The 100943-nt window shown below is 46.3% G+C and overlaps 9 protein-coding genes across 16 annotated transcripts; 5 read left to right on the top strand and 4 right to left on the bottom strand.

Annotated features, from left to right (window-relative positions):
• The first annotated feature begins 8168 nt into the window (after positions 1 to 8168).
• On the top strand, positions 8169 to 22162 carry LAMP2 (lysosomal associated membrane protein 2). 2 transcript variants are annotated; one of them, XM_079319183.1, is made up of 9 exons: positions 8169 to 8356; positions 9347 to 9465; positions 9927 to 10140; positions 10763 to 10924; positions 11577 to 11794; positions 12315 to 12434; positions 12708 to 12786; positions 13576 to 13743; positions 19559 to 22162. In XM_079319183.1, the coding sequence occupies exons 1-9, from the start codon at positions 8188 to 8190 to the stop codon at positions 19699 to 19701; spliced, it is 1392 nt and encodes a 463-aa protein (XP_079175309.1). In that variant the 5' UTR covers positions 8169 to 8187; the 3' UTR covers positions 19702 to 22162. The 2 variants fall into 2 exon arrangements, with proteins under 2 accessions (XP_079175309.1, XP_079175310.1); XM_079319184.1 differs by lacking the exon at positions 19559 to 22162 and adding an exon at positions 14925 to 17749 and having other exon boundaries at positions 8171 to 8356.
• A 528-nt stretch (positions 22163 to 22690) lies between these two features.
• Positions 22691 to 34585, bottom strand: ATP1B4 (ATPase Na+/K+ transporting family member beta 4). Its single transcript, XM_079319185.1, has 9 exons — positions 34543 to 34585; positions 34342 to 34405; positions 30355 to 30517; positions 27608 to 27736; positions 26734 to 26838; positions 26277 to 26473; positions 25585 to 25641; positions 24843 to 24938; positions 22691 to 24060 (listed from the first exon to the last, which is right to left on the bottom strand). Exons 2-9 carry the CDS (start codon positions 34402 to 34404, stop codon positions 23899 to 23901), a joined length of 972 nt encoding a protein of 323 aa, XP_079175311.1. The 5' UTR covers position 34405; positions 34543 to 34585; the 3' UTR covers positions 22691 to 23898.
• A 1874-nt stretch (positions 34586 to 36459) lies between these two features.
• TMEM255A (transmembrane protein 255A) lies at positions 36460 to 62184 on the top strand. 4 transcript variants are annotated; one of them, XM_079318520.1, is made up of 9 exons: positions 36745 to 36919; positions 41084 to 41226; positions 45639 to 45701; positions 51053 to 51142; positions 52889 to 52951; positions 53934 to 54022; positions 56521 to 56680; positions 57932 to 58075; positions 59530 to 62184. In XM_079318520.1, exons 1-9 carry the CDS (start codon positions 36862 to 36864, stop codon positions 59686 to 59688), a joined length of 969 nt encoding a protein of 322 aa, XP_079174646.1. In that variant the 5' UTR covers positions 36745 to 36861; the 3' UTR covers positions 59689 to 62184. The 4 variants fall into 4 exon arrangements, with proteins under 4 accessions (XP_079174644.1, XP_079174643.1, XP_079174646.1 ...); XM_079318519.1 differs by having other exon boundaries at positions 56518 to 56680; XM_079318518.1 differs by lacking the exons at positions 36745 to 36919; positions 41084 to 41226 and adding an exon at positions 36460 to 36630.
• Positions 62185 to 63170: 986 nt separating this feature from the next.
• Positions 63171 to 73052, bottom strand: ZBTB33 (zinc finger and BTB domain containing 33). Of its 3 annotated transcripts, none has more exons than XM_079318508.1 (2): positions 72893 to 73052; positions 63171 to 68181 (listed from the first exon to the last, which is right to left on the bottom strand). In XM_079318508.1, the coding sequence occupies exons 1-2, from the start codon at positions 72918 to 72920 to the stop codon at positions 66140 to 66142; spliced, it is 2070 nt and encodes a 689-aa protein (XP_079174634.1). In that variant the 5' UTR covers positions 72921 to 73052; the 3' UTR covers positions 63171 to 66139. The 3 variants fall into 3 exon arrangements, with proteins under 3 accessions (XP_079174634.1, XP_079174632.1, XP_079174633.1); XM_079318506.1 differs by lacking the exon at positions 72893 to 73052 and adding an exon at positions 69228 to 69640; XM_079318507.1 differs by lacking the exon at positions 72893 to 73052 and adding an exon at positions 68871 to 68936.
• A 51-nt stretch (positions 73053 to 73103) lies between these two features.
• Positions 73104 to 79237, top strand: NKAP (NFKB activating protein; the record flags this gene model as incomplete). Its single annotated transcript, XM_079318516.1, has 9 exons — positions 73104 to 73339; positions 74000 to 74080; positions 74453 to 74526; positions 74748 to 74867; positions 75548 to 75593; positions 75981 to 76096; positions 76246 to 76321; positions 76788 to 76937; positions 78213 to 79237. The coding sequence occupies 9 exons, from the start codon at positions 73104 to 73106 to the stop codon at positions 78385 to 78387; spliced, it is 1074 nt and encodes a 357-aa protein (XP_079174642.1). The 3' UTR covers positions 78388 to 79237.
• A 207-nt stretch (positions 79238 to 79444) lies between these two features.
• AKAP14 (A-kinase anchoring protein 14) lies at positions 79445 to 82193 on the bottom strand. 2 transcript variants are annotated; one of them, XM_079318523.1, is made up of 6 exons: positions 82008 to 82191; positions 81762 to 81882; positions 81598 to 81689; positions 81262 to 81441; positions 80260 to 80312; positions 79445 to 79912 (listed from the first exon to the last, which is right to left on the bottom strand). In XM_079318523.1, the coding sequence occupies exons 2-6, from the start codon at positions 81871 to 81873 to the stop codon at positions 79825 to 79827; spliced, it is 525 nt and encodes a 174-aa protein (XP_079174649.1). In that variant the 5' UTR covers positions 81874 to 81882; positions 82008 to 82191; the 3' UTR covers positions 79445 to 79824. The 2 variants fall into 2 exon arrangements, with proteins under 2 accessions (XP_079174649.1, XP_079174650.1); XM_079318524.1 differs by having other exon boundaries at positions 79771 to 79912; positions 80260 to 80353; positions 82008 to 82193.
• A 1866-nt stretch (positions 82194 to 84059) lies between these two features.
• UPF3B (UPF3B regulator of nonsense mediated mRNA decay) lies at positions 84060 to 91606 on the top strand. The gene is given in 11 exon segments (XM_079318515.1): positions 84060 to 84711; positions 84926 to 85032; positions 85144 to 85250; positions 85995 to 86093; positions 86445 to 86555; positions 87228 to 87271; positions 87850 to 87890; positions 87892 to 88036; positions 88527 to 88678; positions 89382 to 89694; positions 90513 to 91606. Coding segments are annotated over 11 exon segments (1917 nt in total). The 5' UTR covers position 84060; the 3' UTR covers positions 90660 to 91606.
• RPL39 (ribosomal protein L39) lies at positions 90513 to 93626 on the top strand. The gene is made up of 3 exons (XM_079318525.1): positions 90513 to 91749; positions 91949 to 92052; positions 93322 to 93626. The coding sequence occupies exons 1-3, from the start codon at positions 91747 to 91749 to the stop codon at positions 93368 to 93370; spliced, it is 156 nt and encodes a 51-aa protein (XP_079174651.1). The 5' UTR covers positions 90513 to 91746; the 3' UTR covers positions 93371 to 93626.
• Positions 93627 to 96854: 3228 nt separating this feature from the next.
• On the bottom strand, positions 96855 to 99002 carry SOWAHD (sosondowah ankyrin repeat domain family member D). The gene has a single exon (XM_079319066.1). The coding sequence runs from the start codon at positions 98763 to 98765 to the stop codon at positions 97755 to 97757; it is 1011 nt and encodes a 336-aa protein (XP_079175192.1). The 5' UTR covers positions 98766 to 99002; the 3' UTR covers positions 96855 to 97754.
• Between the last annotated feature and the right edge of the window lie 1941 nt (positions 99003 to 100943).

The raw sequence follows: 100943 nt of genomic DNA, 5'->3' as shown, positions 1-100943 counted from the left end.
CGTTGCTCCTGAAGAAGGCACCTTTCCTGCTGTGTGAACATTCCTTGTCTCCCACTTAATAATTATTTTAACGACTCTGGAATGATTATTGAAGTATGAAGGACAGAGCTGTCTAGGGAATTTTCTTCTCTAACTAAGAATGGCCAACTGGCCATTTCTTGATTTTTCTTCTTGACCCTGAACAGTTGGGTTAAATCTGAGCAGGAGAATTGTGTCCAGCCTGGCCCTTCCCAGTTCAGGAGCACTCAGGACGTGGTGAAGGGGGGAGATGGAGTGTTTTGAATTTCCTTTTTGAATTTTGGGAACTGGCTTAGCTGTAACAGAGCAGGTGCTGAACCTGTGAGCTGGTCTGTGGAAGGCTGGCACAGGCTGCAGGGGGCTGACCCTGCACTGCTGGAATCACTCAACAGTCCCAGGGCAGGAGGACTGACACAGGTCTGGGGAGCATCTGCCCCCAATCCTGCTCAGGTGCCTCCTTCCTGTCTTAAAGCTTGGAGGCATCTAAATGCATGGCATGGTTTTTCCACCAACACTTTCTTATTAAAGAGAATATTTCCTACATTCTTCATTTTAAAAGCTAAAAAGGGAAAAAAAAAAGGTCTTACAGAAACATGACTGGAGACTGATAGATTATCTATCTACTCTGAGGAAAAAAAAAAAAAACAACAAAAAAACAGTAAATTCTTTCATTCCTTTTCCTGTGTGAAGTGCAATACATGCCACTGTACTTTCTTCTGATTGAGAAAAACTGATGGTAAGTTAAATTTAAGGTCGTAGCTTTGGATTTGCCTTTTTTGTTCCTCCTTAAAGAGGCCAGGGCATGTGGACATACTGTGGCATTTAAATAATGAACACTTCAAAACTTACTGGAGTGGTTGAGAGACACTGAACTTTGTGCAAAGGGTAAAAGGGTATCTTGTAATACATGGAGAAATCTGGGAAGAGAAACAATGGATGTTGGTTAACCTACAAAGGAGCAGGTTTTTCTCCTGGTTAAGTAATTGTTTCCCAGTACAAGCTCACCTTTCAAACGACTCATAGCTTGTCTTGCTGCTGCTTATAGAAAATTAGCACTAAGATATAAATTAAACAAACAAAACTTCAAAAGTGAATTTTCTAAAATCAGTAGGACATTGCAGCACTGCAAATAAACCTCTTAAGCTGAGGAAAAGTAGTTCACATCCAGCAAACACTAAATTTTTATCAATTGCTAGAGATTTACACAGACCAGCCCCTAGGACCTTGCTAAGAATGCCAAGTCCAGGTGAGTATTTCCAATTAGTCTTCTGCTAGTTCTTTGGTCATAGCTTGAACTGATGCCTCTGGAGAGAGACCCCTACCCCAATTCACACCTCTCAGTTATACCCCTGACACTCATCACCCAATCCAAGCCAAACATTACATTCTGGTTGGTGGACTCTTGATTTCTAGCTAGGTTCCATTGTTGCTGGGCTGGCCACCTTCTCATGTAGCAGTTTCTCTTGGAATTGTCTCCTTGATTATCACGTCCCTTCTGCTTGTATCTGCTGAATTCCAAGAGTTCTTTTGTTACCAGCGTTGTTTCATTTGTTAGATCTAAAGTTTGGTCAGCTCTTGCAGCCTTAGGAGACTATTCAGACAGGAGAATACAAGTGACCTAATTTTCTCTATAACTGTTGATAGTTCCTTATCTTACTCCTTAAAACAATCAGTTGTTTGTCTGCTTGCAACACCTGCATTTTAGAGCTGGAGGAAAACAGGGATGTCACGAGGTGCTTCTGTGTTAAAATGCCTGAGTAATCATAACTTAACATGAAATTTTGGCTTTTCAGAAAAGTAAGTCTTCAGATTCTGTTCCGTCTAATGATATTTGCAGTAAAAAGGAAGTTGCAGTAACTGCTTTCCTGTAGTTCTAGCATTTAGATGTGTTATGCAATTAAGGAATGCATTGGGTCAGTTCCCAGGCTCTGCAGGGCTCAGGGGCTCCTATGCTGCTTTGCAAAGCTTAGTCACTGTGACTTTGCAGAGGGGCCAGCATGCAAGTAAATTGCATCTGCAATGATATGGAATAGATTGTTTGTTACTATTTGGAGCAGTAAGTAATTTTAATTAAGTGTGAAATATCTGCACTGGATTATTAGCAACATGTTCACTTAATATATAGCTTTATTTTCCTCTTTTGGACTGAACTTCCTATGAAATTATCACAATTCCTGTTCTACCATTGTGTAGTCTCTGAAGCTTGATGTATAGCTGAAAAAAATTCATGATCATGACCAAAACCAAAAGTAGGCCCTTAATTACATCCACAAAGTCCTTCAGCTGGTGCTAGTTTGAGGCTCAAGGCAAATCTGCTCTGTTAATTTTCAGTGAAGGTTGGGCAGGGCACTGCACATGCCAAGTTCTGCCACGTGCATGCTGGAGAGAAGGTGCTGGGGTGAAGGTGCAGCTTCCAAACTGAGACAGGAGCAAAAATTACAAAACAGCGTCTGCAGAGGTGAGCTGAAACCTTGTAATTGCACAGGTAAAGCTTGTTTGTAGGATGTCACTGGGGAGTAGCTGAGAACTGGTTCTGCAACCACAAGGCTGTGATTCTGTCGCTTGCAGAACTGGCGCTGTGTGTGTGTATCCCCTTGAGTTTCTCCCTTTTTATTCCCTCAGCAGCAGTTGCAGCTTCAAATCCTAGCTCCAAAAGCACAAAGCAAACACAGAACTTCAAACTGGAGAGAGATCATTCCCTCAAAGAGCTCTGTTTCAGGACAATGCAGTGAACACACATTAGCCTGGTGTTTGCCAGACCTGGTTTCTGATCTCTGTCCGAGTTGGAAACTACAGACTACAAATATCATTATGCTCTCTGTAAAAGGGATGTAATGTTATTCTAGGTCACAAGGGATCCTGTAGCCCTGAAGTCCTCCAGTTAAAATATCCAATATCCTATGAAAATGACTGTATAATATCCAGTTTCCCTCCCAGCCCTGTATTTTACATCTTGTATTTTAGATGTAACTTCTTTTCCTGCTGAAATCTCTCACAAAATGTTACAGCCAACACATCTTTCATAAGAGCTGGAAGTGGGAGGCGCCTCCTGTGCAGAGCCATTTTCACACAATAATTTCTGCTCTGAAGCTGACAGATGTATCTCCAGCAAAGTTACCACTGTATGTCAATCAAACCACAAAAGCAGAGTATTGACACACCTCTACTTTGCTGTAACAAGCCCAAAGAACATGTTGCCAGCCAAACAAGTTTCTTTTTTTCACATTAAACAGAGCTACATCTACAAGCAGCTTGGTTTGATTCACAAAATGCATCAATCTCATCTGCTGCCACATGTTAACACAGCTGCTGAGTGCTGCAGCACACATCACACCCAGCAGCAGCTGGAAATGCTTCTGAGCACCACGGGGCACCATTCACCTGCACCCCACAGCACCGAGGGGCAAAAGGACACCAAAGGGGCAGCAGGGGGGTTGCAAAGGGGCAGCAGGGGGAATTGCAAAGGAGCAGCAGGGGGATTGCAAAGGAGCAGCAATGGGACAGCAAAGGGGCAGCAGGGGGATTGCAAAGGGGCAGCAATGGGACAGCAAAGGGGCAGCAATGGGACAGCAAAGGGGCAGCAGGGGGATTGCAAAGGGGCAGCAATGGGACAGCAAAGGGGCAGCAGGGGGATTGCAAAGGGGCAGCAATGGGACAGCAAAGGGGCAGCAGGGGGATTGCAAAGGAGCAGCAATGGGACAGCAAAGGGGCAGCAGGGGGATTGCAAAGGGGCAGCTGCTGCCCCAGCACCGTCTCAGGGACCAGCTCCTGCCGTGCTCTCACCAGCACACGGCCATCCCGAGCTGTGTGCGGGCTGTGCTTGTGTAACCGGCTGTGACGGAGCCTGTGCCTCTGCTCCCAGCTGCGTCGCGACACGAGCGCTTTTACAGGAGGCTTTACAGGAGATTTTACAGGAGGCTTTACAGGAGGTTTTACAGGAAGTTTCGCAGCTCTCTGCTGCAACCTGCTCGCCGATCTCTTCGCCTCCCCACCGAGCTTTCTTTTTTCGGCTTTTCACGTGATTTCCCCAGTCTTGACTCAGCAGTTTCTGGCAGAAGCGTTTATTGGTTTGGTTTCCTGCCACCACCTCCCCCGAAAGCCGAGAGCCCGCAGCCGGCGCAGCGATGGGATCAGGAGCGCTCGGGCCGGTTCGGGGCCGGTTCGGGGCCGGTTCCAGCCGGTTCGGGGTCGGTTCGGGGCCGGTTCGGGCCGGTCCGGGGCTGTTCCGGGGCTGGCTCGGGGCTGTCAGCGCTCCCTGCCCTGCCCCAGCTCAGCCCAGGCACTGCGGTGTCACCCTCGCACGACAGCCCACGGTCCTCATTGCGGACCCCAAATCCTCCGCCCACAAACTGGGGCTGTGTGAGAAGGAAAACTCGTGAATAGCTGGAACTCTCAGCCGCTGGCACAGCCCCAAGAAGGTCCCTGTGATTCATCCCCCTCTGGGACCAGCATTACTATATTCCTCTTTCCATCCCTTCCACATAAAACGGAACCGAATCCTTTCTCTGCCTCCTGGGAAGGAATAATCGGTTCTGCCATAATCTTTTCCCTGGAAAAAATACAGGAATTGCCCCTTTTTTAGAGATATATAAAAGAATAAATAAAAGTACATTAGAATAAAGTCATGATTACTGCATATCCTAGGGTTTCTCTCTTTCTTCTTTTTATCACAACCTCTACTTTTCTGCACCAGGAATCAGAAACATTAAGTTACTCAGTGCTTCATTAAACAGCGGGCATTTTGCTTCTGACCACACATATTCATCAATTTTGGCAAGTCCCAGGGCTAAGAAAAGTTTGATTACAGATAGTGTCTAAACTGCTGAAACTGCTAAAGGATTCACATAGGATTAAGCATATGATGCAAATAAAATTAGGCATGAAATTATATTCCTTAATGAACTAAAGCTTTAAAAAGAAATCATAAAGTTTTGCATATTTGCTCTCAGTACATGTCAATACCTTTTTTAAATAACTGATGTCAGGCAGTATAACATGCAGTAAAACTGTAATGCTGTACAGAAACATTACAGTCCTTCTCACATCCAGGAATAAACATAAGGAATGTGGAAGTCTTAGAAAACCAGGATCAGCTTACTCCCAAAAATCATGCCAACTGCAAAATCATTTCTCTCTACTAAGCAAGAGGGTAAGGCATTTTCTCTGCATTATGGTAACAATCATTCACTCTTCTCTCATTAAAGGAAAACAGCTGAGAATGTGAGTTTGTGCTTGTGCTACTAAGTCAAATTATCACGTAAATTTAACACTGCCACAATCAATAAAGAAATTACTAATGATAAATAATATGCAGTGGATATTTGTTAGAGGTTGAATCCTACAAGCACTGAATATAATAACTTATGGAATTAAAGAGGAATCAGACAACATCTGACCCTAACTACTAAACATTTTTAAGGACAGCCAAAGGATTTGTTAAACATGAGAGGAACAGAGCTTCATTTTGCATTCTCCAGAGCTACAAAGAGGAGATAGGCCTTGGAAACTGCCAAGAAGTTCTCTGTTTAGGGAGAACAGTGCCAAAATCAAGCTTCTGTCAGTTGGCTGGGCGAGAGGAGAATATCTCTGTGAAAAGGGAAGAAAGAGTACATTGCTTTTAACAACCTTTTATCACATCCAGATTGCTGGAGCATGTGAGCTTTGTTGGACAAATCTCTTCATGTACATGAACATGAGGTGTTTGTACCAACTTCTTGGAGGTGGAATTTGATCCTTTGGTCTCCCCAAGGGTTCTACACAAGAGGAGAAACCCCTTGGGCAGCCTCTGTGGTTGTCCCATTGCTTCCTGCATTGCAGGTGCATCAGTGCCTCTGTGACTGTGTGACAATGACAATAAACCACCAGCTCAGGCTGCCAAGATCATGTAAAATAAAATCACACCACCTGCCCAGGGCAGGCTGTTATATGGCAGGGATAGAGGGCAGGGATGGAGTACGGGGAGGGTGAAGTAACCTCATGCAAACAAAGAAATAACCTGTTTTTTTATATTAATGATGATATTTCTGGTGCAAAGCAAGATATTTTCCATTCTGCTAAATTAAATAAACTCTACTGTTCTTTTAATCCCACACCAGTTGCTATTTTTCTTGTGTCATTAAACAGAAAAGGATTTGCTTGTTATGATTGCTGCCATTAGATTTCATTTCAAGCTTCACTCAATTGGCAAAAATGAAACAAGTTAATCAGCCTTCCCGTTATGTCTGCAGAACATTCACTTGGTTCTGAGCCCATTTCCTATGTGCAAGCAAGAGATCCAAATATTCAGAATTCTTCACTAAGAACAGGGGAGTGTTGAAACATCAAAGTGTATACATAAGTCCTGAAGTACATATACCAGCAGACACAAAAGGTGCTATTCCAAAGCATGAACTACCTGAAGAGACCAATCATTTTCTCCTCTTCCAATTAATTGAATCTTAATTCAACGTCTGTCTCCTAATATCAAATAATCCTAATCTGATTGCTCCCAACTCCTCGTGAGATCATTTTTCAAAAACAGAACTTTGTACTAAAAGAATGAAGAATACAAAATCCCCAGAGCAGGTCTCTCCCAATCCTCTGAAATGCCCCATTCTTTGTGGTGGAGCTGAGAAAGACTTGCTGCTTTCAGAATTTGTGGTTTCTTCTGTGCTGCTGTTACTGACATTTCCCTACAGCCTACAGCAAGACAATTATTAAATATAAAGTTTATTTCTTCAAGTATTTTTTTGCACTTAAGCCCAAAGGATAAATATAAAATTACTCTAAGTGTTTTTAAATTATGTGAATTTGTCACATGCAACCATGCTTAGACAAGAGGATGTGCAGGTAAGTAACACACGTGGTGAGTGGGCTCTAGGTGTATTTATTAAGCACAAAAAGAAATGCAAAGTAGTGAACTTGTCTGACCACAAAAGACCTTCATTTGTTCAATGCCCTGGTTTCTGTGGTGGCCCTGACATGCCAACTTTGGTTTTGTGACATTGTGGAAAAGTACAGGATTGCAAGCACACAACTGAGAGACATTAATTGTCCTTTGATAATAAATTGCATTATTTCCACTTCTTCAAGACTGCATAACTACTTTCATATTGACACCATCTCCAACTGTCCCATTATCAGGTCAATGTGTTTTATTGTCCTCTTCATACTTCATTTCCCTTCCCCTTGGTAGGGGATGTCTCTTAGAGCCCAACCATCCAAAATCCTCAGCTCTTCCACAGCATCAGAAACAGGAATAAGCCATTGCAGAGGGCCCTTCCTTGCCGAGCACACAGCTCCTGTCTCCTCAGGCCATCGTCCTTGCTCTCTCCCAGCCTCAATGTCTTCTTCCATTTCCCCTTTCTCTGCCAAGCCAGCCTTTCTGACTTTTTTAATTTGGGTGTGGGGTTTGGGGGTTTTTTTCCCCCCTAATCAATAGTGTCAGGATGCAATCCAGCACCCATCACATTTTATCCACCTTTCGGACCCAGTTCCACCAAGTTTTTAGTCCAGCCGTCTTCTCCGCTATTCATAGCGCAGGATCTTCTCTCCCTCATTTGCACCAAGCCCGTTTTCTCCCATCGGTTTCTGCCCCATTTTCTGCCTTTCAGCACCAGCAAAAGACGCATGAAAGCTCCGGGAGCTGGTGCCAGGAGGGGGTTTGTGCCCGGCCACCGGAGCACCGAGCCCGGACAGCCCGGGATCGCCCCCGGGAGGGATGGACGGGATGGACCGCGGGGACAGCCCCTCGGGACACCGACAGCTTGACGGGAGAGGGGCGCTGAGGGCACACTAACCCTTTGCATTTATTGCAAACGTGGGCATTATCTTTATTCTGTATTGTTTTCTCAGTGAAAGCCTCTATATTAACCTTCTCTGGATGCGCATCTCTTGTAAGCTGCCCCTTCCCAGACTGGAGCACCGGGTGCAAACAGCAAACACCGCCGAGGGCCACAACGAGCCGCGCTACCGTGCCCCTGCAGAGGCCACCGCGGCACAGCCCCGGTCCGGCGGCCGCCGCTGTCGCCGCCGCTGTCGCCGCCGCCGGACGGGGACTGGGACGGGAGCAGAGCAGACCCGCCCGCCCGAGGCGGCGCGCGACGAGCGGCGCGTCCGCGATCCACGGAATCGAGCGGCGGCGCTGAGCGGCGACAGGCGGCGCGCGGGCGGCCCCGCCCCGCCCCTCACATGACCGCTGGCGAGGTTTTTGTCGCGCCCGCTCGCCCCGGCCGTTCGCCGTGCCCCGGTGTCCCCGCCACCGGCAGCAGCAGCAGCGCCGCCGCCGCCATGGGCCCGCGCCGCCCCGCCGCCTCCTGCCGCCGCCTCCTCCTGCCGCTGCTGCTGCTCGGCGTCTCTGGTGAGCGGGGCAGCGCCGGGCCCGGGGGAGGGGAGCGGGTGTCGGGTGTCCCCCTCAGGCTCGTGCCGCTCCCCGCGCTCGCCCGTCAGGCGCGTGACGCGGCGCGGGGGCTCCGGGGCTCGGGGGGTCCCGAGGCCGCTCGGCCCCGCGGCGCCTTCAGGGGGCGGAGGCGCCGCCGCTGCCGCCGCCCCCGGGAGGGAGGGAGGGACAGCGCGGGGCCGAGGCCGGTGCCGGGCAGGCCGGGAGCGCCGGGTGCTTCCGCCGACAGCCGGGCCCGGATCCGAACCGCGGGCCCGCCCAGGCCAGGCCGTTCTGTCAGCGCTTCTCGGCCTGGGGCCGCGGCTGCGCCGGCAGTCACCGGGTCAGGAATCCAGCAGCTGGGAAAAGTTCGCTTAAATCGCGAAGGGAATTTAACGCCCGTGTCTTGAAATCGTGGAAACACAATGCAGGCGTGCCGATCCCATCGCTTAGGGGACAGCTTGAGTCGCAGTCACTGATACAACACATTAAATAATAGATGCCGGTCTGCAAGCAGCACATTCTATAAGTGCTGTGTTCGTGCCCTTTGGTTTACCCAGTGGGTCACCAGAAAGCTCGTGTTTTTTCCAGAGAGTCAGAATTCTAGGCTGGAAGGGATCTCAAGGATCAGCCGGTCCAGCCTCTCTTGGCAAAACCACGGTCTGGACAAGATGGCCCAACACCCTGTCCTACCAAATCTTAAAAGAGCCCTGTGTTGGGTAGTCAGTTCTTTGAGATTATTAGTTTATGTCAGGTAAACAGACTATAAACATTATGTCAATTTTTGCCAGCTTTGACATGGTATGCTTCCTATTTTTGATACTTTTTAGAAATCTAGCTATTCTTTCCCTATCTGGTAAATTAAATATGGGCCTGACATAATTTACTGCTTAGTGATGAGCTGTCCTCTTAAGTGGTTCTTGAAAATTAAGTACAAGCAATGTCCTAATAGCTAATAATCATATATTACAGGTTTTTTCCAGTCCTATGCAGTTGAAGTAGATATAAAGGATGCTTCTAATGCTACCTGCCTGTATGCAAATTGGATGATGAGGTTCTTGATAACATATGAATCAAACAATGGTGATTATGTAAGTATTTGGGAGTAACTCTTGCTGAGAACTGGATTTTGACCTGGATAAAAGTTTAAGCTCTTTTACCTAGGGTGTTTGATTTCTTACTTCTTTTTTTTACTAAGTCAGTTGAGAAGAATATTTCTATATCATCCTTATAAAATAAAGAATAAGTTCTCAGTCATGCAAATGACTGAAAGTACCCTGTTTCTCTTACTTAAATAATGTACACAAAAGTCACCAAATCTAACCAGTGTCAGTGTAGTTATGTTCTTAGGCAGTAAATGTAATTGCAGCTCAACATGATGATTTACAGCCAAGTTAGAGCTGTCAGGAAGCCTTTATCATAATTTTCCAGAATAATCTAAAATAATCTCTCTTATCTTGTACAAAGTTTCAGCTAACTCCAGCAAGTTTATAATGTTGTCATAGGGAAGGGCTGCATGTGAATGCATTTTAAAATTGCCTTTTTCTTGTAGAAAAACACAACTCTGAATTTGTCATCGAATGTGACACACAATGGAAGCATCTGTGGCAATGACACACAAGCTGCCCTTGTGGCAGTGCAGTTTGGAGACGGTCATTCTTGGAGCATTAATGTCACAAAAAACAATGAAACTTACCAGGGGGAGTTCATTACACTGACCTACAACACCAATGACACAACTGTATTTCCTGATGCTAAAAAAAAAGGTAACGTTCAGTGCAGAATTTGGCTTGCAGAGCAGTCTCAGCCAGAAGTGTCAGACCTCGTGTACTTGACCTGCCTTGACTTTTTCAAAGGAAGGAGGAATACAGGAGTTAGTAATGAATGTAATGAGTTCTGTACCACGTGCTGCCAGCTGCTGTTGCTTGTACCTGCCTGCTGAGTAACAGTGCAGGCCAAATGGCTTCACTGAGTGTGCAGTTCCTGTAAGTGGAAGAGAAAGGGAAAGATAAACAGCTTTGATCAGTGAGGTGCTGGTAGACAGCAGGCACATGGAAGATTAATTTTGGTGTGCACTGCTTGACCTTCTGCCTTGCCAAGCAATACAGTGTTAGGCTGTGTGCTTAGCATACTAATAATAGAATTTTTTTCTCCTTAAAAACTTAACTAAAAGAGTTCATCTTTCTAAGTTTGTAAGTTCTGTAAGCTTGGTGACTCTTGCATTACCTAGCACTTCAGGTCAGGACACATAGTAAAAACATTCAAGAGAGCTTAAGATTGTTAAACTTAATTGTCTTAGTCTTTGCCTTATGAAATGATATTAAACATAACACTACCTCTAAGTTCTTGTAGTTCATAAGGCATTAAAACATTTGTGCTTGTTTGCAGGACCAGTTACTGTTCTTGTGAAGGATCCTTCGCCTCCAGTTCAACTGAATACTGTCTACGTGTGTCATAATTCCTACTCAATTGAAGCAGATAACACAACACAGATTTTCTGGAATGTTACTGTGCAGGCTTTTGTTCAGAATGGCACAGTCAGTAAAAAAGGTGAGCATTTCAGTTTGTGAAAGAGCTTTTTTGTATTGCACCTTAGTGCAGGGAGCAAAGTCCCATAATAACAAATCCACCAATTCTAAGTTGTGCTGAGTTTAATAATATTCATGTAAATATCCTCTAGTATTTCTTTCCTAGTTCCTGGAAAAATGGATTAGGAGAACAGATTTAGTAGTGTGTTGTAATGTTGATTGTTTGCGTGCCAAGGTGGGATTCTTCTTAAGTGTGTACTCCAGTAATTGGGGTATTAAGAATAAGCACTTCAGAACTACTGTTGCTGAGTAAATAATTTGAGTTTGAGGGGTTTTAGCTGACTGCTTTCCACTTCCAATGGTGGCCTCTGCTGTTGTATATGAGTAGTCAGTCCAGAGCCTGTTGTCTCATCTCATAGCTCAGAAAAGAGACAAGCACATCATCCTGCTGCATATAGCATAATAGGGTGACTTAATTGGTCTACAGCAAATACGTGTCACACTTTTACAATTTATCTGTCTTTGTGTGTTTTGCCTCCATGTGTTAGAGGCAAGTGGTACTGAGTGTGGATTTAAAACTCAGTGTTACAGGATTTCTGAGAATAAATGGCAGCTGTGCTTTGTCTGAGTAATAAGATTTCAGCAATGAAATGGTGATTAAAATGTCTTTTCAGAGTCTAGATGTTCTGCTGATACACCTACTTCTGCACCTAGTGTTCCACCTACTATTGCCAATGTAACTACTGCCTCTACCACTACTTTGTCTCCTACTCCAACAACTGCTCCCAAACCTGTGGAGAATCCAGACATAGGAAACTACTCTCTTAAAAGTGGAAATAAAACTTGTTTCCTGGCAACTGTGGGGCTGCAACTGAATGTTTCTCAAGACAAGGTGCTTCTTTTTTCTTTTGAACAGTGAAAGTTTCTCTAGTTATTTGGCGTGAAATATGAATGCAAGGTATTTGCTTTGTGTGTTGCTGGCTGTCCAGAACTGCTTCTAAGTATTGTATGTAGCACCTCTCTGACATCAGAATTGTTTTGTCGCATCATACCTGTCTTCAAAAACCTTACCTGCAGTCAACAAAATTTGTTATTGGAATCATGTTAGAATTATCCACCATGATTGAAAGTATGGAACTTTCCTAGCTGTTATGGCTGTTTCTGCAGATACTGTCTTTCCCCTCAGAGGGCAACCTGTTGTGTTAGGGAACAAAGTAACACTTCTCAAGCAATTTGCTTGTTTCAGTACTGCCAATGTGTAAATTTAACTCAGCCTTGGTTGCATAGCAATCAAGCTCAGCTCTTCCTGCTGTCACATTTATGACAAGCTCTTCTAATCCAAGACTTTCTGACTGAGACAGTGTACTCCAAAGGCAGCTGAATGTCTTTGATGTGCTTTGTCTGTGTTTCAGCCTCTTCTGATCAACATCAATCCAAAGACAACTATCGCAGATGGTGCCTGTGGTAACACAACAGCCACTCTGAAATTGAATGATGGAAATAGCACACTGATTGGTTTCACATTTGCTGTTGTAAGTAACTTCTTTTATTTTAACCTAATTTTTCATTTAACAGCATGCATGGTGATCACTTAGAGTAAGATCCTCCTGTTGCTTGCTGGTGGTAGGCTGTTCCCATATGGGAAGTGGAACTGGCCAGCTGAATGCCTCAAGACAAATGGAGAACTGGGTTAAAGTTGTAGAAAATGTAAGACTGGTAAATGTGTTGTCTTTTGTAAAATACGTGTTCTTAAAGTTACAAATGCAGAATTGCACACTGACACTTGGTTCTTGCTTCTTGGACAGAAAAATACAAGTGCAAGTGTACAAAAATTTTATCTGAGGGAGGTGAATGTTACACTGCTCAACCGTCTGAATGGTTCTGGTAAGAAACAATATCTACCTTAAACAGGTGTAATATTTATTCATTGTCTGCATCAAATACTTCTGGCTTTTTTTCAGTGTTGTACATGCTTACTGTTAGCTTCTACTTTATGTCTAGAAGTTGGTATGAACAAAAGTAATAAGCAGAAATGGCTGTAAGATTTACTTTAAACAGTAGTGTGGGACCACCCTATGACTCCTGAAACTTCTGCTAATGGAGTCACCGTAAATTAAGACAGCTTCTTTATGACTCTTTTCAGTAATGTAATTTCTTGTGGTATGAAATACAGTTGTACCAACTTTGAAGCTTTTTTCCTAAACTAGCTATTGTCTTTGGTTGAAGATGTTGCTGTATCTTCCAACACTTGTACTTAACTCTCACTAAAAATAGCCCAATCCTTCAAAAACTAAAGCATAGTTTTTTCCCAACAAACATACGTTTTCTCTTTTTTTTTTTCTTCTTTAATTGCTTATCATAGCTACAGCAATTAAAGAGCATTAAAGCTAAAACACTTGCAACTCTGCAGCACTGAGATGAGTGGAGGTACAAGGAAAGCCTGATGTCATGTACATATGAAAAGAGGTTACTGCAGAGTACTGTAGTAGCTTCAGTCTGATTTCTGGTTAAGCAGATCAAACCCACTTGGCGCTACTTTTTTCTGACTAGTTTTTCAGATTAGTCAATGTTGAAATGTTGGCCTTTCTAGATTCAGCTACTCATTCTAAGCAACTGTCTTACATTTTAAGTGAACATGCAAATTCCCTTTCTTCTTTTTCCTTCTTTGTTTAGTCATTTCAAGTGCAGATAACAGCAATTTCAGCAAGTGGGATGCTTTCCTTGGTAGCTCTTACATGTGCCGAAAAGAGCAAACCCTTCAGATCAATGAGGATGTTCAAGTACATACTTTTAATCTATGGATTCAGCCATTCCTTGTGGAGGCAAATAAGTTTGCTACAGGTAAGGGTTATATTTTTGTTTTTAGTGATGCTTGCAAAATTCTTACTTGCTAAAAAGCGCCAACATTAGGTACAAGCACTTTATCTTGAAAGCTCTTGTTCCATTTTTGAAAATATGTTTAGATATACATGGAATGTAGAGAAGTTCTGAGACTGACATTCAAGTTCATGCAAGGCCTTGTTCTCACTTAAAAAATGTCTGCTAAGTATGTGGTTCTCCTTCACAAAACTTGAGTGAACTAGAGACACTGAAGGGGAACTTCTGCATTGCCATGCAGAATAAGTTAAAAGTTACCTGACAACATGTTGACATACAGCTTTTTTCCAAGAAAATTGGACAGAACTTTTGCAGAAATGGACTTTGGGAATACTATTAGGTGATTTGTATTTACATGTCAGTCTGAGGAATAGAGTGTTGGGAAAGAATGAAGTGTCAGAGCTTCCTTCAGAGACAGTCTTCTTGAATATTCAGAGCTAAAGAGAGATCTGAAATGTTTGTTTGCTGCATTAACCTGGTCTTGTTTGGAGAAAACTGAAATGTCTTAAATTACCTCTTAATATTTAGTGCAAACTGGTCTTTGTGCTTAATTCTAATACTTGCAGCACAGACTTACTGGACTAGACTGATCTGTAGACACATAGATTGGAGAGTTCTGGTTTTAGACAGAAGTAAGATAGCTCTCCAGATGTATGTAGGGTAAACAGTCTTTCTAAAGAGTTAGAGACCCAGTTCACTCTGTAGTTAAAGTTGCAGCTAGCTTTCTTCTAATTATAGTTATTTTATCTGTGTAACATTCTTAATTCTGGATAGATTCTTGATACCAAATCTAGGTCACTTTTTATCCTTAATGAGTGAAAGCACCAATCAGACTTGCCTTAAGTATGAAATAGATAAGCCTGGTTCTTGAATGTAGAAGAATGGCTGCTCCTTTGCCTAGTACAGATCTTGTGCACAGGAAAACTCATACACCCTTAACTTGCTATAGGTTATCAATGCTTAAGTTAATTATAATGCTTAAATATGCTAAATGTATTGATGAGACTGCTGCAGTTTTCTCTCTTAGTTTAAATAATACTTGATTTTTTAACACCTTCATATTAAGGAAAGCAGATTTTTATACCAAACTTAGCAAGTATTCTGTCTTTATTTATTCCTTATTGCAACCTTTTTCTCACCTACAGCCCAGGAGTGTTCGCTGGATGATGACAGCATTCTAATCCCAATTGTAGTTGGTGCTGCACTTGCTGTCTTGATTGCCATTATAGTGGTTGCTTACATAATTGGCAGAAGAAAAAGCTATGCTGGATATCAAACTTTGTGAATCTAGGTGTGATTCCTGTTACGATTTCACTCTAAACAAAGCAAGTGCAAGTTCTGAAGTCCAAAAAAGACCCAAAACATAGGAGTAATTACTAGCCACAGCTAATTGGAGTTGAGAAACAAAGGGAGAATGTTTATCTCAGATGAAGCAGAACTACACCTTGTTTTCCTGCCCTAAGAAGATGATGTGGGTTTCATAGCTGTTTTGAAGATGTCAAATACTGGATGAATTGCTAGGCTAAGGATTTTATCTTGCAAAAATCCTAAAGCGTTTAGGATTTATTTTTGCTTTTTACAAATACTAGCCTGAAACAAGAACATGTTCTGAATTGATGTGCATTGGGCATCTCCCAGAATAGCATAGAATTTGTACTTGCTTCTCTCTCTTCGTTCCTTAGTTGTTGTCATAATTGTGGGTTAAGCTGGCAGCATTAGTCACTCTGTTGACTTGTATTTAACAAGGATTGTCTAATGCCCAATAGCAGCTTTATTTTACATAGGATTGAACTTCAGGCTGGTGATTAAGTGATCCCTTGAAGTGGCAGCAGTAACTTACTTGCCTTTGTTAGGATTTGAGTAATTTACTCCTGCCTTGGTGTCATTTCAGGAATCATTCCTATACCATGGCTGTACAAACAAAATGAGTAATTTGCCAAATGGTGAATATAAGGGAAGACTTCAGTGCCATTTCCAGGTGCTTTCAAAAAAAAACCTGTTAGGCACTGAATTCTTTATTATACCTTGGCAATCATCTAAAATACTCACCTAAGGCAGACTTCTGCTAAATTAATGCAAGCTTTTTTTTTGCTGGCATCAGTTTAAAGGGAATAACCTTTCTAAATATTCCAGAACTTTAAAGTGCACTTAACTTCATGCCATACTCTGCACAGAACTGGTCTGTCTTGTTGCTTTGAATGACCATTGTTTAAAGATGCTTTCATTTAATGAACCAGTATCTGTTGTTGCAGCTTGAGCTGTTTTTAAATCTTCATGTTGAATGGTTCTCTGCCAGTCACAGTTCACATTATAACTGCCCGCCATTGGCACTCTGAATGTTTGATGTACTTTGTGTTGGATTGTTTGCAGTGTAGGATTTACTAATGTTAAGAATGCAAAAGCCAAACAAGTCTGAGATGGACCCACAACAACTGTTTTTCCTTGCTGTATGGAAAGAATAACTAGGTTTAAAAAGTGCAGTGCAACTGGACTGTTCTTAAACTGCAGCTCTGTAGAGACTAACCCTTGATGCACAACTTTTCTCTGGGCTCCTTGTGCTGTAATACATGTTCTTACTGCATGGGAAAACAAAATAAGTCTTTTAGACTTTTAGATAATTGTGGCTTTTTTGCATATGTCATAACATGAGCTGCCTAAACTAGTTATTTAATGAACATAACATTGTGTCCCCCTTTAGAATGAGTTTAGCCTGCATCAAAGCTGCTCTAGTGTTTTATTAGTGTTCTCTAGGGTTGTAGAGATGTCTGTGGCATGTTTGTATACAAATCATAAAATACACTTCTTTCAGTAATGGTTTGGGTTTGGTTGTTTGGGTTTTTTTTATGTAAAGACAGTTTACTCTTGACACTAGCCAAGGAAGCATGTATGGGTGGATAATGCTTACTATAGCTTGTAGTCTACAGCTTGAATTTTGCATCAGTTACTGAAATGCATTTTAATGAAAGTGGAGAACTGCTATGAGTTTAATCATGAAACAAGCTTCAAGACTTACCATTTTCATTTTAAAAAAAGGATCTAATGACTTTCTTATTAATATATCCTCAAATGCAGAAGTTCATATCGATTTTTTTAGCCTTTTTTTTTTTTTTTTCCTGTGAGTGATGTTCAGTGGCACCAGTTAAACATGCATTTCTGTTAAGGAGTAATCATCACACTGTTCTTCTGACCTTGCAGTTTTTCAACTGTACACAGTTTCCAAGTGATAACAGAGAAAATTCATGCAAATTGCTTCCCAAAATCAACATGAAATACCATTGCAAAAACCTGTCAGTGTATTGGCTCAGAATTTTAAGTACTCCTAGACTGATGTGCAGGTAACTGGTTCAAAAAACATCAGTTTCACCTGACTTCCTGTTGTTATGAAACCACTAGTTTTCCTGTATGTATTGCTCCATAGGGAACTGTCAATCTGTTTAACCTGTGCTCTAAAAAATAAAGATTGTTCTATTTCTTAAGGAAACTTGCTCACATTTTTAAACTGATTTGAAAATAGACATCTTGTATTGTCTTTTTTTAAAGAAAATAAACTCAATGAGTAAGGTGAACTCTAATCAGTCTGTATCTGAGATTCTGTTACATAGCTGGTTTTGTTCTGGTCTGTGGAAACAGCATTTAAACTGTGGATGTATTTAACATCTGTGGATGTGGAATATTGATGTGTATAACCTGTTATAGAGTGTTGTTGGTTTAGTACCTTATACACAGTTTACTAAATAATGTATTCTAAAATGTCAAGATTTCTGATATTTTAGGTTAAAGATGTCATGCTAATAGTCCTCAAAAGAAGCTTTTCTAGTCAGTGAATGATGAGATTTGGGTTTTACAAGGGGCATTTTGTTTGTTCATTTGTTCCTTGTTTTGGTTTTCTGTTTGGCTGGTTTTTAATTTTTTTTATTTACCACAATGTTCTCTATTCCTTAGCATATGTTAATAAAACATAAACTTTGGGGCTATTGGTTGAATCTTGTGATTGGAATTAAAAGGGATGGCAGCTTTTATACTGGGGCTAAAAAAGTTTCGGGCCAAAAATGTCTGAGTCTGTTTGAATGGAGACACATTCAGCCACATCTGTTGAAAAAGCTGTTCCTGCTGGCCCTGCTGTGTGTTGGGCTGTAGTTACCAATTCTGCACTTGAAGACACCTCTCTGAAGCTTCTAACCACTGTACAGTAGCCATACCTGGATAGATGAATGCCAGCAAGGATGGAGTGTTCCTGGTATGAACCCTTAACCCCTTTTTCACCCTGGGAATTAATTCCCTGTCACAGTGCCACAGTGTGATGCATACTGCAGCCATCTCCTTCCTTTGAAGAAGAGAGGGAATTTCTGTCACTGCCTGCTGGGCACCTTCATCCTTAGCAAATCCATTAATATTTAGTGTTAGTGTTTAGTGACCCATTACCCAGTATCTAGCACAGTGTCTCTGTTGGTATTTAGTGAACAAAGATGACTAATTATCAAATGCATGTCTCTCTTAAAGATGTTTAAATATTCTCTCAGTCAGAATAAGGTGCCCAGTTGCTTTCCTCTTTTTTTTTCCCTTCCAAATATTGCTCTGCTTGGCAGTAGGTGTCTTCAGATAATCTGACTTCAGTCTTTTCACCTGTTGAGCCTCCACATGTTCTCCTTGCTCTTAGTCAAAGGCTTTGTAAAGTATTTCAGGAAGGGGCCACGGCAGGTGTGTGCTGGACTGTAAATGCTAAAGCAAGACAATACATTTCCCATAATTAATGCTGATTTGATGAAAAACAGCAGCCAGCTTTTGAGAAAGCATTGACTGTGTGTGATGCTCTGTCCTAATTAAAAACTCAAAGTAGTTTTACAAGGAGTGCTGCTTTATGAAACATGTAAGTCAGGCAGTGTTCCAGTGCTGGAGAACCCAGGCACGGTCTCCTGCCTTACCAAACCTCTCCTGGCACAGGCAGGTGGAGCTCTGCTCTCCTCACAAACAGATTGTGATGCCAAGCCCTGCCCCGAGTTTGAAACCATTCTCAGTGTGGTGTGCTAATCACTGAAGAGTGTTTTTACCAGCAAGGAGCTCCTCACATTCTACAACTTGTATATTAAAAGCTACTGTAGCGTTACAGATTTCTCTTCTGTTTTTCCCTCTGATGTGGGTTTCAGTGAGGTTTATGTAGTTCTCAGCTGAAACTAATAACCCTTTTGCATGGAAGATAAAGTTACCCACCCCACCAGAGTCTTTCAGTGTTTTCCATGCAGTGCATGGAGGCACATTTATCTTGGCTGTCTCTTGTAGGTCGTAGTATGTTTTGGCTTTGTTATTGGATTGTCCCTTATGTCCTCATGTGTAGAACCCAGAGGAGTGCTGCTGATGGAGGGTTGGGAAGACCCCTGGACCAGACAGTAATATACCAGTGGGGGGTTTTTGTTGCTTTATTGCTGCTAACTGAGGTGTGATCAGCTAATGTGTGCTCAGGCTGCTGGTTTGTCCTCACATTTCTAATCTGTCCTCTGCTTGCTCGAGGAAGCTGAAATTAAATGTACAACTTAAATGTACAAATCAGAAGTATATTTCCAATAAAAAGGATGTATGTAGTAAATGTGTTTAAAACAATCTTTCCATCAATTCTTTACTTAATATTGATTTTACTTTACATGTATTATTGTTTCTAATACAATGTAATTTCTCAAAAATGCCTGTTTGCTCCTTGCTTTCTTTGATTTCTAATGCTTGATTTCCCTTACTAATTTATTCTTCCTTGCTTTTTTTTTTTTTTTTTTTTTTGTTCTTTCTGCAGCTGAAGAATGCATTGCTGATTCTGACCTGAACTTTCTTATTCCCATCGCAGTGGGTGTGGCACTTGGATTCCTTATCATTCTTGTATTTATATCTTACATCATTGGAAGAAGAAAAAGTCGTACTGGCTATCAGTCTGTATAATCTCTTAATTCTATCTCTGTTGCCCACCTTCCCTGTTCTTTTCCCTTTCCCAGACCTCCTGACCTGCTCCTTAAAAGAAAAAAGAGAAACAAATTAATTCAAGTTTTTTTTATTTTAAAAAATTAAAATCACTTCATGACAGAATACAAATCACTTCATGACAGACTAACATACCATGAGTCTGAAGATGAGTTGCAGAAGCTACTGTATGACTTTGGAGAAAGTAAGTGTTCTGAGGACCAGAGAATTGAGCAGAGTTTGTGTGTCCCTGTGGGAAATGTGATTATTTTTAGTAAAGAAGACATCTACAAAACTTTCTGTTGTTTAATCTTTTTATACAAGAAAATGTATAGATGCCTACGGCTTGTCTTGGTTAATGCTACAGTTAAAACTATACAGTGTGAATGCTGTGTCAAAAAGGACTGCACTTGCAGTGGGAAAATAAATACCCAGCTGGCAACAGATTTCTGTTGGGAACTTGGCATATTGTTCTGAATCAGCCTGAGTTTCCTATTCTTTCTGAGTGTAAAAGTAGTACCTGATCTCACTAATACCCAGACATAATATAAGAAGAATATCTGATTCTTATATAAATTAATTTGTTTAACATCATATGGAGAAGCTGACTACTAATGTTAGTTGGATAGCTTTGCACTACCATGGTGTCTAATTTACCAAGATAAGGGTGAGGTCTGGAGAACTTTGGCTGCTCAGAAAAGGCAACAGTCTGCTGAAGGAAATGTCTCCTGTGCTATTTCGTTGAATTGAATTTTTCCTTTTGTTCTGAGTTCAATTGTGAAATGAGGGTGAGAGGCTGGAATTTCAGTAGCTGTGGTTTCTCTCAGCTTTGATTCTGAACATAAAAGAAACTACACAGCATTGGTCCATGTGAGGCTCAAAAGTATTTTGAGAGCACTCAGACTGAGTAAGAACACAGATGGCTCAGAGATTCCTGCAGTACCTTTGGGCAGCTTTCATAGGTTAACAGGATCAATGAGAAGCTGTGATCTCTGAATGCAAGTGGAGATATAAAACCTTTCAGGTTTGATAGAATTAATCTGCTTTTAACCTCCTCATTATTGCTGTCTCAGTGTAACCACAAAATCTCTAGCATGAGTAATGCTGATCATAAAGCAGAAGTGAATATATGTGTGGTGAAGAAAGGGACTTCCAAAGGAATAAGAGCATCTTACTTGTTTGAAGATGCTTTTTTTGTTATTAGTGCCATACCTTTGCAATTCTATGTTCCATATCTAAACTGCACCAAAATATAATTTAGTAGTTTGTGGTTGTGTTCCTGTTGATGGAATGAAAGAAGCCTCTTGCTCTTTAAAGCTTTTTGGTTCATTTTGTCAAAAGCCTATTGCAGCCAATAAACCCTGAGGGCACACAAAGTTCTGTCCTCTGCAGCAGGTGTTTATCAAAGCTGCTTCAATATTTAATCTCTTTGTGCATTGACCTTGTATCCGTGTTGTGGAGAAAGCACCTTCAGTAATTCACATACACAAAGGTGACAGTCAACACTGATGTTTAAGCAGCTCACAATGGCTGTATGTTCAGGAAAGGGGGTTTTCCAAAGAGTTAGTTTTGATGTCTGAGAAATACCTGTACATTCAATTATTCTTGTCCTCACAGTGACCAAAGATACACTCTACCTGATTCTGACAAAATTGATTCCATAGTACAAATGGGTTCTTGGATCAAGCTGTTTGGTTTTTTTTAGGAATGTGATTAAATTCTGCTGAGTTGGGCTGTGTGCTTTAGGTTTGGTTGTCTTGGTCTCTTATATTGTACCTCTGCTCTCACAATACTTGATTTCCCTGCCAGTGCTAAATGGAATTATTTCAGGTGGCATTTTATGAATACACCCACTTGTCAGTGTGGTGCTTCTCTGCTGCCAGCAGATGGATCACAGCTATGTTCTCATGCTGAGATTGCAGACTGAAGTATTTAATATCACTTTTGCTAGACTATCTCAGTGAAGTGTGGTCATTTCCTAGATGCAGACACATACACATATATATATATTTCGTATATATATAGAAGGTATTATTTTGAGCTTCAAGAGAAGTCAAAAATTGATCCAGCACTTTAAGGTTGTTGCAGCATGAAGAGTGGTGTGTACAATTTTTCAGATCTTAAAATGACTGTACAAATATGCTGACAGCAGAATATGTGCATGGAAAATAAAGTTAATTATTGAGTTTATAAAGCTTTGTTTCAGTGTAAGTAGACATAAATGCCATTTCTGAGAGCTTTTTCAGAGGGATTGTCAATGTGCTCAGATCTGGATGTTTGTGGGGAAACAGAAGCTTTTTGCTTTTAAGATACATCCAAATAAGTTGATTTTTGTGTTGATTTGGTCAAAGCATTGGTCCAGCATCTGCTAAAGTTCCTCCTCTTCCAACAGACAGGTAGGGAATAGATATTAAATAAAGTTTTATCTTGTTGCTAGTATGAAGTCTGTTAATTTGATAGCATGAAACGCAATGAGTTTGGTTTCCTTTCAAGACCCCACAAATACAAATGCTTTAAAAGAGCTATAACAATTGGCAGATAGAGAAATGCTTGTGTGTTTAATTTATGTCAAAAGAAGAGCCACTCCCTCAGCAGTATTCTCATTTGGCAGAAGCCAGTTTCCATTGCTCAGAAGATGCCCTTGCATAATTTGTGCAGGCAGAATGAATATGTTGCCCTGGTTCTATCAGTGCCATCTGGATAATGACAGCTGAGCAGAATTAGTTCCTAAAGTACCTCTGGTTCAGGAATTTAACAGTTCTTAATAAATAGTTTTTGCCAGATGGTTGGTTGTGATACTTGGTGAAGAGTTACTGTACTGGGCTCCTGAACTCTTTGGCCTGGGAAAGTTTATCAAGTGCTCAGAATCCCAGGATGTTACATGCTGCTTGGAAATTCAGTCCCTAAATGGCAGCACAAACTGCATCTCTTAACACCAGTGTTTCAAGAATGTCACCATACAGTTAATTTTACTGTAGTCACTTTATTTTAAATACAAAAAATCACTTCTTAGAGAATTATATAGATCAGGAAATGATGGCAGATAAAAGTTCCTTGGCTATGGATGTAGGACAAACATACCATAATGCTCCTGTTCAGTCAGTAATTTTAGTAAGTGTACTTTCCAAGTAGTACATTGTCCCAAGGTGTCCTGTCCTCTGTGCTCTCACAGCTCCCAACAAGCAGAGGGCAGCTGGTCTCTGCCATGTCCAAGGGGCCTCAGGCTGCTGGGGCAGCACACTCTGTTTGTCATCAGCCCTTGGGGGTGATAAACTGATGCCTTCACTCACCCCAACACTGACCCCTTAAATGTGAAAGGACTGAGAATTTCCCTGCATGTTGCTGCAGCATTATAGTTGTGACCTCTCTGGAGTGGGGAAGAACAGGTCTGAAAGCTTTGGGCACTTCTGTGGCTGATCAGGAGGCACCGTGACAGGAGAGAAGAGCTCCTCTCACTCATCCCTGTTCAAGAGACTGGGTAAAGATTCCTGGGGCAGAGAGAAGTACTGGAGTGAGGAGGAGGGAGGGAGAAATGCATTAATCTTTCCACTTCAAAGGAACAGCTCGAAGAATTCAAGGGCAAATGATTTTCTGTGACCCTTGCTCAACACCTTGGATGTGCTGAATAAGCTCCGTAAAATGTTGGAGTCAAGATGTCTCTGGGGCTGGAGATCCTAGAGAACATTTTGAGAGCTGCCATTTTCACTCTTCAACTCTGTTATTGCAGGCATAATCCAGAATTTTTGCTGTTTACTGTTTTAACAAGAACAGTGCTAACAAACTACCTCCTTTTTTGCTTTGCCTGAGAAATGCACATAAAACTATGCTAAAAATTAAAATTTAAAACCAGGAAAGATGCATTCCACAGGGATCACTCATAAAAGACCTTATGAAAATAGTATTTGGATACCAGAGCTTTTTTTCAATCAAAAGTGAATCTTTTGCTGGTTCCCCAGGGGGAACCTTTTAAATTTTACTAATAATTATTTACATCAGAAGATGAAAAATGTGGATCTACATTCCATTGTATGTCATTGGTTTCCTAACTATGAACAAAAATAAATTAACAATAATTTCCATGTGCCTGTTTTTCCTAGCAGAAAAAAAATGCTGGCTTGATGCTTTAAAAAGGAAAAAGCCTTTGATTGACTTAACCTAAGTGCCTGGTGTTGGCAGGGGCTACTTCCCAATGCTGAGTGTGAAGATGATTCGGCCCAGGAAGCGGTCACTGTTCAGGTCGTTGATAATTCCTTTCCCATTCAGACTGCACTGGATGGGGACCAAGTTATTCTTCTGCACATCTGTGAAGTGCATAGCCACCAGTGGGGAGGTGTAGTTGACCTGGAGAGAAGGGAAATTTAAGTGTCATTTTTGAGGGAGTGGAAAAGCAGGCAGGGCTTTTATGTTCACTAAAATAATTTGTAAATGGTTCATGATTCCAGGCATCTGAGAGTGTCTGCCTGAAGCCCATCAGGGTCCCTCAGCATGCTGAGCCTTTCTGTGTCTGTGCCTTAGCAAGATGGGATCACTACACATTGCCAGGACAACACCAGACCATGGGAGTCTCAGATGCTTTCTGCTGTCCTAAACACCACACACACTTACACCCACTCACACCCACTCTTACACACTCACACATACAGTTGCACACTCTCACACACAGTTACACACACACAGAGTTACACACAGTTACAGTTACACACAGTTACAGTTACACACACACACAGAGTTGCACTCACACACAGTTACACTCACACACAGTTACACACACAGTTACACACAGTTACACTCACACACAGTTACACACAGTTACACTCACACAGTTACACATTCACACACAGTTACACACAGTTACATTCACACACAGTTACACATTCACACACAGTTACACACTCATACACACAGAGATACACACTCACACACAGTTACACACACACAGTTACACTCACACACACTCACAGTTTGTCAGAGACAGAAATAGAACACTGTAATCCCAGTGCCCGTGGCCTCTGTCCTGCCTGCATCTGCCCAAAATAGCCTGAAAGCACATCTGGACCCTGTGCAGCTGCTCCTGCCCTCCCATTCCCAAGGAAGCATAGCAGAGATGCCAGACCCTTACTCACATGGGTGAACTTGCCATAGTAGGGGTAATACATGAGGTCAAACGTCCCGTTCCCAGGGTAGAAATCCACAGACCTGAGGTGACTCTCATTGCCTTTCTGTGATCAGAAAAAAGCCAGAGGCACATGCACACACACAGCACATGGGGCAGAAAACACAGCTCCCTTCAGAGCTTGTCTCAGAGCAGATGGCCCTTGCCAGCCCCTGTCTGAGCTCAGCTGTGCTGTGTTTGCTGTGAGCCCAGTCACTGCCCTGCTTCCAGCCAGGGAAGGGTGGGGCTCTGGAGGCACAGCCAGGGTTACAGTTTGCTGCCTGCTGAGTCCCTACGGTGCCTTTGCTCTCCAAGTGAGATCCAGCAGCTGCCTGGGCAGTGGGGGGCCCTTCCTTCATCCCACTGCTGTTGGCTTGCAGGGTGCCCTTGGGACTGAGGATGCTGCAGAGCAGCTGGAGATGGATATGAGCAGCTCCTACATCTTCCCACTGACTCCAGGCTCCAGCTGGGACCTGGCAGCCAGCCCCAGGCTGCCCCAGGGCTGGGCATGGTGGTGCCCCTGAGGCTGCAGGAGCAACTGGGGAAGCAGGAGACTGGAGACCTCTGCCACTCCCAGCAGACTGCCCAGACATGTGGGCAACACTGGGTCCTGTGAATGCTTGGGGCTAAAATGAGGAAAACTTGTGCTGAGGTCCATCAGGAGGAGACATTTGGCCTTGTCCCCACCACATGCTGAGCACTGAGAGCAGTACCTGCACTTTGCAGTCCACACTCACGGGGACCCCGGCGCCAGGGCGGTAGCCTATGATCTGCAAAAGCAAAAAACATCCATGTTTCTATGAAATGCAGTGCCAAGAACATGCTGACTCCCTTCTCCAGGGCTTAAACCTTTCTGGGTTTCAGCCACATTGCTGAAGACAGGAGCTGTGTGTCCCTGCAGCAGGTCTGCCACCCCACACAGTGCAGCCTGCCCACGGATGAGTGCCAGACTGCTGCCTGAGAGCAGGGGCAGAGCAGAGAACACAGAGTGAGTTCAGAGCCCCTGGGGTAACACAGCCTCTTCCTCACACAGCTCACAATCCCCCCCATGCTTATTCTCCCAGCATGATCACTGAACCACCATGCTATTAGACTTCAATTAAATTAAATTAAATTCTAAGAACACTGCCATTGTAAAGCATCTGAGGTCTGGGGTATTCCCCTAAAGCTCAGTTCCTCAGGAGGAAGGGCCTGGTAGAAGACCCTCCAAGCATTAAGGCCTCAGCAAATCAAATGGAGCAAGTTTTTTTAAAAAGTTTTCTAGCAGATATGGCCAGAAGGTTTGGGGATTCTAGTTCCATTTTTCACCAGCCCTGAGAACTGGAGGAATTTCAGTCCCTGTCTGGTCTTCCTCACACTGGGATGCCCCAAAGAAAGGAATTAAAACAAGCAGCTGTCTCTGTACCCGGTTCATCTTCAGCAGGATGCAGGGCTGGCCCCTGGAGTAGCCAAATGTTGGGTCCTCGATGCCAGAGCAGTTCTGCAGCAGCGAGCGCTTGAACTGGCAGGCCTTCTTCTCCTCACTGTCACTTCCCCCTTGGATGAAGTACTGTCCTGGGACACACTCGATGTTCTTCTCCTCCTGAACTTTGTCATCATAAGCTGGAGGGGACCAAGAGACTTGTTAAAACTCCTGAGACCTGCAGAGACCCAAACTCTCTGAGGACATCCACGTGTCAAGGGCGGTAGGAAGCCATGCCTGGAAAGGCAAAGCTCCCTCCCGCAGAAGCTCCCATGACCCTGTGAGCCTCCCTTTGCAGATGTGGCTCATGAGGTGCCCAGGAGGAGACCCCTGCACTGCATGCATGTATCCATGGATAAAAACCACCTCACCATGACTCCCAGGGTGACAAAGGGCTCACCTGCTAGGAAGTGGTGCATGCTGTCCACATAGGGCTGCCAGGTGTTGGGCTGGGAGACATTGAAGGCAATGGTGAACCCATTCAAGTATGGTCTGATCATCACTCCTGAAGAAGGAGACAGAGCCTGATAAAGCAAATGTAGGTGGGCCAGCCATGGGCTTGGGCTGTGTTGCAGGGGCTGGTGCATGAGAGAGGCAGCACCAGCTCACAAATCAACTCTCAACCTACTCATCCCTCACCTTCATTCACCCCTGGAGAACACCATACACGTCAAAATATCCCAGGAGACATGGGAGCTATGGAGAGCCTCAGTAGTGTTGTGGGTTAGTGATGGGCTTGGGGTTGCACAGAGAGGCTGGGGGTCCCCTGTGTTGCCAGCTGTGTGGGCAGTTCCAGACAAGGAGCAGGGCAAGGGGTCCTTCTGTTCCCCAAAACAACACAACACAGGGAAAATGCTGTGTCTGACACAGGGAAAGGATTTTCTGAACATTCTCTTGCCAGAACTCCCCCAAATAATAATGCATAAAAGCTATTCTTGATTTGCATTTTATTTTGAAGGCAGGAGCTATAAAGGGCCATCAGCTGAAATGCATCAGTATCACCTATGAAATATGTAAACTTGGCTTTTGCCTTGAGAATAATGATAACAATACACAGTGCAATTAAAATAACAACTAGAATCACGAGGGTGAATGCTTCTCACGGGGAAAGAGAAGATGTCTGATCCTCTGCAGAGCCCTCAGTGAGAACACCCTGTGTTAGGGAGGGCTGGGTGGCTGTGGGAGTGCACAGCTTTGCCTGAGGTGCCAGCCATGCCATTTGGAAGGACCCTGATGGGCAGAGTGCCCAAGGCCAGGCTGGCTGGGGTACCCACCTGGCGGAGACACGCGGTCCCGGAACCGCGGCGTGTAGGGGCTCAGCGTGAGCAGCATCACATACAGGCAGAAGGCAAACATTCCCGCCAGGCACGTGTAGAAAATGATGTAAAACAGTAAGATCAAGCCTGCAAAAGAGACAGGCATGTCGCTGTTAAGGCAACCAGAGCACATCCCGTGGGATGTGTCCCACAGGGATTTACAGACGTGCTCAGCACGGCGTCCTCTGCAGCTCTGAGGCCGTGGTGGAGGTGGGAGCTTGCACACCCAGCCCTGCACACAGACTCTGGTGTTTCTGGCTGCAGGACTGTCAGCTGCTCCAGGGCTGGGGTAGCTGCTCTTTGGTTCTGTACCCCTTTTGCTGCATGGCCCCTCCTGGAGCTGTGTCCTCACCGGGTCTGTGTGTCCACCTGCCTCAGCTCTCTCTGACAGACAGACCCAACATTCCCTCTTGCCCTTCACACCCCCTCCTGGCATGGTAACATGCAAAGGTACCCAATGGCTTCAGCCAGGCTCCTGATGGGGCTGTGGGGTGATGCTCCTGCCCTGATTCCTGTCTCCTGCATGGGCAGGACCCTGGTGCTGGGGCTGAGCAAGCAGCATCGCTCAGGGCTGCAGCACCAGTTTCATAGCCCAGACACTCAGGGAATGGGTTTGTTTTTCCTCTGGACCGAGCTGATGGCTGAGGATATCTCCAGAGGCCACAGCCTATGAATAAAACCCAGCAGCTCAGAAAGCAAAGTGAAGCCCTAACCCAAATATTTCCCAGGAGAAACATCCCAGCAGCTCGGAGGGGCCCTGGGAACACAGATGTGCTCTCCTGCCGTGCTTCTGCCAGGGCTGGGAACCACGGTGGGGCTGTGTCCTGCTGAGGGCTAAGCCAGGAGAGATGGGACCACTGCTGCTGGTGGCTCAGAAGGGACAATTCACAGCCCTGCCACAGTGATGCTGGATGGTGCCTCTGCCCCAGCCTGGCAGAGCTGGAGCTGCTGCTGGAGCACCAAATTGATGATTGTTGTGGCATCTTCCCACTGCTGCTCCCATTTTTATTTTTCCTGTGAAGCAGCAGAGAGTGTTGTCACCAACAGAGAAGGGGGTGCAGCCTTACCCAGGGACTGGGGCTTCAGGTGATGACCTTGTGGCCCTGCATTTGGTGAGTCTTAGTCCTGTAAGGCCCCCATTCCAGGGCACACCTTTAGAGCCAGCACAGGGGAGCAGACCCAGGCTGGGAAATTTCCCTCCTCCCCACCTGTGAGATAAGAGTAGGAAAGTTCAGCTCCATTCACCTCCAAATGCTTTCACTTTAAATTTTGATTTTCATAGTAGCTTCTCCTGCCCCCATGTAGAGATGTGAGCACATATGTGTGCACCAAGGGCATGTATGTTCATGGGCAGGGGGTCATTGATCCCAGGGACAGGAGGGTGCTGCACCTGCCCCAGTGCTGCTAGCACTGCCAGCTGTAGCCTGCCAGGGTCACATTCACACCAGACTGAGCAAACCCTCTCACAAGTATCTTCTCAGGACCTGCAAGTGCCTCCAGAAAACCAAACCTACATCACTAAGGACTGTCATCCTGCTGCTCCCACTCTTTGGTCTATGACTTCCCTTCCAGCAAAGAAGCAGAAAAGCTGGTCTGCCTCTGTGGCCAGCAAAGGGCACAGGAACACAAATGTGAATGTCAAGGTCTGTCCCAGACTCATAATTGCAGGTTTTCAGACTCCTCTGGTGCTGGTGGGCAGCTTTCTTTTTTTTCTCCCAGCTGTCAGCATATGCTTTGCAGGAGACCCAGACTCTTGGCAGGGGCATGGGAGGGCTGTGGGGCTTGTGGTGCATTGCCAGTGCCAGCCAAGGGCTGCAAACACCCAGCAGCACCCCTGGTAGTTCTCAGCCTTACACTGATGGATGTGCAGGTGGCTCTGGATCAGGCTGGGATTTTCACTCTGCCAAGGGGGCTGTGTGCTGGCACAACAGTGCTGCAAAGGTGGGTGGCACCACATGTGCTTGTGACACCTTGATTTCGGACCAAGCCTGCATCAGTGCACCCCACAGGCTGCTCCTAACCACTCGGGGCACCTCCAGACCCAGCAACAATTTTTGAAGGCCACATGGATGTGGATAAAGTAGACAGGGCACTCAGAAGCAGCAGAGTGGCACATCCCAGTGCACTGCTGTGACAGCACTGTGGGTCCTGCTGTGGGCACCCTTCACTGCCTGGGAAGCTGTGGGGTGACAGTGCTGACCAGCCCTTCCCTTCCCTTCTAGAGCCAGGGCTCATTCAGGCAGGGAGGGCTGCTCTGCCCCTTGGTGTCACCCTCCACAAAAACCTGCCCCACAGCCCGAGTGCTCCTCCCCCACAACCTGATGGCACCAAAGCCACTGTCCCAGGGGTCCCTGACAGGACAGGGGTAAGAGTGCTGGTGGCAGCAGAGTGCACAGCTGCAGCAGACTGACCTGAGCTCCCATGCTTGCTCAGGCTCTACACTTCTTTCTGGGACATGGTCTGGGCAGCCTGACATTTGCTTTCACATTCTCCATCAGCATTAACCAGACCAAGGGCAACTTTTACATGGTTTTCTGCTTGCTCTCCTCTCTAGTTATTTACTGCACTAGTTAGAAACATTAACACTAAAGAAATGAGCAGAGGTGGTCAGTCCAAGCTACCAAGGACATTCACGGGCAAGTGAACCTGTTGTAGAAGCAGAAAAAGCAACAATCCCATAAAGTGGGGCTTGAGCAAGGACCTACCCCAGCTCTTGGCTGTTCTTCCCATGCATGTTCTCTCCTCTGGGTTCCACAAGAATATCTTCATCTCCCCAGCCAGGTCTGCCCAGGTTTTGCTCCCCATGTCTGCCTTAGGCTGGTCCTTCTCTCTGTCAGAATTCTGGACTGTCTCCTCATGCTTATTTTCCTGGAAGAGTTGCAAAACACAACCCCCACAAGCAAGCTGAACTTCTCATTGGCCAAAAATAAATGCAAAAGCACTTAATATCTGGAAATGTTTCAAATTTCCATTTTCCCATCATCACTCTTGAGTTAAAGAGAGGCAGTTTTGGCTGTTCCAACTTAAGATCACTTAGAACCCAGCACCCATTTTTCCATTACATGTACGTCACTGCTGTCACGCTGGGTACTGTCTCCTTGGCCTGGCATTTACAGAAATTCATCTCTTTCCACCTGCATGAATATGACCAAAGAAAACCGGTGGTCTGGGAAGGCTGGGATTGTTCCCACACTTCTGCAACATCTCTGAGTTCAAGTACACATTCTCTGTGCTGCCACAGATGATAACAGGCAGCAGTATTTAAGAGATCAACCAGCTTATTTTTATTGGCATGTGAGCAAGTGTTCAGTCTTTGAAGAAATCCCTGTGCTGTTACTTTTTAAATTACGCTGAGTTTCAGGGGAAAGCATCTCCCCAGGTTGCAAGAGTTTGTATTTTGCCTAAGGGGTGAAAACTTGTTTGTCCAGAACTCAGGAACACAAATCTCTCTGTACCTGTGCCTGGGCAAGAGTCACTTGAGACTCTGTACTGTGAAGCTGTACTAAATTCCCCTTGAATCCGGGCAGGTCTCCAAAAGCAGGCAAGTGGGAGAAGGTGGTGACCTTGCCTTCAGCTCTGGGCAGGCACCGCAGGAGAGAAAGTGATGCTGTGACCTGGATGGGTTCATCACCTCCCGCATTCCACCGCAAACTGCCGCAGGGTTCAGCCGCTCCGGGCTGGGGCAGAGCCGCGCTCGACAGAACCTGCCACGGCTCCCCGAGGCTTCTGTGCCCTGCTGTGCCCTCTGTGCCTGCTGTGCCTTCTGTGCCCTGCTGTGCTTGCTGTGCCCCGCTCTGCCCTGCTCTGTCCTGCTATGCTTTGCTGTGCCCTCCTGTGCCTGCTGTGCCTGCTCCAGGCACGGATCCGCAGCAGCTGCTCTGCAGGATCTCCCCTGTGTGTCTGTGCTCAGGGTCATGCAAACCTGCCAGCCGCAGGCACCCCGTTGCAGCCAGGACCCATAGACAAGAAATCTGCAAGCCGTGGGTCGCCCCAGGTGAGCTGGGATGTGGCCAGCAGCTTGGTGAAAGCTTCACTTGGAAAGTCCTTTGAATTGGGTACAAGAAATTAAACTGCTCAGACACAAAAATCCTGCAAACCAGTGAGAATGGGGGGAGAGCACTGACTCCAAAGCCTGAACATGTCCCTTGGGGAGCCTGGGCAGAGCAAACTGTAAACCATCCCCATCCCACTGACTGCCCTGATGGGCTCTGGATAGGGCCCCGGTGGGGCTCCTCTGGGAGCACTCCTGCATCAGAGCACTGTGCCACAAACCGCCTCCAGCTGCCTGTACGGCCACGGCAGCGCTTCCAGCAGGTCCCACAGCCAGGCTGGAGCCCTGCCCGAGCCAGCTCCTGCATGGCCTGAGGTGCAGGGGACACAGGGCACACGGGGCACACGGGGCACACGGGGCACACAGAGCACACGGGGCACATGGGGCACATGGGGCACACGGGGCACACGGGGCACACAGAGCACACGGGACACACGGGACACACAGAGCACACGGGGCACACGGGGCACACGGAGCACACGGGACACACGGGACACACAGAGCACACGGGGCACACGGGGCACACGGGAGACACAGAGCACACGGGACACACGGGGCACACAGAGCACACGGGGCACACAGAGCACACGGGACACACGGGGCACACAGAGCACACGGGACACACGGGGCACACGGGGCACACAGAGCACACGGGACACACGGGACACACAGAGCACACGGGGCACACCGGGCACACGGGACACACGGGACACACGGGGCACACGGGAGACACAGAGCACACGGGACACACGGGGCACACAGAGCACACGGGGCACACAGAGCACACGGGGCACACGGGGCACACGGGAGACACGGAGCACACGGGGCACACGGGGCACACAGAGCACACGGGGCACACGGGACACACAGAGCACACGGGACACACGGGACACACAGAGCACACGGGGCACACGGGGCACACGGGAGACACAGAGCACACGGGACACACGGGGCACACAGAGCACACGGGGCACACAGAGCACACGGGGCACACGGGACACACAGAGCACACGGGACACACAGAGCACACGGGGCACACGGGACACACAGAGCACACGGGACACACGGGGCACACGGGGCACACAGAGCACACGGGGCACACAGAGCACACGGGGCACACGGGGCACACGGGGCACACAGAGCACACGGGGCACACGGGGCACACGGGGCACACGGGGCACACAGAGCACACGGGGCACACGGGGCACACGGGGCACACGGGGCACACAGAGCACACGGGGCACACGGGGCACACAGAGCACACGGGGCACACGGGACACACGGGACACACGGGGCACACAGAGCACACGGGGCACAAAGAGCACACGGGGCACACGGGGCACACAGAGCACACGGGGCACACGGGGCACACGGGGCACACGGGACACACGGGACACAGGGGTCACACGGGGCTCAGGGCTGATGAGAGCAGTGGATTTTGGAGCCAGGAAGCAGCAGCCACAGCATGAGTCACATCAGGGATATGGGACAGGAGGTTTGGGGGCTGTACCCTGTCAGGACACATGCAGGGGAGTGAGTGGTCGATGAAGAGGGGGAAGAGGAGGTGTTCTTCCCTCTCTCCTAATTAAATAAAAGAGCTACGAGCAGATGTTTTGGAAACATTTCCTCAGACTGCTAGAGAAGGGGGGGGACTGCCCATATTAACTCCACTCTGATGCTTGGTGCTGCATTGGGGAAAGCCCTTTGAATTTCATACAAAATTCTGCTGGAGGCAGCAAGAGTCCACACTCAGAAGCTGCTACCAATGCTTAAAGCTGTGGGGGGATATGGGCACAGCCTCCCCCATCATGGGACCTCACCCTGGGAGCTGAAGGAGGCTTTTGCAAGGAGAGAAGTTTCCAGTTCTCCTGGCTCTGTGCTGTGTGACCCTTCACTTGGTGAAGGGTTCTGTCCTGCTGGCTGGGAAAGACCATGAGGGCTCCATGGCAGCCCAGGGAGGCTGAGGAAGCCCCAAGCACACGCCATGGGTCTCTGTGGGGCAGTATAGGATGATCTTAGTACAGGTCCCTGGCAAATCTGTCAGCTAGGGAGCTAGGTGGAATGAAACACAGGTGATTTATCTTTGCAGTCCAGGATAGACATGGTCTTGGAACAGTTCCTTGCACCTGGATAAGGGGCAGAAGGAGTGGCAGGAGCTGGGACAGGAGTGCAGTGGGGCAGGGAGAAGGCAGAGCCACGGGAGGATATGTTGGGACACTGGACAACCTTGAGTCACTGCTTGCTGTGACAGCTTGGGAAACAAATCTGGGATTCATCTATGGCAAAATCATTCTGTGCTGACTGTTATGGGCATCCTGGGGGAGGCCAGGAGCTTTTCCCCCTTTTCACCTCAGATCAGGTCAGCTCTCAATGTTGGATTCCTCCTGCTGAAATCCAGGTATGCAGAGGGTCACCCTGCCCAGGGGTTCCTGTCCCTTCTAGTCCCCCTCACCACAAGCCACCACTGGCCAGACCTGCCACTGCCCTTTTCCCCTCCTCCCATACAAAGTGCTTTGCCTAAGAGACAAAGCTGCACTTCCTAAAGCAATGTAGTTATAAATTTATCAGCCAGAAAGCAGGTCCTTGCAGCAGCTCCCCCCTCACCTTGTGAAATAAGACTAGCAGCCCCCAAAATACTCACCACCTTCTGGCTGGGGCTCCTGAGCTGACCCTCCATGCCACTGGTGCTGGTGTTCCTGTCCATTCTTGGGTGGGAGACACAAAAAAAATGTGAATGTTTGCACGGCTGTACTGGCCCCTGTGTGGGTGCTGTGTAGTCCTGGCTCCCAGAGACTCACAAGCAGAGCCCCCTCCCCAGCACTGCTCAGCAGCCCTACAGCACCCCCTAAAACAGCAGCTATGCCAAGACCGTGGGGAACAAGGCTGCTTTCCTTCCCTACCCTGCTGTTCAGGAGTGGATCAAAAAATAACTTGCTTTCCTAAAGGGGGTGAGCTCAACGCAGCGGGATCCTATCTTGAGTCCTCTGGCATCTGGTGCCCTTTGCAGCACCCTCACTGCATCCTGCCTCATATTTGCGTTCCCATCACTGCCAACCAACGCCCTACATGGGGCAGCCAGGCTCTTCCCCCAGGAGACCGTGTAGCTGTTAATAAACATTAACAAATCGCTGGGGTTTCCGATGGCGAGAAGTGTCCGTCAATGTGTGCCTGTCAGTCTCAGCGGGGCCGGGGTTAAAGATTTCGAAATCTCTTGCGGTGGAAGGGGTAGTGAGAGGAGCAGGCAGGTCTATATTTATCGCCGCGAGCAGAGACAGCAGCCAGCAGTTCACAGCCCCGGTTTTCTCGCCACAGCCTCAGACAAAACGCGGAGGCGCAGCTTGCCGTGACACCTGCAGACCGGGGCTGGGGGGTGTCGGATTTTCCTCGGCCAGTGAATTACAGGACGAGACGGTGCCCTGGGGCAGGGGGGGTGCTGCAGTGCTGCCGCTGGAGCAGCCCCAGAGCAGGGCTGGCAGCGTGCGGGCCGCCCCGCCGTGTCCGCGCAGCAGCGCCCGAGGAACAGACGGGCTCGTTTCACACGTCTGTCCCAGCCTGAGCTCGGCACCATCCGCCTGCTCCTTCTCTTGGCCAGACTCCAACGGGACCGGTGACCCTGCCTTTCGCCAGAGTGCCGGGCCCTGTTCAAGGGTGGGAAAGGCCGCCTTGCCCCGGGCTGGGACCTTGCCCGAAGGCACGGGGATATCCGTCCCGGGCTCCCGCAGGCTGCACGGTGCCGTCCCAGCCGGCAAAGCACCATTTCTCCATTTCCTCTCCCGAGCATGGCTGAAAGCCGCTCGCCGGCTGCGCTAATAAACGGGCGCAGCGGGACACAAAGAGGTCTGGCAGCTGCCCCGGGCTGCTCAGAGCTGGCCGGGGCTGCCGCTCTCCTGCCGCCCGGTGCCGGCGCCGGTGCCGGTGCCGGTGCCGGTGCCTGCCCGCAGCCGGCCCGCCCGCAGCTATGCCCACAGCTGGATCTCCTGGCCAGGCTGGTGCCGTGGAGCAGGGATTGTGTTCCCGAAGTTCGGGAGGTGGAATGGGATGCAGGGATTCATGGCACGGGCAATGGTAGGGCACCAATAGCTCTCCGGGAGCACAAGCCCAGTGCTGCGGCTCGGCCCGACCCCGGTACGGAACGGAACGGAGAGAGATGAGACCTGTCTCCTCCACCACTAGCACAGGGTGAGGACATCTGAGCAGGACGGGACCAGTGTCAGCCCCTCTGTCACAGCCAGGGAGCTCGGGGCTCCTCTAGTTCATCCGAGGTAAATAACCGCTGATTTCTCTGGAAATGATGTGTTCTTTGTCACTAATTGTTCTGGGCATTTGTAACTTGCTTCTTGCATCCTGTCAGTGTACACTTTCCCTTTTCTCCTGGGAGAAGCTGGTCATTAGGCTCTTATCCAGTAAAAGTGTGGCGGTTTTAAAGAAGAAATAGTATTAGCTTATTTTAACTTGATGAAATATACTTGAAATAATTAGATGATTTGTACTTAGCACCTCTCAGCCCAGGGCATTAGAGTGATTTACCAGCAATTATGAAGCCTGCTGGGAAGATGCTTTTATCCCCGTTTTGAAGATAGGATGTGGAAAACAGGCTGAGGGCCTGTCCTTGCTCCTTGGCCGTGGACACTGAGATTGCAGATGATTGTTGTCTCCATGGAATGGGGCACAGGCAGCAATAGGCATTGCCACCGGAGATCGCAGAGAAATGAAACACCGGGCCAGTGGCCGTGTAGGGGGTGCTGCCCTGGACTGTCCCTCAGGGAGGAGCGAGATGAGAGAACGGGGCAACAGAAGGGTGCCAGAGAGATTTTGGGGAAGGACAGAATGTCCTGGAGCAGCTGGACTGGAGGATGGAGGGAGCTGCAGAAGGCAAAGGGATGCAGAAAGATGGGGAGAGCGGTGGGGAGCCCCTCCGGCCGAGCTGCCGGTGAGTGCGCCGAGAGGCGGGACAGGAGCTCCGTCCCTCCCTCCCCGAGCCCGGGGGGAAAGGCTGTGGGCTGCCTGCAGCGGCGCCGGGACCGGGACCGGGCAGACGCAGGTGCCGCTCCCGGAGCCCGGGCGGGCGGGGCGCAGCGCGGCGCAGGCGCGGCGGGGCCGGTTCCGGTGCCGGTCCGGGGCTGAGCCGCCCGTGGCCCGGCGGCTGCGGAGCGCCGGCAGCATGCGGCAGGCCCTGACTCAGCAGCGCCCGGCCGGCGTGGCCCTGCCCGACTCCGTGGGTGAGTGCCGGACGGGGGGATCCCGCCGGACCGGGGTTGGCCGCGGGGCCGTGCGGGGCGCTGGGTCCCCGGGGACCCGCCGGGGCTGCGCTGGCCGGGCCGCCCCCGCCGTTCCCCCCACCTGCCCCGGTTCGGCCGTGTGTCCCCGCAGCCCCCGGGACCCCGCGCTGGGCTGTTCCGGGCGGAGGCGGTGCGGCCCCGCAGCATCGCTCGCAGCATCGCTCGCAGCATCGCTCGCAGCATCGCTCGCAGCATCGCTCGCAGCATCGCTCAGAGCACTCTGCCCTCCCGCTGCCCCCCGCTGCCTCCCGCTGCCCCCCGCTGCCCTCCCGCTGTCCCCCACTGCCTCCGTGTGGCTGGATCCCCCGTGTGGCTGGATCCCCCGTGTGGCTGGATCCCCCGTGGGGCCGGATCCCCCGTGGGGCCGGATCCCCCGGGGCTGTCGCGGTTTCCCGGCCCTTGCCCGGCCCGGCCGGGCTGCAGCCCCGCAGCCCCGTCCCTGCGCCGCCGGCCCCGCTCCGAGCCGGGCGCTCACCGCTCCAGCCGTGACGCGTTTCTAACGGAAAAATGGGACGAAAGGAGAGGGGCTGGAAAGAGGCAGGCTCGGTGCCATCTGCCCCCGGTTCTCCCGGGGCAAAAGTTAGAGCTGGCTTCTTCCTTGAGCTGCTCTGCGCCTGTTATTCGCTTCTGGCTTTCCCCCCAAAGAACAAGATGGAGAAGTCGGTCGTGTTTCTGTGCCATCTTGTCCATTTTCTTCTAATAATCGTGGAAAAAAAAAATCGAATCAAGGGCAGTTCAAATATATGCATTATTGCAAACTTTAGAAGTAATCTGGGAAAACCTGCTACAGCCTTGTCTTTTGAGTGGCTTATAGGGCAAATATAACAAGAGGATGTTACTGATGCGTATAAGAAAAGTGATCATTCTAAAACCAGGGTCCGTTTGGAGTGCCATTTTAGCAAAAGCAATAGCCAGGCTATGGACAGCATTAATTTGTTTACAGCTCCCTAGCTGAGTTAAGCACAGTGTTTTGGATCACCTTGTCTATTTATGTTGTGGTAAGCACTGCAAGTTTTGGGGTATCTCTTTGGGATAAATCACAGAGAAAAGGCTCTTGCTGTCTCTTATAAGCAGAGATAGAAAAGCTGCCATAGCTCAGCTTCTGTGTGTAGAACAGAAGCTCAAGGAGCACAGAGGAAAATGATCTGATGGGGAATACTTTCAGCAGAAATTAATGTTGAGGGAGAGGATTTTGTCAGAGCAGCCCTTCAGCAGCTATTAGAGAGATACTGAGTATGAGTCCATGTATGCTGAAGCAGCTGCAGGCATCCTTACAGAAGTACAAAACCACTTTCTCTCTACATGGTATTGTCAGAGAAGGAAAAATTTAATTAATATTCCAATGCAGAGCTGAAGTGGAGGTAGTCACATTATCTCCTCAATTTCACATGTCTCTTCAGTATCAAGTCAGATGATTATGGCTGTTTTTTTCAGAATTTGAAATAAAAGCTTTTAAAATATTTTTTTAATATTATGATGAATATTGAAAAGCTTTGAGAAATTTTCCAGTTCAAACCTTATGTTTCTGTTCTCTCTTGAGTGTTGGTGTGTGCCAATCCTAAGCTTGGAAACAACATAGAAATTAAGAGTGAAAAGCATGATGGTGGTGCTGAAACAAATACAGAATTTATAAATGGTATTTCTTTTAGAGTGATTTTCATGGTAACTATTTTGCAGCATGTGATGGCAGTACAGGAGCACTGGTTCAGGTGTGTAAATGCTGTGCTCATGTGCCCACAGCACCCACCCAGCCATGTCCTGCACACATCTGCACACCCAGAGCCTAACTGTGCTCACTGGGAGCTGTGTAAGGAGCACCTGGCTGGGCCATTTACCCTCTGCTCATTTGCCAGCCAAACCACAGCAGTAATCAGAAGTTTGATAATTCTACGGAAGCAAGATGGGTTCATCCTTTCTTGCCTTTCGTAACTAATCTATGTAACAAGTGGCAAATTTTCTCCAGTTCTGGTCCCATTGTTACAGATTTTTTAAGACATTTATGGGGCACTTGCATTTAATTGGTTACACTGAAACTGAAGCGTGGCAGTGATAGTATTTGTGAGGCTGTAAATACAGAATGGATTATTCTCTTAATGATTTTTAATTTATTAGAAGCCTAGATTTTATATTATAAATTTATTTGGCAGATTTAGGAGAATAACCCCAAATGTGACCTGCAGCAAGCAGTCATGTACCTTTATCTCCAGCCTGCAAAACATGGCTTGAAAGACTAAGGATCATTGATAAAAAGTCCAGCCTTATCTTGGGTTTCTCTAGTATTATTTAATTATTTTAGTTTTGAAATTAGCAACTATATAACTATTTATTCTAGCTAAGGACTAACCAGTTGTCAGGCTCCTTGCTCTTAAGACCAGTGATGTCCCAGTGGTGGTCAGACCTGTGCTCTGGAGCATGAGCAGAAGGTTTGTGAGTGGAGAGCTTTCCTCCCAGAGACAGCAGGTCAGTCAGAAAGAATGGTGCTTTTTTAAAATAAACCTCTCTTGCCTTTCATGCAGGGCAGGGAGGTTGGACTAGATGACCTCCAGTGGTCTTTTCCAACCTTGCCCTTCTGTGATTTTGTGCTCTCCTTCTGTTGGGCTTTTAAGCCCCAAGTTTAGCCCTTGTCTGTGATTTCAAGCTCATCTGGTCACTGTGGGTGAGATGATGCAGCCCATGGCCATGGCAGCACAGCTCTGGCCAGGCTGGAGCAGGTGTGGAGGGGCAGTGGGGAGCTGCTCTGCTTTTCCCTGTGGAGAGCTGTCCATGTGAAGAAGGGAGATCACTTGTAGCAGTGTGTATGGGCTGATATGGCTGCATCAGTGTAACTTTGGGGTGAAAGGATCTCTTCATCTGCTGGGCATAAATACACAGACCCTACAGAAGGGCCTGTGGGCACCTGGGGTGTGCATCTTTGAGACAAAAAGCTGCCCAGCAGGGCCAGGTGTGCTCCTGTTCCTGGAGGATTTGGACAAGGAGGTTGTGCTTGGCTGGTCCAAGTCTTCCATCAGGGACTTTGTGCAGGTGTTTTGTCTCACTGTGCACAGGCTGCCAGGGAGCCCCTGAACAATGGGGATTCCCAAGGTGGTTTGCTCTAGGGAATACAGTCAGAAATGGTGAAAGCTGCTGCTGGCTCTTGGGACACATTCCTGCCCTTCTCTGAAACACCCAGAGCAGTGCTGGGAGTCTCTGAGGTGGGAATACCCTTACCTGCTCCCAGGGCCTGTTGGAGAGCCCCAGGCAGCAGGAATGGGATTCAGGATGGCCCCAGCATCCCACAGGGAGTGAGGCAGGGACCCCTACAGCCCATCACCCTTCCAGCCATTCTTGCAGGTGCCTGGATTGTATCTACATAATATATGAAATGTGTTCAAAAGGATTGTTTCACAAAGTGATGCAAAATGGCAAAGCACATGCAGACCAAACACACCCCTAAAGATGTTGCTGACTGTAGTGTTGCAGCCAGCTTTCCTCTTGGCTGGTGGAATCACTCTTTTATGTTTATGCTCTTTTGGGAGATCTATAAATGTAGGAAAGAAAAAATAAAAAAAAACCCTCATCATCAGCCAGCTGTAGATGAGTTTTACTAATCCACAAATTCATTATTCAAGCATCTAAAAATACCTAGTCCTTGCTGAAAGCAGAGGAGAAGTGGCTGTTACTGGTGATGTCTCATTTGCATGGAAAACTGTGGATGCCTTATGATTACAGTCAAATTTCCCCCCTCAAAACAAGTATCATGCAGTAGGGTTATTTAACTTAATGTAAGCAGACAGATCAGAAAGTATATAAATGTGAAAGATAAGAAAGTATATAAATATTGTAATGTGAATACTTCTCATTAGCTCAATTGCACCAGGCCAGAGGGGTTGGGAGACTCCAGTGTATCTAAATGAGATTTGCAGAGTTGCAGTTCCTAAGGCTCTCTTCATCTGTGTCAGAGCAATGTTAGTGAAGGTGAAAAGTGACAGCCAAACCCAAAAATATTCTCAAGTCAGAAGAAGGGAAATTCACTGTGGTGTGGTTGGCAGTGGGAGGAGAAACTTGTGGTGCTGTGACTCTCCCCAGATGGAATCAGCAAATTCTGTTGTGTGTGTGTGTTTTTAGGGTCGTTCAATAGAAGAAAAAGAAATTCCCTCTACGTAACTGTGACTCTCCTCATTGTGTCAGTATTAATTCTAACGGTGGGCCTAGCTGCTACAACAAGAACCCAAAATGTGACTGTTGGAGGTTATTACCCAGGGGTTATTGTAAGTATAGAACTCCTAGGTAGGTCTAGAAAACTTATTGCCTACAAAGTCCCTTGAAATGCTGAAAATGTTATAAAGGGTGATCTTGTCCTGAATATTTTGCTCAGCTACTTCATTACCATTTGATTTATTTGTTTTATTATTATTTTGCACCTGCTGCACATTCCCATGCAAAAATCCCATCCAAATGGCAGCTTCCTCTGAGCTTAGGTAATAATCTGTTTTTGAGTTAGTGGTGAGACAGATAAATAGATTTTATGTCAGTCGAAGCAACTTTAGAACTTTGTTTACATAGGTCACACTAAGCCCAGGCAGAAGTAAGGCAAAGAAGGACCTTACTGCCAAGAGCAGTTGAGAGACCATGTCTTGAAATACTGGTAACATGAACGTGTGGTCATAAAGTTTACTTGCAGAAGTGTTTAACAAATTGGAGTCCCTGGATGAGGAGCAGTGGCAGTTTGCCACATGTACCAGCATGTACCTCAAAGCCACGAGCACATCCATTTCTTCTTTTTTGTTATCAGCAGCTGAAAATGGGAAAGAACAATCTTGTAGCTTCAAATGGCTTAATTTAGAGAAGACCACTGGTGTCCAGCCTTCCAGCCATTAGATGTATACTGTCTTACAGAAGCATGAGGGGCAAGTACATCACAACCCTCCTGACATCAGCAGAGGTCTAACACGAGCTGGAAAGCAAGCCCTGCTCTGTTCCTGTGCATGTCTAAGACATGCTGGAAAAGAAGCATTGAGCTGCAATCAGATTATGTGTCTCAGTAGATTAAATGCAGCTAGTAGCCCCAGCTAGAGGCTCCTGGTGTAACAGTTGTGGAATGCTGCACATTTGATTTGGAGCCTTGAATATGGAGGCTTGAAACCATTCCAGAGAACCAGGTGGAGACTTGTTCTTGTCTTATTGCTGTTTGATTTATTTGCCATGCATTGCTAATCTCAGGGAGCATTTTAGTTTTCTGTGCACTAGTTCTACAACTGAAGCAAGCCCCTTTACAGCCCCTTTACAGTGTGGAAAGTTGTTACAGATTATGTTGGGCCTCTTTGGTTTAGGTTTTCGGGCTTGTCCCAGTATCTCCTGATCTTTTTAAAAGAGAAGTATAGAGGGAAGGTGTTGAGAAAGGTGACACACTGGCTCCAGACTCCCCTCACTTACTCTGCACTGTGCCAGCCTGAGTTGAGCCTGGTGCTTCAGAGCAGGTCCTGCAGCTGATGCAAATGGGCAGAGTCTGCTGCTCACGTCCCCTTGACATCTCCCAGGCTATTTATGGTCTGGGAACGTCAGCATCACTTGTGCTTTTTTAAGGCTTAGTCTACTCAAGGAATTAATGAATTCATGGACTTGGGAAGGGCATTAGTTACTGCGTTCAGAGGCACCCTGGCAATTTGTGTTTGTCATCAAATTCCCTATCTAGATTCGTTAATCTGCTCTGTGGAAATGTGTGATGACCTCACCTGTCTCACTGCACATGAAAACATTTCAGTGTGCTGCTGGATGCTTCAGAAAGTGCTTAAAATAGCTGATGTTTCATAACAAGCTGGGGGAAAAGTGCTGGCTGCTGTCAAGGGCTATTCAGTGAATTGTCCTCAAGCAGATAGAGCCAGAAGTCTCTTTGTATGCTGGGTGACTTCTCTGTGTGTGGACCAGTTCCATAGCTGAAATTATCCTATGGAACATAGAATCATAAAGTCAAGGATATTCTGAGTTGGAAGATACCCATCAGAATCATGAAGTCCAACAAATCAAGGACAACCCCAAGAATCACACCATGTGCTTGACAGCATTGTTCACATTCTTCTTGAACTCAGACATCAGATGTCTCATTGCTGCCATGCCTAAATCACCCTTCTTTCCTCCTTCAACTTGTGTTTCTTGGGCAGGCACCTCTTGTGCAAGGAGGAAGCAAGTAAAGATGTTTGATTCAATGCAGGGGATTATCTTCCCAGGCCTCTGCTTCCAAGGAAGGACAGAACCAGGCACTGGAGACCTTCCACACATCAGTAGGATTTTGTTTGGTTGGGTTTTTTGAGGGTTTGAATTTTTTTTTTTTTTTTTTTTTGTTCCTAGCAGCTCAGTTCCTCATTGATAAAACTGGATAAGCTGAAGCAGAGGGTTCAGTGACATCCTGCATCCAGGGTGCCTTCACCCTCCTCCATGACCACCCACACCTTCACAACTACATCAGTGAATAGCTTAGCTGTGTCTCTGTGGCAGATGTCCTCCCCCACCTGTGCCTGGGTGACCTGGGACAGGGAAGCCCAGAGTACAACAGTGATGTTCAGCAGACAAGGGTAGTGCTTGGGGCAGAAGACAAGGAGCCCTATGGAAGTGAGACTGTGAGATACATGTGTTGTTATAACAAGTTATAACAGCTGCCAGAATCTTTGTAAACGACTGACCTTTCTTAAATTTTCACTGGCAAACCTCTTCTGTGATGGTTCCTTGCCAAAGATGTTGGCTTGAGGCTTCACTCTGGAAAAGCACATTCACTTTGTGTCCTGTCTTCCTTTCAGACAGACATCCCAGGGGATCACATCCACCAGCAAATAAATGATGGAGCTGAGGAACATTACTAAGATCTCCATAGAAGAATGAGTAGTTTTTCTGTTAGTGCAATGAGAATTCCTGTTAATGAGAATCCACAAATTTATTTGGTCTTAACCTGCTGGATGTACATACTTGCTCTAATTTCTTCTTTTTAAATTAACTTAAATTATCTAAAGCAGTTCACCTTTTGGGTTGTGGCTGCTCTGAAACACCATGTGAATATTTCTCTTAAAGCTCAAAGGACAAAAAGCATTTTTCTTGAGCATTTGCCTTGGGTGTGTGCTGCCACACAAGTTCCTTCTGCTAAATATCCTCAGACTGAAAATTACACCTGGATCCACATCACTGTTAATGCTTGGATCTCCCAGGTTTTTTTTGCTTGGACTTGAACTAGAAATTCCTGTTACTTTAGGAAGGTGGGGTGTTGTTTTCCTAAGATGAACAATAAGCCCAGAAGCACTGGCAGGTCAGTGTGGGGCAGTTCAGCAGTGCCCTAGGTCTTTTGCCACCCCAGTGGTGAGCAGACCCTGGCTTTGTTGCTGTGCTTCCCACCATGGCACTGTGTGCCTGATGTGGGGACAGTGGTCTGCATGAGCTCAGAGTGCAAGCCAGGCAGTGGAGAAGCAGCAGCCTGATCATCTGCTCCATTTTAATCCCTGCTGCCCTCCTTGCCTGCAGCACTGCACCAAAGGTTGCTGGGCTTAAGCAAGGCAAGGGGAGATTGAAGCCCAAGTTTACATCACATTTGTGTCTGCTAATCTCTGCACATGCCTCTGCCTGTTAGTATTGGATTCATTAACCTTTGTTTTCTATTCCTGGATCTAAAAGTATTGATTCCAGGTTAGTTGACTCATTTTTGAATCACTACAGCTTGTCTCATGGCTTGTTTTTCTTTCCTGGGGAGTTGGCCAATTATTGGACATTCTCACATGGATCTTCACTGGCCCCTGGTCTGTCATCTGGATTTGCGCCTCCTTAATATGACAGATCCAGCTGTAGGACTTTTCCAGCATTTCTCATTTTGCCAACCATGGAAGTGGGATTGGATATGCTCTCCACTAACCAAAGACCATTCTCAGTGTGACACAAGACTATTTTTGCATCTCCCTTCTTAGTCCATGGTTCCTGCTTGAAGTCCCTGTATCTGTCCTGGCTGAGGTGTGCTCTATCTTAGAAACTTCTTAGTGTAGCTTAAGGCTATGGAGAAAGGAGGTGGGGAATTTCTCTCCTGGCTGACTTCACTGAGCTGAAATAAGTGTTGTCAGTTACAGCAGCAAGAAAAGATGCTTTTGCTGCAGTGTCTTATTCTGTTGGGCCAGTGTGAGCTCTTCCAATAGAACACCCTAGTTAATGCATTCTCACCCCTGGAAATGAGGGAGGAGTAAGAGAAGACAGAAAACTGCTAAATCTTCCAAAGTATAAATCTGCCTCATTTAATGCTTCACATTGAGGAACTCTGAGTTGAAAACTGAGGCAATTGCTCACATGCTCAGGAAGGTCACCTAGTCCTGGAGGTTTTAGTGCATTGGTCCTGCTAGGTTTGCATCAGGAGGCTCCTGAGTGTTGTTCCAAGACAGCAATGCATATCCTCATCCACCAGCCATTTCTCAGCATTACTGGGGGGGTGGAATTCAGAACTCATCCTTTTGGTTTCTACGCACGCTTTTAGTGTCATGTGGAATACACCTGATATTTCCTGCTAGTGAGAGACTCCACTGATTTCTTGCTGAAGGAAGAGTGCTCACACATCAGCAGAATGTTCTTTTGCTGCTTCTGGATTAATTGTGTTCTGTCTGCTTGTAAAATATGTTGGGTATAATCCTGATCTAAATGCTAACAATACATTGTTTTTCAGCTTGGTTTTGGGTCGTTCCTTGGAATAATCGGATCAAACTTGATAGAAAACAAAAGACAAATGGTAAGTTATTTATGAAAACTTTTCTAAAAAAATTATAGTAATTCAAATACTGCGTGTAAAGAGTAGTATTTTAGGTTTTCCTAACTCTTCCAGGATAGTGTTGCATACCTCTTGAGAACTGGAGATGGTTTCTGGCAGCCTAGGAGCAGCACCCTGTGGGCATTCTGCCTCCTGCCCCACTCAGGAGAGTGACTGCAATCCCCCTTCCCAGTGGTTTCCCCAAGCTCTGGCAGTGAAATCCTTCCAGCCATGCTCGTGAGAGGCTGCAGAGGGCTGGGGGAGGTCGTGCTGGCCCTGCAGTCTGTCCTGCTGGGCTGCTGCCTGCTTTGGCAGGGGTGGAGGGGCTCTAATCAGGTTAGCAGTGAGCACTGCTGACCAAGGCTAAGGCAGGTTCTGCAAAGGCAGGTGGGAGAAATTCCTGCCTGTGCAAATCCAAAGTCTGCCTTTGGGCTTTGCTTTTCAATAGCATGCTCCCTGCAGAGTAGGGGGAGAGGGTGAGGCAGACTCTGCAGATGACATTTGCCTTTCCCACAGTCAAACAGGGTGCAGGAGAGGTGAGTTTCCCAGTGGATATTTTTTGTTGTTTTCACCCTGGCTCTGCAAAGAGCAACATATCCCTGTTCTTTCTGTCCTAGCAGGGTTTCAGCCTCTTGTTCCTCATGTATTAGCAGCATGTCAGTGTCTGGTTGAGCAATGATGGTATTGTGCCAGTCCTGGACTCTTCACAGGATTGCTCACAAGTGACAGTGTGGCTCTGATTTGATTATTCTGAAGAGCCCTGGGTAGCCTGTGCTTATTCTTTTCATCTCTCTATCATTTTGTGTCCTAAAAAGCATTCATGACCCAGCTTTGCAGGGATTGCATCACTGCTGCCTGGGCTGGCAGTGAGCATGTCTCCCCTGATTGCAGAGAGGATATGCAGGAGCTGTCACTTACTGTGCCTGTGCTTTAGTCACATGTCCTCCTTACCTTGCCCAGGGCACCTTACAGTGGCAGCTTTGTCCATTGCATGTTTCTGTGATACCACCTGACCATGGAGGATTTATTTTTTTCAACTTCTCTGAACTTCCCCTGTGTCCTAATCTGCTAAAAGGCAGCCTTGGTCTGCCTTGTTGTGCACCTGAAGGCAAAAAAAGCCAAAAGCAACTTGTGCAGCTGTGTTCTTGTGCTTGGTTCTGTCAGCAAGGTGACTGACAGGTGTGAGCAGTGGAGTGAGCCAGTGTGGCTGATGAGGAGAGCACTTCTCACTGCCCCCAGACTGCAGACAGGAGCAGACCTCTCTGTTCCCAGCCATGCCTGCAGAAGGGAAGGGAGAGTGTTTGTGGCCACAGGGAGGACCAGCTGCACCTCAGGCAGCTCTGGCACACACCCCACTGCCCACTCAGCAGCTGCCAAGTGAGGAGTCAGCATTTTACACGCCTTTATGACAGTCATCTGTGCCATGGAAAATAAGAACCACCACATTCACAGGCCATGTTGGGCTGTGCCATCACCTAAAGGGAACCACAGCCCAGGATGCTCCTGCACTACCCAAACCCAGATTGTCTTTTGTTGCCTGAATGCATCTTGGTGTGGCTGACTTCATCTGGAGCTACTTGAGTGAAGATCAATCAGTAATATCACACAGCTCTAGAGAGGGACTTCTGCTTGCTACAGTAACAGTATGATCAACCCCAAGTCAAAAATCTTGGCAAGTTGAAAACTATGGTTTTTTAAATTAAATTTGTCAAGAAAATTAATCCACAAACACTAGAGGTTTATATCCAAAAAGGAGCCAGAGGAGTCCTGGAACTTTATTTGAATAAAGGGAGAAGTCGTGGGGCATTTCCTCTGGGGTCTTTCAAAATTTTTAGGGGACACAGCATCTTTTTTGTCCTAATTTCCTGGCCATATTTCCCTCTCTTTCCTCATTGGCTGACGTACTTGGGAGGTACAGACTTCCCAGAACACCTAATACCCCTTTCTAATATATAATTTCTATAAAATCCCTGTTTTTCTTTTTCCTTGTGTCTCTGGTTTTTTTCTCTAAATCCAGAGATTTAGCACAGTCTCGAGTGAGTAACAGTCTGTGTCAATTAGTGGAATTCCTATGGAATTTATGGTTTCCCCTGTTGCTTCTTTCACCTCTCCTTATCTGGTCTTATTTACCATCAGGCCCACAGTTTGTTTGTAAAGACACCTCCTTTTCATTCCTTTAAATTTGCATGTTTCTATTTGCTGTTTGATCTTTTTCACTATCATAAATCTTCAGACTTTTCTTTCTACATCTGAGAGGGAGAAAACTGTATGTAAATAAAGTGAGTACCAGATACTTATTTCTTGGTAGAGCTGTTATGAAAGTGTCATTAACTTTGTATTTCTTTTAAACCACCATATGAGCAGCTCCTATCTGCATGCAGAGATGACCTACAAATTCCCTAATTGTGTATATTTAGTGTTTGGCTCACTTCCCATCTCTAAGGCTCATGCTATTTAGGGCGAATATCCTCTTTCATGTGTGTATGGAACAAAGTACTGAGAAAAACTAAACTTGCTACAAAATAACCTAAGCCATAAACCTTGTGTCTTCCACCAAGACTGGACTTTCTCCCCTTGTGTGGTTTCACCAGTTTGGTAGTGACACAGTGTGACTTTGTAATGGATAATGTGAGTTGGGATCCGGACATGCAAAGGGTGGGGCTGACTGGGGGTGAAATGCAGTTTACAGCTGACAGAAACAGATTCAGTGCAGGATCTGGTCCTGGAAAATTTGTCACCTGCTGCCATCTGCAAGTACTTTGTGGCACAGCATCTAATATTCCAGTAACAGCTTGTTGTGGTCATGATATGGTCACTGGGATCTTTCACAGCCTGCTCTCTCTGCTGCTGCAGGTCTAATGTCTATGCCTCATCTAGAAAACCATTTAATTTTTTCTCATTTTTAAGTATGGAATTGTACAGGGGCTGTCCACTGTCCCAGATGAGCCCTCTGGTATCTCCAGTCATTGTTCAAGCTGGTCTGGTTGCTACATGGAAGTTACTGGAACAAGATCTGTTTTCAGTTAGGGAGATGTAGATAACAGCAGTGTGATTAACCTGAAAATACTGACATACTTTAAAAACACACATAGGATCCTTCTATGAGGTTAAGACTTCCAGTGCTCTGGGCACCAATTTCATTGGGTTATCTTAAATGAGCAAAGCAGGTAATAGTTGCTAAAAGATGATTTATTACAGAAGCACATCAGTCTCAAAAGGCACAGTCACAGACATTGAAGTCCATGCTAAGTTTTGGTATAAAGTCCCAAACAGAAGTAGAAGCTGCCCTTGTTAAAGGTCCTGGGAAGTTGATGTTGCTGTGGCAATTCCTGTCTTCTTCTTGGGTGTTGACTGATGATGGTGAGCAAAAGCATAAAGAAAAGCAATGGCAGGGAAAGCAGCAAAAGTGATGGCAAAAAGCACCAACTCTCCCCAGTATATGCTCTTATATAGGATCTTTTCAACAAGCTAAGACACAAACTCAAAACACCACTCCTTAACCTATTAGAATTCTAGTTTCTTAACATGCTAGGTTATCTATAGACTATGGATATGACCTACCTTGTTCTATCTGAAAAATGTAAGCAATATTCTTACTACAGCTTTATTATGTCTAAGCACTGTCTGTGACTATGGTCCTGGAGCCTCCACTGAAAACATTAGTATGTTTTTCAGCCTTCACTAGGACTCACACTTCTACTTTGGTATAGAAACCTTTTACTTATTAAAAACATTAGAGCTCATACTAAAACTTACTGACTCACTCACTTATCCCAAAACTTAAACTTATACCTCTACCTTATGTGTGAGTGGCTTAATATACTTCATTCCATCCACAGGCTTTAATTCAATCCCTGCACTCTGAAGAATTCAGAGACCCCCAACTCACTGACTCCAACATTTCTGGATTGTGTTTGTCCAGGGGTTGGCTTGTCTCTCTGAGAACTGGAGCCTTGTGCATGCAGTTGGCAGGAGCTAAGGTTTTCAAGCAGACTTAGTACCTGGATCTTCAGAACAAACATCCCCAAGTCAGAGGACCTGATCTGTCAGTGCTGGCCAGGCTAATTGTTAGCTTTGTATTTGGGCTGCAGAGATTTTTACTATTGTTTACAGCTCCCCCATGACCAGAGTCACCCTTGTACTTGTGGAGAAACAGTTTTTAGCAGCTGCCAGCAGCTGACTCTTGAAGATTGTGGTCATTAGAGTTGGAAAATCACCAGGAGCTTCCCATTCTTCCCATTCCCATTCATGCTGAAATACTGTAAATATATTGAAATAATGCATTTCAAAATATATGAAGTAATATTGAAAGCTGTTTTCCAAGCCACATTGTCTCTCTGAATGCTGTGCTTGCCCTCCCTCTGCAGCCCTGCTGTTGTCCCCAGTGTGCTCTGGCAAAGGGGCCTGGGGTCAGTGTTGGGAGCTGGTCAGGAGCCCACTGGCAGCAGCTGAGCTGAGTTCAGCTGTGAGAGGGGCTGGGTCAGCACTGGTGCACTGCTCCCCCAGCTGAGCACTGGCTCTTTGGCAGGGGTGGGTTTGAAGTGACATAGTGGGAATAGACACTGTTTCTCATACCTGGATTGGAGATTATTTCTGGTTTACCTGCTGAATGCTGTCACCCTAATTTTAAGAATGGGCAGGATGGGGCCAGTGGAAGAGGATCACTGTCAGTCTGACTGGCCTTCTCAAGCTGCAGGTGAAGTCTCTCTCCTTGCAGCTCTCCAGTGGGAGGCTGGATGGACTGTGCTTGCCCCAGCCTGGCACTGAGGAGCCCAGCCAGGCTGCTGTGAGGGTGTGCAGCACCAATGGCATCAGATGGTCACCTGCCTTCTGCTGGCATGGCTTTGTGCTCCTGCCTGCATCCAGGCATTGTTCTCTGAAGGTGCAGTTCCAGCAGAAAGGTTCACACTGCAGTCTCCTGCATCCTCACAGCTCAGTAAGTGTTCACAGGAGCAGCTCCCTGCTGTGCTTCAGGGTGAGGAGAGAAGAAATTCTCTCCTATCTCTCCAGGGGAGAGTTAAGGACAGCAGAAGCCAGAAGAGGAGGTGTATTCTCAGCCCAAGTTTAGCCTACTGGAGTAATGGAAAAACCAGCATTACTCTATCAAGTCCCCAGAGAGCCAACCTGGCACAATACTCGTGCTCCTGCCACTCTGCCAGAGCAGAGGCACATCCCACTGCTTCAGCCAGACCTGTCAGTGCAGCCCGGGCAAACATTTGGGTCATTGATTGCCTGGGGCTAATCGACTGTGCTTCACATATCCTCGTGGAGAGGGCACTAATCACTGGATTGTGGAGAGGCAGATGATACTTTGTTTTGTTTTCCTCCCTCAGCTGGTTGCATCGATTGTCTTCATCAGCTTTGGTGTCATCGCTGCGTTCTGCTGTGCCATAGTAGACGGTGTCTTTGCTGCCAGACACATAGTAAGTGCTTCCAGGAAAACAGGGTCCTGCAATGCTTTTCCTCTAAGAAAACAAGTGATGGTGTCTGCAATCCTGTGTCAGGCTGCATCAAACCCTGTAAATACATATCATGTTCTGAATGCTGCTTTAAATCACAAGATTTAGAAAAACTTTATTGTTTTTTTAAAAATATTGTTAAATTGGCAGAAAGCACTAAGATCTTAGAGCTTTGCTTTGGGTTTTTTTTGGGTTTATGTTTTTACTGAATATTAGAACACTTAAGATGTGTGTGAATTACAGCTATTGCCAAGGGACAAAATGTGGGCAATTACATCTATTTTGTTTTAAATGTAGGTAGAGCTAGTTCTTAATGCAGAGTGAATCACTGGATGCTATAGTAGAATGAAGCAATTTGATAGCACTGAAGCATTACAGTATAAACAGGAAACATTTGCAGTATGTTCTCAGTTTCCATTTGGTGACTTAAAAAAATTATGAGTTACTGCAGTCATGACCAATCACTAGTAAGTACAGTGGGATGCACAGAAGCTTTAATTATTAGTATGGAAATAAAGACACAATTCCATTTCAGCTTTTTGATTGAAATTTATAACTGCAAACAGTTTTTTGCCCTTCAGCTTTGCAGTTTGATGACTGTTTTTGAAATTTTTGGCAAAAAAGGATTGAAAAGACAGATTTGGAGTTTATTTGTATCAGAATGGAAAGGAATTTTGGACCAGAATCATTCATGAAATGGAAACTCCCTGTGCTAGTTATGCTCCTTGTGAAGCTGGCTCTTCTTTCCTGCCCCTGAGTATCCCAGTGGTGGAAAGGTGGCTGGATGGCAGGATTTGCTGCCAGAGCACATGGCAGCTCCACTCAGTTGTGTGGTGAGTGTCCGTCTGTCTGGATGAAACCAGCAGGTCTGGGCCATCTCTGACCCCCTTTGCAAGGGTGTGACCTCATGTGTGGGTTGTGACATGAGCTGGCAGCTCCTCCCAGCTGGCTCTGGGGGTGGCTGCGTGTCTGAGGCAAGCAGAGCTGAGCAGTTGTAATGACAAAGGCTTTGGTTTCTGCCTCTTGGTGAACAGATGGGCTTTTGGTCTCACTTTACCACCTGACAGTCTCACCTTGCTGGAGACATGCTCCTGCCACTCCAGCACAAAGCATTCTTCCTGTTGCCAGCTGCTGCCACTGCCCTGCCACCCTGAGCTTTGGATCAGACACCTGGAGAGCCAGTCTGTCTGCTCCTGGGAAGGGCTCCATGATGTGGATACACATCTGGCAGTGCTTTCACTGAGGTTTTGCCTTGGAGATCAAGCTGCCCCAGGGGGAGGCATTAATGCATATTTGCTGGCTGCAGTGTTGGTTATTCTCCAGAGCTTTCCCACAAGACACTGAGAAGAGCACAGGAAGGACAAATTTGCCAACAATTAATAAAAAATTGCTATGATTCAGCAAGAAGAACCCTCAGAAATAGGTCAGGCAGGCCTGGGATGTGTTCTGCAGGATGAGGAATAAATCTTTCAGTTCAGGATGGTCACTATCACCCAAAGATCCCAGTTTAAGAGACAGCCCCTCCCATGTTGACTGTAACAATTTCATGCCCTCAAGGACCAGGGTTCAGGGTGGGAGCTGCAGAGCCATTGCTGTCCTGAGGTGCTGGTGTGAGATCAGGGTCTCTTTAAATCCTGGTCCCTTTCCCCAGAGCCTTTGGGTGATTTTGGTTTTGCTGCAGGGCTAAGCCTGGTGCTTTTTCTGTGGCAGGATCTGAGGCCGCTGTATGCAGGGCGATGTCAGTACTACTCCAAGAGTGCCACCCCACCAGAGGTGAGAGCAGCTTCTGCTGGTCCTGTTAAGGGACCAGCTTCTTGGGGCAGGTGGAACCTGCTGCCAGCCAGTGTTTCTGGCAGTCTGCAAAGTGGGGAGGGGCTGGGAGGCTGGGTCTGGAGTGGAAACAGGACACTGGGAGCACTCAGAGGTGGGTTCCTCCATGTGCTGCCTCAATAGTGAAGGAGCAAATGTAGAGAAGGGGATGCAGGATAGGAAAATTCACCAGTTTCTCTAGATCTTCAGCTGTGCATTCATTGTAGGAGCTGGGTGATGGGTTGAGATTTCAGACAGCAGTAATTTCTGTGTATATGAGCAACAAGTACCAGCCTGTGCACCTCTCCTGTTGTTTTCTCCAAAGAGAAGCCTGTTGGCTTCAGTATGTGGATCCTGCCACATACTGATACTGTGTTTGGACATCTTTGTCTGCCTTTGCTGAGCACTGTCTCTCAGAGCTTTCCTTACAAGTCCACAGGTAATTTTGAATAACCACTGTATACCAAATTAGAAGGCCTGCTTGAGGGTGCAAAGTTATATGCTAGGCTGAAGATTGTCCATGTGAACTCGGGTGTTACCACCCACAGGCACAGACTATTAGCCACTTTGGTCAGTTCTGCACCTTATGGGAATCTTGCTCTCAATTTGGGCCATGCAATTGACAGCTCTCTGCTCTGCCTTGCCCTGTGCTGAGGTGCCTTAGTTAGCAACGCCCTGGCTGCTTGTAAGAGTTGCAAAACTTCCTTCCTCTGCAGGCACGTGCTTGTTTGTGAGTTCCCTACAGCAAAAGGAAATCTCTCTGCTCTAGTCTAGTGCATCTCCGTTAATGGAGAAACTTTGTGGGAGCAAGATAAGGAAAAAAAATCTGCCTGAGGCTGATGTGGAGATCACTGAGAAATGTACATGTAGAGCAGGGCAAACAGCAGCAGAAACTGTTTGGGGAATGTGTCACTGTGCTTTATGTTTTTTTTCTGTATTCACACAGGCGGTCTGTCACCCACAGCGCCGTGCCCCCTGCACACCGAAAATAAAAACCAACACCTGCTTCTGCTGTGACCTGTACAACTGTGGGAAGTAAGCCAAAACTGCCACTCCTGCCCATGGCAAGGGCAGCAGTCCTCATGCTCGATTGCAATAGCTTGCAGCTCATTTGCAGGATAGTATCAATTAATGATGGTTGTGGGAAGGAACCTTAAGCTGAGTTTGTTAGCAAGGAGTCCCAGGCAAAAGCTAACCAAGTAAAGGTGGGTGTAAAATACACCAAGGCCCTGCCAGCTATGGGTGAGCATGCTCTGGGTGAGCCCAGCTGGAAAAATGAAGACCACAGGAGTTTCCATAACTTTCATGCTTGGTGTCCTCCTTAGGTTTTCCACCTATTGAGTGATTCTTAACCCATTCTTCTCTGTTGGCACTGGTTTGTTTTTTTTCCTTTGAGAATATTGAAAATCCAAAAAAACTGGGATGCTGTTTTCATCACCTTGCCACCATTTCATTCCCCACCCTTCTAAGAGGGAGGAGAGTTAACAGGCTGGTGCATCTGTGCTTTCAGAAACCAGTGTCCCCCCTGCCCAGTCTTTCTTGGTCCCACATGGTTGGAAGGTGAGCCAGCACTGTGCAATAAGTCACAAGGTGGTTACCAATCGAGAACCACAGCAGAGTGATCACAGCACTGAGATCTGGCTACTGTGCCTAAACCAGTTTAATTTACAGCATGCACTGCTTATACCTTGTGGAGTGCCCAATGTGTGTCAGCAAGGAATTTATAAATTGATTTTTTTTACTGCTGGCTCTTGCCTAGGGCTGTTTCAGGCTTAGCATTTCTCACAGTACTTAGTTGGGCTGGCCTCCACTTAAATCATTGACTGTGGTGGAGGAAGATCAAAAGCTGCTGTTGGGAGAGGGTGGGTGGTTCCCTGTGCTGGGAAGTGTGATCCCTGGTCCCTGCAGGACTTTGTGTGTGTGAGAGGGTAGTGAAGCTCATGCTTTCCTTGAGCAGTTTACAGAACACAATCTCCTTTTACTAGCTGAAAAGAGTGATACACAGAAAACTGATTGGAATAGAAAAGCTTGAAACTTTTCTGTATTTCTTTTGTTTTTGTTGGTATTTTGGTTTTTTCCACAGTCCTGGGACCTGCCCCTGCCCCATTTTCCCCTCTCTGATAAAAGATATCAGTTGTTGCTATTTTAATCTTGCTTAGTAGCAGAAAAACATCCTGCACAGGGGAGGCTCTGGGTGGTATCTCAGTATGAGAGGCATGGACACTCAAGACTGATTAGTGCACATGTAAAGGATGGAAATAATGGAAAATATGACAGCAGTCTTGTATTCTTCCTGATTCTGGGAACCCTGGCTTTGGCAGCATGGGGCAAGCCCCTTCCAGCTGATAAGGACATGCTGAAAAACATGGGATGTCCTCACTGAGAGATCTGTTCTCACACATCTCCATGGGAACGAGCACTTGCAAACAGCACATACAGGTTTTATTGTTCCAGGGTCACTGTGAGAGCTCAGGTTACACACAGGTCATGCCAGCACACAGGTCTTTGTAACCTGTGATTAAGCTCTGCCTCGACTGTTCAAAATCCCCATCTCCCCTTGCAGTGGCCTGCTAAAATGAAATGTGGGAGTAAAAAGGGTAGGGAAGTTGAGGTTGAGTAATCAGCAAAGGAGGATGACTCTTGTGAGAGGGGGCAGTTTCCTGCAGGCCTTGTGGACTCTGCTGAGGAGCTGAGCCTGGATCTCCTGCTTCTTTACCTTAAATATGAGCCAGTTCTTCCCCCTTTTCTCAAAGCATCCATGTCCTTTGAGCCTAACCCTGCGTGTGAGCTGGGAGATAAGTCATTCATAAGCTCTTGGTACTGTTTGTCCCTGATAAATATGTTTTCTGAAGGGGTATTTTCTGTAGGACTGTACATCTGGTAAGCTGTGCTGAGGGCCAGCCTGTTCCCCACCCTGCAGTCAGAGATAAATCATTCCTGAAGAATTCCACTGCAAGACTTCAGCCCCCACATTGCAGGAGTTGCTTTTTCTTTTTCATAACACCGACCTAACCAGATTTGACTGGGTTTCCTCTCTCTCTTTTCTGCATGTGGAAAAGGTTCAGAGTGTGAGCAGGCAGATGAGGTGCCAGGGCTCCAGCCAGCCCAGGTGGGAGCTGTGAGGGGATGGAGCTGGATCTGCTCTGTGGCTGAGCCAGGCAGGAGCTGTGCTGGCCCCTGCCTGTCCCACCCAGCTGCTCTGTTCCTGGGGGCACACACTCATTTCCATGGGTAATTCCAGTGTTTTTCCTTGGTAAGCTTCCAGGACCTCTGTGGAGATTCTGGATGAAAGAAACAACCAGCAGGTTCAGGCTCAAAGTCATTTGTTTCAGAACAGAGCAAGCACTTTGTGCAGGGAGATCATGGGTGCCACAAGCATGGGATCTAGGAGGCTTTATCCCCCTCCCTGGTACTAAGATCCAGGTTATCACTGAGTTGCAGAATGCATTTTACTGTCCAGCAGTACTGCTTGGCTTTTATATATGTGCTGCATTTTTTTTATCATTACTGTTGTTTTTTTCCTAATCTAGCAGAGTAGAGATTTCTGGAGGGTACTATGAATACATTGATGTCAGCAGCTGCCAGGACATCATCCATCTTTACCACTTGCTCTGGTCAGCAACAATTCTGAACATAGTTGGGCTGTTCCTAGGGATCATTACAGCAGCAATACTTGGAGGCTTTAAAGACATGGTAAGAGGATATCAATTTCTCTGTGCATTAAAAAAAAACCCAAATCAGGCAAGTTGCCTTTAAAAATAATCATGGACACTATTGGTATTTCAATGCAAATGTTCTATGCATTACTTCAATCAGAGTGGAAAGAAGGGCAAAAATTAATTAAAAGGTGGAAGTGATCCACTTTTCTGATTGTGTCACCACCTGAGCACAGTTAGAAAATATTAACAGATTTGGGAGACTGTATTTTCAAAAGGAACCATCAAAAAAGCATTGGCAATACCAGGATGATTAAAAATAAGCTCCTTCTTAAGAATTGATCTTCATTTTCATAGTGTTCATATTCTACAAGGAAAAGTGTGGTGGTTGCTCATTAATTGTTGATTTTATAGTGGCAGTCTGAGCTTTACAGACTGTTTAAGCAGGTGTGTTAGATCCAAACTCTCTATCTAATTTCTTCATGGTGCAGAACCTGAGTGGGTGTACTGGGGATCAAAACTGAACTTCAGATAATGAAAAAAATATTGTTCTAACAATTTGAGCTTTGAAATAACCAGGCTGCCTTTTACCTTCCATACAGCTTTTGTTCTAAATGGCACAAATGAATGGGTAGAACTGAATGTTCAACAGATACATTTGGGGCTTTTTCAGTTGGTTGTGACTCATTTGGAATAATACAAAAACAGTCACACAGAAAAGAGATTTGTTGTCCTGGCTATATGTTTGTCTTACAAAGAAATCTTGAGCCCTGCACTAAGGGTACTTTATTTCAGAATTCTGAACTCTTTTCAGACTCACCAATATCTTCCCAAATAAACCAGGAGACACATTCCCAGCTGTGCATCATAGCCCTTTGAGATTTGATCCACAACAGAGAGCCTGTAAACCCCTCCAAACAAAGATCTATAGAAATGAACAGCAAGTCACAGAATGCACCAAATAACAGAGTAATTTGGAAGTAATAAATAATTTCTCCTATTTGTGAAAATGTAAATCTGTTTTGTGTGAGTGTTGATGTGCACTGGGCTACTGCCAGCTTGTTCTATGGAATCAGAAACAAGTGATCTGAAATAAGTGGCTGTGCAATGAAATGACCTTGGAATTTAGCTGTTGCCTGAGAGGGAGCCAGATTGCCAGTTGCTAATTCAACAGAGTTGAGGCCTAAAGACACACAGTGTTCCTTTAAATCATTTCTGCTTTCATTCAGCTGTCAGCTTTCTGTGACTGGGTTTGCAGCCTCATACTCTCTTCTTTTTGTTTTGATAGACTCCTTCCCTCCCTACTCTGAACTGCACTGTTGAAAATGCACACCCTTCAGTGACCTACTACTCCAGGCCACAAGTGACATCTTACAACTCCTACTACCACAGCACTCCTCACCTGCCTCCCTACTCTGCTTATGACTTTCAGGTGGGCAACATTACAGGATGTTTCCTTGTTTAGCAGCAAGGTTAAACCCAGCCAGTCTGCAGGACTCTGGGGCCTGTCTTCTTGTCATTCGCACTGTTTAATTTTCTTGTTCCTGCAGAAAATACCAAATTTTTCCTACTATGCATTGGTCCTTGGCAGTTCTCTCTCTTACTAAGGGAGTGTTTTCTTGAAAGCTGTGCTTGAACTGAAGGCAAGAAGGAGGAGCTGCTGCCTGCCTCCCTCCCCATCACTTACTAGTAGAGATCACATTAAAAATATTCACTACCTCTGGCACTGCAGTGTTCTTAGGAGAGAGGCAAAGCCAGGTGTTCAGGTGCTAGATTTTATTAGGCCAAACTGCTGTGTCTGAGAGAAATAGATGAGCTTTTGGAAAATGAAACCTGGGACAGCCACTGGTGCTATATAACTTCCTGCAGTTACAAAAATGCTACTTCAGTGCACACCAAACCAAGCTCTGCTACAAAGTCAGTTTCTCAGCAGTTCTAAGCACTGTCTGACCCTGAGTTTGCCAGTGTGGTAGCCCAGTACCTGCAGAGAGCTCAGCGTGGGTGGTTTCCCTGCTTTGTAACTGGAAGTACTGCTGGGCTCTGCTAACACTTGCAGCTCAGCCAAGCAGATCAAAGTCTCTGGGTCTCACTGCTGTGAGCACAGGTGTTGGCTTAGAGGCAGCACAAAAGCTGGGCATAAATTCAAGTCATCTAAATTTAATATAGCCAAATCTCTCTTTAGCATAGAATTCCAAGTGTGAGCCTTGCATATCTTCCAGGGAACTTGGGGTCTGCATGGGAGCATTAGCTGAGCCTCTGGCTGTGGAGACTCTCTTGCCTTGAGCCCCAAGCAGTGACTGTACCACCCTGGCTCCTCTCCCCTGCCATCCTACAGCACATGGAGCAAGCCCAGCTGTGCCTCTCAAATCCCTTCCAAAGGATGCACTCCCTCTGCTGCAAGAATGCTTCCCACTCATTCCACACATTTTTCACAGGCCAAAAACAACACACCAGAATTCCTAAGGAAGCCTGGGCCCTTGCACAAGCCTGGCTTTCATACACAACTCTAAAATGGCAGACCCATTTCTCTGGTTTTTGAAGCATTGTTGATACTGGCTGGTGTGACACCCAAGATTTGAGAGGAACTCGTCAGTTTTCAGTTGTCCAGTCTTTGTGAAATGCAGCAGGCACACAGAAGTGATGAGAATTTTTTTTTAAATGTCTTCAGTTTTGGATCTAAGGAGCCTCATTTGTCAAAACCATTATTTATAGGCTGTTCTTACCTTGAATGCAACACGTTATCTGAAGTGTTCTTTATATGTATGTAATTTGCTGAGGTGAGCCTTGAAATGTTAATTTTGTTATGTTTGGTAATGAAATCTTGCTTTGATAAAGTAATTCTCATTAGGAAATGGTTACATTACAGCTTTTGCTGTCTCCCTGCAGCATTCCAGTGTGTTTCCAGCCTCCACTCCTTCTGGCCTCTCCGAGGATCCCCAGTCCTTGTCACCATCTCCCAGCTACATGTGGGCCTCTAATGCACCTCCTCGTTACTCACCACCCTATTTCCCACCTTTTGAAAAGCCACCACCTTACACACCATAAAGAATGTGGGAAAGAAGAAAAAAAAATATCTGCCATTGAAATAAGCGTGAACATTTTGTATTTATATTTTACTGTGAGAGGGAGCAGGAGAATACAGAAGATAATTGCAAATAAAAATATTAGATTGGACTGTTTCACAATGGCCTGTGACAAAGGGGACAGACTTCTGATGTTTTAATGAGGCAGTGAGTAGCAGGTGACCTAAATTTCAGCCTCTTTGTTTCATGTAGTCCTTGATTTTTAATCAAGTCATCCAACACTGATGACAGGTTCTGGTCTGCCTTACTCCATCTTTCCCAAGCTGAAGTAAGGGTAGCCAAAATCAGTAGTTGCTAGAGATTATCAATCTGTTTGAGGTGAGGGTGCTTGCAGACAGCAGGACTCAACCCTGGATTTTTGTTTGGCCTTTGGGCTCCAGTTGCTGGATTTTGGGTGGGGGAACACAGAACCTAGCTCACATCCCTTGTTGGCCCAACATACTGGAAAAATCTTCAGGGGAATTGTGACAGTGCCTCAAAATGAAAAGTATAACATCACAGGATAGCTTCAGTATGTGTAGGAAAATAACCAGAATATTGCTTTCTGATTGGGGGCGGGGGCAAGATGTTTTTATTTCAGGTTGCTTCTTGAGCTAAAAGATGAAATGGAGTTGTCTCTCTCTGAATTTTGTGTAAGTAATGCTGAAGTCAAACATTTTGGGTGGTTGCACTGCCTAAATTATCCTTGTATTCCTATTAAAAACATCAGGAACTGTCTACAAGTCACTGAAACAGTGCAGTGAAAATGTTATTTATTTATGTATTTATTTGTTTACCTTTTCTGTGGTCGGGAATTTCTTTTTAAGCTTGTATTTTAACTTTTTTAATTGACTGAATCAGCACCCTGAATTAGCACTGGTTTAGTAGCTGTATTATGGGCTGCACATAAAGAATATCCACTACTAGATCTCCAAGATGTAAGTCTCACACGGATGAAATTCAACACCATGTAATATAGGAGGAAACTGAGGAATTTGCAATTACTGTTGTGACTTTCATTTAATCTTCAGCTGATAACTGTGCTGATTGATCTAGATTCCAGCAGATTTTGCATGCATCCTGCATAACAAAAGGTCAGCTTTGATATGTGACACACTGACCTCTAAAGTGTGGTTCTACTCCAGGAAGTGATTTCAGATGACAGTGTTCACATCTGAGCTGCTCAGCCTGACCATTCTCAACTGCTTACTTCATGGACAAAACCAACATTAACATCTTAATCATTATTTCCTAAAGATATAATTTCCTTGGCATTGGTTTGTTGACCCTAATCCTCAGTTGCCTTCCTTGCAACTGATGCAGACAAAAAGGTATGTAAAAGTTAAATCTTTCAGTATCAAAATGGAATACATGCTGGTGAGTTGGGGGAAAATCCAGTGTGATTTTAAACAGTGGCACCTACGTTTAATCTATAAAAAAAAAAATAAAATGCTGTCAACATGGAAAACAAACACTGAAGTCTCTGATCTCACTTTTCAAAGTACACCCACACTTTATAATGCTGTTTTTAATCCTATGCATTTGCAAAGCCTTTAGGCTAGACTATGTATTAACTTTATCATTTCCACTGTCAAATACTAATCAGTATATTAGTTCATTAAAGGATGACATTTTATCCAGAAGTGAGCGTGACTTTTCTCCAGTAGGAAGAGAAAATTAACAGCTAAAGAAAGGAATGCAGCTCACAGGATTTAAAGCAGTAGTGTATGTAGAACATATCCTGATGGCATTTTGTTTTACTATAGAATGTTGAAGTGCAGCTCCTATAAATTTGTGTACTGGAAATAAATTTATATATTGGGGCATACTTCATTTTATATTACATTTTATTGAATTAAATCTTGATAAAGAGACCATGGGCAATTTCAAAACAGACAGTACTTTTCTTGATAAAACTCGCCACAAAACAAGAATCAGAAGGGCACATTAATTTAGTATCAGAGAACCTTTTATTGCTTTATCTTTGAAATAAAAGCTAACAGTCCTGTCCTACTTCTGACAAACACTGTACCATTTGTGCCTGTCAACTAAATAGGGCTAGAAGGACTAGGGGAAACCACAGGACAGGACTGAACTTCCTGAAGAGAAAATAACTTAGTGACAGAGAAACAATTGAGATGAAGCATGTCATTGGTTTTGAGTTGAAAAATACTAACCTTAGAAAATTATCAAAATTATCTTTTTTTTTTTTTTTCCTAAAGAATATTTTAGCAAGAATTACATTGCTGCTTTAAATTCATTATCAAAGGACAAGTACATTTCACATTTCAAAACTTACTGGTGGTATTTTCTGTTGAATTACCTGTTTTGTTCTGCTTGAGTAAAACTAAGCATTTAATGTAACTGCAACATTCTGCACTGTATTTGTCATTTCTTATGAGAATGTCAAGTCTGTGACTCATATGTACCCTTTTATTACTTTGCCAAAGTTAAATAAAATTGTGTGACTTTTTGTAAACATTTACCAATTCTATTTTACATTTTAGCAACCTGTTATACAAGCATCTTTAAGGTTATTTGAAAAAAGTGAGCAAAATTTGCATTAAAAAAATCAAAGCAAAAAACCCCCAACAAACAAAAAACTCCCCATCTCTATTCACTATATTGGAGACATATTTATACCAGGATTAGCCAAAAACTCCTTAAGTTCTGTTTTTGAAGGTGCTCATGTCCCCACACTTGATAATTGTGCAGTTTTACCCACATAACATGGTGCCCTGACCTCAAGCTCTGTAAAGTTATTATTGCTGATTTTTCACTTAACACAGATCTGAACAATCCAACCAGTGGAGTCTCGGTGTCTCCTTTGCTTGTTTTGGGCCCAATTCTGTCCTGGTGATGCCAGCTGCTCCTTGATGTCAGCAGAGTGAGGTGGAAGCCCTGTGCCAAGGAGGTAAAGGCATCTAGAGCATAATTTGATATGTTACTTATTAAACTGCATTCCTTACATGTAATAAGAAGTCTACACAAAGCAAGCCATTATTTCCTGTTGGCCCCAGGTCACCACCAATGGACTCGTACAAATCATAACCAGTGAGCAGCTGGTAAGAAAAGCCCAAACCATGAGGGAGCTGAAAGCACTGCACTGGTCACTGGGTACATTTTGCTGGTCACTAGGTACTTTTTTTTTATTTTTGAGCTCATGTGCAATGGCAGCAGTTGGTCAGATTGTTCCACAGGAGCTCTGCCTCTACTCCATCTATAGCAGCATTCAGCTCACAACACACTTGAGTTGTTGAGTTGTTGCTTTCTTGGAAAGTGTTCAACAAAACAAATTAAAACAGCATCAAAACAAACAAACAAAACTAAGGCCCCAATAAAAACACCTCACCCTGTTTCCCCCCACAGTTCCCTCCCACTTCCAGAGACCTGGAAAAGGAAGCTACAAACATGTTAGACTATAGAAACTGAGCTGCCAGCAAAGAGAAACGTATTACACCAACCTTGAGAATTAAACGTTTTTATTTTTGCCATAGAAAGCTCTAAGAACTAATATCACTTACTGATTAATGAAAAGTAGAACACAACTTTAAAAAGTATGTTAAGGAAAGACTGTACAACTATATACATCACAGCCAGGGCAAATCAAGGAATCTTTCACACGGAACATTTCCTAGGCAATAGCTGTAGAACTCAGAATTCAGTGTATATAGTTGTCAGCTTCTGCATCTTTTTATAAGCTGCATGCCTTAACAGAACAAAATAAATAAGCAGCAGATGTTATTCAATATTTATTTAGTTCACATAGTGGAATGTTATGGTATGAATCCCCAAAGAAACCAGACAGTGAGGATGCAGTTATTATTACCATATTCTGCAGCAGATTTGTTAATGGTTTTATATGCATAATACATGACTGTGAGGTTTGCTACCTTAGTTTGTTGAAATTTTTCATTTCTGTACAAATGCTTTGTCAGATTCAACCTTTTTCTTCCATTATTCCAAAGCCAATTTCTTAATATTTACAGAAGTTTTTTCATTAAGTTGAACTGGAAGTTAAATGCTTACAAAAACAAACAAAACCACAAAATGTAAGTGCAATAGCCAGAAATCTAAATATAAAAGCTTACTCATGGCCCCATGAAGTTTTCAAAGCATGGATTTAACATGTTTCCAAACCAATAAATACCGGAAGTGAAATTAAAAATATGCTTTACATACCTCTGGACTTTGGATATCAAAAATCACTTCCAAGGAAAACTGAAGACCCTGAGACACATGCAAGCACGAGTCTTCTAGCAAAAATAGTTACAAAGCCCTAATTTTCCAGTTTTCCTCCAAAAAGAGACCTTTACTAGGCACAGTTTAATTCAAGGTTTTAAATATATCAGCAGCAAATAGTGATAGCCATTATGTTTAATTCTGCACTTTGTAATGTATGCTTAATTCCAGATCACAAAACAGGCCATTTACTTGAGAGTTGGGCTCAATGATCCTTGTGGGTCCCTTCCAACTCAAGACTACTCTGCAATTAAACATGTGTTATGTCAATAACAAAAATAACATTGCATTGCTGTCATCACAAAGTTCAGGAAGTGCCACCACAGCACCAGCCAGCTCCAACCAGGCAATCCACACTCGTGTCACATGAGGATAATGTCTGACTGCAGAAGTGCCACCTCAGTTACACCCCACATTCCAAGCATCCCCCATTGTATTCAAAGGGGTCTGCAATATGATCTGGCAATAAGTAGGTGTATCATGTTCTTGGCTGGCAAAAGAGAAGTGCTGAGCATTACATGCACCATGTAAATAAATCGTCCTCCCATCATTGCTCACATGGATTTCTGGTATCTTTTTTGTAGCTCAACTTATATTTGAACCATTTATCATTTAAGTGCCTTTCTGTGAAGAGTACTGTATGTCTAAAACCTTTAACTTTGAAAGTCATAAAATCAAGATGATAACTTAAAACATGAAAAAGAGAAATCTGTAACTGCAATTTAAGCAATGAAAAGTTTCCATAACTAGTACTATGCCCAACAGCATTTCTCAGTCACCTTTAGAACCTGAGTTTTCATATTACCATTTACAAAAATTCAGCAAGTCACTAACTCTGAAATGCTGATTTATGATTCCAGTAAACAGCTGTCTTCCTCCACCATTTCCTGATCAAGTTGGACATGTCATTAATCTTTTAACTGCTTAAATAGGCACCAATTGCAAGGAGAATAAAATGGTAACATAATAAACTCAAACCTGAAAACAGCTGACAACTAGAAAACTGCAGAGAAATTATACTTTGGGTAATGGTGAATAAAGGGTATTTTCTGGTTGTTAGTTTAGTCCTCATCTTCCAAAATGTATAAATGGGGGAAAGTGTGGGCGGAAATCCAAATTTCTGTTACACTTGAAAATCTAGCCAAACAGACATATAAGATCTTCAGCAGTCTCAGTGCTAAACCAATACAACACTTACATGAATTAATAGCTTTGAGAAGACTTCAGATAAAAAAAATTAATATTTTTATCATAAATATCAAAATTCCTGACTGCAGCCTTTCTTCTTGAAGTAGAAAAAAAAAAAAAAAAAAAAAAAAAGGAGCAATACTTTATATCAAACCAATTACTGGCAATTTTTCCAGTAGCAAGAAAATAACAATAACAATATTTCTCAATGAAGAAGGTAACATTATCTCCTCCCTAAGTTTTCTAAGCCTCTTGACTATTGAGCTTCATGGGGTTTTGTTTTTTCCCATGCAAAAAGAATAAAATATCATGGTCCAGGACACTGAATACTGTGCTCACCATACTGCCAAGTGTAAGTAAAGTTCATTCAAGTTAGCCCTAATTGAGTATTGCTTGTTGACAAGACCTTTTGCACGAAGACAGATAATTCATAATATTTATAAAAGCAGAATTAAGATGCTAGCTCAAAACCAGACTATTCCAGTGTAGAAGGGGATCATGTATTTTGACCCCTTGTTCACAAATGTGAGTTGAGGGATTTTTTTTTTAATGGTTCGATGACCAAGAGACTATGATGAAAAAATCATACTGGTTTTTTCGTTAACATCTAAACATAATTTAGCATTAAAGTGCTAACATGAAAGAAAGGGTTTACATGGTAAGTATGGGTACAGGAAATACCTCAGTTATTTTAGAAATATTTCCAGCTCTTTAGAAGGAATTGTACATTTTCAAGCCACAAATTCTCGTGTTTTGATCAAATTTAACATAACTGGTAGTGCCTTAGAAATGTCTTACTCTCTATTAAAGTAAAATTTCTGATTAATTGCTTCCACAAATCACTGCATTTTACATGGTCCATCTAAGCACTACAATTTGATCACATGATAGAACAAGTTCATTTCTTTTAACTTTAACCTTTGATTTTACAGCAATTTGAACAGTTCAGTTAAAACAGCTGCAATGCTCCTGCACTGAATCCTTCTTCCAGCATTTCGAACATTTCAGTAAGATTCCGGTATCACAAACTCAAATTCAGTACTTCCCTCTGACGGGTTTTGTTTAAAAATTGTTTCATTTCCCTGCGGAACGAAAATGTCATCCCAGGTAATTTGTTTGGCTGGAGGGTTGGATGATGTTCCTTCAGTGCCATCCTTCCCTGAGCCAACACGATAGACAATTCCCGCCTCGCTGACGCCCGGGACGCTGCTGGGGCGGTCACTGATGTAGGCGTAGCGCCGGATCTGCAGGGACCTGCAGGGGTGCAGCCGGTACAGCTTCGTGTCGCCAGAAGGCTCTTGGCTGTGAACTGATCTGATGTGGGAAACTGTAATTTGGTAGTTGATGAAAGATTTGCCACACGTCAAGCACTGGTACCTTCGCTCCCCGGTGTGGTGAAGTTCGTGCTTGGTACGATATTCTGCCAGGGCAAAAACCTTGTCACAGTAGCGACACGGGTACTTCTTCTCCCAGGAGTGGACGTTGAAATGTCTCCGCAAGCTCGTCAGACACGCGTACGACCTCTTGCACACAATACAGATGTAGTAGACCCTGCCATCCACTATCAGCTCGTAGTGGTCGTCGTGCTTCACTTTCATGCGTTTCCCCTTTGGAGATTCATCGCCAGACGTTTTGGGTGTGTCATCAGGCTTGGCTTCCCCTTCCTCAGAATCACCCTTCACAGGGATGACTATGTCATAGGTATCCTCACCGATGTTTGCATACACCTTACAGCCTGTGGACAAGCCTTCTATTTCAGTTGCTGTATCTAATGTTATGATTTTCTGCCCATCTGCCACATTCTTTGATGCTAGACCCGAACTTAAATCCTTGTTGTTTCCAGAAAGGACATCTGAGATTTTTATTTTAAATTCTCCAGGTTTAGCAGATGGCTCTTGTGGAAATGTAACAACCTGTTTTTTCTGGACACCTGATCCTTCAGTGCTGGCTGCCTTAGGAACAGAAGGCTGTTGAACCAAAGAGCTGCTGCCGACGGAACCAGGACTAGAGGAGCTAACGATATCAACATCATCTTCAATAACCTCGTCATCATCAACAGCAGTTGCTTCCACTTCAGTTACGTAGCCATTATTGGATGGCTGCTGGTTGTCCTCAAGTAAATTAATTGTAGGAGTCACATGTGTTTGATGCAAGGAGCTGGCACCAAGTGATGAATTAAGCAGAGGCTTGTTCAGCACAATGATATTAGGAGTAAAATGCTGCGGTGTTGCTGGGACGAGTGATTCAGCACCTGGTTGTGTTTGGTTTGGGCTTAGCTGACTGGCAGACAAAGTGAGGTTCTGAGCTGCTGTGGTGTTTGTCAAATGGGGAGAGCCACCACTGCCACAGGATTTTTGGTCAGAAGCTCCAGCTGGACTTGAGCAAGGCTGGTTCTTGCTTGCAGCGTTTTTGTCTTTAGTACATTCTTTTGGAGGAACAATCTCAGAACAAAAAATTACATCATCATCCTCATCATCCGAATCGCTCACTGTAATTTTTGTAGTCTCATATTCTATGCCATGTAAGGAGAATGACTGTGTTATAACTGGCATCCCATCTGTTGCCTCTTGACTCTCTGGCCTGATTACAGTTACCTGTGTTTCAGCATCTCTTTGATTTGGACTAGAAGCAGAAGTTTTTGAAGCACTGTCTTTGACCTCACCTGGCACATTTTTGCCTTCGGCCGGAGGTATGCCCAGATCAGCTATGAATTTAACACCCAGCTCCTGCCCTGATTTAATCAGTTCATCAAGTAAATCAGATCGAACACTGATTATTTTGGAACTATAAATATAATTAAGAATTTCTGCAAAAATTTCTGCTCTTACAAAGCTCAGTTCAACCACTTGACTAGCCACTGAGAAGAGCTGGTGAAAATAAGTGCTTGAGGCTGAAAGGATGTTTCGGTGAGCTCGAAATTTCCGGTCCTCCACAATGACTGTAACATCACAAAAAAGGCCATGGTCACGCTGTTCATTCAAGGACTGAAGGAGCATGCTAGAATATTGTGTGTCTGTTGCAGAAATGAGTTTTTTCCCCTCCATCCCTACGAATGAAAAGCAAAAGACGTCAAATTAGTAAAAATGCAGATTTACAGTTTTAACTGTATGGCAACATTCATATATATACCGTCTATTCCTTCTTTAGGAAAAAAGCAAATCTGAGGTACTGTTCAGAAGATGATGTGCTACTGCACTCTGTAAATTTGTTTCTTACTGTTGTTAGTCCTTTATCCTTCTACACAAGGCACACGGAATTTTGAATATATCCTCTGTTCTTACAAGATGGGAAACAGAAACAACAGCTTATCTTAAGCAACAGCAAATAAGGGTAATTATAAAACCAAGAAGATGGAAGGTTTGGGTCCCTCAAGCAGCTTTAAATATTATTAGTAATTTCTTTTTAATTGTGAAATATTCCATAAATTGTTATGAGAAAGTCCAATAACATGAAGTTATTTATGGCCAGACATCAGAATCTGTGATTGCACACTACCAGCCAACCGAATTAATGAAAATGCTACGGATAGTGCACTTCCCAGAAAAATAAACTTTTTTTAATGCCATGTCATATATTTGCAAGGCTTTGTATTTCAAACCGAGACACCAAAGCAGCACCGTAGCAAAACAGACCTGCTAAGTCAAAGTAATCCATCTATCAGCCCATTCAAAGCCCCCCGATATGCTGCAAAAAACATCAAAATATGGAACAGCGAGTCACGAGCTCTAATTTTACCCGCAAAACTTTATTTCCGCAGGCCGGGCCGGGCCGGGCCGGGCCGGGCCGGATGAGACGCCGAGGCCGGGGCTCGGGCCGCCGCAGCCGGCCCGGGGAGCGCGTCCCGCGCGGCTCCCCCGCGACGCGGAGGCTCGGCCGGGAGAACGCGCGCTCCGAGCGGGGCCGCGGGGCAGCAGCGGCCGGAGCCCGAGCGGGAGCGGCGGCGCTGACAGCGGCGGGCTCGGGGAGCGGCCTGCCAGTACCGGGCCCGGGCTGCCGGGCGGCCCCTCCGCCGCTCCCCGCTCGCTGAGCCGCGCTGAGCCCCACGGGGCGAGAGGCGCAGCCGAGCCCCCGAGCCCGCGCTCCCCGCGTTACCTGCGCCGCGCTCCGGCCGCGGCCCCGCCGCCTCCCGCACCGCCGCGCCCGCCGCACCGCCGCCGGGGGGCGCTGCCGGCGCTGCCCTCGGCTCTGACCCGAGCGGCCTCGGGAACCTTCGGGCCGGGGCGGGGCCGAGCCGCGCCGCCGCCGCCGCCGCCCCGGGCCGGGCCCGCCCCGCGCTCTCCCGCCGCCGGCAGCCCCGAGCCCACGCGGCTCGGCGCGTCCGGGGCTCCGCGCACCGCCCGGCCCGCTCCGCCCGCCCCAGCGCCCCCCGCCTGCAGGAGGCCGCCTCAGGTGCCCAGCGTGCGGCCCCGACCCTGCTCCAGCGCAGGCCTTGGGGCGGCCCGGCTCCCGCCACGGGCCTCGCCGCGGCCTTGGCGATTCCCGCCCGGCTCCCCGCGCTCCGTGTCCCGGGCACAAACCCCCACAGCCGCCCCCGGTGACCGTGTGGCTCAGGCCGTGCAGACGCTACTTGCCGCCGAGTCTCATTTCGTTCCCGGGGCCATCGGCGCTGCTCTGGCACCTCGCCCAGCAGCGAGGGCGTGCAAGCCGCACCTGAGCGCCCTTCTCGTGCTGCGGGAGCCTTGATTTGGAATTCTCTGTTCCATAGGGACACGCGATACACTCTGCCAGCAGTTCTACAGACGGAACGGCTTTGACACAAAGTACCTCTGACAAAATGCGACTGGGCACATGACTCTGGGCACATCAGACATGTGGCCGCCAAAGAGATGCACCCACAGCGCGGCCTCTTGGAAACTTGCTGTTCAGGAATGTTCAAAGAACACGAAGACCATAAAAGATATTTTTCATGTTCGGTTACTGATCTGTTCCTTTTTTTTTTTTTTTTCTTTTTCCTATGCATTCTGTGGACTTGAACCACGGGGATTCCTGATTATTTTTAAGATTCAAAAACTTTGACAAGAACAAATGTCCTGTCAAGTTTGACAAAAAACATAACAGGCCACAGTCACTGGCAGAAATTACTGCAATCCTTCACTACATAAATCAGCAATGAAATGCTCCTGCCCAGGTTTATGAGCTCTTCTAGCAAGAAAATCACCTGCCAGGCTCCCTGTATTTAGTTAGTAAGAGAAGTGCCTTCTTGAAGGGAGCCTTCAGATTTTAAATGTTACAAAACCAGTTTCTGTTTATTTATAAATTTTGCCAGAGAGTTAATTGAAGGAGAATAAATAATAGAAAACATTTATCAGGGAAAACATAGGCTTTTCTTAAATTCTTTTCTCCTTTGATTTTTAGTAACACAGGCGGCTATATTAAATTAAAATAATACTATCATTGTTTTAACACTTAATCCAGTGCTTTTATTCTCCTCTAAAAATGTGTGGTGGCCCAAATTAAACAATTTCTTAGCCTTTCACCCTCCAGCCTTCAGGACTTCCCACTGCTTCTTCCAATACTAAACAACTAACAGGAAAATTTACAGCTACAGGTGAGCAGCGACTTGGAAGGATCCCTGCTCCTGAGGCATCACCAGATCTCAAAAATCAGGTTTGAACCACTTATTCTTAGGCACAGAAATGCTGCCTGATTTAAAATCTGCTGGGAGAGCTGCACCATCTCCTTGACTTTTACCTTTCTCACAGCAGCTTTTCTCTATGGCAACCCCTCCTGTCAGATATAAAATCTGAACCCCAGTGTCACATTGCCGAGTCAGGACAGAGCTGATGCTCTCCCCAGCTCAGCCAATTTGGCTGAAGCTGCCACAATCTTGTTGCACCTGAAAGTTGTATTTCAATGTGCTTCTTTTTTTTCCTTTTGTCAGCATGCATCTCCTAGCTTAGGGGTTGGTTTTTTCCACTTTTATTTTTAGATAAGCCTAGAAAGTGTTTGATGATTCAAGTCACACAAAACCTTACAATATAAATAATACTATAAAATAACTATTTCATCTAAGATATTGACAAGAAACATCTAGGATACAGAACTACATGTGGTATTCTTGGAACTCAAAAACCTGGTGAGAGATCCAATAGCAACTTTTATCTTCAGGTATAGAAGTGATCAAAAAACTCTGGGATGGAGGCTCTGAAAATATGGAGTACAAATTTAAATACATTTATGTGCAGGCTTTTGTGAGAAGACAAAAAAGTGTGCAATTCAGTAATTTGAGGTTTCAATTAAGTAATTTGAGGAGCTCTTCTGTCTTTAAAAAACCTAGTTTGTGAGAAAATTCTTTTAAAGAGCTGACAAATTTGAGAGACAAAGTAACGTTTTCCATCATGAAAATGTGTATTTTATGTTAAAGTAAATTAAATTTTAAGCAGAACAGTTGAGGGTTTTCCATAAAATTGAAATTCAATATTCAATAGTTATCCTACCTAAGATTATCTTTAAGGACAGAAGCATTGTTCCACTGGGGGAATTTCAAATAAATCTTCTGAAAGATTCTAAAATACACATTTCTGTTTGTGCTTTGAAGAAATCTCTGAGAATATTTCTCCTGCCAATCCCATTATATAAACCCTCATAACCCTCAATTAATAGTCCAGCAATCCTTTTTATTGACATTAGCAGTTATTGTAGATGCTGTTATGTACTGCATGAGCATTATTACTTGTATAGAAAAGCACTTCAAGTCACCTTATATTAGGTAACACAGGTGCAGAGTGCTCCTGAGGGAGATGTTTTAGTCATCACTTAGTCAGATCTGTTTGCCACAATAATTAAAGCAAGGAAGAAATCCAGCTGTCCTCACACAGACACAGGTGACAGTAACAACACACACACGGGCAAGCTCTGATAAATCTTTTTTCCCTTCCTGTTCTGCACATAGTTACTTACACACACACACACAAAAATTACACAATTTAAACAGGCTTCCTCCATCTAACAGATTTTTTATGATGCTTATGGTAGGTTTGGGCTCTAAAATACTGTTTCATTTGTGAAAAAGAATCTGACATACCCTGACATAATTTCTAGACAGCATAAACCAGCATGAGCTTCCCAGGGTGGAGCAAAATGCCCTTTTACACAGATCTGGCCAGACCCAGCGATATTACACTGCACTTTCCAGAGCTGAGCAGAAACTCGGGCTGTTTTTGAGAAAGCTCCCTGGCAACGTGGTCGAATCTCACGGGGAAGGGCGCTCACAGAAGAGCGGGTGTCTTATCTGAATACACAATTTGTATCATCTTCATAGATAAAGGTTGCAAAAAGCTTAAGATCATCAACTCCTACCGTTAACCCAGCACCATGTTCACCATTAAACCACGTCCTTAAGTGCCGTCTCCACACTTTTTTCAACATTTCCGGGGATGGTGACTCCACCACTTTATCGGGTGGCCCATTCCTGTGCTTGTACCCAGCCTAAGCCCCGCTGACGCAGCCTGGGGCCATTTCCTCCCTTCCTGTCAGTTTCGCCCTGAGACGCGGCACCGGAGCGGCAGCGCCGTGTCAGGCCGCGCCGGGCGGCGGAACCTCCGACACCGGGCCTTGCCCGGGCCGGGCCGTGTCCGCGCAAGAACGGGGAACCGCGCCGGGGCACGGTGAGCTGTCCGTGGGACAGTGCTGCTCCCGGGCCGCCCTGGACAGCTCCCGGGGCCGCGACCCCGCGCCGGTGCCTGCGGAGCGGGGCGGAGCCGGGCCCGCGCCGCCACCGGCCCCCGCCCGCGGCTCGCCCCCCGTCGCCGCCTCACCTTCCGCCGCCGCCGCGCTCGCGTCCATCGCTGCCGGGCGGCCGCCGCGGGGCACAAAAGGAGCCGCCGCCGCCGCCGCCGCCGCGCTGCCGGCCGGGCGGGTGGGGCGGTGACCCCGCGGGCGGGGCCGGCCCGCTCCCGCCCCGCTCCCGCCCCGCTCCCGCCCGGCCGGGACGCGCCGGAAGCCGCCGGAAGCGGCTCTGTCGCCGCCATGGCGCCAGCGTCCCGCTCCCGCTCCCCGCCCGCCGCCAGCTCCGACCGCCGCGGCCGCCGCTCCCGGTCCCGCTCCCGCGAGCGCAATGGCCCGAGGCGCCTGAGCCACCGGCGGAGCCGCAGCCGGTCCCGGAGCCCCGGCGCGCCGCGCTCCTCCGCGCACCACGGGCACCACCACCACGGCAAATGGCCCGAGTACTACGAGAAGGAGAAGGAGGAGATCCTGCGGCAGAGGTGAGCGCCGGCGCGGGGTCGAGCTTGCCCTGCCGGGCCCCACTACGCGCGGAGGGGACGGTGCTTCCGGGAGGGGCGGGGGCCTGCGGGTGCTGCGGGCACGGCCGGGCCCGGTGCTGTGCGGCCCCGCACGAACTGCCAGCCCCGCACGGGCACGGCCGGGCCCGGCACGAACTGCCAGCCCCGCACGGGCACGGCCGGGCCCGCTGCTGTGCGGCCCGGCACGAACTGCCAGCCCCGCACGGGCACGGCCGGGCCCGGCACGAACTGCCAGCCCCGCACGGGCACGGCCGGGCCCGGTTCTGTTCGGCCCCGCACGAACTGTCAGCCCCGCACGGGCACGGCCGGGCCCGGTTCTGAGCGGCCCCGCACGAACTGCCAGCCCCTGCCCGCGCTCCGTGCGTTCCCCGCGGGCAGGGCCACCCGGGGGTACCGGACGGAGCTCGGCTGAAGGGGTTTAACACCTGCTACCCCGATCCTCTGCAGTGTGCCGAGATCTTCTGCCAGACTGCCCGCCTGCGAACTTGCTCCTTGCTCTGAGCTATTTCTTATCCTTGTTGTAGCTGCTTTAAGCGAATAGAAACACTGATGTATAGAACTTTAAATGTTTTGTGGTGGATGTTACAAACTAGGCCTCAGTGACAGCGTTTTCCTTTACAGGAGACTCAATGAGAGAGAGAGAATTGGGGAACTTGGGGCACCTGAAGTCTGGGGGCTGTCACCAAAAGTTCCTGACCCAGAGTAAGACATATTTTTTCTTCATGTTTTTTATAATATTAATTATATATCAGTTCCCTTTATAAAAATGTTTTATCCCTGCACTAGTCATGGTGCCACAATACTTACTGTATCCGTTCCTTTCTGAAGTAATATAATGAGATCACTACTCTTTTCCCACCAAATAATTCCAACGTACCTGTTAGGCAATAAGTGATTTATTGTAGATCAAGTGACTGTTGTGTTGTAGTTCTGACAGCAGTTCCCAGGCTAAATTAGCTCTTTAATATTTTGCTCCCTTGCAAGGATTGACTCATTCATCTTTGGTCATATGTGTACCTTTGATCTCGAGTACAACAAAACAGATTTTAAGTATTAAACTGTTATTTTATTCAGTTCTGATGAGCACACACCAGTAGAAGATGAAGAGGCAAAATCTAAGAGTAGTTCTTCGGATTCCAGCTCAGAAGGTATTTTTGTTTTGACTTGCACAGCTTTTTTGAAAATGGGAAGCTACTGTGGCTTAGAATCTGCTGCTGCTGCTGCTTGCAGGGGTTTCCCTGGCTTGGATGGGTGGAAGTGAGTGGGGTGGGCTCCAGCCCAAAGGCGAGTGTTGCTTTGGGAAGATCAGGGAATACATATGGAACTAGGTGTTCTTTGTTCTCTAACGTTATCTTTTAAAACATTCTAGAGGAAAAGAAGAAAAAGAAGAAGAAAAGACAAAAGAAAAAACGTAAAGCATCCAAAAGAAAGCGCAGGAAACATTCTGAGGACAGTGACAGTGACTCAGAGTCTGAGCAGAACTCCAGTGGTAAGACAAGAGGGTTTCAGCTTGCAGTCTGGCCTCAGGAAATGGGATTTCTGAATTTAGCATCCACTGGGCCTCTCATGCCAGAGATCTGTTTGATATGTTCTCCTATTGACCAGTACTGCAGGGAGCCTTCTACTAATGCTTTCCCAGCATAAACAAGTCCCATCCTTGTTTGCACTCAGGCAGTGGGAATAGGCTCAGGGTTAGGGTAATGGTTATGGTAGTGGTTTGGGTGAGGATTAGGTTAATTGGTAGGGGTAGTGGTTAGTGTAATTCTCAGCAGTAGCATTAGGAGCATGGTTAGGCTTAGGGTTAAGGTTGAGAGAGTAAAAGAGCCATAGCTCCAGGAATACTGGGGCTGGAAAAGTCATGCCAGGGCAATCCCAGCAAAGCCTAACATTGCTGTTCCTGCATCATTCTAACCTGGAAAACCCATAGTATTGAGTTTGGGTTTGGGCAAGGGCTAGGATTAGATTAATTGGTAGGGGTAGTGGTTAATGTAATTCTTAGTGTTATGGGAATGGTTAGCCTTAGGGTTAGGGTTGATAGAGTCAAAGAGACCACAGCTCCATGAACATTGGGGCTGTAAAAGGCATGCCATACCATTCACAGGGCAGTAAACTACTTAGTTATAACTAATCATTTCTTTCTGATAATAGATACACCTTTTTTTTTTTCAGATGAAGATAAAAAGAAAAGCAAGAAGAGAAAAAAGAAGAACAAAAAGTAAGTGTCATGGTTGCTGTGTGTCATGCTGGTTGCTACTGGCTGGAAAGCTGATCGGTTTTCCTTGCAGGCCCTGAGGGAGCCTGAGGACCTTGGATAATTTGCAAGAACTGGCAAATAGTGTTAATTTGATGGATTTTATTTAAGTCTACACAATTGTGCAGCACAAACAGCTCCCTGTAGAGTCACTTTCTAACACTATGAAAATCAAAACAGAACATATATATTGCCTTGGTTTTGCTTAAAGTGTTTTGTATGAAACAGCAGACAGCCAGTCTTCCTATAGGTGGAAGTTACCTTGAGAAACTAATTATTTGAGTATGATTCCAAACACCTTCTTTCATCTTAAATTTTGATAAATAGCATGTCTGTCTGTCTTTATCACAGGAAGAAGTATAAGAAAAAGAAAGCTAAGAAGAGCAGGAAGGAATCTAGTGATTCAAGTAGCGAAGATTCTGATGATGAAATGCTTCAAGGGGATGATCTCTGGATTGAGAGATCAAGTAGGTTCATCTGACTTTAGACTTGGGTGGAAGCTTCTTGATGTCCTTTTTGTGAAGTCATCATTAAGTCTTGGTGACCTTTGTAACACTTCAGATAACAAAGAACAATAGGCACAAGATTAATCTTCCTCATTATTTGACTGTTGCAGAAAATACTGAAGCTGACAGTTTGATTGGACCAGAGGCACCCAAAACTCATGCATCTCAGGATGACAGGCCTTTGAAGTGAGTAGCCAGCTCTAATGGTACTTTGATCAAATCAAGTAAATCAAGTGTGAAAGTTACTTTTCAAAAGGGTTGTTCCAACAATAAGGTATGCAGAGGGAGAAATGCTGTGCCAGAAATTCACAGACAGAAGTTCTAGTGGTTCTGGGTTTTCCCCTGACCTGAATTTGGGTAGAAAGGTCTGATTTATGCTTTTTAGCCTTGATTCCTAGAAAAATCAATTGTAAGTGCCTTCATTTTAAAGATCTGCCATATTGTGACTTCATAGTGTCATCAGAATGAACTCGGTTGATAATTTAAGATGTTGTTGCTAGTGTTGCCATAAGGAAGAAACAGGCCAATATGTGGGAAAGAATAAGAAAGTGATTAAAATTGCAGCTGTATATAGTAGTGGACAGGGAAGTTGGATGTTTAGCTCAGGCTCTCTCTCTCAGCAGCTGTTGAAATCACCACTTTGTTTTTCCAGCTATGGACATGCCCTCCTGCCCGGTGAAGGTGCAGCCATGGCAGAGTATGTAAAAGCAGGGAAACGCATTCCGCGCAGAGGGGAAATCGGCCTGACAAGCGAAGAGATCGCGTCGTTTGAGAGCTCTGGTTATGTCATGAGTGGCAGCAGGTATGGGTTTGATGATGGCACTGGTTCAGTGGAATTTTCAAGAGCAGCTTTCTCTGCTGGTTGAACAGAATATTGCTTCCAAGCTCTACTTGCATGCACGGAGGAGAAGGTGCTCTGCTTTCAATAATCTACAGTAAGCTCCCCATTGCTAAAGATGGATAGTGAGTTTTTCAAGGACACTTTTTCTTCAAGAGCCAAAGTTCTTCACGGGCAATACTCTTCTAATTATTTCAAATGAGGAGATACTTGTGTCAGGCAGCTTGAAGGTCTGTTTGGACAGCCCTGGGGATGTGCTGGCTCTTCAGCAGGAGACAAATCAATGTGTGAGAAATTTGCTGCACTTTCTTTTTATGACAAACAGGAATCTCAGTTAAATTTTGGTGAGCCATCAGTTGACCACTCTGAAGGTAGGGGAGGCTTCTGGTTAACTGCCTGAGAACAGACACCCCCAGAAATCAGTTCCTTGCTTTGCCACACTCCTTCCTGGAAGGTTAGTGTGCAGTTTGGGTTATCTAGTTTAGGTATCTGTTTTGCCAGTTGGCAGGGTCAGCACAAAAGATGCAGATACCAACTTTAAGGAGTAAGTATAATTTGCTACAGTGCAAAACTGCAAAGAATTACAAAGGATAAGCTAAATAATGCACCTAATCATCAGTGCAAAAGATTGCCTAGAGTGATTAAGAAAGATACATCACCAGTTACCCTAATACTTTACTATCACCCAGATCTGCCCATCAGCTGGGGAGCCCCGGTCTCAGCAAAGGATTGGAGAACCATTCCTGGGAATTCCTATGTGTGTGTCCACCTGTAGGCAAGTCCTCCATCTTCACTGTGAGAGGGCCCAGCTTTTAGACTGTAGAACAAACAAGCTTACACAGCTTCTCGTGCAGGAACGTATGGTTTCATCCTCTCTTGGATTCCACCCAAAGCCTGGTCAGGGCTTGAGGAGGAACCAAGGGAGCTGGTTTTGATCATATACCTTCAGACAAGGCCAAATGTCTGATTTCATGCCTTGGTCTGGCTTCTAAATGCAGAAAGATAAATGTGTTCATGTCACACTACCTATTTCACTAATGATCACGCATATTATCTTAATGAGTGGATACAAATACAACATTTTGTTGGAAGGTTCATCCAGAGGTCAGCTTTGGCTCAGGGCCTGTTGTTCAGGCCTTAGTACTTCAGTATCTTTATTGGAAGCCCCTGAACACATGGAGGGCAGTTGATGGCTGGGAGCTGTGGCAGGCACTGACCCTCTGCCCGTTCTCCCCACAGGCACCGGCGCATGGAAGCTGTGCGTCTGCGCAAAGAGAACCAGATCTACAGCGCGGACGAAAAGAGAGCCCTGGCATCCTTCAACCAGGAGGAGAGGAGGAAACGAGAGAATAAGATCCTTGCAAGCTTTCGAGAGATGGTCTACAGAAAGACTAAAGGCAAAGAGGAAAAATAGTGCTTCATTTGAGCTGCACACCATAGCTTGCACCACGTGGCAGCTAACCCAGTCCAGTTGTGATTTGAGAAAAGCTGCAGGTGCTGCAGCACCTTTCACCCAACAGGGCCAAGCCTCAGGGGTGGATTACTTGTGTCACGGAAACAGAGTGATTTTCATCAGATTTTCTTGGATGATTTGTTTACCATCTGCAAGGAATCCCTGAAAAGAGAAGGCTACAAGGCAGGAAGAGCCAGGGGAGATTAGAGCTGTCAATGTTCTGCACTTGCTTTGAATCAGACAAGCCAAAGGATCCCATGGGAAGGCTTTGTAACCTAATGACAATAAGTGTGATTTTTTTATTCCATTTATTTTTATTAATCATAGGATCATTTAGCTTGGGGAAGACCTTTAACAAGCTACTAGCACCAGTAGCAAAAATAAAGGAACTCCTGAGTTCCTGTTTTAAGATCCAGAACTTATTTTTTCACAAGACTTTTAGATTTAGGTTTTTTTCTCAAAACATTTGAGTTTGGTTTGTTATTCAAACTAGACATGTAAATATTTTGTAAATGAGTTTGTAATTTAATACTGATAGGCCTCAGTTACTTTCGAGCAAGCAGATCACAACTGAGCTGTAAAGTAACAGTAATAGATGGGTCTGATCTTCAGTCCACTGAAACACATGGTTAAGAACTAAGTTGCTTGCTTCTTTTTCTCCTATGTTATACATAGGCATCAGTGCAGTTGGGTGCAGTGATTGGAACTCCTGGATGTACACAGGTGGTAACAAGGATGTATCTTTCAATTTATTTGAAATGTTTTTGTTTATGGAAGTGTTCTAGATTAAACCCTTATTTTAACTACTGTAGTATTTTAGTTTGGTCTGCTTCAGCAGTATTAAATGGCTTGCTTTAAACTCTGTGCTTGGAGGCTTTGCTCATCAGGCAGTGTTTATGAGGTGGTTATCTTTGATTCAACTGATTTCCACACGTATCTCCTCTAACTTCTTTTTTTCAAATGTTTTGGAAAACAAAATGGTTTTGAGAGGTGGGTTGTTTCTCTTTTCTTCTCCTAATTTATTTTTTTTTTAGTTCCTCTAAGTCTAGCAGCAGAAATGTCTTGTATATTTGCATCAGGAAAATAAAAGTCCTGAAGTTGTATAATGTTTTCCCTGGAGTTCCACAGTGCTGGCATTCACAAACAGCAAATTCTGCCCAGCTGCCTCTTCCCATTTACACTCTGGAACCTGGTTCCATCCTGCTGTCCCCACCCATACCTGCCAGGGACTGTCACACATAGCCAGCTGCCATGTCAGGGCATAGCCCATTTTGCACAGGTTCAATGCTTTTTGTCTATCCACAAAGTAGAAATGCAATTAAGGAAGACCTTTTCTTTCTTCATTGTGTATATTTGGTTTTCCACAACAGAGTATTGGTAATGGTGAATTGGAGCTGTTCATTGGGAAGCAAGTCTTTCTGTGCACACTATTTTATTTTCAATTATGTCCTGAAGCCATTTTTCTCTAAACTGACACTGTTCTGGCCTGGAGAATGAAATAAAAATAAGGTAGATTGTAAACATAATATTGAATCCAATTTTGGCCAGCTGAGAGCCGCCCTTTATTCACCGCTTAAGGCTATCTGCTGCAATAAATCCCCCACCTAGACCCATGTAAAGCAGGACAAATTTCTGGAGAATGCAGATGCCCTCACGGTGGCTGTTCATGCCTCTGAGTGAAGCTAGTCATTTCACACAGCAACTTCCACTTCTCTGCTATTATTGATTCTGACAACTTCCACTTCTCTGTTATTGCAAACTTATTTAGATCAAGCTCCCTATTTGGTTTTGGAATGGAAAAGTCTGCTAAAACAGAAAAGTAATAACATTTACCTCCGAATCAGCCTGCTGGACTCCAGTCTGTAGAAGACTTCCACAGGTGCAGTCTGCAAAAAAGCAGAGACAGGGCAGAGGCCATGAACAGCCCCTCAAAAAGCAGACATTGTAATTAAAAATAATCTTGATATTTGGTTTGGGCAGAGGGGAAGATGCTGCTCAGGGACTGGCTGGGCATTGGTTAGCGAGTGGTGAGTAATTGTTTTCATGTGCATCACTTGTCTTTCATAGGGTTTTTTCCTCAGTTTGGTTTCTTTTCTCCTCAATTTGTTAATATTATTCTACTTATATCTTAATGTTATTACACTTTTTCTTACACTTTTAATTCTCTCTCCCATCCCATGGTGATGGGGAAGGAGTGAGCAAGCAGCTCTGCTTAGCTGCCAGCTGGGGTTAAACCACAGACTCTTATTTGGGGATCCATAACCATTAAGTAGAACCACTAAGGTTCAGTATGACTTATGCCTGGAGGTAAGAAGTCTACTCAGTGCAATTTATTTCATTTTTTTCTTTTGAGTTGAAAGTGTTCATCGTACAGGTGCAAACTTCAGGGTGATCAGGAAGGGGACTCTGAGACAGCTTGAAGAGCAAAGTGTCACTCTCTACTGACCCCTCATTCTGTAACTCACTTCTACTCAGCCCTTTTTACAGCTGCCCAGAACGATTGTTGCTTGGGCAGGGAAGACTGTAAGAGCAGGAAGGCAGATGTAGGATCCTGCCAGATTCTGTTTGTCAGGTTCTGTCAGTCAGTGATTTGGGAACTAACCCAGACTCCTGCTCTGTGCCTTGCTCCCCTTGCACCATGGTGTGTTTCTGTTGGGCCACATCTGAATCTCCTGCCATCGTTCTGGAAATGTCCAGGCCTTATCAGCATCTCCATGAGAGCTGCTGGCTCCTCACCAGTCTCTCCACTGACCTGGCATTTCCATGCCTCAGGAATACCACTGTACTCCTGTCCCTTACAGGACTAGTCCATCCACACCATTTCTGAATACTTACATCAGGTTTGAATTTGGAGATCACTATAACGAAGTAGACATTTGCCATTGCTCGTGGGAGGGGTTTTCTGCGTGTTGGGAGGCCCCAGCAAGTTCTGTAATGGTACCTCTTGCTGTCCTTCAGTTCTTCTTCCTCGAGAAATTCTGTGTGGTGAAGCCAGCTTTCATGAATGTCCCATGTCTGTTGAATAAAAGCACCACACTAAGACTCTGTCTGCCTAGTAGAGCTGACTTAAGGGTGATGCTAAAAAGGAACACAGGTGCTCTCCTTTAATTTTTCATACTTCTTAACAGTGAGAAGGTGTGACCTTCCCGAGTGGATGGAATTGTGACTCACAGAAATTAGTTCTTCAATTTGCTGCCGTCCTCTCTCCACTGTGAAGTTCTTGGATGTGGTCCACGGGATATTTTTGATGACATGCTTGGTTTCTAAAACAGATAAAATGCTTACAAATCCTCCTGAAAAGACCTCAGCACATTCTAGTAGAGCAAACACAACACCTTTCTCTGTTTCCTTGGCCTCTGGAAGACGTTCCTCTGTACTGCTTCTCTCATTTTCTGGGGGGATGTAATCTTTTTCCTCACTGGCAGCTTTTTCCTCTTCCTTGTCCATTGGCTTCACCTTTAGAGAGACAAACGCACAGACACTGAGAGAGCCTGGTGTGAGAGCCGCAGGCCCGTCTGAGGAACGCGGGGAGCAGCGGGCAGTCCCTCCCCGTCCCCGGTTCTCACCCCGGCGCTGCTCACGCCGCTTGGCGCTCCCGGGCCGGCGGCTGCTGCTCCGCCGCTGTCCCGGCCAGGCCGGCGGTGCCCAGGCGCGGCGGGGGCTCCCGGGGCGCTCCGGTGCTGGTGCCCGAGCCCGGGGAGCCGCCCGGGCCCGGCCCCGCGCCGTCACCATGGCGAGCCCGAGCCGCTCCCGGCAGCCCCTCGGCATTCCCTGCCGCGGGAACGCCTCCGGCAGGCGCCGCCTCCCGGCAAGGGAAGGCGGTGAGGGCAAGAGCACAGCTCCGGCGTCCAGGCAGGCTCTCTGCCTGTCAGTTTGGCCATTCGGGAGCTAAAGCAGCCTCCAGCCCGTGCTCTGCCATGCAGACTGTCCAGCCCGGTGCACTGGGGTGCTGAGCAACAGCGCTTGCAACACACAGACCTTCAGAGGGAAAGGACCACGGGTACTGTGTGAGAGAAGCCGGAAAGGTTTTAGCAGATCACAGGGAACTGGATTTCCAGGATGACAAGAGGCCTTGGGGCAGGGGGTAGGAATTGCTCCAGAGTGAGCAGAGATTGAGCAGAGATTCCCCTGCAACCCGTGTTGCAAGACGATGGTGAGGCAGCTGTGCCCCTGCAGGTCCATGATGGAGCAGAGATCCACCTGCACCCCAGGAATGACCCCATGGCGGAGCAGGTGGATGCACCCAGGCTGTGACCCCGTGGGAAGCTCGTGCTGGAGCAGGCGCTGGCAGGACCTTGGTGCCCAAGGAGAGAGGAGCCCACACTGCAGCAGGTTTGCTGGCAGGAGCTGTGACCCTGCTGGAGCAGCTGGTTCCTGAAGGACTGCACTTTATGCGTGGGACCCATGCTGGAGCAGTTGATGAAGAACTGCAGCCCATGGGAAGCACTCACACTGGAGAAGTTAGTGAAGGAGTTTCCCATGGGAGGGACCCCATGCTGGAGCAGGGGAAGAGTGTGAGGAGTTCTCCCTCGAGAAGGAAGGACCAATAGAGATGCGGGGTGACATCTACCACAACTCCCATTCCCCATTATCCTGTGCAGCTCAGAAGGGAGGAGGCAGAAAATAACATGAGTGAAGATGAACCTAGGAAGAAGGGAGGAGTAGGGGGAAGGTGTTTTATGATTTAACTTCTCATTACCCTGCTCTTATCTGTCAATACATTAAATTAATTTCTCCTAGTCAAGTCTCATTTGCCTGTTACAGTTACTGATGAATGGTCTTTTCCTCTCCTTTTCTCAACTCACCAGCATTTCAATGTATTTCCTCTCCCCTGTTCAGCTGAGGACAGGACTGAAGAATTTTTTTGGTGGGCACCTGGTGTCCAGCAAGGGTCACCCCACCACAGCAACAGAAATACAAGGGCTGAACACATGTATAGCTTTATTTAAGAGTGAAATAATTTTCTATAGACCCATGAATTTTTCAAAACGTTGACGACACCTTAGCGTATGTTCTCCAGACCCTGAAAAAGAAAGAATAACAACTATATTTGTGTCATATTTGCCACTAATGCGCAACAGGGCGTATCTGAAAATAAAGATTTTCAAACTATAATTAATTACCCAGGTCTTAATTAGAACAAAATCAAAATGCACGTCCCTAGAGGCAGGCCAGCTGCAGGCACCGAGTGAGATCTGACAGCCCCAAGAGCGACCAGTGCCCACCGCAGCGGCCGCCCCAGAGCTCGGGGATGCGGGAGCAGCGCCTGGGTCCCGCTTCCCCCCGCGGTACCTGCCCAGAGCCCCCAAAACCTGCCTTGGACACGTAGTACTTGTTGACACCCGACAGCCGCCGGTCCCTTTCCATCAGGGTCCACTCGTAGGGATAGCGGGCGATCCTCTTCTCCTGCAGGCACAGAACTGCCTGTCAAGGCCTCGGGCAGGGGCTCCCGAGGGCAAGGCGGGGTAAGGGGAGCCCCGGCAGGGAAGGGATCCCAGAGGGGTGCAGGGCGCTGGGGGATAAGGGCGGCTCCGCTGGGGAAGCGGAGCCTCAGGGTCCCGGATCCCGGGACTGCCGCCCCGCCCCGCGCTGACCTTGCCGCCGTGGCACCAGCGGTGTATGAAGACGGTGGCGATGCCGGGGACGCTGAGGCAGGCGCCCATGATGGCCATGCCGGGCAGGATCTCGTACCACATCCCGCCGGTGCCGGTGCCGGTGTCGGTGTCGGTGCCGCTGCCCCCGCGCCGAGTGCCGGGGCACTCCCGGCCTGCCCCGCGCCCTTCCCGGCCTGCCCCGCGCCCCTCACAGTCCAGCGCGCCCGAGCGGGCAGCGGGAGCTGCAGCGCTACCGGGGAACAGTCCCGTGCCAAGAAAGGAGGCCGTGCTCACGTTCCACTTGGCCCGATACCGCTCTCGGTCCTGGTCCCGGTCCCGGTCCCCGCCGCTGACCCCACCGGGATCAGCGGTGGCGGGCGCGGTGTACGCTGGGAGCGGTAGTCCGGCGGAGGCAGCGGCACCTTTAAGGGACAGTCTCGCGAGAGGCGGCGGTCATTGGGTGCGCGCGGTGCTGCCCGGGCCCGGAGTCAGGATCGGGATCGGGATCGGGATGAAGGAGGACAAGGAGAACGCCAGGCCCAAGGAGCGGCGCGGGGCCTCCTCCGGGCTGGGGGTTCTGCTGGCCGCGGGGCCAGGCACAGGCCCCGCCGCCGGCACGGACGTTAGAGCCAGCGCCGCCGAGCTCGATCGCCTGGAGCGGCCCAAGGACAAGAAGGAGACGCTCAGCAAGGTGGGGCCTGCGCGCCGCCGGGAACGGCGCCCTCCCCGGTAACGGGGCTCACCGTCTGTAACGGGCCCCTCCTGCCTCCGGTAACGGGGTCCCCCCTCTGTACGGGACCTTCCCCCGCTAACGGGCCGCCTGCGGGGTCCTTCTGGGACGGGACGTGTCGGGGGAGGCGCGGTAATGACTCGCCGCCCTGAGCGCCGCTCCTGCCGTGCCGCAGGTGGTGATCCGCCGGCTGCCGCCCAGCCTGACGAAGGAGCAGCTGGAGGAGCACTTGCAGCCTCTGCCCGAGCACGACTACTTCGAATTCTTCGCCAACGACTCCAGGTACGGCCGCCTGCCCAGTCCGGGCGCTCCCGGGAGCCGCCGCTACCGGCAGCCGGCCCCAGTGGCGCCGCCGCCCCGTCAGCCCAGCGCTCTCGGTTTGTGTCTCTGCAGCTTGTACCCGCACATGTTCTCGAGAGCCTACATCAACTTCAAGAACCAGGAAGACATAGTTCTCTTCAGGGACCGCTTCGACGGCTACGTGTTTGTCGATCACAAAGGCAAGTGCACGGTACTCGATAGATGTTGCTGCTTCCCTGCTGTCTGAACTGTGTGCTGGTTGAGTTTTGGAGTGGTGGGTGTCAGCAGCCACGTCTGACTTGTTTGGGTTTAGTGCCTCAAATAACAGTTCCAATACATCTGGAAATACATACATATATAGTTCCAATAATATCTAAGTCCTTTAAAGGAGCTGTTTTGCAGTGTAACAGCACACTGTGTTTGCCTTCCCCAGCCGGATTTGTGCAGCCATAAAGGTAGTGTTCTTGACAGAAGATAAAGCTTTAAAGTCTGCTTGTAATGTGTTGCATTCTACTGTATTTTGTCAAAAATTAGATTTGCCTTAGTTGCATTAACTTAAAATATTCTTTCTTGCACAATGAACACAGAGTCTGTAGGATGAGGCCATTATGTGGTGTGGTGCTACTGAGGTGGCTGAACTGACAGTCATGGGCAGTCTTAAATCTTGTGTGTCCTTCTTGTCAGTCTGTGAATTTGCTGGTTTGTTAGTGTTAAGGTCACTCTCACATAGTGAGAGTATTAAGGTTGTGAATTCTTCTGTCTGTACAGTGGGGTTTTTTTAATTAAATGGGTTTCCAAATACAATGTTTTTTATGCTGTGTAGGCAGTCCCTTCTAGTACTGCATATTTCTTGTGAGACTTAATCTTCTTGCTTTAGACTTGGACTATATAATCTATTTTATATCCATTTCATCTTTGTTTTAATGTATTTTTTCTCTCAACAGGTCAGGAATATGCTGCCATAGTTGAGTTTGCACCTTTCCAAAAAGCTGCAAAAAAGAAGAGTAAGAAAAAGGATGCCAAAACTGGAACAATTGAAGATGGTATAACAGCGAGCTAGTTTGTTTTGCATGTGTAGACTTGAAACTCTATGCAGTAATTTGAATGTAGTGTTTTTACTGTGACACTATAGTTCCACCAATAGGTTGTTTGCTTAATTATATGTGAAGTTTATGAGCATTGCTTTGTCAGCTAGAAATTTGTTAAATATGATTGTCCCAGACAAACATAATACAGCAGCTCATCTGAGAGCTGCTAACTTACCAAAAGGTGGCATATGAACAACCCAACTTAAGTAAATATAACTGAGCAGTGCATGATGCAAATACTTTTCATGCTACAGTATCTCTTCTTTCCCTTCCTCCCTTTTTTTTTTCCCCTTCTCTTCTGTGTAGATCCAGAATACAAGAAGTTTTTGGAAAGTTACAGTGCAGATGATGAAAAATTAACCTCCACTCCTGAAACTTTGTTGGAGGAAATAGAGGCAAGAAACAAAGAGCTAATAGGTATGGAAATCTGTGTACTATAGTTATATTTTCCTAGATCACAAAAAACCAAATACATTTTATAATTTGAAGCTCAGCCTGGAGGAGACGGAATTCTTTTGTGTGCCTGCTTAGTATTTGTTAAACATTTAGGCTAATATTATTCAGTGTGTTTTGTTCTGCTCCCATGCTCTAAATTCTTCTGTAGGAATAAGTTTTAGGTGATGAAGTTCCTTCCTGTTGCAGATGTTTGTTAGCCAGACCAGGCTGTGGAGTGGCTGCATTTCAGTGAGATGCAGTGGTGTTCAAGATCAGTATGTTCCATGCAGGCACAAGTTAAGAGATAGTGTGGTTGGGTAAAATACCACCAAAAAATGATCAGGTTGCTCTTTTTAAGTATCTTACAGGGATCTCTTTAAAAATGACAGTGTCTGGGAAAAGCCTAATGCAGACTAAATGTACAGATAGGTGTAATGGATGCCCTATCAGTATCCTAAAGAAGTTTATAGAATCCTAATAGTTTTCACTGGTTGGAGATAGGTTTGGAGTACTTGTTTCACTGCTGTATTGCTGTATGTGAGAGGAGACAGGCAGGGGAATGTGTAAGGCTGCCTCACTTCATCTAGAGCTTTGTTTAGGTATTGCAGTATTGGATAAGGCAAAATATTTACATTTGTTTTATCTATTCTCCAGCTAAAAAGACTACTCCTTTATTGAACTTCTTGAAAAATAAACAGGTAAGACTTACCTCCAGAATTTTCTTGTTGTTTGCAAGTACAGTTTGTTCATTGTATATTGATACATTTCTGCCCTGCCTTTTGAAGAAGGAGCTTTCACCCAACTTGTCAACTTCTGGTTCATATACTTTAAAGTGTTATAGTTTAGAGTGTTGGAATGGTGTTGCTTTGTGTACATTCTGGTCACAGCAAAATGCCTCTTTTTGCACTGACAAAACAGACTCCATTTTAGTGCTTCCATATTTAGTGCAGTGTGGCTGAGGTCCTTGTAGATGATCTTTCTTCTAGCACATGTTATTTTAACTTCTAGAAATGAAGAAAATCAGAGCTGGGGCAGATTTAACTAAAATTTGAATGATAAAGGCTGAGGCCTGTATTGTGTTTGAGTTTTTTAAGACCGTACAAGTTAAGGCTTATGAGTAAAAAAAAAATATTGTTGCAACATGTTCAGGTTCGCAACAACAGAGGTGACAGGATTTCTTTTATTGTGATAGAGGCAGCTTTGAGGTGAGTTATTTGATGGCTTAAAAAGATGTTTTCTGGTGTAGAGAGACACTTGTCTTTGCTTTTACATACAGAGACTGAGAGAAGAAAAAAGAGAGGAGAGAAGGAGGAGAGAATAGAAGAAAAAGACAAAGAGAAGAAGAAAGAAGAAAATGGAAAGAAGAGGAGAGAAGGAAGAGAAAAGAAGCAGAAAAATTGAAGAAAGTAGACAGATGCCCAGAAAAAGAAAGAGACAGATCAAAAGAAGAACCAAAGATTAAGGTCTAGAACAGTTCTTTATTATAAACTGTTACACTCCCTTTCCCCTATTATTTGTATATCAGTCTCAAAATGTACCTTGGGTATTGTTCGAAGAATCCCATGAGTTTGGTGTTAGTAAATAACAATTTTGGTAATATTCAGTAGTAGGACATTGTAAAGGTTTACATGCTGTAATGTTTCATAGTAATATTTAAGTTTTTGTCACGTGATTGTTGTACATGCTGTGGTAAAAGGATTGTGAATTCACTATGGAATGGAGACTATTTTTAAGCTTTCTAAAACAGCCTGGTTTAGGAGAAAAATTCTAGTTTGCTATGTGAATAATGCTTACTCATACACTCCAGCTTTTAGAAATACTGTGATTTGCAGTAGTTTTTCTTTAATGTTTACTTCTTACTGGACTGTGGTTCCTTTGATGCAATTTCGGTGTTGTGCCAGACAGTATGTATTAGAGTGAGCTTTTTAGTTGAGACTTCTGTTTTCTTTGTAGCTACTTAAGAAGCCTGAAAAAGATGAAAAAGACTTGGAGAGAAAAGAAAAATCCAAGAGACTGGAAAAAGACACTCTGAGGGAGGAAAAAAATGCGAGTAGTGCATCTGCCAAACGATCTGATGGGGAGACAAAAGAAGAGAAGGCAAAAAAGTATTCTAGTACTTGCTATAAATATATAAGTATCTATAACTTTTTTCCTGATTGTACTGAGGCTTAGGCTGCTCTGCCATGACCATATTTTGAAATTCCTTTCAAATGCTTTTTTTCATGAAAGGCATGGGCTGTGTTCTCTGTGTCAGTGCACACCCCCATGGTTACAGAAAACTCTGTGGATTACCTGGAAATTCTTCATTAGTGGACAGATTTTAATATTTTTACAATTTATTATAGAAACTCCACTAAGGAAGCCCATATGTAGGTTACTGCAGCAGGCTGTGAGCACTGTCCTTGCAATGAGATAATTATTATAACCATGGCAAGAGGAGATGTTCTCCAGCTACCAGTCCCTCTAAGTCTTGTAAAAAGTCAAAGTGGAAAATGTAATTCTCAACAGCTTCATGATCTGTTTGAGGTTCAGTTCTGCCGTGTGACAGATAAGGCAGACAAATTCAGATGTTTTTTCAAAGCCAGAATAGACTAAGCCAGCTATGCAAGTAGGAGGCTGGGAAACTCTAGTGGTCAGTGTCCTCTCTGGCTGTCATGCATGACTTGGGCTATCACAGCCTCCCAAAATCTCCCTAATACTTGCCAGTGTGTCATCTTCCTATTGCACATTTACACCACTATTACATTGATCTCCCAACTCTGTTTGATGAATCTTTTGAGCTTAATTTTCAGTTTTGTTTTCATACAGATCAGAAGATGAGTGTGTAAAGGACTACAGGGACCGAGATAGAGATTTTGACAGAGACAGAGAATATGAGAGAGCACAGAGAGAGAAACTGAGGCGCCAGGAAGAGGAGCGTCGGAGGCAGAAAGAGCGCTATGAGAAAGAGAAGGTTTTTAGAAGAAAAGAAGAGGAGGTGAAAAAGGAGAGAGACTTACTCAGAGAAAAGGGAAAGAAAAGTGATATTATGGACTTTACCAGCGGCATGGACAAATCTGAGAAAATAACCAAAGATGATAAAAAAGAGGATACAATTAAGAGAGATCGTATCAGAAACAAGGTGCTGGATTTTTTAAAATTCATGTCTTGATTCATAGGGATCTGTGGTTTTTAGGATAAAAACACTTCAAGGAAAGAACCATGTGGTTTCTCTGTTGAAACATCTCCCTGTTCTGCAACAAACTGCCATTGCTAGAAATGTCCACTAAAATTTGCTTAACAGTTGTATTTTTTGTTACTGTGTAAGAACTAGTCCAAGAAAGCATGGGTTAAATTGCAAGACACTGATGCCATTTTATTTGCTGAATTGTGCCATAGGCTCTCTCTAAGGTGCTGATAGAGTATCAGTAATCTGTGTCTGCTGATCTTATAGGTGCCTGAAAATGCATCTCAGTGGGAATGTGATTGAACAGGTTCCTTAAAATAGGAAACCGCAACTTGCAGAGTATAACATGTCCCCTAGGCTCAAGAAATAATGTCTCGAGTGTAGTTTTATGTACTCTACAAAATCTGTTTTTGCAGCATCACTGTGCTTGTTTTCTGAATCACTTAAGACATTGTCAAGTACAAATGAAACTCTGGGTTTTGAAACTTTGGTGTTGGTCTCTCAGAGAGTGTGAGCTGAACTCAACAGGAAACTCATTACAAATAACATCAACTATGAGCAGTTTTCTTTGTGGTTTGAGCGGGGACGTTGTTTTACAACAGAGACAACCTTTATTTGGGACAATTGAAGTTACTTGGCCACCACTGTGGAATAACTGAACTTAGCCTGGAAAGTTTTAATTTGGGCCATTTCTAATACCATAGAAATGATGCCATAATAGCCCTGAGAGCAGAGAGCTGTGAAGGAGTCTAAACAGTTTTGATTTATTTCAGGATCGCCCAGCAATGCAGCTGTACCAGCCCGGAGCCCGAAGCCGGAGCAGATTGTGTCAGTATGAAGACAGTGCTGCAAAGCCCCCAGATCAGGGAGTGGATAAGAAACAAGAGGGTGAGACCAGTCACACGAAGGAAGAGGAGTGACTGATGTGCCAGCCTTATGTGTTCTGACTGTCTGTGCAGCCAAAGAGCATGTACTACGCAATCCAGAAGTGCCTTCGGAGCGAAAAAGGAACAAAGGAAGAAAAGGGGGCATTGTGCTGTTGGATGTTTCTGGTTAAAGAATCTCAGTTGTAGATTTGGAATTTGAAATGTGTTCTCATTGTAATATTTTCAGTTATTTGAACTTATTTTCCCAGCAATCTAGCTACAAACAGAGAAGAGAATCTTTGCAAAATAGAAAGACTTTATGGCCTTAAGTTTGATAATAAATGAGTTGTGGTCAGGAGGGGATGACACCTGGATCAAAAGCCAGAGCTCTACTCTAAAGCAATCACAGCCAGTGTTGGATGCACTTAAGCAGAGCAATCTTGGAGTTGCCAGGAGTTAACACAGGTGTTGTTAACACAGGTGTTGTGTGGTGCTCCTACATGAGGCAATGAAAGCTAAAGTGTGTCAGTCTAGCACTGAGACACATACATGGCTGGGGTTGTTGAGGTACCAGTGGATAGCAGCCTTTTGGCACATAAGGAGCGAACATCTGGCAGTGCAGTAACCATGTTAGGGAGGGAGGGACCGTCCTCTTCAGTGGTTCTCTGGATAAAGTAACTTAAGTTGGAGTGTATGAATAAGCTGACTTAATAGCTGAATATGTCTTGATAAATTCTCGTGTAAAGTCTCCGTACACTGAAATGCTTATTTTTAATCAAATGTAGCTGGTTTGGACATCCTGTTCTTTTCCAGTATCTTCCCTTCTCTCGAGTCTGAAATGCTTCTGAACTCCTCCCCCCTCGGAACTGCTTTCTCTTCATAACTTGAAGTATTGTTTTACAGCCCAGAACGAGACTTCGCCAGTAGCAGCTCCTCCCAAGCTAGCGAATTTTAGCCATATCTGTTTTTTGTACTAAACCCAAATAAACTCGCACAAACTCGCTCGGCGCTGCCGTCGATCACTGCGTGCGGGGCCGCCGGGCCGGCAGGGGGCGCTCGCGCCCGCCCCGCCGCCGCCGCTCCGCCCCCTTTCCGCCTCCTCGGCCGCCGCCATCGCCGGGACGCCGCGCCGCTCCGCGCCATGGTGAGCCATCCGCGGCCATCCGCGCCCTCCCGCCGCGCCCCGAGCCCGCTTCTCAAAGCTGCCGCGCTCGGGAGTCCTGGCGGGTGGGCAGCAGGGCGGAGCGGCCGCGGAGGAGCGGGAGGGGCCCGGGTGCGGCATTCCCGGCTCCCCGGGGCCTGGCGGGGCTGGGTGAGGGACTGACCGCTGCGCTCTCTTGCAGTCGTCGCATAAGACGTTCAAGATCAAACGCTTCCTCGCCAAGAAGCAGAAGCAGAACCGGCCCATCCCGCAGTGGATTCGCATGAAAACCGGCAATAAGATCAGGTAACGAGCTCGGCTGGCGCTTTCTGAGGAGCTGCGGCCGCGCAGGCTGAGTCAGGCGGTGCGGGCCGGAGGCGGGAGCCGGCGGCGTTTCCAGCAGAAGCGCAGTTTTGTTCTGAGGGCCATGCAGGGATGGTAGAGCGGGGAAGGCCTCTTGAAGCACTCTGGGGCTTCCATGCCCTTTTCTTTTGTAGTGGTTTTGCACCAGTGCTCTGCAAGTGTCCACAGACATTCAGTGATGGTACATGTAAAGTAAAAACCTGTACTCTGTGTGTGAGTTATTTATTCCAGAATTTGTTCACTGGTAGTTTCTTTGTTCCTGACGCTGTCCTTCCCAATACATGTCTTCTCTCATAGCTGCCCCTTTGGGCTCCTGCATGTTCAAGGAACAGTTCCTGAGCAGTTCCTGGACCTCCTCCGAGGTTCGGGGGATGGTGTGTAAGGGAACAAAGGACTTTTTGGATGTGTGGGAAATCAGATCGATAGCATGAGATGCTTGGCGCCTGACTATAGAAATAATTTGTCTTAGTTCTTTGCTTAGTTCTTTGCTTTGTTTGTTCTCAAACATCATGTTTAGGGAAATGCTGAGTTCTGTGACACACTGGGTGTACATGGAGCATGCACAGGGTGGTGCCTGTCCAAGCCCTCTGGTTGAAAACTGCAACACAGTTTTTTTATCTCATACACTCCATCATCTGGGCTTTTAAAGGCAGCAGAACTCTCTCTCTTTGTCCTAAGCAGTAAGGAGAGCAACAGCAGCACTGGCTGGGTCAGGCAGTGATCCAGCTAGGTTCTGTTCTTGTTGCTGCTTGCAGCCTGTTTCAAGGCAGGATCAGTGCTGCATGCACTCAGCTGGATCGTTGACTTCCACGTGCCAGGTTACTGAAAAACAGTTGAAACAGAACTGGGTTCTGTTTCAGCTAAATTGCAGTACTTCATAGTACTTGACCATAGGGCAAAATCATGTACTTGTGTCTGCTGGCAGTTGAGTAGCTGAGCCATGGGTTCTGTCCAAGCTGTGTGTCACAGCAGGCTGCAATTGCAGCGCTTCCTGCTGTGGGAGTGCTGCCATTTTCCTGCTGAGATCAACTCTGTTAACACAGTCTGTGGTTTCACCCACACCGTGGTGAAAGCATTTGTTTTTAACAGGGACAAGTATGTGCTCACTAATTAATGTGTTTTCATGGAAGAGATTCTTCCTTGTGATGTTTTGCTTTTATGTTTAACAAATGTCTGTGTGCACTTTGCTAATTTGCTCTGCTTTTGTCTTAGGTACAACTCCAAAAGGAGACATTGGAGGAGGACCAAACTGGGCTTGTAAGAGAGACTGTCCCAGGAGCTCTAATGAACACTGCTCTTCCTGTGTCAGATCAATAACACCCTCGAGTCATTCCTTCTCTGGTGCTGGACTGCAGTCTCCAGTGTGGGGTTTTTATAAGCTGGTCTGAGATGTTGATGTTAACTGGGAAAATCTTTGTATCTGAAACATGGAGACTGTGTTCTATTAGTGTTCTTTCAGGCATCGCTATGAGGATTGACAGTGCACAGGCTTACTAATAAATATGGACCTGAATGACTTTTGTTTTGAAAATTATTTCATATATATGTGGTGGGATTGTAACAGTAAAATTCACAGTAATGTTAAGTTATATTCTCACTTCATGTGAGGAATTTTGGCAGCTCTTTGGTAGAGCAGGCTCTGTCTCCCTTTTCACTGACTGCAAACCTTCAGGAGCAAAGTACAATTTTTAAAAAAAAGTCAAAATCAGATCTGAAGAAAATCTCTTACAAAATGCAGTACTGTAAAGTAGCACATAATGTCAGTGTACTCCCTAGAATATTAACGTGAGTTTTATTTGAGAGTCTGTCTTGGTTTGACAAGTCAACACAACCACTGGTGCAGCTTAGTATAAAACATTCTCAGCAGACAGGTAGAAATTTAAGATGGGGCTCAAAGGGAGAATTTGCAGCTATTTAAAAAAGGAGAGGGAAAATGGATTAGAGATCTTTGGGTAGTTGGCACTCCAGCTCTCCCCCATGCTGGTATTCTCTGCTGGGGCCTGTGAAACCAATTTACCATGGGGAAGTGGAGGAGGCTGTGGCTCTGCACTCAGTCCTTTCCGTTTGCAGTGCTGAGCTGGGATAGCTGCTCTGGTCAGCAGGAAATCTCTGTTGCTGTGAATTCCTGTTGGTGTGAGCCTGTTCTTGGCTGCAGCAAAGCCCATCCTGACCCAGAGGGCTGCCAAGGTGCTGCTTCATTCCTGGGTTCAGCCTCAGGTCGTGGGTCTGTTCCTGAGAGGCAGCTTCCTGAGGAAGCTTCAGGCTGCCATACCTTCTGTGTTGCTGCTTTTCACACTGAAGGTAAAGAGATGTATCTCCTTCATATTGCAGCTCAGAGCAAATAATGCTGGGCACAGCATGTGCCAAACAGGTGAATATAAGAAATGCCCATCCCAGAGCTCATGAGACCTCTCCTTCCTAAGGTGTGCTGCAGAGCTCTGTCGGTCGGGACAAGCAAGGCTGGGATTTTTACCAACTTCAGGATACTTCAGAGGTATCCTTTAGAGTCTTATCCTGTCTGGTAAGAGTCTGGACTGTAGTTCATCATCTGGGGGAAGCAGTAAGTCACTGCAACAGGAAAGCAGCAAAACAGCATTGCCAGAGATGTTTCAACAGAGACTCACATGCTGCAGCCACTTTGACCTCAGTGATTTTTAAATCTCTTCTGCACTCTTTGAAAGGAGTGTTCAGGAAATAACAGCACTGCTGAGGATTGGAGTTCAGCAAACCTCCTCCAGCTCTCCACATCACTGCTGGCAAGCAGAGCTGCTCATAGAGTTTCCCTGTAATTGTGTCTATGGGGATCTGTACGAGGAGGAAAACAGTCATTTTATGGAAAGTTTTTTCCGTGGCATTTGTGGGAAAACTTTCCTGAGCAATAGATTGAAGAATTTATTACTATTTATTAGAAAGTCTCCCTATTACTATCACAACTAATATTTTTATTAGATGGAAGTAGCTTCTACTAAGAAACTGTTTTGGAAAATAACCCTGTGTACTATTTTCTCTGATTGAATCTGCTTTTCAAACTGGACATCAGGGGATAACACAAAGTAAATTTAGTACAAATTAAACTTGGGTTAAACTCAATCTTCAGCAGAACCTTAACCAAACAAATATCTCTGGGTTTGATTGTTTTCTGTTGTCTGTGGCAGCTCTCTGCCCTCTCCTCCCTGTGAGTAGGAATCAGGAAGCTCTGCAGAACTGGGCTAACACATGATAACTGAGACATCAGCAGAAGCTTTAAAGAAAAAACATTTGAATATTCTAGTCCATTGATTTTGGTGGATATGTTTTGTTTTCTGAGTGCAAAGCCAAGTTAAAGCTGATTGTATAATTGAGCAATATTTTTTTTAAATGAAAACGAACTGAGGGAGATGCAGGGATGGGTCACTAGAAGAAAGTCTTTTTTTTTTTTTTTTTTTGCTCAGTGGTAAAGGACCCAGCCAGGGCAGGGTCTGGCATGTTCAGGATGTTGTAACACATCTAAGGAAGCAGAGTTCTGGTCCTGTTCTTCCTGAAGTCCCTGCCTACTTTGTCTCAGCACAGAATACAGGGTCAAACCCATGATCAAAAAATGGGTGGGGGGATGGGGGAAGAGCTGTCTTTAGAGGGTTTTGGTTATCTCTCAAGGGGAGACAATTACTGGAAATCATTTTGTTGTATTTAGGTGCAGCATTTGTCAGCGAAATTTTACTTCCCAATGGAACATTTTAAGTCCACGTTTCTGGGTGGAGCCTGACTAAGCCACAGGTACTATTGCCAAGGAAATGGCTCCTTCAAGGAAATTCTTATTAATTCCACTGTTTACTCTGTGCCTTACCCAGAGGAGGATGTAAGAGCCATCCTGTGCCCCTTCCCTGACAGCTGCAAAAGGGTAACAGAAGACTAACAGGTAAAAAAATATTTTGTCAGTCCTGTCTTCTCAACAGCACAATGGTTACCAGAACTTGACACCAGTGCTGTTCATGGAGTTTGTGCTGGCTGAGCAGACTTGTGAGAAGCTGCTCTGCTCTCCCATGGCATGGACGTGGCCACAGCAGTTCTGGAAGGAGCTGTATTGCCAACATCTTCAATCTATTAGAGCTAAAGCATTACAAGACTTGTAGATCAGGCATTCAATCTAGTTCTAGTGTGTTTTGTATGTGTCTGCTGCTGACCTCAGGGATTAAAAAGATGTCCAGGCACATCTGTATGTCCACCCAGGCACTGGGACTGGGCATTATCCAGTCACTGGATCCCTGTCCACTCATGTGGAGGCTGCTCTTCCACATGTCATTACTGTAGACTGGGTTACTTTGGTGTCCAACATCATTTCAAAACACAGTCTGAATATAACTGGAGTTTGCTCAGGATCTGTGAACCCCCCCAGGTCACAGGAAGTTACCTGTGTGTCTTTGTGTATCTTTCTGCATCAAGATACAAATGCACCTGTGTAGCCAGGCCAGATCACCTTGAGTCCCTTGGTCACCCCTGCAGGCCCTCTGAAAGGCAGCTGGAAAGAGACCACAACTGCCCTCCTAAAGGAGTTGCCCCAGCACAGCTGCCTGGGGAATAGAAACTCCCCAGTTCCTGTCTGAGAAGCATTTCTCAAACAGGACTGTTATTTAAGGGTATAGGGATAGTCTCGTGCTGATGAGAAAGAGGAAGGGGCTGTTGTTTTTCTGAAGATATTTTGAAGCAGTCCTTTGAGAATGTAAAAAAGCAAGTGGAAATCATCAGGGCAGAGCTCCACTTGGTGAACAAAACACAGAGAGGCGAGCAGAGGCTTTGCCCTTTTAATGCAAGACATACACGCACTGTTATGCTGCTGCAGCAATGTTCATCAGTTTCACTTTTGAGCATGATCTCAGTAGCAATAAAAATAATCTCAATCTCATAGCCTTCACATATCTTTTCCACAGTTTCTGAGAATGAATCATCTAGAGCTATTCCTGAACTCTAATCCCCACAGGAGCCACCACATGCTGCCCTCCTGGTGTCCCTCCTGCCTCCTTTGCTCTGGCACCCATTTCTAATGAGGTTGAGCATTTCAGGCTTCCTGGGATGGGGATCTCACGAGAAGGCCTGCCAGTGTGAGTTGTTCTGCACTTTGAAAGGCTTCTCTTGGCTTGGACTCTTCTCACAAACAGGGCCCTTAGCTCTTACTGAGAATCAGCTTTATAGTCAGCTGTCATAAACAAGCATCATCCCAGAGAAGGTGCATAGGCAGAGATCAGGGGATCTCACAGGAGCTGGAAAGCATTTGCAGCATGGGATCTACACATGGTGGGTCAGCATCCTCCTGTGGGCATATGGGGTGTTGGAGCAGCTCCCCTCAGCAGAGCTGACACGTGAACCCCAACCATGGGGATCTGCTGGGATGCAGCAAGGAGTCCCCATCCACAAGGCCAAAACCCCCTCTGCAGACAGGCAGTTTTTGGGAGGGGCTGTCCCAAAACACTTGTTACTGCACCCAGCGGCCATTGGGATGCTCCACACACACACCAGAACAGCCCCAAAAGACCACAAGACCCAGGGTGGCCATGGCACCATGGCTTAACCCTCACTTGGCTGGATTTTGAGCACCCAAGTTCCCAGCTCCCTTCAGGATTTTCTGGCTGCTGTCCAGCATGGGTTTACTGGTGAATGGAGCCAGGAGAGCTTCAGCGCTCATAGAAGAAAGCAAATGCCTGTCTAACAAAGCCTCGGAGGGTCGAGAGGCTCCAGGAGTGCTGGGCTTTTCCCTCATTCCCAGAGTCCACAGAGTCTTGCCCTGCCCCAGCCTCTCTGGATGACTTACAGTTGTTGTTGGTGTTGTGAGACTGCAGCTGGACCAAGTCCTCCTCCAAGGCCCCTGCCAGCTCCTTCAGGTCCCTGGAGGTGTCTGCTGGCAGGTACTGCCAAGCCTTGCGCCCGTTGTGGTCCCTGCAGCTGGTGTCTGCCCCATAAGCTCCCACCAGCACCTTGATGAGCACCTCGTGTCCCTGCAAGGCAGCCAGGTGCAAAGGGGTGAGCCCACCACTGGCTGTGGGGATGTTCATGTTGACAGGGTAGCCTTTCTTCTGGGCATGGGAGATGACCTGGATGAAGCTCTCATGGTTGCCATGCTTGGCAAGCCAGTGGAGAGCGGTGAAGCCTGTCACAAAGTCTCTCCTGGTCAGCAGGCTGGGATCCAGGTCCAGCAGCTTGATGATGCTGTCTGCATCACCCTCTGCCACCGTCAGCAGCCACGCGTGTTCCAGGGGATCAAGGACAAGGGGCAGCAGATCAGGGCTCTGCTCAGGCTTCTGCTCTTGGTGCAGCCCTGCAGGAACACTGCTGCTGCTGGATGTCTTCTTTGCAGTGGCAAACCGCATGGTGCTGCCAGGGCTGTTGGTCTGCAGGAGGATTTCCTTCAGCTCCTTCCTCCGGGTACTGCTGGGGCTAACCGAGAGCCTGCCCGAAGCCCTACCCCAGCTCCCCAGACTGTGCCTGCCCCAGTCGATGTTTTTGTTGGCGTCCATCCTCTGCAGCGTATGGAAACGCTCCCTCCTCCCCAGGGTGGCTGCCCAGAGATGGGAGCTGCGGGCCTGGCCGCCAGCTCGGGGCTGGTCGGCATCCAGGAAGGAGAACCTCCGGGAGATGCCAGCTACCTTCTGCTGTGCCAGGCTCTTGTCCGGCTGCTGCCGGGCCATGGCGGTGCTGTCGCAGGGCTGTCCCCAGCTCTCGCTCCGCAGCACTCACCGCGCGCTTCCCCTCCCGGCGCCAGGCGAAAGAAGAACCGATTCCGCACGGCGGGAGGGTATGGCGGCGCTCCGGGGCGGTGCAGGTGACCTTTGGCCACGCCGTGTCCATGGCTGCCGCCGGTGCCGGGCACGGCCGCAAACACGGGCTGGCTCTGCTCTGCCCCCGGGCACGCTCGGCTGCGGCGGCACGGGAGCGCGCCCGGGAATACGGGGAATGTGTGGGAATACGGGCAAAGAATGGGAATACGGGAGGGTGCAGGAATACAGGAGGGTGTGGGAATACAAGGAGCCTGCAGAACCGTGGTACCTGATGGAGGCACGGGAGTCCTGGGCAGCTCAGTGCTGACATTACAGCAGAAATTGATGAACTGTATTCTCCTGCCTCTTGTTTAGCACTGCTGGTTCAGCATTAAAACCTGAAGTAGCCAAAACCTTAGGCCGTAAGAGCTGACCAAACATAAAGTTTTGATAAAATGATGCTGCTGACAAAGCATTATTGGAATTCAGCAGCTATGAGCAGAATGGAGATGATAAGGACCAAGAAAACAATCCCAGGAGAATAAAGTAACATCAGGAGGCAGCCAGCCCAGCTCCAGTGAAACCCAGCAAGAAATCAAGATACTGCCAACCAGAATTTAGTGTTTGTCTTGCATTGGGTGATGTGTGTCAGTGGTATAACTGAAAGGTGTGAATTGGAGTAGGGGCAACTCTCTGGAAGCATAAGCTTGAGCTGTAAGGAGAGAACTAACAAAAGATTCATTGGAAACATTCACTTGAACCCAGCTTTCCTAGCAGGGTCCCAGGTCAAACCCTGTTACATTGTCTGGGATGTGTAAATCCATGACACTGGTCCCAGGACACTTCCTCTGACCCCAGCAGCACCCCAAGGCTGTCCCATTGAAGTACTTGCCTTACAAGCCCCCCCTGAAATATCCCCCTGTGAATGCAATGCTTCTCCTTGATGCTGTGCTCAGGTTACTGCTCCGAGAGGCTGTGTTCCCAGTGGCTGGTGGGGCTCTGATGTAAGGGAGACCCAGCCTGGGGCACTGGTTGGGTCCTTGCCACCCAATGTTTTATCCCCTGTGGAATTTGGCCTTCCTCTCTTGCTGTGATTCTCCTTGTAGCATAGTCCATGCCTGGCATTGCTGGCAGCTGCAGCCTCCAGTAGTCCATACCCTAATTTTGTCAGAAATCAGGACTAATTCTTCTGCCCCAAAAGCTCACAGTCCTCTTTGTACCAAGAAATGTCTTATCCATGCTCTGACACCCATGGCTAAACTGTCACCAGGTGGTTTTGCAGCTGCTCAGGAAGCTAAAAAACACATCAGCCCCTTGAACCTTTTTTCTCTGTCTTCTCTAAGCTTTAGCCCTGCTCTGACGTGCCCTGAGCTGGTCGTTAGCCTTGAGGGCCTTTGCCTTTTTCCAACCACCTGGACCAGTTTTTCTGGGATGTGTGGGGAGCTGGAATAATCTCAAACCCCAAACAACTGGTGGTGAAAGCATAATTGTCCCCTTGGTCCCTTTCTGGAGCTGCCTGGTTTTGTCACTGGGTTTTGTTGGCTTCTGTGGGCTCAGGAAAGCAGAGATTTTGAACCACACAGCCATGAGATCTTGGTGAACAGTTGAAAACACTTGGGTGGCAGCAGGGGAAAACAAGGATGGAAATAAGGGAATTTCTGGGGAATGAAGGCACCGTGGTCATGCCTGTATTAGAGACTGGAGACACTGGAGAGCTCTGACCATGATAAAACCAGGCTGACAACCTTGGCGACTTTACTCAGGAGCCCAGGGGCCGGGAAAGCTACTTTGGGGAAAGAGCACGTTTCCTGTCTCAGCCTTGTTTGGTGCTTGTGCTGCCATCCGATGAAGGGGAGCCCAAGTGGCACCAGCTGGAAGCGGCAGCTGTGCTCATGACAGGCGGGAGCTGAGGCTGCACCGCCGGGACGAGCGGGGCCGAAAAGGAGCCGTGGTGCCAAGAGGAGGGAATCCGGCACCGAGCCGGGTGCCCGGGCGGGCCTGGACCGGCAAGCGAGAGAGCACGGGCACTCCGCTTGAAACAGCGTCTTGCTGAGGCTGGGGGAGGTGAACGGGCTCACACCGCGAACCCAAGCCCAGCCTCGGGGCTGC

Source organism: Erithacus rubecula (genome assembly GCF_903797595.1).
Source record: "Erithacus rubecula genome assembly, chromosome: 15".
Taxonomy (NCBI): Eukaryota; Metazoa; Chordata; class Aves; order Passeriformes; family Muscicapidae; genus Erithacus; species Erithacus rubecula.
Note: the sequence above shows the minus strand (reverse complement) of the source record. Positions and strands in the feature narration are given on the sequence as shown.

What these genes read in the sequence shown, in the direction of transcription:
- LAMP2 (XM_079319183.1), top strand. Translation starts at nt 8,188, where the DNA reads ATGACCGCTGGCGAGGTTTTTGTCGCGCCCGCTCGCCCCGGCCGTTCG. An exon ending in CAACCGTCTGAATGGTTCTG is followed by an intron (nt 12,787 to 13,575) that starts GTAAGAAACAAT and finishes TTCTTTGTTTAG; the next exon opens with TCATTTCAAGTGCAGATAAC. An exon ending in GGCAAATAAGTTTGCTACAG is followed by an intron (nt 13,744 to 19,558) that starts GTAAGGGTTATA and finishes TTCTTTCTGCAG; the next exon opens with CTGAAGAATGCATTGCTGAT.
- ATP1B4 (XM_079319185.1), bottom strand. Translation starts at nt 34,404, where the DNA reads ATGGACAGGAACACCAGCACCAGTGGCATGGAGGGTCAGCTCAGGAGC. An exon ending in CATGCACCACTTCCTAGCAG is followed by an intron (nt 26,474 to 26,733) that starts GTGAGCCCTTTG and finishes GGTCCCCTCCAG; the next exon opens with CTTATGATGACAAAGTTCAG. An exon ending in ACTATGGCAAGTTCACCCAT is followed by an intron (nt 24,061 to 24,842) that starts GTGAGTAAGGGT and finishes CCTTCTCTCCAG; the next exon opens with GTCAACTACACCTCCCCACT.
- TMEM255A (XM_079318519.1), top strand. Translation starts at nt 36,862, where the DNA reads ATGCGGCAGGCCCTGACTCAGCAGCGCCCGGCCGGCGTGGCCCTGCCC. An exon ending in TCTTTGCTGCCAGACACATA is followed by an intron (nt 51,143 to 52,888) that starts GTAAGTGCTTCC and finishes TTTCTGTGGCAG; the next exon opens with GATCTGAGGCCGCTGTATGC. An exon ending in GACCTGTACAACTGTGGGAA is followed by an intron (nt 54,023 to 56,517) that starts GTAAGCCAAAAC and finishes TTCCTAATCTAG; the next exon opens with CAGAGTAGAGATTTCTGGAG.
- ZBTB33 (XM_079318508.1), bottom strand. Translation starts at nt 72,920, where the DNA reads ATGGACGCGAGCGCGGCGGCGGCGGAAG. An exon ending in GAGCGCGGCGGCGGCGGAAG is followed by an intron (nt 68,182 to 72,892) that starts GTGAGGCGGCGA and finishes TTTCATTCGTAG; the next exon opens with GGATGGAGGGGAAAAAACTC.
- AKAP14 (XM_079318523.1), bottom strand. Translation starts at nt 81,873, where the DNA reads ATGGACAAGGAAGAGGAAAAAGCTGCCAGTGAGGAAAAAGATTACATC. An exon ending in AAATTGAAGAACTAATTTCT is followed by an intron (nt 81,442 to 81,597) that starts GTGAGTCACAAT and finishes TTTATTCAACAG; the next exon opens with ACATGGGACATTCATGAAAG. An exon ending in TCTCCAAATTCAAACCTGAT is followed by an intron (nt 80,313 to 81,261) that starts GTAAGTATTCAG and finishes GCTTTTTTGCAG; the next exon opens with ACTGCACCTGTGGAAGTCTT.
- RPL39 (XM_079318525.1), top strand. An exon ending in AAAACCGGCAATAAGATCAG is followed by an intron (nt 92,053 to 93,321) that starts GTAACGAGCTCG and finishes CTTTTGTCTTAG; the next exon opens with GTACAACTCCAAAAGGAGAC.
- SOWAHD (XM_079319066.1), bottom strand. Translation starts at nt 98,765, where the DNA reads ATGGCCCGGCAGCAGCCGGACAAGAGCCTGGCACAGCAGAAGGTAGCT.